Source organism: Momordica charantia (genome assembly GCF_013281855.1).
Source record: "Momordica charantia cultivar OHB3-1 chromosome 10 unlocalized genomic scaffold, Mcharantia_2.0 BLBB01000010.1, whole genome shotgun sequence".
NCBI classification, from domain to species: Eukaryota; Viridiplantae; Streptophyta; class Magnoliopsida; order Cucurbitales; family Cucurbitaceae; genus Momordica; species Momordica charantia.
Genome location: NW_028275158.1, coordinates 21,662,664 through 21,772,960, shown reverse-complemented (window position 1 = coordinate 21,772,960; position 110,297 = coordinate 21,662,664). Strand labels below are relative to the sequence as shown.

Genomic DNA, 110,297 nt, shown 5'->3' with positions numbered 1-110,297 from the left:
TTCTTCGCCAAAGATATTCAACCTTTTTCATAAAAGAAAAAAATAAATAAATAATTATTGATATGGCATAAGGGGTAATGGAATGTAAATTTAGATGGGGTGACATGATCTGACTTATCAAGTTTCGTTTTTGTTCATAAATTTTCACCTTTGCTAGTACGTCTGGACATTTTATCTATGTTTTAGGAAATAATTTCTTGACAATGTCTTGATTGGATTTTCTATTTTAAAAATGGACTAATTTAAGTTTTATTTTGATCTATAAATTTTTAAGTTTATTTAAATCTTTTAACCTTTAAAATGTATCTTTTAGTTGCGAAATTTAAAAGAAAAATAACTATTTTAGTTATTGAACTTTCCAAATGTAGATTTTAGTTATTGATATTTTATAAGAAATAATCATTTTGGGCATTAGCGTTAAACCTATAATAAGTAAGAACCAAAATGATTATTTTCTAAAAAATTCAAGGGCTAAAATAGACATTTTGAAAATTTAGGAACACTAATTTTTAATGTTAAGAATAGGAACAAAATAGAATAAACCTAGTAACATGAACTTGTGTGCTAAAATAAAAATATCAATTTTAATATCAAATGAAAAAAGAGTAAAATATCTCTCTGGTCTTTGAGTTTGAGGATAAATTTATATTTCGTCTCTATATTCCAAAAATTGTAAATTGTTGGTTTAGTCTCCAACCTTTAAGAAATGATTGGAGTTTGAGAGATTAAGTGACATTTTCTATGTGTTAACTTTAAATGATGCAATATTTAAGTTGAAAAAAAAATAAAAGAATAAACGAAAAGATTGAGAACTTCAAATGAAGACTACGCGTGACCATCAAAGCTAGGGGACCATTATCACTTAAGCTAGGGAAAACCTACAACTAGATGACCATCGTCGACGATGAACCATGTAAGCAAATATCTCAATTCAACAAGTTACAAAAACGACAGTTTGACTCGATGAATGTTTTAAGAATCATTTCTTGAAGATTAAGGACAACAATTCATTTTTTAAACTTGACCGTAGATAAAAACCTATCTTCAAATTCAATAATCAAAAATGCATTTTAATCGAGATTTCAATCAAATATAACATACAATAATGTAATATTTTCATTTTCATTTTCATTTTCATTTCACATATTCACATCATTTTCCCATTCCATTATTCCAAGGATTACATTGTAACTTCATCACCACTTCTAAAAACCATAAAAAGGAACCCCACCCACTATTTACAACTTCGATCCAAAACTTAGTATAATTCACTATAAGCCCCAACCTATTTATATAATTATCAAACCTAACAAACTTATTTTTACTTTTAGTCCTCTAAGGTTCACCACCTTTCATTTTGGCCTTATTTTTTTTTCTTCTTTCCTCCACTTCTATGCTTCTATGTACAAAGCTAAAAGTAAGTCTTCCAACACCGGCCTTTCTTACAAAGCTCGGAGCGTTGGAGAAAAGAGCAGCATAAAAATTACATTACATTTTACGGGTCGTAGGATAATTAAGAGAAAAAGTAGTGGCTAATATTCTATAACTAGTCCTCCCATTGGGGCTCGATGGGGAATCCCCTTTCTCCGTTTGGCCGTCCGGTAATTTACCGATGTTGGAGGCGGCGTCGAAGGACTAAAACTATGAACCTTGTTGCTATTACTGTTGTTGTTGCTGTTGCTCCGCCTGTGGTTGCTACTGCTGTAAGAACCCTCTGAGTCAGATGCTGCCATTGCTGCCACCGCCGCCACCCGCTTCTTTGGGAAACCCCTCGATGTTCCGACGATCTGTGAATCGAATCGAAACGAACCAATCAAAAAAGTCAGTTTACAGTTGGGAAAAATGAAAACGGTTAACGACCGACAAATGGGAACCCGGGGGCAGGGATCGGACTTTCTTTTTTTTTTTCAACCTTTATGACTTGTTTGGTTTCCGGGAAAGTTCAGCAGGAAAAAGAAAATTCAAAGACAATTAATGGGAAAAACGAACACCAATGTACAGAAAAGAAAGTGGAACGAAAAGTCCACTCCACTCGTTTGAATTCCAACCAAACCACATTGATTACACAATTTCCTATTTGGGTTTCCTTCATTTTCCAGGCAACCAAACAGAGCAAAGTCAGGGAAAGTTTAGGAAGAATATTTAAATTCCACAAAAAAAAAGAAAAAAAAAAAAGCGAGTGGATGAAAAAGTCCACTCCACTCGATTGAACTCAACTAATACCAAACACATTGATGACCCAAATTCCAATTTGGGGTTTCCATCAATTTTCCCATCGATTTTCCCGGCAGCCAAACAGAGCAAAAACAGAGAAAATTAACCAAGAAAATTCAAATTCCACAGAAAAGCGAGTGCAACTAAGAGTCCACTCCACTCCACTCGATAGAATTCAACCAAACTAAAACCAGATACATTGGCAGCTCAAATTTCAATTTGGGGGTTCCCTTCATTTTCCCATCAATTTTCCCGGCAATTTTCCAGGCAAGGAAACAGAGTAAACCAAAGAAAACAAAAAGAGGACAATACCTTACAACCGAGAGAGCAGAAGCGGAAGGAATCGAGAAGGCTGCGCTCGCAAACCTCGCACGTGTTGGTCACGCCCTTCCCCGGCCGCGGCTGAGGGCGCTCGTTCAAGAACACAACTCTAGCGCTGTTGATAATGTAAGTTTGAACTCCAGAAATGTCCAAAACCTTCTGTATCTCCGATACTCTGATCACATCATGGTACGAAGACCTCCGAATCTGTAACCAAAAACCCAAATAGAGAAACAGAAATCAATTGAAACCCAGATGAGAAAAATCAAAAATCAAAAATCAAACCAAAGATTGAGCAATCTGAGACCTGAATGGCGCGATGGTCCTTGTGATAGGCGAGGCAGAGAGAACAGAGAGCGCCGTTCATACAATCCAAGCAATACATATTGCATTCGCTTTTGTGGGAATCGATGTGGAGCTTACATTGAACGAAGAAACTCTCTCGGAGGAGGGGTTTCAGCCATGGCGGCCATCGATTGTCTTCATCATCGGGACCTCCAGCGCCCTAACAAAACAAAACAAAACAAAACCCACTATAAAATGCGAAGAACAATCGAGGAAATCAATCGAAAATCGGAAGAAATTCAAAACCCAGATGAGAAAAAAACAGAATGCGGGGAAATTGAAATGAAATCGAAATGAGAAAAATCGTTATACCATGATTCTCCTGCTCTTGGGCTTGATTTCACGGACGGTGGAGTCGTGATTTTCGATCGCCAGTTTGGAAATTCGTGAGGAAAATTCAGAACAGTTACGAATTAGAGAGGAGAGAGAGAGAGAGATTATAATGTTTGAGAAGAGTGGAGGCGGTGAGGGAGGGAATGGGGTTCTTGTAGAGAGTGGTAGATGGCGTTAGAGAGAGAAACAGAGGAGAGAGAGGGGTCGTTCTTATCCGCACAAGGTCCAAATCCGAAGCAGGGTCCGAAGCTAGCTCCGAAGCAGGGTCCGAAGCCGAAGCGGAGACGGATGCGTTTGGGTTCAAGGAACCCACGCCTTCATTCGCTTTATATTTTTGCCTTTCGTTTTCAAGGTCTTCCATTTCTTTGGTTTAATCGTAATTTCCTGTTATCATTATTATTTTTAAATAGGAATTATTTTGATTTAAATGCATTATTTTAAACCCCCGTTTTGTCATCCTTTTAAATTAATGGTCATTACCATATTATTTTATTGCCCCAGCCTTTGCACAACAATTTCTCTATCAAGCTTTATTTTATTATTTTAACATTTTATTATACATTATGAACTATATGACGAGGTTAACTCGAATATAAGAAATTGTTGAACCAATATATAGCCAAATTACACTAAAATTCAAAATCTTGACCATCAATTCATATATATACATGATTTTAAAAAATGACAACTTTAATTGGGCTACCTAATTGGACTAAATGCATAACATATGTTGTAGGCTAAGACTTGGGCAAATTTATATAAAGTTTGGGCAAATATCTTGTCATGTTTTGATTTTGTTTATTTTATCCATGTAAAAAATGTCAGAAGAAATAATAATACTTAAGTGGTTATCGATCAACGCTCGTTTTTCTTATGAGTGCTGAATAACTTTTAGTTGACATAAAATTTATTAGGTAGACGAGTAAAAAAGATGAGTATTTTTCTAAACAGTATTTAGTATCCTTGGTGCATAATTTAATTCGGATTAAAATACTATTTTGGTTCCTATATTTTTAGCATTGGTTTATTTTTGTCCTTGTATTTTAAAATGTTGATTTTAGTCTATATAATTTCAATGGTTGTCTATTTTAATCCCTGTACTTTATAAACGTTCATTTGATCATATACTTTTAAATAGTAATCGTTTTGGTCAATTCATTTCATTTTATCTCAATTTTTTTCTATCATGCAATTTCATAATGTAGGACACTATTCTAGATATAATATTCTTTGAAATGTGTGCATAACTTATATTAAAGTGTTTTCGTTGGTGTATATAATTTATGTTAAAATTTTGCTAACAAAGATTAGAATAATAATTTTTTTTTTTTAAAAGTAGATGGACTAAAATGAAAAAAATGAATATCTTAAAAGTTGAGGGACCAAAATAAACCGAATTGACAGGATGAAAATAGTATTTTTTTTCTTATACCCATTAATTTTCAAGTGGATCAATGAATATTTTGAAGACTATTGTTATTAGTGCTCAACCCTATGGCAAATTAAAATACAATAAATTAGTAGTTTTTTCTCCACTTTTTAATGTGATTTGAATCTAATAATTCACTATTATCACATTATTGGATGAAATTCTATGTGGTGTTGGGAGAGGAATCCAATTCTCTACACACCATGATTTCCAAGAATAAGTTCTTATACATCTCATAATAAGCTTTAATTTGATTCATTAATGTATAATCTTTTTTGAAGGGCATTAATATATTTGTATTTTTGTTAAAAAAATAAATAAATTTGTGTTTAACCAAAATTTTATATTTTAAATTGTGATACAATATTATTTAACATAAGTATTTGGATGGAACATATAGCTTTATCATATAGAAGCGTATTTCACAATATAGGCATATCTTTTTTATAATTAGCATGTAATTTTATTTACAAAATTTTCTATATACAAGTCTATTAAGATCAAGATTGTGGCCAATCTGAGCATAACTTAACTAGTTAAGACACCTATCTCCGACGTTTTTTTATCGTATTTTTGAATCTCCACCTTTGGATGTTGTACTAAAAAAAATGAAATCGTGGGTATTTCATTTATATTTATGAACCATATAAAATAAAAAAATCTATAAATATACAAAAAAATTATTGTCAATATATAAATTTATTTTTTATATATGTAACATTATTAATAGATTATAAAATGTATAAAATTAAATTTATTTCATATTCTTTGGTCCTTAACTTTTAAATTTAATTTATTTTAATCTCTAAACTTTCGAATTTTATATTATGATCTCAATTTTCAAATGTTCTCATTTTGTTCCAAGGCTTTGTCTTTTTTTATTAAAACTTTTTATTATTCATTTAATAATAGTTCAAATTCGTATGGGTTCTACTTCATCAAATGAGACTAGAGTATTCAATTTTCATCGATATATTGACATTTTTATGTGTCCAATAGGTTTAGCATCGGTATAGAAGAAGTGAATCGACATTTCTACTGTATCGTAAAAAATCTACAAAATATATCAACAAAATATCACTAATATAAATATAATATTAATAGATAAGATTTTTTTAATATTATTATTCTTCAAGAAATGTCTATAAAACTTGATCAATGAACCACCAATAATGATTTTTTATATAGACTTTATTAATCTAATAAATCCGTGAGAAATGGCCATATATCATATTTTATTAAATAATCAATTTAAGCCTACAAAACCAAACAAATTAAACAAAACATAAAATAGGGAATAATAAGACATTATTATATTACATTAAGGTGAAAAATCCCTAATTTTTGTATTGGAATTGGATAATTTCAATGGTCAGGTTCTCTCTGATCTCCTGAATTTGCGATTCAAGGAACCATATCTTTGCATATTCCAATTCACTACAAGACAAAATACAATGTTTTCTTTTTTCTTTCGGTTTATTAAAAAAATTATTATGGATAAGCTTGAGAAAGCATCCTCCATTGTACTTCATTATTAAAGGTTTATGAAATTTGTACGAAGTATTTTAAATAACTTATAACTGAAATTGTTATATAGGATTGCGAAAGACACGAAGGATCAGCTACTGATTTGAGGTGAATGTTAAATTAAGTCGATTTGATGGCCTGCAAATAAAAAAACTTAGGTTAGCACTTAATTCGAACTGATGTCAAGGCGAGCTTCGAAACGAACTTCATCTTTCATAACTGTTCTGCCGTTTCGATGTTTCATGTTGATGTCATATGTGGTTTCAAGTCAGAGTTGAGCTGAGCTTTCGCAGGATCGATCAAAGGTGACTTCACCTGACTCGTCTCGTCCTCAACTTATTTGAGTCATGTCACTAACACATGTTTTCGAGTGGGAGGACTACGTGACAGGCTCTGATTCCACTTACAACAAAAATGAAACATTAGACTTGTATTTGATTCAACTATATAAGTTTGAGTATATTGTAGATTATGAATCATAAATTATTTGACTCTTCTCATGTAGTAGTTTTGAAAACTAAATGGGTAAATCTCATCACGGCATTATTTATATATCGTGAGACACATTCGTGTTAAAATTTCGAAAAGCATGTCGATGTTTTTGTCACTCTTATAGCTCATCCTATATATAATTCCTACCCATTGCTTGTAGATATGGAGAATCCAATTTTAAAATTATATTGATATTTTACACCTATTATAAAAATTAAAAGATTCAGATTACTGCTGAAAACCATGAATTAATTGGCAACTTGTTATTAAAAAAATGAAAACAATGAGAGTGAATTATTGTTTTAAAAAAATAAAATAGAAAAATGTCACATTCTATAAAGTTTTGATGAGGGATGAGTTGACTATGTACAAATATGAAACTTTGGTTTAATATTTTACCCATTTCTGTTTTCAGGTGGGGAAGGCCTTATTTATTATTAAAAAAAAACTCTCAATTACAATATCAAATTTATTATATATTTCTCCTAAATAAATTTAATGTATAAGAAGTCAATGCCTCTCTCTCTCTATGTTAATATTTCAGGTAGCAATGAATACCACAAACATTTTAGTTATTTTTAAAAGGGGTATTTGGTGAGAGAAAAAGAAAGAATATTGTAATTAATAATGTTGATGTTGAAATTTATCGAAAAACTGTCAACTTCGAGCATATCTCTAAAAAAAAATGGAGGTTTAAATCATCGTCTACTTGAATTAAAAAAACACTTGCATATATATAGAGTTCAACTACTTGTGATAGTGGAGAAAGGATACGTAAGTTATTCAGTTGAGTTATATTTAGGTTTTAGATCGGTGAAACGCTACGAGTTCGAATAGGTAAAAGTAGTTGAATATAACTCAACTGATTAAGACATATATTTTTTTACCTAAAATTTGGAGGTTGAAATTCTTGTCCACACGTTGAATAAAAAACATTTCTTGCAAAAGAACTAAAATGTCTAAATCGAAGTTCAATTGACAATTGTTGATCAAAGTAGTTGAACATTCAAAGTTAGTTGGCTGGTAAAAGAATGAAAAGAATTAACGATAGAATCCATCGATAGAATAAGAAGTCCAATGAATAAATGTGTGCATCTGCAGCATAATTTTTTCTTTCAAGAATTTGTGAGGGTGGAGATTCGAACCTTAGACATTTTGGTCGAAGATACCAGCTGTTTGATCACAAAAATGACCAAGCCTGCGAACCTCGGCTCGAACCGAAAGATGACCTGGAGGACGAGTTGGAGAGAACCGAACAGGAGACCTGCAAGACAGAAAACACTCCGACATCCAAGTTAAGAAGAACTCGAGCAATATCTACAGAGGAATATTGTATTCACGTACTTGAAATTGGAGCAAATGACTTTTGTATATAGGCAGGGTCTCCGACAAGGTTTTCAATAGGACCTTAACGACTCTTTAAGGTTGCCGTGAATTGCGACGTGCTGTCGTGGAGTCTGTCGGAATTAGACCGAGTCGAGTAGGTCCAGGTCAGTTCGATCAAAGAATGGGAACAAAACCAAGAGAATCTTGATCAGCTCGATCCTAAAGGGCGTCAGCTCAGTATCAAGGTTTAATACCAAGGCAAGCAGACGACCTTATCATCCCAAGGCAAGGTTGCCGTGGATCGCGGCGTGCTGTCGTTGAGTATGTCGAAATATAAGGCTGGATCGAGTAGGTTTAGGTCGGTTCGATCAAAGAATGGGAGCAGAACCAAGAGAATCTTGATCGACTCGGCCTTAGAGGGCGTCGGCTCGATATCAAAGTTTAATACTAAAGCAAGCAAACGACCTTACCACGTGTATCTTTATCCTCCAAAATCGAGATATGCCAGGTGTGAGGCTAGAAATCAACTCCAGCACCCACGTCATTAAGCTAAGCCAATATTTGAGTTGGTGAAGTATTTGATACGAGTTCGGATAGGTAAAAAGTTAGATTTATATATTTTTTTGATAAAAGAAAAAGGAAAGTAAAGGGAAATGGGGATGAGAAAGAGTCAAACTTGTGAAGTGGTTTGAGTTGAAAGCCAACGCCCGTGGCACACCGCCCTTGACCATTAACAATAACAATTTTCTTAAAAAAAATATATATCTAATAAAATATTTTTGAGTTTCTTTTTGTTTTTTATTTTGTTGCATTTTCCACACTCTTTCCTTCTTTGGGCCCCACCAACTTCCACCATTTTCCTCTCATTTCACCCCTAATCCCTCACATTTTTATTATTTCCAAAACGTGCCCTGAGTTTTTTAAAAATAAAAATTAGATTTTTGATCCTATTTTCCAAACTTTTATCCATTTTAATTCTCGTACTTTTGAAATGTTCGTTTTAGTCCTTGTACTTTTAAAAAGTGATCGTTTTGGTTCACTCATTTTATTTTTTATCTCATTTTTTTCAATCACAATTTTAACTTGACATTATACTTAATATAAATCTTGAAATATCGACATAGAATTTGTGTTAAAATTTTGTAAGTTGGAATCAAAATGGTCAGATTTTAAAAGTACAGTGATCAAAGCGAACTAAGCTTTCATTCGTAAATTTCAGATAACTTAATTAGTACCGTGTTATATCTCTTAAGAACGAAACACAAATATTTAATAAGAATGGGTGATGAAAGTACAGTTGAATAATTAGTTGCATCTCTTGTTTCGGTTGGATTGGTCATAATTTCTCTTATCTTGTCACACTATCAAAAGTTAAAATTCAAGTTGACATGAAATTTCAACCACATTGTACATTTTCAAAAGTGAAGAAACTTTATTTATTTATAATTTATTTTTCACTTTTTCTAAGATTGCAATCTTTCACAAATATCAAGTCTTCTTGATCATATCTTGGATCCCCATAGAGTTATGATGATTTGAAAGTAGAGTCCAATATGTTCCATTCATGTTTATATTGCAAGAAAAGCCTATTTTTTATTATTTTAAAGTTCAGCAGAAAAATATTTAGAATTTATATATATTTTGATACATCTTAAAGAGTCAATCCGAACATAGTTCAGTGGATAAGACAGTCTTATTATCTTTCTTAAAGTTCGATCTCATTAAAATTATGTGAAATTTGGATCTATAACCTTTAGAAGAGTTTTATAATGTATTTTCTTTTTTAGTTCAACAAATTAAATGTGTATGAATGAGGGATCGAACTTTTAGCTTTCAAGAAGATATAATTATCTTAACCAATTAGTTAATATAGATTATGTTCAAGTGGTCGAAGTTTATAACACCTTAACTAATTAAACTATGCACAAATTCACCATTATAATCTTAAAAATGAAATGAAATTTATTTCAACAATGGTAAGAATTGGAGTAACATAAATACTAAAATTTATATCTTATAAGTTATAGATTTTATTGGTAAAGTCGGTTGGTTTCTTTAGTTATCTTTTCAAAAGAATTGAAATTGCAACTAATTTTCTAAGAAAAAAAGGAAAACATATTTGTCAAGTCTAATTAATTAACAATAAACATCTCAACATGAAATGCTTCTTAATCATAAAGTTAGATTTGGACATTATTTGGAACGTTATAATAAAGAACTTGTTTATAATCTTCTATTTTTAAATAACGATGTTTCGTAATCTAATAACACTTCTAAAATCATACCCACAACCTTTTGGTTGTAGATATATGTCAATTATCGTCGAGTTATGTGTTGGAAAATTAGATGCTCCAAAACAATTTCCCTTTCCACAATTATATCCAGTAAATCATAATCACACAACACAAATAAGAGCTTAAAGGAAAAACAATAAACGATACAAGAATGTATACTCGTTCACCCCAACAGTTTATGAGCTATATCCAGTCTTTCGCTCAGATGCAGGTTTCACTACTCAAATATCTCTCCAGATATTCACCCTCTATAGGTCCCAACAAAAACCCTCTAACTTCTAAGTATATAACAAACTATATGTAGGTACAGGAATGAAAAACGCTCATTAAACACATGAGATACATACCCTTTTTACACATTGTCCATAACCACTCAATTTTCTTTTACTTGGATTATCAACTAATAAAACCTTAAAAAAAGGACTCTATTTATAGGAATCCTTATACGAATTTGTAGTAGTATTGAAAAATTCTTTTCGGACATTAATTTCCTATTTTAGCTTTATTATCCCGACACCATACTCGGACAATCATACCCAAATATTAAAACTACTGGAAAAAATATTATTCAAAACACAACCCATTTCTTGTTTTTAAAATAAAACCAATATTTCCAAATTATTTCTAAAAGGCAGAAAATAATCATTTACAAATAACATCAACTAAAAAAACAAAGGACTAAAAGCTAGAATCACTATCCATTGAAGTTTGCATCTTTGGGAAGGTGAGATATTGTCCATTTTAAACCTAAATTTTGGGTGTACGTACTTTTAATCAAAAGATTTCAAATTGATTAATCTCGTATATCATAGATCTTCTCCAATTCTAGTCGATGTTGAGACTATATTTATCACATATATTTACGAGAAAGATATAAATGGATAATGGATTAAAGAATTAGGATGAGAGAAAAAAAAAGGTGAATTTAAATTGGATGTGGGGGAAAAGACAAAAGGGATTGTAGGGTCATGCAAGTTGCTAGAGGATTAGAATGGCTTTTAGAGGGCCAAGAGGACAAAACAAGTTGTCCCCAAAGTCCCAATCTTTTGTATCTTTATTATTTATTTTTTCTAAATCTCTTTCATTGTCAAAGGGTACTTGCAAGTTTACTTGAGAAGCTCAATCACTTCCTTTGCATCCCTATCCCATGGGATTGTCACTATATATATGTTGGTGTGGGAGATATTTCTATTTGTTTGGACAAAACTAACTCCAACCATCTAATTTTTTGTTATTATTATGCAATAGGATTTGAGATGGTTGATTAGTAATGATTTTTTTTTGAGTATCGGGTTCGAGAGTTGTTGCATATCGGTTGTATGTCAATTGTTCTGAATGTTTTAAAACGAACTTTTATGGAAAAGTTTTAAGGCTACATACAAGTAGTATTTCGTGTTTGTTGAGGTAGAAACGGAGTCAACTAGCTAACCAATTGAAAGCATACTACTTAGGAACATGACATGGAGATTGACATTTGGGTCTAGCTAGGACACTATAGATAGATGAAAATGAAGTGGTTGGAAATTGGGATGGATAGTAACGTACTTATATTTGTTGGATTCTGACAAAATATTAGAATTGAAGTTTGTCCCACATCGAAAAGATACAAGGAAGAGGGAGTGTGCTCCAAGTGCTATGAAAGGAGCTCATGGTCTTGAGTTATAATCATCCCAATGGTATACCCAGCTTTAGTTAACTGAGCGGTATTTGCTTCGAGAGAGTGTTTTATGTAATTGGGATCGAGGAGAGAAATCTATGTGATTGTAATAATTTATCAGATGGTGGATTTTTTCTTGTGGGCCGTGGTTTTTCTCTGATTTAGACTTTTTTATGTTAATTCTTGTGTTTCTTTATTATTTTTTTTAAATTTCTTAGTTATTTTCTACTTATTTCTACGGTAGAACTAGATGATTTTTTTCCATCCATATTTACATCTCTTAGTTAGTTAAGGCTTATTTCTCTATATGTATACACGTAAAGGGAATTAACTTTGTTTGAGCCACGTAAGACCTATTTGTGCTTGAATCGATAGTCCAATGACTAAGTTAATTGAAATTTCATATTTGTTTAAAAATGTTCAATTTACCTTGACGAGAAAAATAATTGATTTCCTCAATTTAGAGTTTGACTTGATTGAAGATTTGATCAACATTTCTAAAATTTGTCAACATAAGCATAGCTAAACAGTAATCCTACCATTTTCTTTGAAATTGGAGGTTCAAATTTCCATCCATACCTCTATTTGTTGTACTTGCAAAGGAAGACAACAGTTGTAAGATTCACATTTATTGTCGGTGGAATGTAAAAAAAAGAACATCTAATCTTTATAAAAACAATGAAATAACACATAATTTTTAATATTAATCTTGAAATAAATAAAAAATGAGGAAGCATTTCATTTGCTCAAAAAGGAAAGAGGTAAGAATTAGGAATTAATTACTTTTGATCTTTATAGCTAAAGAGGACACCATGAAGGGAGACAATAGCACGTTGGAAAATTTTATTGGCAAAAAAGTTACTAATTGAATGCCAAAACAGTAAAAGTGCAGTTTAACACCAAAAATAAAAAATAAAAACAAAAGAGACATTTTTTTTCAAAGGAAAAACAAAAATAATTACTAACAAAGAAAGTCGCAGTGCATTTAATTTTTTTTTTCATATTTTAAACAATAATATATATATTATATATATATATATATATATATATATATATCTTAATTAGTTGAGATAGACATTTGATTTCATTAATTAACTTACACAATAATAATTAGTGTACATTTTTGTTTAATACAGTAATCATTATTTAACGTAAATTTTTATTAATACAACATGTGGTAGTGTAGATTTGAATTCATGATCTATTAATAAGAAATAAGTACCTTAAATAATTAGGCTATACCCATGTTCGCTGTAGTCATGATAAATTATCGAATAATCTACATATCGATTTGTATTTTAATTTTCGGTATATTTATAATCATTCTCTTAGTTACTATTTTTGTAATTATTGATTTAAAATGTGCCAAATTTACCGCTATTCTAACGAAACTCCATGAAAGAGAGATTTTTTCGAGAATAGATTGTGGGCTTTGGGAAGTGAAATTGTGGGCTCAATAATATTCAAAGTGAATGGGCTTTGATCTGTCTATGTACTGGGCCCGGCCCAGTCGAAGATATTTTCTTTCCTCCATAGTTTATGTCAAAACTTTTTAAAAGAAATTGTCACTTTTTTTTAATGTAATTTTCTTTTATATTCATTTCTAATTTGGTTATAAGTTTTAAAAAAAAAGGTCAGGGATTCAATTCTTATTGTTATTAGAAAAATCAATATCAGAATGATCCAATTGTCTAAATTGCAAAATTTTCCAACCCAAGTGATTTTAACTAGATGATAGATTTAACTTAATCCAACAAGAAGTTGGATTATATATGAATTATGAGTGAAATGTACTCAGTTCACATCAAATGAGGCAAAAAAAAAGCGATGTGAGCTGAACTACTTGGGTCGAGCCGATAGGACCGAACTACTTGACCAGACAAGACTAGATCCTACTTGACCAAGTCGAACCGACCTGATCCAATTGAGTCGTCCATCTGAACCAACTCGAGAAAACTCCCCCTATAAATAAGAGGATAGACTTGTGGCATAAGTTACTGTTGGGATTGATGGAGCCAAATAGACATCAGGACGAGTCAGGATCGAGTCAGGACAAAGAAGGATGAAAAACAGTCGAAGAAGTGGCGCTGCAAACCAAGACGGTCGTGAGGATGTCACAATGGCACCTGCAGACGTTTTTCATCCTTCGCACCACTGTAGCGATGTTATAAATTCGTCTTTTTTTGCTTGGTTTTTTAAGCATTCAAAATTAGATAAGTTTTTGTAGTAGTTTTGAGGCGGCAGCTCAGGATATTGCTAGCAGATTTAGGGTAGATCAAGATTGATGTATTCGGGGTAATTAGATATTGATTCTTGTAAGTTTTTCATTTCTGTACATAAATATAGTGTGTTACAATACTTAGAAGTTAGATGACTTTCGTTGAGATATTTAGAGAGTGAATATCTGATAGAGATATTTGCGTACTTGTACCAATCTCATATAGTGGAATCCACATCTGATCGAAATACTCAACGTAATCTTTGTTGGGGAACCGGTATAAAATTATGTGTCGTTAGTGCACCATCCTCTTTTTTCATATATTGTGTGATTGATTGTTTGACTGGATATAATTATGAAAAGAGAAATGGGCAGAGCCTTAATTTTTCAAATATTTACCAATCTTACTTTTTGCTACTCATAACTATTCTAAATTTTTTGACAATGGAACTGAGATCCACATTATGCCATCGACATATCCAATTCCTACTGATTTTTATAGAATCCATGACCCGATTCATAAAATTTCAATTTATTTGAATCCAACTCAATCGAATCAAATTTTCTTATTCATCAAATTTTGTGGACACGCCTATAAAGTATAAAGTTATTGTTTTTTTTCCTTATTCTCAAAAAAAGTTAATTGTTTTTTTTTCCCAAGTAAAAGATGAGGTAGAAAATCAGATAGTTGTCTGTTTTAAGATCATTATCAAAAGTAGAGAGCATCCAATTTTTCTGATAGGGTTTTGCAGATACTTTGTTTTTATATGTTTGTAGATTTACTTTGAAATTTTTTCAATCCCAACAAAAAAAAATAATAATAATAATAAATAAATAAATTAATAACTTACCCTTTTCTTCTTTATCTTTTTCTCTTGTATATGTTTGTTTCTTTACTGTCTCTACATTGGTATGTTAACATAAAAGGAATCGTACGGATGAATGATCAAAACGAAAAGGACTCAACGAGAAGTTACGTTCGAAAGAATTTCCATCAACTCAAATAATTCAAGTTTTCTTTGATAACGATTTTACTTTTTACCAAAAAAAAAAAAATTTAGACTTTTTTCATCCAATTTTGAAAACGATATTGAAATTATTGTAATAAGTGATGATTCTAATATTCCACCTTTTTTTTTTCAAGAATATATGTATTTAAATATATCAACGAACCTAATTAAGTTAGAGAAAGTAGAATTAGTTTTATTACATATTTTAAAATGTTTTTGAGAAAAACTATGACACAAAAGGAAAAAGGGTTTTATTAAATGCATAATCTTAAAAAATTTGAACGTTCACAGATAAATCCTAAAAATAGGATAAATCCAACATAATTTTTTTTTTATTTAAAATCCAACCTAATTCGAAGCTAACAGATCGAGGATGTTTTGGATATATATATATTTTTAAGTACTACAATTCAAAATAAGGATTGAGAAATCAAAATTAATTTCTAACTTCTTCATTAACTGAATTCAACCATTTAAATATATTTAAAAAATAAAAAAGACTCAATAACAAAATTTTGTGCTATTTTGCTATCTTTATTCCTGCGTTTTACATTCTCTTTCACTCTCTCTCTTTAACTCGTTTTTTTTTCTCTTTCTAATAATCTACACAAAACATAATAATAATAATAATAATAATAATAATAATATAAATAAAAAATAAATAAAAAGAATGATTTATGAAGTTCGGTTTGATTACATTTAAAATTTTCTACTTTTAAAATTAAACATTTGTTTTAAAGTGATGTCTACTTAGTTGGCCCTCAAGATCTAAAAGTTTAGTTGCAATAAAGAATGTTGAAAAAACGTAATATTTTGATATACTCTATGATTTTCTTGTGCTTATTAATATAATTAATGAGTTGAGATAGATGTGTACTTTAACATATAGTTTATTAGAATTAATTAATTAGCAACAATCATATTATTCTAAGATAGTTGGATTAAGTCTCCAATGTAAGATAATAATTATTTGTATGCTTTACTGAAAAAGAAATGTGGCATAATTATTATAGTTGTCTCATATTTAAAAAAATTGCATGCTTAACCCTTATTAGTAAATAAAGAATTCAACTACAGACTTGAAAGGTCAAATTAGACATAGGAGATGTTTGAAAGATATATATATATATATATATATATATATATATATATAAATAAGTGAGAGAGAGAGAAGACACCTATAAAAGGAAGCACATATGAAGCCTTGAAAGAAGATATAATTTCCTTTGGAAAAAAAAAAGATATAAATTTTGAAAATCTTAACTTATTTTTGAAACCCTATTTTTATGTTTTTAAAATTTTAGGTTTAATTACTATTTTGATGTTATTGGTTTTAGGTTTGGTTCATCTTGGTCTATGTAATTTTAAGACGTGGCTAATTTGATCTCTATTTATTAGATATTCAATATATGAATTAAATTTAATCCAATACATTAACTTAAACTTTTTGGCTTCAGTGATGATTTATTGATCCTTAACATGATATCAGAGTGGGAGATCATGTGATGGATAATAAACACAGGACTTCTCACTTCTCACTTAATTAATATATTGGATATCTAATACTATTTACAAAATTTTAACATAAAATAACAAATTATTTTATGGTTAATTTTAAAAAAATCCGTGCAAAAGGTTGAAAGTATAGAAACCAAAATTAAAATTTAGAAAGTATGTAAAGATCCAAATTAACTAAAATAATAAATATAGAGACTTTTTCAAAATTTAAAAACTAGAAATTAAACCATTAGTCTAAGCATAATTGGGTAGATAACACTTCTATGGGTATTTTTTAAAATTTAAAAACTAAAATGTAAACTATCTAACCGTCTTTCCAAGGTGAAGACTCAAACATCCACCCCACATTTATTGTAGTAAGAAAATGGGAAAAAACCATTAAATTATTTCTCAAACTATCATTTATTTTTATATAAGTTTAAATCTCATTTTAATCTCTTTTTTTTTTCATTTTAATCATGGAACTCTTACAAGTGATCTTTTTGGTCTCTACTGTTAATCTACCATCAATGAACCAAACTTTATTAAGGTGAGATCAAAATTTGGGTTGGAAAAAGTAGGGGAAGAGGTGCTCTCTAATTTGATCGTTAGGCCAGTTGTCCAATTATAGAAATTAACATGTTCGAATCCTTTCACCTTACGTGTTGTAACAAACATTAACCAAAACGATCACTATTTTAAAGGTACGAAAACTCTTGATATTTAAATACCACGAAATCATTGGTTACCAAAATTCAAAACTTGGACCCAATATGTCATATTTATGACTTAAATAAATATAACAAAAACACATAATTCATCTGACATGTCTACTAACAAGACAATAACTAAAAAACAAATTTTTAGGTAACATTCAAGAAAATTTAAAGTAGCGAATCAGAACAAATGTGAATGAATGTTTGAAGATTAAAATAAGATTTAAATTAAAATTAAGAAAAAAAAGGAGTTAATTAGTTGTTTAATGAAAAATTTGATATTAAATAAATAAAAATTGGTGAGAGAGATGTGGGGGAGTTGGTTGGTGAAGGCAACACCCGAACGACTGAGTCGGACTCGGATCCGACGCCGAGTCAGGGTCCGAGTGCGATCTCTTTGTGGGCCCAGCCCGTTTCCTTCCGTTACGGTCCTCTCAGTTTCCCTCCGAATACGACGTAGTTTTGGCCCCTCCTCTTATTTTGTATTTTAAAATAATGTTTAACCTTGCATTTGAAAGGCCACAATATTTTAAAATTATTTATGCGGTTTGGTTAGTAAAGAAAAAGAAGGAATTTAAAAAAATATATATGATTTAAAATCACGTTGGGTTAAAAAGAAATTTCTATTCTAAATATTTGGAATTTAAAGGTAACAAATTTAAAATTTACGCAGGGGAGAAAAATAGATTTTTTATTTTTTAAATAAAATTTACTCACTCCACCTTTGTTTTTTGGTAGGAAAATTGATGGTTGTTTCTTTTGTCTCCTTTTTGGAACTTTATTTTTTATTTTCCTTGGTATTGCTTTGATGAGTTTTATTATTTTTTATTTCATTTTTTATAACACTAATTTGAGCCATTGGTTTCTTTTTTTTTTTTTTTACATTTTTATTAGTTGAAATATTGCTTTGAAAAAAAAATGTAGCACAATAAAATTAGTAAATAAATGCAAAAGATGAAGAAGAGTTGGAATTATGGTATTAGTTTTTTAGTTATAATAAATGTATTAATCATTTTGTTTTAGATTTAAAATAATTCGCCTTTAGATATTCTTAAAATTATATATTTGAAGAGATACTAACAAATTTTTCTTTTTGTTTTTGTTTATTCTTTTCAATTTTCATTTACAAAGTTTTAATTTATTAAGTTAATTTGACTAACGAGGATATTTCATTTTTCATTTCTCGGAACATCAAACGATAAATTTTAATTTCAATGATTTCAAGTTGATTTGGTTCCAAAGTTAATCAGAAATTTGAAATTATTTCCATATTTTAAAACCAGTATAAATTTCATTACTTTCATAATTTTTAAGTTGTTCTATTTTTAGTCCCTAAACTTTCAAAAGGTATATTTTACTTTTAGCCTTTGAACTTTGAGATAAAGAAGCACCTTGATCCTTAACTTTATTTTGTTTTTAACAAAATAATGATGTAGCTTTCAATACGTGTATATTGATAACGTGAACATGAGTTCAAGCTACATATAATTAAGCTGGAAGAGTGAGCACTTTACAAACGAGATATTAAGTGGAAAAAATAATATGACAATGACTAAATTAAGTTATTTTATTTTAAAGACATTTTAAAAATTTAGAGACTAAAATATAACCAACTCTAAAATCAACCTTTCGAGTTAAATCAAAATGGAACCAACTTAAATTTAAGAATTAAATTGAAATTTAAACTTAGAAAGATATGTAATGTTCAAAATATCTATTAGAGCATATAAATATTTAAACCAAAATACTTATTTCATATTGATTTCTAAATTTTTAAATATTATTTTAGTTTATAACTTTGCATCAAATTATTATTTTATCTTTTCTTTTATTGTGTAAATTATTTATGAATAGAGAGAATACTCTATTGATTTGGTTTGAGACAATTTGTTTTATTCAGAGCTTGTGTAGTAATTTTTCCTATTTTCTTTTTAATAAAAATCTTATCAAAAGAAGTTTTTAAATAAAAATTTTTATTTGCCAATCAAATTTTTTATGGAAAATGGAAATGGTAACTATTTGTTATTTGTATTCTTAACCAATAAGATTTTACTTTTTCTATTTTTGGAAAAATATTTTCAATATAGCGTGGAGATTCAAATTTTTTATTTATAAAAAGAATAATAAATATCTTTATCAATCAAGTTCGGAGAATAAAATTTCACTCAAAGTTAATTTTTCAAATGGTGAGATGTATAAGAATTTTTATATCATAAAAACTATAATCGTTTGAATGAGCATGGAAAAACACCATCTTATTGTTGGTTTAAGAAACCAAAAGAATTAAGAAATAAAAAATATTTTATTTAATTCAAGGATGTTTATTTTTCATAGCAAGAAAAAAAAAGAAGAGAAAAGAAAAAAATTGAATTTAAATAATTATTTTTGTAAAACTAAACCCATTAGATCCAACAAATCTACTATTACATAATCCACAAATAAATGTATGTTATTATAGTTATTAAAAATTATAAATTAATATGAGACACAATCATTTAGGTGAAAGTAAATGATTAATTACGTAAAAAAAAGAAAATTATTAATTATGTAAAAAAAAAGGTAAATTATTCAACAAAAATAAAATAAAAGTAAGATTGAAATATTGCATAGATAAAGAGGCCTAATGAAAAATTAGGTTAAATTACAAATTCATACACCTAAATTTCTATCATCAAACCTCATAAAGGATTGATTGGACTAATTTGTAAGGATATAGCATTACAAATTAAGACGATGGATAAAATAAGAATCGACAAACAAAAAATATAAATGGAGTGTGTGGCCGTGTAACATTCGACACATTTTGTTTAATGAATATCATGAAAATAATATTGTTAATAGAAGGATTTATCCAACCTAAGCTTAGATCAACTAATTAAGACATATATTAAGATTTAAATACTCTTTTGCTCATTGTAATTTCAAATTTGCTCAATTTTTCTTTCTACTTTCAAAAAGTCCATTTTTATCTCTATACTTTCAACTTTTGTTAATTTTAGTCCCTCAAACTTTCGTAATGTTCGTTTTAGTTCAGGAACTTGAAAATGTGATCATCTTGATCTCTTCGTCAGCTTTATCTCATTCATTTCAATCAAAATTTTAGCCTGACATTTACTCATTCAATTTCTTGAAATATAGCCATTAATTTGTATTACACTGTTTCCATTGTATTGTGTTAAAATTTTGCAAATGGAGATCAAAATAGTCACTTTGGACCAAATCGTTAAAAGTACAAGGATTAAAATAAACGTTTTTTAGATTACAAGGACCAAAATGAGCCAAAACTAAAAGAAAAAAATAGTATTTAAACCTAAAATAAAAACTAGAAATTAAAAAACGTAGGATAATTAGAACTAAATAAAGTTTATAAATCAGTAATTTAGTTACTAATCCATTTTATATTTTCCCATTAATCTACTCTACTCCAGCGAAGAGGATTTGTTTGGGGCTTTCAGCCCAAAACGCGGCGTTCAGTTTCCGAAAGGCATGGACCAACTAAGGCCCAACGAATCTTAACCACGGTTAGTTCGAAACTAACCATGGTTAAACCCGTCCCCACTACATGTCCAACCCTTTATAAAGTTGCAGCCCCTGTCTCTCCGCCATAGCCATTTGTTTCAAGAGAGAGAGAAAAAAAAGAAGACTGAACAGAGCAGAACAGAGAGTGTAAAAGCGACGACACGAATTCAGAAAATTGAAAGCAGAGAGAAAAATCAGTAGAAGAAGAAGAAGAAGAATGGCCTTCTATGGCGATGACGACGACCACTGGAAATGTCCAAAACACCCTTCCAAGCGGCGGAGAACCGGAATCTGCCCTCTCTGCCTCCGCGACCGCCTCGTCTCTCTCTGCCCTGACTGCGCCACCGTCCGCCCCTGCGCCTGCTCCGCCACCGCCTCTTCTTCTTCCTCTTCTTCCTCCTCGTCTTTCTCCCGCGGATCCGTCGGGCGCGTCTCCAGTTTGATCGACAGCGAGCCGGCGTTCCGCCGCTCGCGCTCCGTCGCCGCGGCGGTTCCGTTTCTGCGACCGAGATCGAGATTCGTCGTCGATGTCCACGGCGACGGCGACGGGGACGACTGTTCCTCGGCGTCCGGTTACAGCGCCAGAGGAGCGCTGTCGTTCTGGTCGATGTTCTGGTCGCGGAAGAGCAAGAAGAGCCAGGACGGCGGAAAAATCGAGGCGGCGGCGGGAGTCGAGGAAGCGATGCGGCGGACGATGATGATCCGGTCGAGATCGGTTGCGGCGGTTTCTGACTCCAGCGGGAAGTTCGTGCGGCCGCCGCCGGCGAAGGGGCGGGGATGGTACTTCCCGAGTCCGATCAAAGTATTCCGGCAACCGAAGATTCCCAAGCCCGTTCTTACGGAACGGTCTCCGTTACACAGAGGTTGAAATTCTTTTTTTGAATTTCAAAATTTCCGTTGAAAAAGAAAAAAATCAAAACAATATTCGAAATTAACGAAGCTGAAGCCCAAACTGAAGCTGTAACTGAAAACGAAGCATATGCATTTTTTTTTTATTATTATTATTATTTTTTGCCTCTTGGAATTATGTGGAATGATGATGGAATTAAATTATGTAACTAATTTGATTACTGCAAATTTGAGCTTTTAATTAAGCTTTTAATTATCTGATGATTTCTAGAATTTGAGAGAGATGAGGGGGCAAAATAGCAAAATGAAATAATATGAGGGGCCAAAAATAGCAAATTTGTGAAGAAAATGAAGTGTCAATAATTGGGAGAAATAGGCATCTCATTCAAATGGGACATTATAATATATTTGATTTGGTGACATTTTGCCAAACTCTCATTTTTTAGAGGAAAGTTTTCTAAGTTGAGAATATTTAGTAAGGGCTTTGAATACCTCATATCAATAATAATTGATTTTTTTTTTTTTTTTTTGCATTTTTGGCCCTACCATTTTTTCAAATTTGTGATTGCTATCCTTTAATGCTGATCCTTGAAATATTTACTTCTAGATAATAATGTAAAATATTGATGTGGAATCATATTCTTCCATAAGATAATCTTGTTTGATGATATGGTTTTTGTTTTTTAGTTCAAACTTTTCTTTTTTGGTTAACTTTTAAAATTTAGTTAAGATTTCAAGAAAAGAGAAAATTAGTTAGAATCTTTTAGGGTCCTATTTCTAGTTACATCTTTTTGTTTTTGTTTTCCTTGAAGATTTTAATTAAAAATGTAAAAGTTTTTTATGAATATTAATTTTTTAAATTAAATATATATTTGTAATGTAAAACGGAACCCCAACTTGTTTTTGTTCTCTCGAAAATATTCCACACGATGACGGGTTATGATTTTCATGTGATTTGAATAATATTTATATAAGTACCTTTTAAATTAAATGTTATCGACATGTTGGATATGATTAGCTAAGAAACTCAAGATCGGATGGATGATTAGAGTCTTTTATTTTTATATTTTTGTCAATTTTGAAAAAATAATTGATGGTTTTCTTTATGTCAATCATCATATTACTAATACACATATGATGCCAAATGCTAAAGCAAAAAGTTTGGAAATTTCATTATTCTCTCTCCAAAAACTAAAAAGTAAACACAATTTAAACTCCCCTCCCTCAACCAGCAAAATCCTTGGCCAAACTCCAAAAAAGATTCTTCTATAATTAAACTTTTTTTTTTAAATTTAGAATATCAAAAAAGTTCAAACACTTCCAAAAACCACTTCATTAACCACATTAACTACATTACTAATCATATTATAACGGCACAATTAATAATTCAACTTAATAAGGATTATTAATTAAACACAAAGTTGAATTTTACTATTCAAATGCTTGGAACCTTAGCACATGCACATTTCATTAAGTTATTGTAATTAATTAAGATAAGTATACAAAATTATGTATTTTTCTTCTGAATAGTAATTTTCTAATGATACAATTATGCTTTCGATTAGATGCAATTAATCGACAAAAATACCCCTTGTTTTTTAATGGATTGTTTACTTTATCTTGTACTACATTAATTTTGATTGCAAATTTGTGGATTTTCTTAGCGACTTGAACTTGGAATCATTCTTCTTTGTTAATATTGGAAAATCAAGAAGAATGGATCAACTATATATTAAACTTTTGGCTAAATTACCAAAAAAAAAAAAAAAAAATTCAACTTTGACCTTTGTTTAAAAAATATCTTTATCGTTTAAAAGTTCCAATATTATCCTTGACCTTTCCTAAAGAGTTTAGAAAATATTCTTTGAACAAACATTGATTAATAGTTTGATCGGAAATTGACATGCATGGAGGCTTGCTTTGAAATAATTAGTTAGCACTAAAATAAATTTAACCTTTAATAATGATGAAAAAAATTCATGGCTTGAAACAATAATGGACTGACCACACGATTAAAAATAAATTTTATTATAGTGCCAATTAATTGTTGCAGATAAACTTTCATTAACTGCCACATCGTTTCGTGTTGAAATGTGGAAGAGTAGTATTGAAACTTTTAAAATGATTGGGGTATTTTTGAAACAGACTTTTATTTTATTTTTAATTTAGCTAAATTTTTTAAGCTTATCATTTTGTATTGTATAATATTTTATCATTTTAAAATCTATAGGATTAGCCGTCAAATTTTCAAACATAATTTGGTCAAATATTAGAACCTTTCCATGTGGACTACAAATTTAGATAACATTATCCTTCTTTGTACTATAATTAATATTCTTAAATAAGCTATACAAAAAATCTTTGAATAAAATATACATTAAATGCATTATGTATATGTAAAGAAGATATTTATTTCCTATTCAATAAAGTACATATATTTGAATTATCATAAGTTATTGAACATTATAAGAATTAAAAATAAAATTTTTCGAGTGTTATACATATGTTTATTGGTCAAATAAGGATTCTTTCCGTCTAAAAAGTGAAGGTAAGTATTAGTGTTTCATTCTCATTGTGTTCGTACTAGTAATTGATAGTTTTTATTGTTAGAGTAATTATTTTTCAAATGAAAAGTTAAAATTTGAATTTGAATTTAAATCTCTCTATTTTTATTATCTTTATTTAAAAAGAAAAAAAGAATTAAAAAAACCCAAAAATTTTGAATGTCAACTTATATAGTTGTATAGGATGGTAAGTCAAGGCAATCCAGCAGTCAGATATGGTTGTTTGGAATTTTTTGGAGACCAAATATAATATAATAGAAATTTTCTAAATTTTCTAAATAAACATTGTCAGTATCTGAAATTCCCTTCTGATTTGTGGCAAATACTTAAAAAATATATATACTTGATTTTTTTTTTTACTCAATTGAAAAAATAATTAAAACAAGTTTTTTTTTTATAACTCTAATAAACAATAATAATAAACAAGGCAAGATTCCATTGTTTTAAATGTTGACATGTTGAGAAGTCTCAATTTTGTACAAATAATGTCAATGAAAATATTCAGCAAACATCATGTTGGATATTTTTGAGAATGTTATAAAAATTAAAAAATTCAAAATAAATATTTTATTTAATAAATAAGTATTACATCATTTATAAATAAATTAAAAAATATTAATATCGATTTAACGATATTAAATTCATGGACATATAAAATGTCTGTGAAAATTTAATATACGGCTGGGTTAGAGAAGGACGAGACTTATTTTATTTTGGCATTGAAAATAAAATAAAATTTTTGTCTTGTCCGGTTTTGTTCGACCTATCTTTATTTATTTATAATTTATTTCATTAAAAGTTAATGTTTAAAGCTTCTCTAATGCTATAAAATTTTTGTTATATTTATTCGGGTTAATTATACATATTAGCCCATCTGAACACAGTTAAACTCGTTAACATATATCTCAAACCAAAAAGTAATAAATTCAAATCCCATCTCCAGATGTTGTGGTACTAAAAGGAGGTTTATACATATTAAAGTTGAAATGTGAGGATAACCAAAATAACGACGTGTGGTTGAAAATGTAAAGTAAATCCCCAGTCCCGACCTACTTTGATGTCATCTATAGATAGGAAATGGTACAGAAAATAATATTGGTTTGATTTCTATTGTTTTGTCAATGATAAAAATAAATAATTTTAAAAAATAAGCATATAAATAATATTGAATGAACTCGTTAGCATCCTAGGTCAGGCATTCCATTAGAGTTATTAACTATTCTATTATGTCGAGAACCAAGAGTGAACATTAATCAAAATTCAAAGGTAAAAGTGTAATATTTTGAAATCTAGAGACAAAATGTAAATTAAACTCAAAACTTTGAGGTAAAACTATAACGTTTTAAAATATAGGGACCAAATAGAAATTAAATTCAAAATTTAGGATAATATTTTAACATTTTGAAACTCACTCGATGAAAACTAGACTTAAAAAATGTATTTTTCCAAAAAAAAAAAAAACAACCTGAGAATCATGAAAGTTTAGGTATGAAAATATGATAGGAACAAAAAGGAAAAAAAAAATTAATTTACAAGTTTAAACCTAAACCTCCACGTTTATGTCTCTGTCTGAACTTTAAAAAATGTCTAATAATAGATATATGAACTTTCAATTTTACGTCGAATGGATCCTTTTAAATTTCTATTTTGTGTCAAATTATTGACTTATTTGACATATTTAAAGTTTATGGATCCACGAAACCTTTAAATTTTAGACATCTATTAGATATAATCTTAAAATTTCCGACTAAACACGTGAATAAATAAAACTCCTAATAAGAATAGACTAATGTCAACCTCTCCACACGCTTATCACGTGCCATTTGATCTTATTAGTTTTTTGGCCATATTTATTGATCGTAAATGAAAATAATTTTCCTCGATTTATATTTATTGAATTTAAATTTAGTAGTCATTCCTATGGCAGATCCCATATCAAATTACTAATTTTAAGGAACCTGTCCACAAGATCAAAATAGAAACAAAAGGAAAAAAACTAGAAAAATTACTTATATAATAATAAAGATGGGATCTTTTCTAGGATTTGTACACAGTCCATTTATATTGATATGACCCATTTTTCTTTCTTTTCTTGTTCATATAATTTGTTCAATAATTAGAACATTATTTCAAATCTTGTTCATATTGGAATAAAGAATAATTTTCAATTTACACCCAATTAGTGATTGATTCACATGCTTCATGTTTTAAATACGAAAAAAAGGAAAAAGACTATATTGATTATGTGTTTATTTAATTATATATATATATATATAACATGGAGATGAGAATTCGAATTCACGACCTTTTAGTTGGACATAAGTACCTTAATCAGTTAAGTTATGCGCACATTATTGTTTATTTAATTGCATTGTTACATGGTTTCTTTCAGAATACATCTCATTTATGAAAAACTCGTTTCTTTCTTTATCCAAACATCACCCAATCCATTTATTTTTATTCAATTCAATAGTCAAAGCGAATATAGTTCGGCGGTAATTGACATATATCTCCAACCAAGAGGTTGTGAGCTCGACCCCTTAACTCTACATGTTGTATTTAACAAAGTTATAGAAACTACTATAGCAAGATTTTTTAAAAACCATAGAAACTACTATAGTGAGATTTTTAAAAATTATAGAATCATTCAAACCAAAGAGAATTTAATTCCTATAGTTTTAAAGTATCAATAAATCTAACGAACCATCCCTATCGTTTGCAAGTGATTATCATATTGCATACATGGTAAGTTTTCTATTTAAGTATTATTGAGTTTATATAAACGGTTAGAGGTTAAACTTGAGTAAAATAGGAGAAAATTATCGGTTTTCGGTGGATAGACGCCCGTTTAAGGATGGTTTATAAAGTTTAACCAAAACCATAAAGACCAAACTAAACTATGAAAGCCTTAAGAACTCGATTGAAACTAAACCCAAATCATAGAGATTAAATTGGTAAATTAACTTGTAATCTATTAAAAAAAAAGGTTAAAAACCATTTTCCATCTCTATATTTTGATTGAAGTAGCGATTTAGTCATGAACGTTAGTTGGTAACAATTTTGTCTCCGTACTTTTGTATTTGTAATAATTGAATCCCTACAGTGTAGTATGTAACAATTTTTTAGTCCGTGTAGTTTAAAATTTTGTAACGATTTACTCTAAATGATAAAAAACATGTAAATCAATAAACAGACGGAAATCAGATATGTGTTCGTAACTTACAAATACTAAACTGCTCCCTAATAAAACCACCTCTTAATTTTATTATGCTGGAAAAATCAATATAGATATAAGAAATAACACATGTGAAATGTAATAATAATGGTCAAAAGAGGGAACTTCATTATTCTTTTTTTTTTTTTGTGTATAATTTGGAAATATTTGTCGGGTGCAATGCATAGAGCAGAGAGTACAGAAATTCCTTCTTCCAACAATACCAATTTTAATTTCTCTCATTGTACCTTTCTGTCTTTTTTATTTTATTTTTCTATACATTTTCATTACTAAAAACATCCTATGCTAAAAATACACTCTTAATCACTGTCTTGTAACATTTTGATTCTGTATCGTATGTTTTTCTGTCTCTAATGTCTCCTTCTGTCATCTTACAATTCCGTCTTTTGGTCTTTTTATAATTATAATTAGTTTTCTTGGTTTAAATATTCTTTTGTCGCTGTAATTTCGGTATTTATTCATGGTGGTTTATGTGTTTTTAGGGTGTCTATTTTGATCGATTTTATACTTTAGTTTATTCTAATACTTTCGAGAGCTTAATTTTATTATCTATACTTGTAAAAAGTGAACATTTTACTTCTTATTTGTAAAATTTCAACACAAATATAATTTGTTTTATATAATAGAAACCGTTTAATACAAATTTATAGCTACAATTCAAAAATTTAATGAGTAAAGGAAGTGCCATGCTAAAATTTTGATTGAAATAATAAGACAAAAATGAAAATGAAGGGATCAACATTGTCACTTTTAAAATTTACCGGGACCAAAATAAACGTTTCGGAAGTCCAAGAACGAAAATGAACAAAAATGGAACCTATTCAAATCTTAAATATATTAGTTAGATAGACACGATCTAAAAAATTCGAGAGCCTATTTGAATATAAATTATGTGGACAAAATAGATATAATCGTAAAAATTTAACGACAAAACTTATAATTTAACAAAAAATAATTATCATTATAAAATATATTTTCTAAAATATTGAGTTTGTTAACTCATTTATTTATTATTTTAGTTAACCAAAAAATGATAGAATAGATAGAACTATTTGGTAGAATTCAAAAGAATTTACGTTGTGTTTCCACGCTGATATTTTCATATATTATCGATCTGACATCGACATGAGAAGTAAATTGATATTTTCATTATATTAAAAAAAATCGACAAAAAATATTAACAAAATATATATACGTAATATTAATATTAATTATTCTAAACTTATTTAAAAATAAAAAAAATTATCGATAATTTTAATATTTTTCATTTTTCAAATTTTTACAAAAATATCCATCAACATCAATAAAATATCAATATTTATATAAAATTGACACATTTATATTTTCATCGGCACATAATAATAAAATAAATAAAGAAATAAAAGAGAGAATTGAATTCACGTGTAGTGACATTTTTAAAAAAATAACACATGTGGGCCCCACGTATCTAGTTCCACGTGTAGAGTTGTGGTTGAATATTCAACAGGGGGAGCGGTGGAGAAGTGGGGCCCAGTGGAGGGAACAGATCATGTGGGGGATGGCCCACCGTACACGTGACGGCGTCGGCTTCTTGATCCACGGCCAAGCCAACTTGGGAAAAACAATGAATTGGAGGGGGAAGGGCAGAGAAGTCTTTTCCCCCAATTTAACCCTCTCAGATATTATAATAATGATATAATTAATTAATTTTTGGCCGTGGGACATTGCATTTTGTGCCCATTTTGGATGGCGACAGACATACGCACACGGAGGCCTCTTCCCTCATTTTTTTTTAATTTTTTCTCCCAATAAAAAAAATATAAATAAATAATTCTACTTTTTCCCTTTTTATTTAAAATAAATAAAAAAGGGTAGTAGTGACGTGGCAGCAGAGTATTTGGTACGTCTTACACGGAAACAGCTTTTTCTTGGACCCTGTTAACTGTGTTCTGTTCTGTCTATATATATGTTTCGTCTTCTTTTTCCTTTTTCCTTCTTATTATTATTTTTGTTATAATTATATAAAAATTAAAAATAATTAAAATACGATTTTAATGGTCGTGTTTTCAATTTTGTTCACTTCAATTAAAAAATGACAATTTCAATCTATATTTTCAAACACTACCCATAATAAAATCTACATAGTATAAAGTCAGGATTATCTTTCAAGAAATATATTTAGTGTAATGTTGTGTTAAAATTACGATAGAAAAAATGAAATTAAAAATAATATTAAGGGTTTGAAATTGTCATTTTTTTAATATAGAAACTAAAATGAACCAAAATTGAATGTAAAGATACCAAAATGAGCATTTAATACAAATATCAGCGATCATGGGTGACTCAGTGGTTCAAAGGGGATCCATAATGACCACCTACCTTAGTAATTAGTAATTCATTTGTGTTTTTCCGTATCAAATAGTGGTTCGGACACTCAAAGTTATAAAAAAAAAAGTACAAATATCCAGATAAACCAAAGGTAAAAGTATGGTTATGTTTAATTTCTATTGTATTATCACTTATTTGATGAAATGCAAGAATGAATGAGCATAATGGAATTGAAAGGTTAATGGGGAAGTAACACGACATATGTCCAAATTATATATATAATATGGTGTAAGATACATATATTTCGAATTAACAATCTTTTGATAAAAATACAAGTTTTAACTAATTGAGTTAAATTTAAATTGATAAATTAGATACGTTAAAAGTTAGAATAGAATGTAATTTAATTGGTATAATTTATTGTGTCCTAAAAATGTACTTTCATTTTTTAAAAAAATATAAAATAACACAAGCGTGTAGAAAAAGAGAAAAGTCCAATGCTTTTTTCCTTGTTTCATGGAAGAAAGGGTAAAGCAAAATAAAGGTTATTGGGACAAGAAAAGCAGAGCCAACCTGGTGAAAACGGCAACTCTCTCTATGGTGTATATATATATTATATTATTTTGTATTATAAATTCAATGGATTTGGTTTCTCAAAAAAAAAAAAATATATATATATTCAATGGATTTGGCCTTTCAAATTACCAATGCACCATCTTCGTTCCCTTATAGATTGGAGTCATCAAAATCAAAATTACCCTTTCATAATACTATAATCAAGTTTTTATTTTTTTTAGTTATTGTCGATATTCAACCTATGAATATATGAAAATGTCGATGAATATGTTGATATGTCGATGAAAATTTAATATCATGATTATAATTTGTCTCGTTATCTTTAACTTTGTAAAGAGACGTAGATTTCTGCATACTTAGAAATAATACTTAGGTGGCTACGATGACCACATTTTCTTTTACTGATCAATTATTAATTAATTTTTTGATAAGCAGGGGAAAGAAACATGAAAAAAGAGATATTGTTTTATGTTTTTCAAAAAATTAGAAAACTGTCAAAATTTTATTAGTAATTGGTAGAAAAATGAAGGCCGAACCAGTATCTAGAGTTTTTTTTTTTTTTTTTTTTAATTTTCTATAAGAAATAGGGCAATAGGGCAAGAGGTACTTCACATTATAACTATTTGAAGTGAACATGTTTTTAAAAGAGTTGAGTATTTATAATTTTGTTGGTAGGGATGTTCATGGGACGGGGCAACCCCACAAAATTCTCCATTTTTTTTAAAATTAATTTTCAATAAATATTTTTTAATTGCTTAATTTCTAAGGTCTACTATTACTCGAATATATATATTAAGTGGGTTGGTAGAAAGAATACATATTCTTTTGGTACATTTATATATAAATAGGATAATATAATTATTTTAGTTTATATATATATATATATATATATATATATATTAAAGAAAATGACGAGGGGCGGGGAAAGAGGAAGGGGAACGAGATTGGGTGGTGGCTTAGGCAGTTCTCCGAAGGAACAAGGTCCCATGAAGAAAATGAACATCCTTAATTATTTGTTAATCTCGAACAACATTGTAGGGAACTACAAACGGATTGGAGAAAAAAATTGTAGGGAGTGGAAACTTTACTACTTTTTTGTTGTTTACAATATTTTAAATATTAATATCGATAAAAATATCGATTTATTATTTTTATGAAAATATTAATTAAAATATTAATAAGATGTCAGATGTCAACAGATATTTTTCAAAAAATTATAAAAATGATTTAAATTTAACAAATAAGTATTTTACTATTTTCAAATAAATTTAAAGTTATTGTTATTAATATTAAGGGTATATTAATAATATTTTGTTGATGTTTCTAATACTTTGTTGATCTTTTAACGATAAAATAAAAAAATTTAATACTCGGGTTCTCTATATACTTTATATATTTTTAAAAGAAAAAAGTAAGTAGTTATTGTATAAGTTATAGTCTAAAAATTTCTCAACCGAATTCAAACTAAAACAAGTCAATGGATCCTTATAGTTGTAAACATAAGAGAGGTATTGGACAATGTGAGAAAAATGTTATTTCTAAGTTTCTAACCTTGGGTTAAATTATTTATTTATCTTGTGTGACTTTATAATTAACTGTAAGTTAAAATAATATTGAACTATGTTAAAAACTTCTTCATCCAACTTGTCTCTTCTTTATCAACCTTTATATTTATGTTTATAACACTTTATTGCTATGATAATTTGTTTTTCTGTCACAATAAAAAATGCCACAGCAACAAGTAAAAGTTTTAATATTTTCCCAAATTAAAATTCTCTCAAAAAGCTAAAAATAAAAATCAATTCAGTCTCAAATAATTTTGGTCTCCTATAAATATGATATCATAAAATTAATTGCCTACGAGAAGAATAAATCATTCATCTTATAAACCTTTATTAGGTTCTTATTTTTTTTCTTTTCAAATAGATACTTGATATACCTCTAGATCAGATCCTTGTTTTATATATATATATATCCAAATCCATCATATTTACATCTCTATGTCATAGTTTTCCAAAATAATTTCGTAATATATTAAATGTAAAGCATAATCGATAAGGAAAAGAAAATATGTTATTATTACTATTATTTTTGAACTTTTGGGATGACGGGTGAAGTGTTGGAAAACTTTTTTTCTTTTTATGATCCAGGAGTCGGCGAACCCAAGACCTCCAAACTATCTCTTGAGAACCAAGTGTTGACAAACTTGAAATAACATATTCTTTGTTGAGATTTAATTTTTGTTTTAAAGTTGTTAGGGGTAAAATCTCAAATACAAGTGGGGTGGGCCTCTCTATTGAGGTACGTGTATTCCGACTTTAGTTTTGACATGTTGCGGACAAAGAGAAAGAAACAATGGACCTAGAAGCAAAATTCAGCTTCGACTCCGACGTGGAGAAGATTCTAATTGGTAGGAAATGTGTCGATAGACAATAGAAAGTCAATTCTCGAAGAAGATCTTTTTACTATGGACAGAATATTTGCTAAACGACAGGTATGGAAGTCGTCACGAGAGGGCACCACTTCTTAATACTCCTCTATTATAAAAGGTGGAGTCTCACCTTCTCAAATGTATGCAATGTCTTACCTTCAATTTAAGCTGAGCTTGACACTAGCTCGAATTAAGTATTAACTTAAACTTTGAATTATATGTGACCGATCACCACACAGATACAAGGTTTTGTTTGTAGGTAACTACTAAACTCACATTAGAGTCCACGTCGAATCGCCCTTTGACATGTCATGCAATATTGAATCATGCCTCAACAAAAATAATTAAAAATCATTAATTTTAAAAGAAATCATATTTAAGTTATTTGAAATTATCTTGGTATAATAGGGGTAACATATACATGGTTGAATCCAGATCAACTCTCTTACAAACTTTATTACCTAACTCGATCTATAAGTGCTCAGTTCATATCAATTTTTTTAATATCATCAAATTTATTAGAGCACCCTTAAAACACCAAAATTTTGAGAATTGATCCTGCAATAATCACCCAAAAAAAATTCTGTTAAAAAAAGGAAAAATTATGGTATCTTTATTTTCATTTTGATATTTATATTTTCAGCTTTTAGTCGGTCATTATACTTTCAAAACGTTCATTTTGGTTCATGTACAATTAAAATGCGACCAGGTCCCTATTTGCAAAATTTTAATTCAAATTTATATTTTTATTTCAAGAAATTTAGTAAGTGAAGTGTAGTATGAAGTTATGATCGAAAAAAATGAGATAAAAAATAGAAATGTAGGGATTAAGATAGTAACTTTTTAAAAATATAGAAAATAAAATGAACGTCGTAAAACTACCGGAATCAAAATGAACCAAATTCGAAAATAAATGACTGAAAAATAATATGAAACTTTTTTTTCTTTTCTAGAGAAAGATTTCCTTATGACATAGAATAAAAGTTCAATCATATGCACCAATTATTCCCCACCACAAATGATAGCAAGTTGGTTCTTCTTCTCTCTTTTTAAAGTTATGGTCCTGCCACTGGCCATTTGCTAACATCCATGGGAAATGCATATGTGAATTTGAAGGGGTAATGAGGGAAATATGGTCAAGTTCAAAGCTAGCTTCATTGGATAAAAAGACATAACATAATTAATCAAAAAGTTCTAAACTTTTTTTTTTTTTCCTTTTCTAAGATTCTTCTCTAACTTTCAGCATTTTGGTTGTTTTGTATGGATTCTTTTAATCTATTTTCCTTTTATTCTCTCTCCATTTTCATTATTTGGGAATGAATATAAACAGAAATTTAAAAATATAAAAAAAATCTTATATTTGTAGCACATAATTTTCAGATTTACACCGAATCACTTTTGTCATTATTAAAATCTTCAATTTCCATTGATTATGTTTGTCAAATTAAAAAATTGATTTTAGTATAGTTTAAAATCACTTTTTTGAGATATAATAATGATTTTGGAAAATGAATTATACTTAACTCTTATTTTCCCGTTAAAAAAAAACTCTCATTTTTCAAAATCTCTCATCCTACCATCACTCCCAACACAATAATATATAACTTTGGTAACAATATAGCGGTGATGGAACATTATATTTTAAATTAATAAAATTTTTGTTTAAATTAAATAAATCAAGTGTTAACTAGAGTAATATGTTCCGTCTTAAAAAAAATCCACATTTAGTTATGAACTTTCATTAAACCAACGATTTAGTCATCAACTTTTAAAAGTAATGATTTAGTCTTTATACTTTAAAATTGGTTACAATTTAATTTATTACCGTTAAAAATTAAGTTAGATTTAAGAGAAATTTGACGTAACTTATTCATGTGTACAAATGAAATGACCAATTGTACAGGTTCGTTCAATTTCGAGTTCGTTCAAACTTGGATCGGTTTAAGATATGCAAAAAAATAATTATTAAGAAAAAAGGCCTCATCACCATTCACACGACCATCTCAACCTATTCTCTGGGGTCATCTCATCATAAAAAATTTGAGAGAAGCTCAAGCTGAAGCTTTCGAGAAATATTATTGCACATTGAAATAAGCCGAAAAATAACCCAACGATAAAAATATTTAGGTCGGGTTGGTTTGCGTTATTCGAGTTTATTGCTAAAAATGTTGTGTAATAACAAAAAGAAGTTTGTCTATATATTTTCTTAACATTGAATTAAATCAATATTTATTTATATAATAAAAAATTACACTCTAAAACTTTGAAAATTTTCTAAAAATTGTTAAAAGATAAAAAATCTATAGAGAATTATCGAATGAAATAAAATTGAAATAAATATATCCCTATATGATTTGATAGTGAGTAAAAGCAATGATCTAAATTGTTAATAAATTTGAGTTTGGATGGGTTTGATCCACCCAATTTCATTTTATATGAAGCCTTGAACCAACCTGAATTATGGAATTTTTATTTATTTAAATCCAGTTCAACCCAAATAAATATATGAGATTGATTGGATTTTTCAGGCAATTGAGTATTTTTTTTAAACACCACTTAATATATCCCAATACACTTGAGGATAAAGTTTTAAAATAATCTAATTTTAAAAATAAATTACAAAAATAATGTTAGTTTAAAAATGACTATAAAATAAATGTAATTTAAATAAATAAATTCAAACGTAGGTTATGTTAGGTCAAAATAAAAATCAAAACTCGCGTATAATGTCTGCGATTTTCGTACAAACGTGTAATTTGACGTCGCAGGTTACTAGGCGAAAGTCGCGAACATTGTACACGACTTTCACTTTTTTATTTTTGGAGTCGCGTACCACCTTTTTAATTTTTATTTTATTAATATTACGAAATTTAATTAACATGTGATTAATTTTTTTTATTTTTTTGGTTATTATATTTTAAATTTGGATTAAAATGTCATTTAAAGTTTGAAAGTTTAAAATTACATCAAAACCAAGTCTATGATTAAAATGTCATTTAGCTTCCTGTGCTTCATTTTTTTATATTCTATAAAATAACATTTAAATTTAATATAAACTAAATTGATAAAAAATTATTAAATTAATAAAAACATAAAGTCAAAGTATAAATTACATGAAACTCACATGTTTTGTCATTTATTTTGTCATTTGCATCCCCAAATAGATGGCTTTAAAACAAAATTCAGATTTTGGTTTGGAATTTAGAGGCATTTGTGAATCTAGGGTATGGATCATTAGGGTTTTGTTTGTTTTATATTACATGAAGATGTCTATCATGTTTTGGATAATTCATCATCTATTTTTCAAATAGGGAGAAAATTAAAATTATATAATTTATTTATATTTCTTTTAATTCTGATTTTTTAAAATAAAATTAAAAAAAAAAGAACAAAAGAGATTGGTGGGAAATCCCATGCAACTCCTAAATTCAAAATTTATAAAAAAATGAAAAAACAAAATAAGTAGCTTCAACATAATAAAGAAGGGAAAAAAAACAAGGGAAGTCGCAGCCACTTCCAAATTAAAAAAAAAAAAGAAGAACCAAGAGCCGTCAGTAGTGAAATCGCAGTCATTGACCGCGATTTTGACATTAATCACGCGCAGTCCGTACCGACTTTGGTAAAATCGCAGTCCATCCCTGCGATTTATCTATCCTATTTTTGTAATTACTTTGAAACTTATCTTAATTTTGTCATTTGTTTTTAAAAAGTAATTATTTAAAAGAAAATTTCCATTTTAGGATAAGTACCCATGTAGACTAGAACTTAATTAAATAAATGACTTAAATGTTAATATTTTTCAATTTTGTCAAAATGGAGGTGATCCGGGCTTATGTGAGAATGACCAAATTACCCATATTCATATATTTTTAATAAGAGAAGAAAAACCTTAAACCCTAAATTTGACAATTTCTCCTTTCAATTGTCCGAGACAATTTCTCTTTTTAATAAAGAAATAAAATTCTAAATTTGAAATATTAAACCCTAGAACCTAAACTTTAAACTCTAAAAAATACTTTTTGAAATATAATAAAATGCCGTTTATTGAGAATAATTTAGGAAAAAAAATTTCTGAAAATCTAGATTTATAAATATTTTAAAAATATATATGACATTTTTGAAATGTCTATGTGGGTAAGACCAACTATACAATTTCTGTACATTTTACATACTTAGATATGAGTTATATTTGTTTCATTTTTCTTTACATTGGGTTGGGCCAGTTAGCCAGGCCCAAACCCAAATTTCCTTTCGTTTTCTCTCCTTTTACACTCTTTTCTTTTCTTTAAAAAAATTATATTATATTTTGTATAATTAATTTCAATCTCTCTCGATCAGATTTAAGTTACAGTTTCGAGATACATAAAGTTCATTTTATTTTAGGGCAAATAGTACAAACCACACGATGATTATTGTAATTTCATTGTTACAATTTCACTCTTAAACTTGTAAATTTTTAATTACAAAAATTAAATCTCTGAAAATTTGGCAATTGAAAAAATTCACACATAAACTTTCTATTTTAAAAATCAAATCCTAAAAAAAAAAAAAAAAAAACTTTTACCATCTCCCACTTTTCCTCCTCTCTTGGTCTAGTTTTCTCTCTCTGCGATTCTCATTCCTCTACCTTTGTATTTCCACGAAAACATTTCAATTTTTAGTATCAATTTCAATTTCTATTTAGTTTACGAAGGATGAAAGGACATTTTTTTATGGCTTACAACTATTTGTGTGATCAAATTAATTGAAGTTGTGTTAATCTTGAGAAGCAATCAACAACATACGATGTAGTATCGTGGTTGTGTCGAAATTGCAGTAGTGATTCTTCTACAGCACAGCAATATTTTCATCTAAAATTCTCCCAATATTCTAACATGATGTTGGCCATTATAAATCTAACTTTTAATTTTATACACGCTTTAGAACATCCATGAAAATATTGAAATGAAAGGAATTGCTTTTGAAACTTTATCCTCTGTGTGCAAAGGTAGACGAGGGAGAACCATTTGAGAGAGAAAGTGAGACCATGTGAGGAAGAAAAGGAGGAGAGACCATGTATATATATTCTTTTATTAGGATTTAATTTTTAAAATAAAATGTCTAGGACTCGTTCAATAACTATTTCGTTTTAAAAAATAGATTTTTCTTTTTCAAAATCTCTTTTTCTTTCCTTGTAATACTCAATTTTTTTTTTCATATTGATTTCTAACCCATTTTTTCTCTCTAAATTTGTTTTTCATAAATATCTCTCTAAAGAAATTATTTTTCTTGGTAAAATGTTAACATTTTAAATATTTATCATTATCTTTTCTAAATTTTTCATCTCCATGTATTTTATAAATTTATATTTTAGTCCAATAATTTTTAACTATTCTTTTAAGTCCCAAACATTTCGCACATAAGAAATCGATTTAAAGTCTAACCTATTAATTTTTCGTAAACCATTTAACAAAACATAGCAATGTGTTTTATATTCATTTATGCACTAAGAAGACATTTACACAGACAAAATTAAAAGTACAATGACAGAACACAAACCAAACTCAGACATTATTTTGAAAATACAGAGATCAAGTACATTTTAAAAACGTTTTTAAAATCTAAGTCAAATTTTAAAATAAAAAAAAGTTTTCTCAACTTATTTTTTGTTTTAAAACTTGTAGAAAACTAAAAACGAAATAGTTATCGACGTGATCGTAAATCATAAATCAAGCAATAGTGATGCAGGAACAATCTCCAGCACACTTGGCAAAGGACTTGGTGGCTTCAATCTTGGAGATGGTGCAGCTCCATCCTTCACCACACTCACAAGTTGCCCCTTCCAAATTGCTCTCCTCTGCCAATTGCTGCAACTTGACTTCCCCTTCAGCTGTCCCTTCTCTGTTCAAAATCAATGGTGTGAGAAAACCCTAAATCCAAAACCCGAAATCTAAAGTAATCCGACTGATCATGCATTTAAGAGATTGAACTTTATCTCAATTCATCAAACTAAAGGGACGTTTGGTTCATGGTGGTAGTAAATCTGGATTTATGAAGTTTGAGATTAAAATTTTTGAATTTATGTAAACATGTATTTGAGTTGTTGGACAAAAGTGATAGAAATTGTGAATTTAAAGCTCATATGTAAAGCATTAACTCAGTGGTAAAAGCAATATATATATAACTTCCTTTCTTGAGGTCAGGTTGATTCAAGCTTATATGCTCAAATTTATTCTAACTTACTAAAACTTTTAGGTCGTCTATTGATGATTTAAGGAAATGACGGGTTTGACTTACATTATACAGATGCAGTTGTTGCCACAATTAACAAAGGTCTTGCCAGCATCAGGGCCTTGTGTCATTTTGATCTCACATTTCCAACCTTCCCCACATTTGCAATATGCCTTCCCAATTCCTGCCGCACTAAATAGAAACAAAAAGAACAAAATATATATATATATATATATATAATTGATTTTTTGGAAAATTTAAATATATATATTTTAAATGAACTTAACTCAGCAATAATTAGTAATTCTCACAGATCAATTGGTTATGAGTTCGAATCTCTATCCCACTCATCGTAAAGAATATATATATATTTTAAAAGTAACTGTGGATATATCATTTCAAAAATAAAATAATATAGAATCACTACTTGTATGCCTATATTGATTTAAATCATGGCAAATTTACTATTAGACCTCTTTTTATTAATTTTAAAAATATTAAGAATATTTTAAGGAATACCTTGATTTTTTTTTATCCAATAAGTTTTAATCTTTTAATAAAAACATTTTGAAAAACACTTAATGACATGGAATCAAATACCATGAAATATTTAAAGGAAAACATTCTTAACCCCTAGAAATTTCTCTCTCCCTTCTTGTTTGGAAAAAAAGTTTTTCTTTTCTCAATATCTATATTAGTTACTAATTATTACATGGAAACAAGAATCAAATAATGTTGTTTCTTATGAATAGGAACACTTGTTAAGGCGAAGAATCGAATATCGACTTTTAAGATGATAATAGGTACCTTATCTTTTGAGCTATGTTTAAATTAACATCCATAATTATGTACGAAGATTCATATCGTATCATAATCTAATCTAAAAATACATTGTGGTAATTAAAGTAAACTTAAATAAATAATAAATAAAATGAAGAGATTAAAACATATTAGAGATGGGGAGAAATTACCCAAGAGATTGATTGCTTTTTGCTTCACTCTCCATTTTCTCTGAAATTTCTGAGAGCTCTTTTTTTTTCTTTTTTTTTTTTGTGTGTTAATGGGAGAGTGCCTTCATCCTTATTTGTATTCATTTTTAAGAGGAATTTTCTGGGATTGAGTGTGAAATGACATAAATACCCCAAAATGTCTCCTCCTAACTCTTGTTTTTATTGAGGATAAATTGGTCATTGTGTGCTTATGATATTTTAGCATACTTATCTCTTTGGCTGCACTTTTGATGGTCTGGAATTGTCTTAATTATAATAATGTCTCCAAGTCCACACCTTTTTATTTATTGGAAAAATTACATTTTTTCCACTATATTAACTTAATTTCTATTTAGTCCCTAAAATTTAAAATATCACGTTTCTAATCTTGAATTTTGAGTTGTTTTTTATTTGGTCCTAAAATTTTGAGTTTAGTTTTTATTGGTTACTGATTTTCAAAATTTTATACTTCTATACCTTAATTTTTGAGTTTAGTTTTCGTCTAATCTCTAGTTTAAAATGTTAATACTTTTGCTCATAAATTTTCACTATTACTTACTTTTGCTCTCTCACATGACGTCTTCGCTGATAACTCTATCGAAATGGTGACTTAAATGTTGATGGATCTATTTAATCTTAACTTAAATCGTTTAAATATTTACATGTTAAAATGTTTATTTTAAGTGACCGCCATGTAAAATTCAAAAGTAAAAATGTTAATATTTTAAAATCTAGGGACCTAATAGAAACTCAAACTAAACTCTAAATCTTTTTTTATTCAGCTAAATTTGCCTCTTTAGACCATATATGAGCCACCCATGATGGTTAAATTTACTATTTCTAAAACTCCCTCTATCTTTACAAACTTTTATTTTCATGCTTCTATATTAGAAATGACAAAATTTCCAATTGAGTGAGGTCCCCTCCCAATGATGTGAGGAATCCCAATTTTAGATGGGGATCGTGGTAGAAGATTGGAGGAACTTTTCCCTTCCAATAATTTTTTGGAGACAAGGTGTTTGGAATGCGACCAAATCCCCACAATGACTAAATAATGGGAAGATTATGAGTATATATAAGTGAGCGGCAACATCCCTATTGGTTTTAGACTTTTTAGGCCCAAAACATACAATATCATATCATTATGGAAATATGAAGGGTTCGTTGTCCCTAACAGGTGGTATTAGAGCCATGTCCTTGACTTAACCATGTTGGTAGAATCCTCAAGTGTCAAACAAAGAAGTGGTGGGAGTTGGAAAATAGTAGTCACTAGGGTAGAGGATCGTTGATTTGAATAAGAGTTGGACAGATGGATGACTATTTAAGAGAAGACTCAGTAGTACTTAGTTCAAGGAAGAATCGTAAAAAGAAGATCGTGGATATATAAGTGAAGAACAATATTATACCATCATCCTAAAAATGTGGAGTGTCTGGTGTCCCGGACTGAGAAATGAATTCTTTAATCCTCTACGGTGTGATCGGTGCTTTAAGTCGGCCCACATGAAAAAAAGAGAATTAAAAATATTTGAAACATGATTACAAACATTATTCTTCCCTTTATCAGAGATATTTGCATGATTAATTTATACAAAAATAAAATCCATAAACTAAAGTGCATATATTTTATTTTGGGCTTTTTTTTTAAGCATGAGATTGAGAGATGAAATGGGTTCTGAATCGACCTTGCATTACTATAATTTTTTACATAGTTTTTAAGCATGTTTCTCTAATTCCCACTTTAGAAAGACATTAAATAATTTCTCATTTGATGTACAATGGTGGGAAAAATGATCACATTTTAAACATATAAATTTCAAACTGGCTGAGACATGAGTGTGATGATTATATGTGGAATTTTGTTTGTATAACCATATATATATGAATTGTAGATCAAGGTATATACATATATATAATTTTAACTTATAGTTATTTTTTTCGGGTATTTTCTATAATAGTTCAATAAGGTTGTTGAAATTCATTTTTCTTATACTTATTTTTAGAGAATTATTCTTCACATTATGGATGGTTGTTAGTGCATAAATTTTGAAGTATCATTTTCGATTCAATTAATATTAATAATCACTTTTTAAGTTTTGTGTTAACTTTGAAGGACACAAATGAACATTTGTTATAGTATGAATAAAAGATAAATTTACTTAACCAATCATATTAAACTTTTGTTTTATTGATGATTTAATTCAAATTGAATTGAATCAAGAAAAATATAAATAAGAGAAAACTCTAATCATGTCCTCTCTTTGAGCTACTTGGACAATTTTTCCTTCTACCTGATGTTTAATTTGTTATACTATGAGAAATTAGTAAAATGTTTAAAAAATGTTCTACTTTTTAAAAGCATTTTTGAAATTCTCTTAGTAACCTTTTTTCCGTAAAAAAAAAATTAATGCATCTTCTCTTTTTTCTTTTCTCCCTTTGACATATCTTTCTTTTAAAAATTTATATATCTCTCTCAAATTTATTAGTTCTAAAAATATTTATCTTATTATTCTCTCTAAAATTTTCGTCTATAGAATATTAATATTATTTCCTCGTTCTCTCTAATATTCTCCGTCTAAAATATTAATTTTCATTTGTCTCCTTCTTTCTACCATTTTCATTCCCGACAATACTTTATGATCTCTATCGTAAGTCTTATATTATGATCTCTCTCACTTTTATGATCTCTATCGTGAGTCTTATGTCAGAACGATCGCCTCATCAATTCCTAGAGAGAGCAAGACGTACAAGAGAGGACGAAAGATTCTTACATTTTGTTTAGGAGGAACTTAAAGAAGACAAAAAGGGAGCTGATACAAGTGCTGCTGCTATTCTTCATTTTCTTCTTCTTTTGTATTCTTTAGTTCATGTTTTGTATTTTCTTCTTCCCTCTTCTTCATTATGGAGTTAAGTAGCTAAATACACATTAAGGGATTGTGGATCTTTATAAAGTTGTTTCTACTTAGTTAAAGTTTATTTTGCATTTTTAAGTTCAATGTGTTTGTTCACCATGTTAAACTCTTTATTAACTTTCGAGAGATTGTAATAGGAAGAGGACGACTTTAACTTGTATTAGATGTATTTTTGAAGGGATAAGATTCACCTAATATGACAAAAAATTGTTATGATATATCGTTGATTCAAATGGACTTTGGATTAGCATCAAAATCTGAGCAATCTGGGAGGCCACGTCACTTTGGCCACTAGTTTTAAAAACCTTTTGGCTAGAGTAACCTCGTTGTTGGAGCATCAGTGAGTAAAATCACAGTAACACGGACACAAGCCCCATTTTTTTATATTTGAGTTTTAGTCATCCTCTCTGAAGGATTAGTTGTCTTTAATTTTGTTCTATTCATATCTTTTATTTTAATTTCAAAGTAGTGAAAAATATCTCTCGTTTGTTTTACCATTTCCATTTCTTGAATGAAAGTTGAAGTAGAAAACCTATGTAAATATACAGTATGTAAAAGAATCAATGGACCAACAAGACACTTTTAGTAGAATTCTCTATGTTTCTGATCTTGATCCATGGTGATTATATACATTAAAAATATCGCTATATCGCTCGAAGGGGTTCTTCAATAAAGGAAAGAAAGTAAAAATAGTGCAAGATTTTAGCTGGCCCTAATAGTCAGCAATCTCAATGGTAAGAATTGCACTTACATAATGATTTGGTGGGCTGATCGCTTTCCATTGTTTTAGAAACATTCCAATTTAGAGTTCTTGTATAAGGGAACTGTGAGCTGCTGTATAAGGCTAATATACCACCTGCTATGTATGGTAATTATAATTGCTTTGTTGCCTTGTTGATGTCAATTAGTGGGCTTCCGTGGGAATCATCTTTGTGTGTATATTCTCATCATGTTGGGCTGGAGGTGATTGGATTGCTGAAGTGGATTGTGCTGATGTGTCATCATCATCTAAGTTTTCATTCTTCCTCAAACTGGAGTGTGCTAGAGCGTGAACTCCAAGTTTGGACCGTAGATTTCGAAAGGGAGTCTTGGCGAGAGGCTTAATAAAGATGTCTGCTAGTTGTTCAGTAGATGGAACATACCGAGTGACGAGTGATCCCAATGCCACCTTTTCTCTAACAAAGTGATAGTCCATCTCGATGTGTTTAGTTCTAGCATGGAACACAAGATTGATAGACATTTGAAGAGCACTCAGGTTGTCACAAAACAATTGTGGTGGTTGAAGGAGTTTGATTCCTATATCTCTTAGGATGAAGGTTATCCATGTGAGTTCAGCAGTTGTACTTGCCATTGATCTATATTCTGCTTCTGAGCTTGATCTTGCGACGGTGGGTTGTTTCTTTGAGGACCATGATATACAATTGGCTCCAAGAAAAATACAAAATCCTGTCGTGCTTCGTCGAGTTTCTTGACATCCTCACCAATCTGCATCACAAAAACCATATAAATTTAAGGGACTATTTTTATGGAAAAGTATACCGTTGTCCCTTTGATGTATCTTAGAATTCGTTTGACGGCTTGGAAGTTTTGACCCATGGGATTTTGAAGGTGCTGACAAACTTTATTGACAGCTTGTGTGATATCTGGTCGTGATAGGGTCAAATATTGTAATGAGCCCACAATACTTCTATATAGAGTAGCATCAACTGGATCTTGGTCCTTTGGGAATTCAACTGCACTATTTAATGCCATTGGGGTGTTGAAGTGCGATGCTGTCTGATTACGCTTGTTCACATGCGTAAAAAAAAGGTTTTAGATGCTGTTTTTACTATGTTTCAGCTTTGTTTCGGATTTTTCTCGGTCGTTTGAATTCCAATTCATGCAAAATTCATATATTATGGTTTGTGGTTGGCTTATATTGTATTTATGACATTTTAGGACCATTTGGGAGTGCAAATTAATCAAAAGAAGCAAAAAGACGGAAAAAGCATCATGGGAGACGCCAGGCGCCTGCGTGCCTGCAGAAAAACAGTTTTTCTTCCAACTTTGCCCTTAATGAAACGCGTCTTCCCATGCGTTTTGGTGGTTCCAACCGATGCATACGTGTAGAAGAAGTGTTCCACTATCAGTTTGAGCACGATTTAGTCAGTCAAATGAGTTGGAAATGGGTGATTCACCATCGTTTTAGGACCTACCTAACCAATTTTGCACAGCTATAAATTCCAGCAACTTCTCCACCAAATTCATCAAGCCTTGCTTCCTTCTCTTGATCATTTTTAGTGTTTCTTTGTTGCTTTCTAAGTACTTTTGAGTTGCTTTCATTAGTTGCTTTTGGTTTTTAAATCCCGAGTACTTTACATTCCTTTATTGAGCTTTGTTTTGTTTCCATTTGTACTTAGTTATTTTCTACTTATTCAAATATATAAAAATCTAGCACTTTGCTTATCTTCCCTTTGCCTTTACTTTATTTTTAGTTAAGAGAGTTGTGTTTTTGGAGGAAAGAGCACGTGACACTCCCCCTTGCTTGAAAGAGAAGGGCGAAGCTCTCAACCCCGATAAAAACTCTCCGTTAGTTAACTTTTGTTTTTCACACATGCATTCCACATTCAACCATTTTACTTGCTGTATTTTCTTCAATATGTCTTTCTAAATTCCCGTCTCTAGCTCGGTTATGGATAGTTAGCCTTTTATGTCTAAAAAGGGTTGCTAAGAAGTAGTGTTTTTGCTTTCCATTCATTGCTCAATATGTTTTCCCAAAAAGTTAGGATTTAGAGAAGGCCACTGTAAGTCTTAACAAGTCAATACAGAAAAGGTTGCTTATTTGCATTGTTGAGTGGTTAAACCGAGGAGAGGAGCGCCTTAGACATAAGGGTTCCGCTTAAGTAGCCTAGACATAGGACCTTAACCCGAGGTTGCGACTATTTCCATCCTAAAACTAAGATATATCTCATAATAGACATATTAGGGAATGTCTTAGGACTTTGAACTTGCTTAGACATAAGTCAAGTGAGAAACGTAGTCGTTGGTTTCTAAAGTAAAATGCATATTGTCCTTAGCATGTCCTTGATTCTTTGTTGGCTAACTTGAAGTAATTCGGGCTAGGTTTTATCATTATAAGTCCAAATCCCAAATCCAAAACCATTATTTGTGACCACTTCCCATTTTACAAGAATCACTCATTCCCACATTCACTATTCTTTAAAACTTTAGAGTTTGGAAATTATTTAGAAGTCCTTGAGGATCGATACTTGGATACTCCATCCATTTTATATTACTCTGACAGGTGTGCGCTTGCATCTATATAATTGTTACCACGCTTAGTGCGTGCGTTCAGCAAAACCATCAGTCACTGTCTCCATGTTAGTCTTTTGGAGGATTTCTTTCGAATATTTGGTTTGTGAGAGAAATAATCCTTGATTTGTAGTGTGCACTTCTATTCCGAGAAAATAATGTAATCTCCCGAGGTCCTTGATTGCGAATTCATCTCCAAGTTGGTCTACAAGGTGTTGAATGTCATTGCTATCATTTCCTGTCAAAATTATGTCATCAACATATATTAACATAATTAAGGTAAAGGAATGTTGTTTAAAAATAAACATTGAAGAGTCAGATCTACAACACATGAAACCAAGGTGAAGGAGATATTTTGAGAGCCTTTCAACCATGCTCTTGGGGCTTGTTTCAATCCATATATTGATTTGTTGAGCTTACACACGTGATGAGGAAACTTGGAGTTCTGGTATCCCGGTGGTTGTGTCATGTATACTGTTTCTTTGAGTGTCCCATGAAGAAATGCATTATTTACATCCAATTGTCTTAAAGTCCAGTTCAAACTTGTAGCAATGGCTAAAATAATTCGTATTGTAGAAGCCTTAACGACGGGGCTAAATGTTTCTTCGTAGTCAAGTCCTTCAACTTGTGAGTAGCCTTGCGCCACTAGTTGTGCTTTGTATCGTTCAATACTTCCATCCTCCTTAAGTTTAGTCTTAAAAATACATTTGGATCCAATGGTGTTGATGTTGCTTGGTTTTGGCACTAGGTCCCAAGTGTGGTTTTGGATGAGTGCTTGCATTTCTTCTTCCATCGCTAATTTCCAATGAGGTATTTGGAGAGCTGTCTTATATGATTTGGGTTCTTCGGTGTTGTTGGTGGTAAGGAGAGATTGGATTTGTTTGGTAGTGGTTTTTGTCTTTTGTATAGCTTGGTGTAATTCATGGTCAAAGTTTGGATTTTGGGCTAATTTTCTTCTTGTAACCATGTGATGACCCGATGGAATTTGGCATAAGCCTTCTGGATGTGATGTTCTTGTACTACTATCATTTTGTTCACCTGCAGAATTTTGTTCACCGGCAGAATGTAAGTTAAGATCCACATATAACTGTTTGCTAATATCTGGAAGATTGTTAGAATTTGATATATTAGAGTTAGGAAGGTTAAGGAGATGAGAATGCTCATTGTGTTTGTTGAAGATGGGTGTTCTGTTGTTTGAGGTAGACTCTTCTATTCGTTGAGTATCATCTCCTGTGTTGGTAGTAGGTGAAATATTTTCTTCCTCAATTATAATCTCCTGCGGCCTGTTATTTTCTTGAAAATGATCTTTTTCCTCAATTGACCCTTCTTGTGAACTACTGTTATTCTCTATGTCACAACAGTGTGAGGTTTTGATTGGCTCTCCAAGAGTTGTTGGCTGTGATTTTGCCTTGTTTGATTCTTCCGATGTGTTCTCCCATTCTTCAAAACCTGAGAATTCAGTAGCTACAAGGTGTGTATTGTTTGTGTGTTGTGCATTGTTAGTTAAAGGATAACATTCTTCATCAAAGATCACATGGCGAGATATGTATACTCTATTACTTCTCGGATCTAGACACCTATATCCTTTGTGTATAGGACTATATCCGATGAAAACACATGGATATGTTCTTTTTGAAAACTTATGTTTACCATAGTTTCTAAGATAAGGGAAGCATTTACATCCAAATACCTTGATGCCACTATAATTAGGAGTCTTTTGAAACAATTTTTGAAATGGAATTTGCTCATTAAGAGCCTTGGATGACATTCTATTAATGAGATACACGGCAGTGAGGAATGCATCAACCCAATATTTTAAAGGCATATTAGATTGAAACATAAGAGTTAAACCTGTTTCTACAATATGACGATGTTTCCTCTCCACCACCCCATTTTGTTGAGGTGTAAATGGACAAGAGAATTGATGGTGTATCCCACTTCCTTCCAAGAGTTTCTTGAGCTCAAAAGAGGTGAACTCACCACCTCCATCACTTTGAAATACTTTGATTTTCCTGTCAAATTGATTTTCAACTAGCATTTTGAACCTTTTAAAACAAGAGAAAAAATCTGATTTTCTTTTTAAGAGGGTATAGCCAAGTGAATCTTGAATACTCATCAACAAAACATGCATAATATTTGAAGTTTTGGCAGGAAATAATAGGAGTTGGGCCCCACAAATCACAATGTATTTTTTCTAATGGAAATAAACTTAAAACGTGATTTGATTCAAAGGGTAATCTGCAACTTTTTCCCATTTGACAGCTTTCACATATTTTTTCTTGCTTTGTCCAACAGGACACGTTTATCAGACTTTGTTCGCTTAAAAGTTTGAGAGAGTTGTGATTCACATGTCCCATTCTTCTATGCCATATGGATGAATCAGCCTTATTTTGAGAAGATATTGCAACCATGGCTTCTTGTCTTTGTTTCTGCTCATCAAGTGCATACAACCCTCCTTTCTTTGCTCCTTCAGCAAGAATCCGCCCCTGTTTGTTCTTTATAACAAATTTATCAGCAAGAAAAGTGATGGTGCAATCATTATCTTGTGTGAGTTTACTAATAGAGATTAGATTTTTTTTTTAATTTCTGGCCCAATTAGAACATTTTCCAACTTAAGATCTTTGTAATTAGTGATTATTTTGCCTTGTCCAATATGTGATATGTTAAGTTGATTTTCATTCCCTACAAATATTTTTTCTTTTCCTTTATAAGGTTGATAGGTAAGGATCTTACTTGGATCATTCAAGATATGTGAGGTAGCACCTGAATCAGCACACAAGAGAGGGTCTGCTCCTTCATTTAGGTTCAGTGCAGCCAAGGCTTTGGGAACATCTTCTGATTGGAATGAGTTATCAAATCTATTCCAGCATTCCAATGCATTATGGTTTCCTTTACCACAGATTTGACATGTCAGTCTCTCATTTTTGTGAAAGGGGGAATTGGACAAACCTGAGTCTTTGTGTCTCCCTTGGAAAGAGCTCGTTTTATGAGGACTTGTGTAACCTGCATTTTCAGGAGCGATTTGTCTGCCTTGAGGGAAACCTCTTCCTTTAGAAGAGAAATTTCTTCCTCTGCCTCTGCCTCTTCCTTTTTGGGCAAAAAATGCTTGATTGTGGTCAAGTTATGACATCTTTTCCTCGTCGTTATCAGCATTTATCATTACCTCATGTGCTTTAAGAGCTAGGATGAACTCATTATAGGTTGGATATGGTGCTTTGGACAACATGGCTGTTTTAAATCCATGGTATTTAGCTCCTAGTCCTCTAGCAACGTGAAACACCTTTGTGAGATCATCCGCTGGTTTCTTCATAGCTGCAAGTTGATCACAAAACGATTTAGTTTTCTTCAAATACTAATCTAAAGAGAGACTTCCCTTTTTTAGACTCAGGATGGCTTCATTGAGGTGAATTTCGTTTTCTTTTGTAACGGTGAGGAGTTGTTCTTCTAGAGATTTCCACATTTGATATGCTGAATCTGTTCCTTCAATTGTGGCCAACGCATCCTCAGTTATGATGCCTAGAAGCCAAGAGGTTAGAAGGCCATCATTGTTGAGCCAAATGTTGTATTGAGGATTTGGAATAGTTTCTCCATCTTTGTCAGTCAAGAGCTCCTCTGGTTTCTTACTTTCCTTGAGGTGGTCTTCAATTCCCAAACTCCTCACTAGTGGTAGAACTTACGACTTCCAAAGTAGGTAGTTTGACACACTTAATTTGATTGATATGAGACTTGAGCATTGGTGAAAAGATTGGATTGTAAGAATTGTCTCTTGTTTAGCCATGACTAATAGTAGGGGTGTTTAAGGATCGACAAAAAAGTAATTCCTTCGAGCTAGCTCTGATACCATAAAAGAATCAATGGACCAACAAGACAATTTTAGTAGAATTCTCTATGTTTCTGATCTTGATCCATGGTGATTATATACATTACAAAATACCGCTCGAAGGGGTTCTTCAATAAAGGAAAGAAAGTAAAAATAGTGCAAGATTTTAGCTGGCCCTAATAGTCAGCAATCTCAACGGTAAGAATTGCATTTACATAATGATTTGGTGGGCTGATCACTTTCCATTGTTTTAGAAACATTTCAATTTAGAGTTCTTGTATAAGGGAACTGTGAGCTGCTGTATAAGGCTAATAGTATGGTAGTATACATTCTTGAGCTAAGTAAGGTAAACTTGCAACGATAAAGAAGAGTAAATATAATAGAGCAGAATTGTAATCCTTTCCATATGAGGTTTAAATAATATATCCAAATATGAGCCTACTGTATAAGGTAACTAATTAAAGCTACTGATACGGAGAAATCACATATTTTCTATGCAAGGAAGTTTGATTTAATTGTTTATTCTGCTGGTTCTGTGAGGTGGCTGATGATTGAGCATTTGTTGCTGTATTAAGAATGAGGTGGCTGATGATTGAGCATTTGTTGCTGTATTAAGAATGTAGCAACTGATGTGGCTTTTGTTGTATCATCAATGAAACAGAAAAAAAAATGGAAGCAAAAATCAGCCGAAGAATAATTCACGCTCATAGGAAGCTGTAATGAAGTCGAACACTTTAATAGTACATGCAAGGAGAAATCACTCCCGATAAATTTGGCTTGAGGACATACCTCCTCTAGACCTTTTGAGCTTTAACTATCGATCTTCCTCTCCATGAAGAGAATTTTACTAATTTACTTTTATTTTTCTACCTTTTGTTTGTACTTAAAAAAAAAAATTTATTTCAGCCTCCAATAATTTTTTCAAGTCGGAACACTTGCCATTCTAAACCCTAAACAATATCTTCTCATTTATATATAATTAATGGGTTTCCACAAATAATCTAATCGGTTAAGTCTGCCGAGCAAAATTATGTTAAATGCTCATAAATGTTATTCGAGTTGGATACGAGATATCATATTAATGTGATCTGTTCTTATGTAAAGATTACGAGGAAATATTTAATAAGGGTCCAAATTTGGAATTCTCTTGAAGTCATATATATTTTTGTAACACTCCTCTTTAGGCTTTATATATTGGCTCAAATATTAGTTTAATCTACACAACACAAAGCTCAGTATCTGAATTAATATCAACTAGAGAGCAAATGATATGGGAGAGATATTCGAAAATTTAACTCAAAACTTCTCATTCTAATATCATCTTGAACTCAAAAAATTTAAACAAATAGATTAAAGATGATTATAATCAAGATCGTAATCATCATGTGGCTAGCTCACTTATTCAAAGGAGTTAGGATAAATTGAGAGGGAACTGTTGAGAATCCGTATATACGAGTTAAATTTACCCAACTCATCAGCTTAAACTTTTGGGTTGAGTGATAGGTTATTTAATCTTAAGAGGTGTTGGGATAATGGAAGATGATCTGTGTCCTATGAGGAAAATGATTTTCAAACAATACTACGAATTCATACAAGGAGTATAGGATATTATTGTCTTATAAGGATTACAATATTGTTTTCCTATAAAGATTTGGATATTTGACCTTTTATAAATAAAACCCTTTTGTTAAGGTTTCATTTGTACAGAATCCAAATAAGAGAGACTTGAGTGGTTGTGGGCAGTATGTGAAAAAGGAGTTTGTATCTCGTGGGTTTAATGAAAGTATTTCCAATTGTGTAATCTTAGGTAGCCATTGTTAGGCTACTTAGAAGCAAGATAGTAATATCTTGAGTGAAATCTTCATTGTAATATTCCCAACTATAATTGAACCTGATTTTTCGCAGAAGACCGGACGTAGTCCCAAGATAGAAGCGAACCAGTATAATCCCTGTGGTGTTAAACCTTTTTATTTCCATCTCTTATTTCTTTATTATTGTTACTTACTTATCTACTTTTAGCCTGTGGAAGGGGAAAATCAAATAGTTCATAACTTTCAGGAGATCTATTTATCTATTCTTTTTTTTTCCCAACAAGAGATATGTGTTCAAACTCACGATGACTACTTTAAAAATTAATTCTTAAGTAATTTCCAACACTAAATATTCTAAGTAGAACACTCACAGATATAAAATTTTGTTTAATAAAAATTCTTTACTTTCTATATCTAGAATGATAAGATCACCCGATAACCAACTTTTCAAACATGATCTTCTTAAGACTTTAGCTCATTTCATGAACCAAAAACAATCTAGAATTATTATTGGAACACATTAATTAGGTGCCTTGTGAATCAGCATGCCCTTCTTGATTTAAAATAATTTATAATATATAACCACAATGGGACTTATCTTTAAAATGCAACCATTTTTCCACCATTATATAGAAAATGGGAAGTTATTAATTTAATGTTTCTCTCTCAATTGAGAATTAGAGGAACAAAGATCATTTCTTTATAAAAGTATATTATATTAATGTAAAGTCATTTCATCTCTACATACGATATTATATTAATGGAGGCTGCATTAGAAAAAGGAAAAAAAATAGTGAATACTCTATTTACTATCTACTTAGTGGGTTTCTCTAGTTATCATAAATTATATCAAGCATTCTTCATTCTCAAAAAGATAACAATTCTTGAATATCTCTCAATCGGTCACACACCTATGGGATGACATTAGAATATTTCTGCTTCATCTTGGTCTTCTATATCTTTTTTTTTTTAATTATGATATATACCATTTCTTTAATTGGAGAGTCTTTATATAGATAATTTTTCTTATGTTCCTCACATACCACTTTCTAATGAAATGATCTGTTGTGGTATCTCTTCAAAAAACAAAAAAACAAAAAAAAGTGTTTGTCAAGAGAATTAATAACTTGAATTGATTTGGTACAAGATAAGATTAGTGATAAAAAAAAATACCACGACAACTTTATTTTGTCTAATTGTCTATTGTCCATCATGCCAAATTAGCTGATTTTTGTCAAATAATTATTTCATTTTTATTCATTGAGTTAGGGATATTAATAAGGACGAATACAATCAATGGAATCTCACTTCAAGATATAGATGAACCTTTCTAAAATTTAAAGGATTAAATAGGGACAAATCACGTAAAAATTGTAAAATAATTTTATATTAATAATTTTAGTAGTAAAGTAGATATAACAATCAAGGCATGCGACACTAACATCAACTTAACTCAATGGAAATTGATACATGTTTCTTATAAAAGTTCAAGAATAAAAATAAACAAAAGTTGATATTACAACAAAAATAACAAAAACACGTACAAACGCCAAAAATATTATGTAAACTTTGAAATTTTATTCGATAAAAAAAGGACCACTCACTAAAAATTAATTTTTAATGTAAAATGGTTAAAACTTACCTAACTAAATAGTTTGATTTTAGAATCAAGGCACAAAGTCTAAATTTTCAGTCCAATGGTAATTAAAAAACAGCAAAAAGGCAAATTAATGCACATTCCTCTCTAACCACATAGGAGAGATATATCCAACTTCTCTTTCTTTCTTTTTTTCTTTTTTTTTTTTCTATGTTATAACCACTAAGCATGCAGTGGAAAAGCAAGGCAATGAAACCCTCCACCATTTCCTATATAAGGAGATCAATGGATGCATTGTAAGGCATCCCCTCAGCCATGGCAATTTCTAAACCTTTCTCCCTTGCTGCTGGGTTTCGGCTTAGCTTCGGCTGCCAGGACCCTTCTCGACCATGATCCTGATAACATTAAATCTCCTTATTGGAGTGTAGAACATGATCGCGACCGCCATGGTGGACCTTATGGTGCATATGGTGGTGGTTCTGGTGGAGGATATGGTGCCGGAGCTGGCTCTTCTCTGGGAGGTTCTGGATATGGAAGTGGTGGCGGCGGAGGAGGTGGTTCTGGATATGGTGGTGCAGGAGATCATGGAGTTGGTTACGGGAGTGGTGGAGGTGGTAGATATGGAGGAGGGATGGGCTCTGGCCTTGGAGGCGCAGGATACGGGAGCGGTGGCGGTGGAGGGAGCGGCGGAGGATATGGAGATGCAGGTGGGCGTGGAAAAGGATACGGTAGCGGTGGTGGCGGAGGAAGTGGATATGGAGGCGGAGGAGACTATGGGGCTGGTTATGGTAGCGGCGGAGGTGGAGGATATGGAAGTGGAGGCGGTGGTGGTGCCGGATATGGTCCGGGAGAGCATGGTGCTGGTTATGGAAGTGGAGGAGGAGGAGGGTCTGGTGGTGGTTATGGTGGTTCCAAAGGCGGCTACGGAGGTGGTAGCGGCGGCGGGAAAGGTGGGGGAGGAGGATACGGTGCTGGAGGAGCGCACGGAGGCGGCTATGGAGGTGGCGGAGGATCGGGAGGTGGCGGCGGCGGCGGCGAAGAAAGAGGATACGATGGTGGATATTGATAAAGCTCAGCTTATCCGTTTGTAACAGGAAAATGATTATTATCCAATATTGTAATCTATGTATCAATGAAAATAAAATAATGAATTTGAGTAATGAAGGTGGATAACAATTTCTGTTTTTGCTTTTTTGTTTTTAGTTTTATGTTTTTGAAAAATAAAAAATATTTAATAACGGTTTTTTGTTTTTTTAACCCAAATAACTATTTTTAATCTTTTTTAAGTTAGAAAATTTAAAATATATATTAGAGAGAGAAAATTTGTAAGGTAGAGATAAAAATGATATGGGGCGGAAGTGAGGATGCCCTCCTCCCTTCTCGTGTTCGTAAGAATTTTTAGTCCTTCGTCTCCACCTCGTTCTTCGGTCTAGAAATCAATATCTAGGTTAAAGAATCCTTATTTGGGGATGGAGATATTCACGGGAAAAAATATCGGTTTTGTAATTAATTTTAATTATTTTAAAAATTTTAAAAATAAGAAAAAAATGTAATAAATATATATTAATTATTTTTAGAATTGTTATTTACTAGTATAGATAATTAGTTTAAAGAATAGTTAACAATATATTCACAATTTAGTAAATATGTCCATAAAATATATATTCATTATTTAAAAAATGGAATGGATGACAGGTCGGGACATGCATTTCCTATTTTTGGAGCTGGGACCCGACCCTGCGAGAACTTTTATCATCCCTAATTTAGAGACAAGAAAATATAAGTTTAGAGAGATGAAAATAAATTTTTTGAATGAGAAATTGTAGAGAGCTAAAGAAAAAGATTCAGAGGAAAAAATTAGTGAAAGTAAAATTAAAGAGAAAAAGAGAAAAAATTTAGAGAGAGAAAGTAAAGTTGAGAGGAAAATATATGTTAAAGAAAAATAAATAAATAAGGAAGAGAATAAAAAATTATAGTGCATACAAAATTTAGAGATAAAAACAATATTCGAATTATAATTTTTAGAGAAAATAAATAAATACAAAGAGAAATAAAAGTTATAGCGAAAGAAAATTGAACGAAGAAAAAAAAGATATAATTTTTCAGAGGAAAAATAGATTAGAATAGAAAGAAAAGTTCTAAAAGACGAAATTTTAGATAAATAAAAGTTCGGGAAAATATTAAATTTTTAGAGAGAGAAATGAGAGCAAACTGTTAGAACAAAAAGAAAAAAGTAAAAATAGGGAAATTGCAGTGGGTAGCAAAATTCTCTCATGTATTTCAAAACATATCACCTGTCCTAACTCTTCCCCGAGTAGTTCCCAATGTTTGACATCAAATTTTCAAATATAGCAAAAATTTCACTTATATTAGTAGTATATCAGATACTTATATTAGTAGTATATCAGACACTCATATCAATAGTAGATTAAATGTAAATCACATACATATTGCATAGACACTCATAACAGTAGTATATCAAATATCTCACATACATTCAAGTATATCAAACACTCATATCATGAGTAGTTGTTGCGCCTCTGCTTAATAGCTCGAGGGTAAGTGCAAGTAGACAGTGTTCACAAGTAATAATATGGAAATAGTCCAAGTTTATCTCCACAGGGACTAGTTTTCTTTTGTAATGAATTTGTAAACCGCTTGAATGAGCAATCAGGTTTGGGATAAAAATTGGTGACATACAAGGGAAAATAGATTTTGAAAAAGCCAACCATTACTACGGTTTAGTTCTAAAAAAATGAATTACACCTATCAAATGTGCCCGTAATTATACTCAATTTATTCAAACTGGTTCAACTCCTTTTCCATACCGCTTTTGGTTTGTGTAGAAGCTTAGGCTAGCATTTACATATGTCTATGAAACCCTAGAATCCTAAATAAATCAAACTCCAACTTACGTTTAACGGGTAGGAGAGACTCTAACCTTTTCAGAATTAAATTCAAACTAATATGATTTAACAAGTGGCCAGCAAGAAAATCAACTGGATGAATTATATCGTTAATCAAGATAAGTAAAAAGAACGTAATACGCCGTGCTCACTGATAGATGTAATTTATAATGATAAGAACTAAAACACTCGTAGGAGAGTTGAAGAAATAATTTAGCTACTCATTGAAGTAAAAGAAATGAAATAACAAGTGAAGATAATAAAATAATGGATTTTCATTGAAGTTTGAAAGAAAGTACAAAAATAGAACAAATAGAATTGCAATAAATTAAACAAAGAATATAATTGTAAAAAAAGTAATTGAAGAACAAAACTTAAACGCTAGAACAAAAACTCAAAAACTGAAGTTTGATAACAAAGTGGAAGGAAGAACAAAAGTATGGAAACGATGTAGAAGTGATAGTTGGAAGCTCAATCATCCAAATCTTGGACCAATTAATTGGTCAAAAGTTGGTATGCACAATTTGATAATTTGGGCAACAAATGTGGCTGACGCATTCTGATCATCAATTTTCAATTTTTTCTACAAATCAACCATATTTACACCAATTAACTTTGATTTACCTATAACTAAATGCTCGAGTCGTTAATCACAAAATATGCATATTTTCGCTAAGTCATATGTATCATCATACACTTTCCATCCTAAATAACCCTCAACTTAAATATGATAACCTATAATTTTTAGCCTTTAATCAAGGCTTATCAGTAGTTTACCACACACGTATTGCAAGTATATCAAACACTCATATCAGTTGTATATCATATATATATATATATATATATATATATATATCAGCAGTAAGATATATTACAGAATGTTACAGATGTATATCATTTGGGTTAACTTATCATTTTAAAATTGGACATCCATTGATATGAACCAAGATTCTTTAGCCGTGCCACTAGGACCAATCGCTCGTTCAAGGGCCAAAAAATGTTGGCGTTCGATTCTCACATCCAAACAGTAGTGAGCTCCACTAATGGACATCAAGAGGGTAAAGATGGAAAAAACTTTACTCATGGTGCCAAACGAAGAGGCGAGAAGACGATGAAGACACTTTGTATTAATAAATTTTATTATTTTAAAATTACAAATTTTTTCCTCTTATTTTAGGCTTTTAATTATACTTTTAGTCAATGATGTGGCATTGAGTTATTAATTTTAGGTGTTTATTTTTAAATTTAACTATGTCACTTTAATTGGAGGTTGGAGGTAGTATAGTCTTTTAGCTTCGTTGGAGATTAGGGATTTAATCTTGTGAACAGAAAATCAGTTTGCACATAATGGATTTGAGTGTTTTAATGTGATACTAAGGGTTCATCAATTTTACAATTCTCGATCTAGGTTGCAAGCCCGGAACATTGAAGCTATATTTGATCAACTTTCTTGTGGACTGTTCAACTTTGAGTAGGGAACCTACCAGTCTCCATACCTATTGGTCTTCGATCGTCATCAAAGTAATCTTTCATCTAAAATCTTTCCTTTGAGGGGCCGTTTATTTTTCAGGAATGTAAATGTCCGACATTTATAGATGCCCAGAATTTCAGATGCTCGGAATTTTAGATTTCCGACATATTCAGATAACCATGTGTTTGTTTCGTAGGAAAATTGATAAAGATATATCTGGTAATATTTGGATAGCGACGTCTGTCTTGCAGGATTTATTTTTGGAAATATGTTAAATTTGTATAATGTTCAAAAAATGGCCTTAAAAATATTTATATAATTTATAAATTCATTTAATATAATAGATTTATTTGAATTAATTTAATTTTTTATACGTTATTTTGTAGAACAAATTAATTCATATTAACTTAATATAAATTTCATTTTCAACTTTAATAGTTTTCCAAAAAGACAATTATATAATTTATGCTATCTTGGATTAAATTTATTTATCGTATCATCGCATTATGTTGGTTGGAAAAGTTGCAATTTATTTTACATGTAAATCTAATGTATAAATATAGTTAATAGCATAAAGTTGTTTATTAGACGATGAGTACATTAATTGTCTTAATTATACAATTTATGGCTCGTTTGGTAATGATCGCCTTTCTTGTTTCTCGTTTCTTATTTTCTGTTTCCTGTTTCTTGTTTCTATTTTTTAAAAAATTAGAAACAGGAATATGTTTGGTAATCAATTTCTTGTTTATTTTATTTAATTAGTATAAAATAAAGGTATAAATTACATAAATATTGACGAAGGCATGCTTAGCTAAAGAGGCGTTAGAAACTAGTTTGCCAAATATAAAGTATTTTTGACAATGAAACCTAACTGATAAATAAAGTATTTTAAAATTAATCGATGAAACAAAGTGAAAAATGGAAGTAAAAGGCAGTCGAAGAATTCACGTTAACCATGAAAAGCTGTAATAAAGTCGCGAACACTTTAACAGGAGAAATCACTTCGCGTAGAATTTGGCTTGAGAACATCCCTCAGGCTTTTTGAGCTTTAACTATCGATCTTCCTTTTCATAAAAGAGAAATTTTATTAATTTACTTTTATTTTTCTATCTTTTTTGTACTCGAAAAAAAAATTATTTCAACCTCTCCTCCAATAATTTTTCCAAATAAGTTGAGAGAGTTGTCATTAACTTCCACAAATTATCTGATGGGTTAGTACGCCAAACCAAATTATGTTAAATACTCATAAATGTTATTGATATCAAATTAATATGATTTGTTCTCATTCAAAGATTATGATGAATATTTAATAAGGCTTCTTTAAATTCTCTTGAAGTCATATATATATATATATTTTATATAACATTCCCCTCAGAACCTTTATATTAAGCTCAAATATTAATTTAATCTAAACAAATTTTAGTGTACGAATACATATTATTAAAGCTCAAGACCAAGTTGAAGACATAAAGCACTAATAACAAAATCAAGATCAAATCTTAGTGGGATTTGACCAAGCCATTAAAGATCCACCAACGGTGATCTTCATCTATTTCTAGTAAAATATCTCAACCTTCTATGCAAATCAGTAAAGGCCGCCGTTAGTTATTAAATTTAATTCCCAGGAAATCCTTTCATTAATGGCTCTCGGGAACAACTTTCTTCTCTCTAGAGGCTTGAGCCTTCTTTGTTTTTTTAAGAAATAATATTTTTACATTCTCAGAATATTGGCTCAATTCTTTATATGGTATCAGAGCTTGTTGCACAAAAGAAGTAAGTCAAATTTCTGCTATGGCTAAACCAGAAAACTCTCTGTCAATACAGACTTTTCACCAATGTTCAAGCTTGGTGTCTATCAAGCTAAATCACTCCAACTACCTATTGTGGAAGTCTCAAACTCTCCCTCTCATAAGAAACTTAGGAATTGAGCATCACCTTCATGACAATAAGCCTCCAGAAAACGAGATTGAAGATGAGGATGGCAACAAAATTCCCAGTCCCCAATACATCTCATGGCAAAACAATGATGGTCTTCTCACATCATGGTTGCTGGGAACAATCACAGAGGAGGTATTAGTGATGATTGAAGGTATTGATTATGCTCAACAGGTATGGAGTTCTCTTGAAGAACAACTCCTGACCCTCACAAAAGAAAATGAAATACATCTTAATGAGATGCTTGTAAGCATGAAGAAAGGGACTCAACTGATAGATGACTACATAAAAAAGTTCAAGGTAGTGTGTGATAAACTAGCTGCAATGAAGAGACCAGTTGATGACACCACAAAAGTCTTTCATTTGGCAAGAGGTTTGGGTATGAAATATAAAGATTTTAGGACAACAATGCTGTCAAAACCCCCTTATCCCTCCTACCATCAATTTATTTCGCTTTAAGAACTCGTGAACAACAACTAAATCTTGAAGCAGAGGAGGAACAACTCTCTCAACCAAACTATAATCAAGCATTTTATAGTGTAAGAGGGAGATCAAGGGGAAGAGGTAGAAACTTTACCTCACGTGGAAGGGGCTTTCACCAAGCAAGAGGATTTCAACAACATCCCAGCAATCCATCTCCACAAAAAGGAGTCAATACTACCCTTGCACCTCGAGATCACGATAAACCAAATAAAAGAGTTATATGTCAGATATGTGGAAAAATGAATCATTCAGCCATAGAATGTTGGAATCGGTTCGATCATTCCTACCAAGCAGAATATATTCCTCAAGCATTGGCAGCTCTAACCCTAAATGAGACAATCGACCCCAATATATATGCTGATTCAGGTGCAGCCGCTCATGTGGTAAATGACCCTGGTAAGCTCTCTCTTCTTAAGTCTTATAAAGGTAATGATAAAATGTATGTAGGAAATGGAGAAGGTTTAAATATTACACATATAGGCACTCATGATGCTTCCTCTGATTCAAACAAATTAATTCTTAAGAATGTTTTAGTAGTTCCAAATATGAAAAAGAATCTTTTATCTATAAGCAAATTAACTCAAGATAATAATTGTTCTATTACTTTTGATGCTGATAACTTTATTATTAAGAATAAGCAGGGGAAGATCTTGGGAAAAGGGCATAAAACAGCAGGCTTATATGCTTTGGAAGAGCAAAAACAGAAAGTTATGCAAGCCTACACTGCTATTTCTAAAGCTCCCTATTCAATATGGCATAGACGGTTGGGACATTTGAATGATAAAGCTCTCAAAAGCTTATGTGACTCTCATTTATTAAATGTGTCTAGTTGGAAAAAAGAGGAAATTATTTGTAGTGTGTGTCAAATGAGCAAAAGTTGTAAGTTAACCCTTTCAACTTAATAATGATATGAGTCATTTTCCTCTTCAAAAGATACATTGTGACCTTTGGGGGCCGACTCCCTTACCTTCTTGTCAGAATTTTAGATACTATGTGAGCTTTGTAGATGATTTCTCTAGGTTCACTTGGCTTTACCCTCTAAAACATAAATCTGATTTTCTCCAATGGTTTCTCAAATTTCACATAATGGTTGAGAACTTGTTTGATAAGAAAATAAAGGTTTTTCAAAGTGATGGAGGAGGAGAATTTACTTCTTTAGCTCTCAAGCATCATTTAGAAAATCATGGCATTCAACACCAATTTTCATGTCCTCACACACCCCAACAAAATGGAGTTGTGGAGAGAAAACATAGACATATTGTGGAAACTGCCTTAACATTACTTTTTCAATCTGAAGTCCCGCAAAAATATTGGGTAGATGCCTTCCTTACTGCCGTTTTTCTTATCAATAGGATGCCTTCTAAAGTTTTAAACATGAACTCTCCTTTCTCTCAAAACTCTTTCAAAAGGAACCTAACTACGATAATTTGAAGATTTTTGGTTGTCAATGTTTTCCATGTTTGAGACCTTATAACAAAAATAAGTTTGCTAAAAGAACATATCCTTGTGTATTTTTAGGCTATAGTCCTGTTCATAAAGGATATAGGTGTTTGGATAAAAAAAGTAACAAAATTTATATATCTAGACATGTAGTTTTTGATGAAAGTATTTTTCCCTTTGATCAATCTACTCTCACGAAGCAAGAGGAAATCAAACCTCTTGTAGTCTCTCATTTTCAGATCTAGAAGAATGGACTAAAGGTGCTGTTAAAGAGGATACAAAAGCCCTCACATCAGATGGTGCTGATCGTAGAACAAATATTTTATCAAAAATTGTGTTGGAAGAAAATAGCAATTCAACCTTTAATCCACAGCAGGAAACTCAAATTGAGGAAGGAGAAACCTTCAATATTGGCATAGTCCAACAACCACAAATCTACAGCAACAAAATCAATTTTAAAAAGAAGATATTGCCTCTGAGAATCACATTCCAATTGGTAATTTGCCACAAGAGAATCAACTTGAGGAAGGAGATGATGTGTCTGTTGATCACAATTTGAAGACCAATGTGCATAACACTCTAACAGAACTCTCAAATCACTCAATTCCAAACCTTCCATTGTTATCTCCTATTCAGGTATCTTCATTGCCAGATATAAGTAGTAAATTGTTTTTATTGACTTACAAATTCCTCATGCAGAAACTTCAACAGAGCACAATACTAAATCAAACCATCCCATGATCACAAGAAGTAAATTGCATTACAATCCACAATTGGATCCTCAACTCCATCACGAAGTGCAGAAATTAGTACAAACCAACAAGCACCACCAATCTAATCTCCATAAGTCAGAAAGATGAACCAAAGAGTTACAAAGTAGCATTGAAGATACCTCATTGGAAAAGTGCCATGGAGGAATAAATGAAAGCTCTCAATGAAAATCATACTTGGGATCTTGTTTCAAGACCTCCAAATATTAACATTGTGGGATCAAAATGGATATACAAGACTAAGAGGGAAGATATGGCTCCATTGAAAGATTTAAAGCTCGTTTGGTAGCTCAAGGCTACTCACAAGTAGAAGGGTTAGATTACAATGAGACCTTCAGCTCGATAGTTAAACCTACAACAATTCGCTTGACTCTTGCTTTAGCAGTAACTTTTGGATGGACTCTCAAGCAACTAGACGTCAAGAACGCCTTCCTTCATGGCGAACTTAAGGAAAATGTGTTCATGGTCCAACCTCCAGGATTTGTTCATCCTCAACTACCAAACCATGTGTGCAAACTCAACAAATCTCTATACGGGTTGAAACAAGCCCCTAGAGCATGGTTTGAAAGACTTTCTACTTTTCTCTTACATGCTGGCTTTACTTGTTCTAGATCTGACCCCTCTTTATTTATACTAAAACATGATTCCGTTCTTGTACTCATGCTTGTTTATGTTGATGATATCATCCTTACAGGAAATAGTATTCCATACATGGAAAAACTTGTTGTAAGACTGAGCTCGGAATTTGCCTTAAAAAGACTTAGGCAATCTTCACTACTTCTTAGGAATTGAAGTTCACAAAACTGTCACAGGACTTATGCTGAGCCAAGGAAAATACACTAGAGATATCCTCGACAAAACTAATATGCTAGAGGCCTCTCAATACAGTACACCGATGGCCACTTCTTCTATATCTCCAAATGACAACGATTTAGTGGATGCAACTGAGTATAGAAGTATAGTGGGCTCTCTGCAATACCTTACTCTCACCAGACCTGACATCACTTATGCTGTGAATAAAGTGTGTCAACAACTTCAAACAACCAAAGATGAGAGACATGAAAGCTGTGAAGCGAATCCTTAAATATTTGAATGGAACATCAGAATATGGTATCTCTTTTTACAAAAATAGTTCTATTAACTTATATGCCTTTTGCGATGCAGATTGGGGAGGGTGTCCAGATACTTGAAGAAGCACCACTGGATTTTGTGTCTTTCTAGGATCAAATTGCATTTCTTGGGCCTCAAAGAAGCAGTCAACAGTAGCCCAATCCAGTTCTGAAGCTGAATATCGAGCAATGGCTACAACTGCAACTGAGTTGACCTGGATAACATTTCTTCTAAAAGATGTTGGAGTCCAAATCCTCAAGCCACCTCAACTATTTTGTGATAACATGGTGCCTTGTACATGTCTATTAATCCGGTCTTCCATGCTAGAACGAAACACATTGAGATGGACTATCACTTTGTGCGGGAAAAAATTTCTTTAGGCTCCTAATCACACGTTATGTTCCCTCACATCTCCAATTGGCTGACATCTTCACCAAACCACTAGAAAAGTCGATCTCCAAAGAATTGCGGGGCAAACTTGGCATTTGCTTAACTCATTTAAGTTTGAGGGAGGATATTAAAGCTCAAGACCAAGTTGAAGACATAAAGCACGAATAACAAAATCAAGATCAAATCTTAGTGGCGTTTGACCAAGCCTTTAAAGATCCACCAACGGTAATCTTCATCTATTTCTAGCAAAATATCTCAACCTTCTATGCAAATCAGTAAAGGCCCATTTTACTGTCCTTTCATCTTCCCATAAGAAAAGTTTGTCTTTATAGCCGTTAGTCATTAAAATTAATTCCCAGGAAATCCTTTCATTAATGGCTCTCGGGAACAACTTTTTTCTCTCTCTTTTTCTTCATATTTCTTTTGTGCACAGTTGTATAAAGCAGGGGCTTGAGCCTTCTTTGTTTTTTTAAGAAATAATATTTTTACATTCTCAGAATATTGGCTCAATTCTTCGTACATATCAAACAAGAGATCAACAAATTGTAGAGATATTTAGAAATTTAAGTCATAACTTCTTATTCTAATATCATCTTAAACTATTAATAAATTAAAAAAATTCCTTTATTCTCTTTCTAGAATGATAAGATCACCCAACCCACTTAGTGCACTTTTGTGGACTTTTCAAACACAATCTTCTTAATTCATTTCATTAACCAAAAACAATCTAGAATTATTATTGGGACACATTATGTATGCCTTATGAATCAGCATGTCCTTCTTGTTTTTAAATAATTATAATATATAACCAAGTTGAAAGTTGTTTAAAATTGTCACTCATAGCTTAACCACAATGGGACTTATCTTTAAAATGCGATCATTTTTGCACCATTATATAGAAAATGGGAAGTTATTTAATGTTTCTCCCTCAAATGAGGAATTAGGGGAACAAACATAAATTCTTTATAAAATTATATTATATTAATGTAAAGTCATATCATCTCTACTTATTATATTATATTAATGGAGGCTGCATTACAAAAAGGAAAAAAAAAAATCCAATACTCTATCCTACTATCTACTTAGTGGGTTTTCTCCCATTATCATAAATTATATCATGAAAATCAATGATTAAAGAGAAGAATGTTTGTCAAGGGAATTAATCAACTTGAATTAATTTGGTATAATTAAGGTGATAGATAAATGATAATGCCACGACAAAACAAAATGATCTGAAAATGATTTGAGGAATATGTTGCACAAGTTACTTTATTTGTCTAGTTGTCTATTATTTATTGCCATACCATGTCAAATTAGCCAATATTTGCCAAATAATTATTTCATATGTAATATGTTTAGTTAGGAATATTAATAACAAGGAATCCAACCAATATAATCTCACTCCAAGATATAATTGAAGCTTTCTAGTTTTCTAAAATTTGAAGGATTAAAAAGATACAAATCGTATAAAGATTAGAAAATAATTTTTTTAATTGAATGTTAATAATTTTAGTAGCAAAGATCATATAACAACCAAAGCATGAGTCAGAGACCATTTGAAATGATCTGAACTCTTATATTGTACTTTTCTAGTATTAAAAAATAATAATAAATAAAACATACTATTCATTCAAAAAAGTAGGAGAACCATACTCACTTCAATTAAGAGAAACGGTAAAAATGTCATAATTAAAAAAGAAAGGTCCATTTTGAAAGACTATATGATTGTTGTATATCTTATGAGAGGAGATAGATGTATCTCTCCAACTAAATGAACCAAAGAATAGAGTTGTAACCATTGCACCATGCACATTTCTACTATTGGAAAGAGATATGTTGATAAATTTCCGAAATAAAATCTTCAACTCTAGCAGGAAACGACAGGGAGATATTGAAGAAACCAAGCAAACCCTCCCTTAAAGATGCAGAGTAAGGAAAAGTGGAGAAATAGGTGTTCTAAAGACTTGTTATATTGATCGCAAAGAACAATAGATCAGGCTTAAACACATAGACGGATACCTGCCTTGCAATCTATCATGAGTATTTACGTCTTTGTGAACAAGACACCAAAGAAAAATTTTGCATTTTTTTTAATTAAAGTAGTCCATATCTTTGCGCAGAGGTCATGCAAAAAGAGATATTCTGATCCGCAAGTAGATTTTTCATCAATTTGATTGTAAAAATTCCATCACCTGAAGCCTTCCAAATAATGTTGTCACGACCAAGAGATGATGAAGGAGCCGTAAAAGTTGAAGAAATCAAGCTCCATGAGGCTTTCTCAGAAGATATTTACGAGAAAAAAGTTCCAAATTTTGTCTTGTTAGTCTAAAGGTGGATATGTATTATTACTCTCATTGTCAATGGGTTTTGAAATGAAACTCCATGAATATAAATACTGATTGGTCTCACGTCTCTCTAACCGATAAAGAACTACAATGAGAAAGATCAAAGAAACGGAGTTGAGAGGAAAAAAGGGCTTTCCCTTTTCTAGTTGTGGAACCAAAAGAGTGTATTTCTTCCATCTCCGATCATTCATTTTCAAACAGATATTTTGCAAGTACAGTGATTAAACTAAACAAAAGTTGCAGCAACCAAAACACAATTACAAACAACAAAATATTATTTAAACTTTGAAATTTTAATCAATACAAAAATGACCACTCACTACAAATTAATTTTTAATGTCAAATGGTTTAAACTTACTTAACTTTAATATAGTTTGATTTTTTAAAAAAAAAAAAAAAGCCTAGCAAGCTTTAAAGATATACTTTCAAATCAGGCACAAAAATCTAACTTTGCAGTCCAATGGTAATTAAAACAATAGCACAAAAAGGCAAATTAATGCACATGCCTTAGATAAATCCAACTTCTCTTTATTTTCATGTCATATCCACTAACCACACGGTGGAAAAGCAAGCCAATGAAACCTTTTATTAGATATCCAATAAATGAATTAAATTTATCGAACCCATCCATTTAAGTTTTTGGGTTGAGCGGTGGTTTGTTCTTCTTTAAGACCTCCACCATTTCCTATATAAGGAGATCAATAGATGCATTCTAAGGCATCCCTTCAGCCATGGCAATCTCTAAAGCTTTCTCCCTTTCTTTTCTTCTGCTGTTGGGTTTCGGCTTAGCTTCGGCTGCCAGAACCCTTCTCGGCCATGAGCCTGATGCATATAACCCTTATGATCGGAGAGTAGGATATGATCGCGACCACCATGATGGTGCATATGGTGGTGGTTCTGGTGGAGGATATGGTGCCGGAGCTGGCTCTTCTCTGGGAGGTTCTGGATATGGAAGCGGTGGCGGCGGAGGAGGTGGTTCTGGATATGGTGGTGCAGGAGATCATGGAGTTGGTTACGGGAGTGGTGGAGGTGGTGGATATGGAGGAGGGATGGGATCTGGCCTTGGAGGCGCTGGATACGGGAGTGGCGGCGGTGGAGGAAGCGGCGGAGGATATGGAGATGCAGGTGGGCGTGGAAAAGGATACGGTAGCGGTGGTGGTGGAGGAAGTGGATATGGAGGCGGAGGAGACCATGGGGCTGGTTATGGTAGCGGCGGAGGTGGAGGATACGGAAGTGGAGGCGGTGGGGGTGCTGGATATGGTCCGGGAGAGCATGGTGTTGGTTATGGAAGTGGAGGAGGAGGAGGATCTGGTGGTGGTTATGGTGGTTCTAAAGGCGGCTACGGAGGCGGTAGCGGCGGCGGAAAAGGTGGAGGAGGAGGGTACGGTGCTGGAGGAGCGCACGGAGGCGGATATGGAGGCGGCGGAGGATCGGGAGGTGGCTATGGCGGCAGTGGTGAAGAAGGAGGATATGACGGTGGATATTGAGAAAGCTTTGCTTATCCCTCGTTTGGAACATGAAAATGATTATCCAATATTCTACTCTTATGTATCAACCAAACTAAAATAATGAATTTGGGTAATTAATGAAGATGTTATATTTCTAAATGGTTATCCAATAGATTTTCATTCATCGCATCTTATAATTAAAATTAATTTGTTTCGCAAAATAACATATAACATTTTAACTAAAATGATATAAAAATAAAACATAAAATCAATACAAATAAATTTATTAATGTATAAATTACATAAACATAGCCAGCAATAGATGAAATAAAGAAAAAATGGAAGCAGAAGACAGCCAAAGAATTCACACTCACGGTGAGAAGCTGTGTAATGAAGTCACGACCACCTTAACAAACACCTTAATGAGAAATGTACTATTCATAAATTTAACTGTCAATCTTCCTCTCCATGAAGATAATTTTTATTAATTTACTTTTATTTTTCTACCTTTTGTTTGTACTAAGAATAAAAATAAGTAAATAAATAAATAGTTGTTTCAACCTCCTCTAATAATTTTTTGAAGTTGAGACAATTGTCATTCTAAACCCTAAACAATATCTTTTTATTTATGTAATTAATGGAGTTTTCGCAAATCATTGATCGGTTGCTGTGCCAAGCAAGTTATGTTAAATACTCATAAATGTTATTTATGAGATTTGAGTTGCAATCGAGAGGGAGAGAGAGGGAGCCAGAGCTTCGCTGGCCAAGTCATGCCTTTAAAACCCTCATACCCAGTTCTCAAGTTGGACCTTTGATAAGCTCGATTGGCAATCTCTTCGCTGAGTTTTATCCTTCAAAGGCTTCAATAGAAAATGGATTACTTGGATTGGGGGGGGGTGCATTTCTTCAGCAAATTTCTCAATCCTCCTAAATGACAAGCCGCGTGGTAAAATCGATGCTAATAGGGCGATTCGTCAAGGTGATCCTTTGTCACCTTTTTTTTATTTTTTCCTTTTTGTTATTGCCATGAACTACCTAAGTCACACTTTAGATGCTGTGTATAACAAAAGGACTCATCGAAGGCTTCCATATTCGAGCTTATTACGGGATTCATATCTCCCATCTTTTATTTGCTGACAAATTGCGTAATCTTCATGTCTTGTTAAAGTCTTTTGAACAAGCTTCGGGGATCAATATCAATTTATGAAAGCTCAATCTCGGGGGCCATATGGGGTTGTCCATATCAAGTTTTTCCTTCCACATATTTGGGTATGCCTCTAGGCGGGAAATCTGGAGCTGTACTTTTTTGAGACTCCATTATTGAAGGAATTGAAAGAAAGCTCGATAACTGGAAATACTCTTATATCTCGAAAGGTGGTCGTCTCACTCTGGTGCAACTCACACCTCATTAGATGGGATATCACCATTCTCCCCATAAACCTTGGGGGATTTGGAATTAGGAAAATCTACACCATCAACGCTGCCCCTCCTCACAAGATGGCTTTGGCGCTTCTCTACAGAAAAATTGAGCCTCTGTAAGGCTTTAATATCTGAAAAATATATAGCTCTCACCCCAGTTTCTATTCCCACATTCTGTAAATTCAGCAGTTATAGATCTCTTTGTTTCCACATTCAAAAGAATCTTGATTTCTTCAATCAGTCCACGTTGTGGAAGGTGGGGCATGGCAGAAATTTATCTTTTTGGTAGCACCATTGGACAAGGTAGGATCCTCGATTCTAGACTGAATCCATAGATCATTTATTGCTACACTGCTCTCTCACATCTCATCTCTGGTATCGCTTATTTGATATTTTTCTAGCCTTGTATCGATCCAACATTCACATTGAAGACTTTATAGCAGAAGCGCTTGTAAAAGATCAACAAAATACACTTCCTCATATTCAAACAAATAACACCAGACCATCAACACCAAAATTATAGCAACCTTAATGACAGCAACAACTAGGCAACACAGGCTGGCTTCTTCCTTACAAATGTTGGCCAATTACAGCGCATTATTGATGTTATTTCCTCCCTGCCGTTGGAGTGATTTTTTCCACAATCATGCTGATATTGTGGAAGCCTTTCCTTATATTCGTTGGATTTATTCCCTTGATTGCATAGCAATTATATCAGTCATTGAAATGACTGATACTTTCCTTTTCTTTATGTTTCCTACGTGCTAGATAAATTGTTTGTGTAACTAATGATTTAGTAACAAAAATTTCTGTGCTTGGGGTGTGAATATACCTGTGATTTTTTCAAATTTTTCAGCGCTTTCCCCTCCATCCAACAACCATCGAGATATACTTTGGTGCAATGCGGTGGGTGCTATTTTGTAGACCGTTTGGTTGGAGCGAAACAATCGATATCATCCTTATGGGATGACATCATAGTTCTTGCCTCTTCTTGATCATCTAAATCAACTCTTTTTTATAATTATGATATACCTTTCATTCCTCTTAATTGTAGCGCTTTCATCTAACTTCCATTTTGTGTATGTTTCCACATACTTGAATGAAATGGTTTGATGTCTTTTCGAAAAAAATAAATAAATGTTATTTGAGTTGGAATATGAGATATCAAATTAATATGATTTGTTCTTATTCAAAGATGGATAAAACTTGCCTCCTCCTGAATTCCTGCGTGGGTCAACAACATATAGACAAGTGGACAATGTAAGAATTATGCAAAATTGAAAAAAAAAAACACACACACACTTGTCTATATATTACTAGATCATGCAATTCAACACTTCAGGAGGAAAGTTTTTTCCTTTAAAGATTATGAAGAAATATTTAATAAGGGTCCTTTGGAATTCTCTTGTGAGGTCACATATGTATTTTTATAACACTCCCCTCTAGGCTAGGCTTTACCTATAGGTTCAAATATTAATTTAAAGTGTGTTGGAATGATGGTAGGGGAGTGTAAAAAGAGATTTAAGAATAATTTATTTTTCAAAATTATCATCCAAGTGATACAATAAAAATCAATTTTATGTGATTTTATGTTTTCTTAAAATCAAATGTTTAATTTGCCAAACATCATCAATGGAAATGGAAGTGATTTTAACGATTGGCAAAATCATATCAAAATCACTCCTAAACGCACCCTTAATCTAAACAAATTTTTACTATACGAATTTAGCAAATGACATAACAACATGTGGCGATAGGAGATCGAACTCACAACCTCTTGGATTAAACATATATGTCAATTACCACCGAACTAGGCTCACTTTAGCTCACCCAACCCCACTTAGTAATCCACTTTTGTCGACTTTTCAAACATAATCTTGTTAAGACTTTAGTTCATTTTATTAACCAAAACCAATCTAGAAGTATTATTGGGACACATTATGTATGCCTTATGAATCAGCATGTCCTTGTTTTTAAATAATTATAATATATAATAACCCCTTTGCAAAATATATATATATATATATATAATAGTCAAGTTGAAAGTTGTTTAAAATTGTCACTGATCATAGCTTAACCACAACAAGACTTATCTTTAAAATGCGATAATTTTTCTATCATTATATAGGAAATGGGAAGTTATTTAATGTTTCTCTCTCAAATCAGAATTAGGGGAACAAACCTAAATTCTTTATAAAAGTATATTATATTAATGTAAAGTCATTTCATCTCTACTTAGTATATTATATTAATGGAGGCTGCATTACAAAACGGAGAAACAATATCCTATACTCTATCTACTATTTACTTAGTGGGTTTTATCCGATTATCATAAATTATATCATGCAAATCAATGATAAAAGAGAAGAATGTTTGCAAGGGAATTAATCAACTTCAATTGATTTGGTATAAGGTGATAGATAAATGATTAAAAAAAATTCCACCACAAAATAAAATATGATATGAAAATGATTTGCAACGTTCCCTTTTAAAGATTAGGAATATGTTACACCGAGTGATCACTTTATTTTGTCTAGTCCTATCTATTAACCACATCATATCAAATTAGCCAACATTTATCATAATAATTATTTGATGTGTAATCGTTTAATTAGGATTAAATATTAATAACGAGGAATCCAGTTAATATAATCTCACTCCCAGGTATAATGGAAGCTTTCTAAAATTTGAAAGATTAAATAGATACAAATCATTTATATAAATCGTTCTTTTGATCTAGTCTTTTTTTTTTTTCTTTTTGAAAAGAAAACACACCATCTATTCAAAAAAAGTATAGGAAGAAAACATACAATATACAAGACTAAGTGAAAGCGTTCCAATTCAGAACAATGGTGGAAATGTCATAATTACAATAAAATGTCGATTTTGAAAACCAAGAAGAAACGGTAATTTTGATATCATCCCATATAGTCGTTGCAGATTTAAAAACTTATGAGAAGAGACTATTGTTTTTCTCTCCTACCAAATGGCCTGGAAATGTTCATTGCACCATAGCACATTTCTACCATTAAAAAAGAGATATATGTTGATAAATTTCGCAATAAAATTTTCAACTCTAGTAGGATACGCCATGGAAATATTGAAGAAATCAAGCAAATGCTCCCATAGAGATGTAGAGTAAGGACACTGGAGAAATAGGTGGTCCAAAGACTCACTATTCTGATTACCGAGAATGTAATAACTCACGTGTAAACACAAACAATACCTGGTTTGCAATCTATCATCACAAATATTCCATTTCACTCTTCTTTTTCTATTTGATTTGTAGTATTTTTATTGTAGAATTTTTGTTGATATTTTAGGACAAATATTTTTCCTTTTTTTTATATTTTATCAAAAGAAAATGAAAATAAATAATAATAAAATCAAAAAGATATTTTGATTAAATTTGGATTCCATCTCTTCTAAAAATAAAAACTTTTAAATGAAAATAAAATAAAATATTTATGTTTGGAAATTTTCTTAATTTGATCAGGCGAATTAGGTAAAAAATCAAAGCTGTCAATTAATAATATATTTCATTTTGTTTAATTGTGTGATATTTTCCTTAAAAAAATAACATGGGACACAAGAGAAGACCACAAAAGTTTTCCATTCTTCTTGACATTTTTTTTCTCTCATACTAGAGTTTTTTTTTTTCTCTTGTTGATTATTTCTTGATTTTTTTTCAGACTGTTTCTTCTATCTCACCACCTTTTCTTTCTCGACTTTTGAATATTTTTTTTGTTTTATCATTTCTTTCTTTGCTCCACAATTTCTTCTTCCCTCTTACAACTTTTCTCACTGGTTCAATTTATTTTTTATAAGTATTTTTTTCTTTATCTTCTTTTCTTTTTCACTCATTACACAACTTCTTGTTGGGAAAAAAATATAGATACAGTGATCCTCCTGTAAGTTCTTCAAATAGGAACTATTTGATTTTCTCCTTCCTCGGACTAAAAGCAGATAAGTAAGTAATAATAACAAAGGAATAAGTGATAGGGATAGAAAAGCTTAACACCATAGGGATTATACTAGTTTGCCCCTATCTTGGGACTACGTCCAGTCTTCTGTGGAAAAGCAAGTTCAACTATAGTTGGGAATATTACAATGGAGATCACACTCAAGATATTACTATCTTGCTTCTAAGTACTCTTACAATGGTTACCTAGGATTACACAATTGAAAATACCCTCACTAAACCCACAAGATACGAACTCTGTTTTTCACACACTGCCCACAACCACTCAAATTTCCCTTATTTGGACTCTGTACAAATAAAACCTTAGATGAGCTCGTGAGCTTGGTCAACTTAGGAGCTCTTCCGTAGATGAGCTTAGGAGTTCGACCAGCTTAGGTGCTCTTCCGTAGATGAGCTTAGGAGCTTTTCCGTAGATGCACTTAAGGAGCTCTTTTTAGATGAGCTTAGGAGCTCGGCCGTAGATGGGCTTATGAGATCGGTCATATCTCAGCACGTGGTTGGTCATAATTTTGCCCCCAACAGTCGTGACCTAATTATAAGTTTAATTTGAGATGTTCATGCATTAGGATATGTTTTGATTATTTTATTTTGGTTATTCATTTATCTTTATTTTTATTATTGTCGCTTGAACTATTTCTAACATTAGATTTTATTGGTTATCTTTCTAACATGTTTTTTATGACATCTATGATATTTGGTAAATGTATATGTTATGTAATATTATACAATAAATGTTATTTTTTTTATTTTATTAAAGATCTTCAACTCAAATTTTGCAAAAGAATTTTCCGACGATGGAACAACGAAATATTCAAGAGGTCGATGTTCTTGGATTCTTTGAGGATAAAAATCAATATCTCAGAATGCCAAGATTTGATTTTTAATATATTTCTTAAAGAAAATATGTAATTTAAATCGCTATTATTTATCCTCATATTTTGCTTGAACAAAAAAAAAAATTAAATTACTAAGACAAATTGTTTTCATTTTATTTTTTCTTAAAAAAGTTTATCTTTATAAGCAAATAAATATCTTTTTTTTAGTTAAAAAGATGTATTTAGTTTTTGTAATTCTTCTTTTATATGGAAAATTTTAATGTAAAAAAAAACATTTAAATTATAAAAAAAATTCTATAAAGGCATTTCCACCGTGATATTTCTTTTTTTTTTTTTTTGAAAATACCTCTTGATATTTCTAAAAGTTAACAAATCAAATATTTTTCTTTAATATTTTCTAAAAAAAATCCTATGATGGAAATTGGGGATTTAAGAGGTCGATTTCTAATATTGTCGAGGTGATGAATCTATTTTGGGAGGCCAAATTAAATTCAAATAAATAAAATTATCTTAATGGCTTTAGGCTACTGGAAAAAAAAATGCAATTTTCTTGAAAATAATGAGTAAATAAATTATCGTTTGTTGAAAAATTGTTGTGGGAAAAGTAGAAAAAATCAAACTCCATGAGGCTTCTCCCTTTGAGAAAGATATCAATTTTTGCCTTGTTGGTCTTAAGGATCCCACATTTTTTGTTTTGGAGTTAAAACAAACCCCCATAGTTTGAACTCATTCTCTCTAAGTCTTTTATTATTTACATTGAAAAAATAAATGATCTAATAAATATTTATAACAAATATAAGCTATCTGATTGTCAATTGATTTTGAGACGGTAATATTGATATAGCAACAGAGTCCAACAAACTCAAACTGGGATATTTTGTAATCCATAACCAAAATGAACCAAAACCACAAATACACTTGCCGAAATATTATTTAAACTAGCTTTGAAATTTTAATCAATATAAAAATGACCACTCACTACAAATTAATTTTTAATATCAAATGGTTAAACTTACCTAACTTTGATAGTTTGATTTTTCGAAAAAGCCTGGGAAGCATTCAAGATATATTTTCAGATCAAAGCGCAAAATCTAACTTTGAAATGCAATGGTAATTAAAAAAATAGCACAAAAAGGCAAATTAATGCACATTCCTCTTGAGCCACATAGGAGAGATATATCCAACTTCTCTTTTTTTTGCATGTCATGACCACTAAGCACACAGTGGAAAAGCAAGCCAATGAAGCCTCCACCATTTCCTATATAAGGAGATCAATGGATGCATTCTAAGGCATCCCTTCAGCCATGGCAATCTCTAAAGCTTTCTCCCTTGCTTTTCTTCTGCTGCTGGGTTTCGGCTTAGCTTCGGCGGCCAGAACCCTTCTCGGCCATGATCCTGATGCATATAACCCTTATGATCGGAGAGTAGGATATGATCGCGACCACCATGATGGTGCATATGGTGGTGGTTCTGGTGGAGGATATGGTGCTGGAGCTGGCTCTTCTCTGGGAGGTTCTGGATATGGAAGTGGTGGCGGCGGAGGAGGTGGTTCTGGATATGGTGGTGCAGGAGATCATGGAGTTGGTTACGGGAGTGGTGGAGGTGGTGGATATGGAGGAGGGATGGGATCTGGCCTTGGAGGTGCTGGATACGGGAGTGGCGGCGGCGGAGGAAGCGGCGGAGGATATGGAGATGCAGGTGGGCGTGGAAAAGGATACGGTAGCGGTGGTGGTGGAGGAAGTGGATATGGAGGCGGAGGAGACCATGGGGCTGGTTATGGTAGCGGCGGAGGTGGAGGATACGGAAGTGGAGGCGGTGGCGGTGCTGGATATGGTCCGGGAGAGCATGGTGTTGGTTATGGAAGTGGAGGAGGAGGAGGATCTGGTGGTGGTTATGGTGGTTCTAAAGGTGGCTACGGAGGCGGTAGCGGCGGCGGAAAAGGTGGAGGAGGAGGGTACGGTGCTGGAGGAGCGCACGGAGGCGGATATGGAGGCGGCGGAGGATCAGGAGGTGGCTACGGCAGCAGTGGTGAAGAAGGAGGATATGACGGTGGATATTGAGAAAGCTTTGCTTATCCCTCGGTTGGAACATGAAAATGATTATCCAATATTCTACTCTTATGTATCAACAAAAATAAAATAATGAATTTGGGTAATTAATGAAGATGTTATATTTCTAAATGAATTTCAGTAACTTTCTAATGAATGTGTGAAATAGAAACTTTTCCATGCATTCCAATGTGAGAAATGAACTATTATGAAATATATTCTCCCTTTTCACCTTTAAATTATCGATCATTACATTTAATTAGTTTTTGTTTATGTTTTTGGATCTGTTTTAAACCTATAACGAGTCAGATTTAAAGATTAAGTTGGTTGCTGTACATTAGAAAGAAGAACTATTTAGTTCTGTAATAATTGGGTATCTTTAAAACGAACTAATTAAGGAAATTTAAAAAAAGAAAACAACTTTGGAAAAAATGCACAAATATGCTTTCATTGAGTTTTTTTAATTATAAAATGATGAGGTAATTTACCTCCCCTTTAAATTCACTTGGGTTTAAGACTATTGAGAGAGGGAGGGATATGAAAAAAAAACATGTATGTTCCCTTGTTTGCATGTATTTTAATTTAATCTCAGAAATGCGATCAAAGCCTCACATTGACTAGATAAAAGGAAGATTATAGATATATAAGTGAGAGAGACGACATCTCCGTTGGTACGAAGCTTTTTGGGTGAAACTAAAAACAAAATTATGAAGACAAATATCATACTTTCGGTACCGGTGGAATTTCATTGTCCTTAACAAATTGTCATAAAAAATTATGACATTTTGTGAAATACATATTAAATTTATATTACATAGTAAAATTTCTCTATTTTTAATAATAATTGATTCCTAAAGTTTAAAAAAAAAATTATTAGTACGTTCTAAATTCAAGTTTCTAATAAAATTTCTATAAAAAATTAAATTTATCATAATTTATCAAGGATTGATTGATAATTTAGAATGATTAATGCATTTATCTAATTCATATATAAATATATATTTATATGACACAATTAGTTCAATGATATCTAAATAATATCAGTCGTAGCTCAACCACTATGAGATTTATATCTTTAAAGTGTGATCATTTTGCCACCATTATTATATAGCAAATGGGAAATTATTTAATGTATTATTTCTCAAATGGGAATTAGGGAAACATGTGCATAATGGTATGTATAAAAATTATGGTAATGCAAAATCGTTTCAGAACCCATTTTACAATATCTCAATCTCATGGCGGCTGCGCTAAAAATTACAATAATTAAAAAAAATAAATAAATAAAACCCAAATAAAATATCTCAAACTTAGTGCGTTTTTATAGGCATCATCAATTAAGAATCATGCAAATATCTTATAAAGCAAATAGTCAATGTTTGTCAAGCAAATTGTATATTCAATGTTTCAAAAATCTTTTTAATTTTTTTAATTCTTGATGAAGCAAAATTTAGATTGGAGGCATGGTTTTAAATATCTGTCGACACGTCGACATGTTTTCATGGGTTCGATATCGACATGAGGGACAAATCGACATTTCCATCATAGTACAAGAAAATCGACAAAATATGAAAAATATCAACAAAATGTCATTAATATATACATAATATTAATATTAATCACTTTTAATTAATTTAGAAATAGAAAAATGTTTATTTGTCAATTTAAATATTTTTACGATTTTTTAAATTTTTCTAACATTTATAGAAATATCCATCGACATCAACATTTCATCGATATTTTTATTGATATTTCCATGAAATTAAGACCTCGATATTGTCATCGACATCGACATCTAAAACCTTGATTGGAAGGTTTCATGTAGGAAAAAGTACATATTTAGTTTAGTGAGTGAATTATTTCCAGAATTTTCAAAATTTTAATTTTGTAAAATCATTCTTAATTAATAAAACGCACAAAATTCATTTGACGAAATACCTAATATCAGGTGATAATTAAGATAGTCGTTATTTTAAAAAAATAATAAAATAAATCACAAGATGCTAAAATTGAATAATATGAATATTTTAATCTAACGACAAAAATTACTTAATTCAACCATAAATTAAAACACTCCAAAGATAAAACTTCAGAATATTAACTATGAATAGGTTATTAAATATAGGTCAAATTTTCTACTTTATACATGTTTATGGGTTTGACATCTATATACCGAGAGTGAATCGATATTTCCATAATATCGTAAAATAATCGGCAAAGTATGAGAAAAAAAATATCTAGATAATATCACTAATACATACATAATACTAATACTTATACTTTTTTATTTATTTAAAAGTGTAAAGTGCTTACTTACTTATTTAAATATTGATTATGAAGTTTTTTATTTTTATAATTTTTTTCAAAAATATCTATCCACATGGATGTTTTATAAAAATTTTGACTGACACGATTTTACCAATTTGACATTTCAAAATTTCCATCAATATGAACATTTAAAACTTTTATTTAACCCAGCTCAAATTTATAGAAAGGCAAAATAAATTGGAGGTAATAGAAGAGATTAATTTCACCGCTGCTCTCTGAGTTTTTCTTTGATTCTCTAAATCTTACAAAAATCTTTAAAAATGGTGTAAGTGGAAGTCATGCATATCCAAATTATGATTTTTTTTTTTTTTTAATTGCATGTGCACTCTGTTAACCACTAAGAACAAAGAGAAGTTAGGCTTGAAAGTTGGCTGCTTCGTCATGGTCTTTTAAACGGACCTTTTTTATAATTATGACATTCTCTTCTAAATGATACTTTTTTGTAATGATGACATTTCCTCTCTATTTCTTTGAACTGAAGCCTCACCATTTCCTATATAATGAAATGAATGAATGCATTCTAAGACATATCTCCCTTATATATGGCTAACCCTAGAATTTTATCCCTTGGTTTTCTTCTGCTGGTGGGTTTAGGCTTAGCTTCGGCTGCTAGAAACCTTCTCGCATATGATCCTCCACATCACTCAGCTGTGGGATATGATTACGATCGTCCTGTGCTTAACCCAAAAGTAGGGTACGATCCTGAGCATCATGATCGACCCTATGGTGCATATGGTGGTGGTGCTGGTGGAGGATATGGGAGCGGAACTGGCTCTGCCTTGGGAGGTTCTGGATATGGGAGCGGTGGCGGCGGAGGAGGTGGCTCTGGATATGGAGGCGCAAGAGATCATGGAGCTGGTTATGGGAGTGGTGGAGGTGGTGGATATGGAGGAGGGATGGGATCTGGCCTTGGAGGCGCTGGATACGGGAGTGGTGGCGGTGGAGGAAGCGGCAGAGGATATGGAGATGTAGATGGGCGTGGAAAAGGATACGGTAGCGGTAGTGGCGGAGGAAGTGGATATGGGGGCGGAGGAGACCATGGGGCTGGTTATGGTAGCAGCGGAGGTGGAGGATATGGAAGTGGAGGCGGTGGTGGTGCCGGATATGGTCCGGGAGAGCATGGTGCTGGTTATGGAAGTGGAGGAGGAGGAGGGTCTGGTGGTGGTTATGGTGGTTCCAAAGGCGGCTACGGAGGTGGTAGTGGCAGCGGGAAAGGTGGAGGAGGTGGATACGGTGCTGGAAGAGCGCACGGAGGTGGCTATGGAGGTGGCGGAGGATCGGGAGGTGGCTACGGCAGCAGTGGTGAAGGAGGATATCATGGTGGGTATGCACCTTAAAGTACATATTATCATCTCAAAGGTTATCCCATCCCTACCCGATGTTCATCGTGTGAACCGTAATAAATTGAATTTGGGTGACAATGTTATAGTATTTCTAAATCAAATGCAATATGTAATTTTCTTTTTTCTCTTCATCATCATGTTTTTTGGTGTGATGTCAGTTGGTTACTCAAATCACTGCAAGAGACCCTTTTAACACAGCGTGTACAAACAACTATTAAACTCATTGGTAATATATCTTGCAGCAATTTATAACTGTCGTAATAGCTGACAAAATTCACTACAATAGACCATTATTCTTATGGTGGGAATTTAATGCATATAACATAAATTTGTTGGGAATAGTGGAGCCAAAACAAAATCAAAATCAAAGAGTAGCATCTCAACACTACTTCGATTTATAAAGAATTTTTTTCTTAGATTAGGTTTTTTCAAGTGGTTGTGGTTGAATTTAAAATGTGTTGTTGCAGAAAATGAGAGGAGCGGCTTTGGGAGGACATCATTGATCTAATCCTCCAAATCAAATCTTTTTTTAATTACTTTATAGCTACCATTTCTTGTGATTAGACACCTTTTTTTAGGCTCTTCCTTTTTGTATGTTTCTCATATACCTCTTAATGAAATTGTACCTCTTTTTCTCGAAAAGTTCAGAGGGGCGACGGTAGTGAGTTTTGGCAGAGAGGTAAAGAATTCTTGGGTTGTGGAGCAATGTCAACAACCCGTTCTAGTGTGTTCAGTGAGGTTTTTCATTCCTTTAGCTATTTTTTGTGCGCATAATAGCAGAGGGTATTTTTTTCCCAACACTTACCAAGATATTACTACAAAATCAGTCAAAAAAAAAATTAAGGGCCAACACTTCGCAGTTTGAAAGAATAAGAAACGAGAAAAGGGTTAGTAGTATCAATATTTCATGGGTTTCATCTCAAAATTATTAATTGGCTACTCATGTCTATTATAAATCCTTGTTAGGTCCCTTAAGCTTTCAAGTTTAAATCCTTAATTGGTAGAGCATTGTGGCAGCTGTTATCGTAAGGTTAGTGAGGTTTTTCACTCTATATTTTCAAGTAAAGATGTGGTCGTAATGCTTAGAAGCTAGGTAACTATTATCGTGGTATCTAGAGAGCGTTGTAGAGTGAAATCCATTGTAATCTTTCCAAACTTGCGTTTGCAGAAGACTAAACCTAGGCCCTAAAACAAATACTTTTTGGTGGGTTTGTTTTTCAATCCTATCTCGCATTTACTGTTATTATTGATTAGACTTTGAGGATTGAGCATTTTATTTCCCAAAGCCCGTTGTTTGGGTAAGATTTTTGTTAGCCTACTAATTTAAATTGGGTGACAGAGTACTCAAAAAGAAATTTGTTAAAATAGTGTTTCGAAAACTAAATTTACTCTTATTTCTAATTTATGTTGCTTAATTTTTTTTTTTTTTTTAATGTTATCCCTATAAATTTAACAAGCTTTGAATTATTTTTATATATATTAAAATATTATTAAGAAAATAAAGAAAAAAACAAAAGAAACTATTTTGTTGTCAATTAACAATTATGTATGTATATATTTTTTTCAGTACAACATGTGGGGTGGAAGATTCGAATTCACGACATTCTAATCGTACATATATACCTTAACCTGTTGAACTAAATTCATATTGACAATAATTATATTTAATTAATAGTTCATGATATAGGAGATAATATAGTACGACCACATATTATATATCCCTCGATCTAAGAGAAGATAGCATTTAAAGCATGTTGATCAATAGTCATAATATAAGAAAAGAAGTTAATGAAAATAAAAGAATTTTTTCTAGAAATTTTCAGCATATTTAAAATCATAGATATGATAGGATAACAACAAAATGAATCATGTCACTTTTTCATTTAAAAGATTAATAATGATAGTTTTTTTTTCCAATTTAAAGAATCTAACAACGTGTTAAAATTCGTAACCTGAATATAACTCAACTGATTAAGACATATATTTTCGACTAAAAAGTCAAAGTTTCGCATCATTCTTTGGAAAAAAAAACATTGGATGATTAAAATATATATACATATATTTTTTTTAGTACAACATGTGGGATGGGAGATCGAACTCACAATTTTTTGGTTAGAGATACGTGTCAATTACCGCTGAACTATGTTGGTTTTGGCAATAAAAATATATTATTGTTGTTATATAATACACTTAATAAAGATTTATAATATGATATCCAAATCAGCACAGGACTCACATTCATCTAAATTGTCTCACTCACAGATCAAACCACTGTGAGATTTATATGTTTAAAATTGGGATCATTTTTCCACCATTGTTTAGAAAATGGGAAATTATTTTAATGTTTCTCTCAAGTGGGAAATTATTAGGGGATCATGCATAAGTGCTAATGTACATAGCTATAGTAATTGGAAGTCGTTTCATGATCATAATCTCGTGGCGGCTACACAGTACAAAAAGAGAGAACCATGGTTGATTAATTAATAGTTTCAGAAATATTCTTTTTTTATATTCATGAGTATCCTGACAACTTGTTAATAATCCCATGACATGAGAAGATGATTGTGTTGATAGGTTAGAAGAATAGTTGAGGTATTTTTTATATTAATTTTAATTAGGTTCTCCTATCTTTTCCATGTGAGATATTTAACTATTATCTATTAATATTCATGGGTTCCATCTCAAAACCAATTGGCAATGAGAGGAGTAGCTCATGTCTATTATAAACCATTGTTAAGTCCCTTCTTTTATCAATGTGGGATCCTTAACATTATCATCGATGTTAAATAAGGAAAAAAACTAATACCTTACCTCAAGTATCTTGATAATAGTATGATATTGTTCACTTTGGACATAGCGCCCTCACGCTTTGATTTTGGTTTTACCCGAAAGATCTCATGCAATATAATTGTCCTCTCTTATATATCATGGATCACCACTGTTGGAAAAGTAACGATCGAAAATATCCAAACACAACCACAATATGCGAGTAATTCACTAATAATGTTAGGATTGGAATACAAAATTTTCCTCAAAAATATCTCCTAGAGGTCGTCCTAGCAAAAGCTCCCTACCTTCTAAATATTTTAATACAATTAATACTTAGGTACAGGAATGAAAAACTCACAATAATCAAGATCTAATTACCCAGATAACGTCGATTTGGATCAACCCCAATGCATGCCTCTGCCAATACTCGAGCCGCTGCCACTGATTAGCTGCCAAAACCCTCTGAAAACGACCGCTAAAACCCCAGCTTGTTTGGCTTAGAAAACCCTAAAACCTGAAACTACGAATTTATATACTCGAAACAGCGCCATGGTGCTGCAGACACAAAAGCGCGTCCATGCTCCCCATCAGGACAGCGCCGCGATGCTGTCTTCTCGACCGCTCTAGCTTGCAGCATCCGCTTCTTTGTTTTTCATCCCCGCTTTGATCCCAACGCGTCCCGACTCATCTCTAGCTGGTTTCGACATCGTTTTGGCTCCATCAATCCCGACATCCCCTCTAGCCAATGTGGAATTTTATTTACATACCTTTCAACTCCAACCGTTCTCTTCTTCAAAATATTAAGTTAATTACTAGTTCGATCTCAAAATAGTTAAAGTCATGAAACTTTCAATTTCTTCTCTCATTTTAGATTATTCCATTGTTTTAATTTCTATTTAATAGAAAATCGTCGACATTATTTTTAGATAGAATAATATATTGTTCATCTAAGTTTTCCCACTCATATAACTCAACCATCCACTATGAGATTCATATCTTTATTAAAGTGATCATTTTCCCACCATTGTATAGCAAATGGGAAATAATTAGTATGATATAATATAATGTAACTCTCAAACGGGAATTAGGGAAACATGCATAAATGCTATGTAAAATATTATTATACTAATGCTAAATGCTAAGTCGTTTCATAAGCCATTTCATATCTAAATCTCATGGCGGCTGCAGTACAAAAAGAGTAAAAGAGCCCTAATAAAATATGCTCTCTACTTAGTGGGTTTGTGTACACATAATAAATTAATTATGCAAATTCTGGATAAAGGGAACAAAGTTATTGTCAAGAGAAATCATGAATCTAATAGGTGGTGAAATTAATAATTTTGATATCAATTTTAAAAATTAAATTCAATCAATAAAACATTTCATTCATAAGAATGTTTAAGCCTAACTATATAAGAATAGTTGGTGTTTCTTTTTTTTTTTTTATCCTTGAGTGTCCGGACCAGCTAATTCCTGAGGTAGGGTAACCAGTTTGAACTCATTCCCTCCTTATATTAACTCTAGTCCTTTGGAACAATAATTAAGTCATCCATGAGGGTTAAGAATAATTGGTACCTAAAAGGTAGTTTCATCTAACTATAGAAATTGATAACTTTGCAAACACTACAAAGTTTGAATTTGGGTGTGGCCGACGAACAATGGAATATGCACAGAGAGAGAAGCTGTGACGCTCAAGTTAGTTGAATTTAATTCTATACTCGGTGTGAGAATAGTTTCGCGTACCTAAAAAGTGAGGTAGGACTCACTATTTGTGAAGTTTAGGTTTCTGATATCGCTTGGGAGAGGTAATGATTGTCCATAAATCGTGGCGTAGAGAAACAGTTGTAGGTTTGTGACAAGCGATATAATGATCCTTGGACTGTCTCTTATGAGATTGAGAATTTAAGATTGTCATTGGTTGGCTAGACCTTAATGAAATTTCAAGCCGTGACTTTCAAGAAATCACCTGATCCAATGATATGATATTGTCTATTTTGAGCATAAACCTCATGGTTCTACTTTTGGTTTCACCCAAAAAGTCTCGTACCAATAAAGACAATTATCACCATCTATATATATTATAGATCACTCTCTTCTTTTCACTAACCAACGTGGAACTTATATGCACACTTTACAAACTTATATTGTACTTTTAACTTTAATGGTATGTACACGTGATCTGTTGGCACAAGTTTTCATCTATTATTGAAACGAAAAACAATAAACGAAAATGTTATCAAATTGGTCCTTTCCACCGCTACAAGCTCCTCTGAATCTGAACAAATCTTGCAAGATAGTGTAAGTGGAAGATCAGGATCAAAGCCTTACGTAAGTACCGATATGAATTAGTTGGAATCTTATTTTTGAGCCTAATGACAAAAGGCAACACACTATAGTGCCTCTTGAACATCCCTGAAGTTTAACTAATATCCCAAGTTGATCTCTTTTTTGCATGTGCGCCCACTACAGTTGAGAATTAACTCTCCAGTCTCCACCATTTGCTATATAAGGAGTAACGGACGCATTGTAAAGCATCCTTCCCTTCTCCATGGCTACCCTTAGAGTTGTGTCACTTGGAATTCTTGTGCTGGTGGGTTTGGGCTTAGCTTCGGCCGCCCGAACCCTCCTGGATTATGATCGTCGCTACGGTTATGGTCGTCCCAGCCCACGAGTAGGGTATGATCCCGACCATGGTGATGAATCGTATGATAACATATATGGCGGTCGAGGAAGTGGTTCCAGATATGGGGGTCGAGGAGATCATGGCAGCGGTGGATATGGAGGTGAAGTGGAGCGTGATGTTGGTTATGGTAGAGGATATGGAAGTGGAGGCAGTGAAGGATATGGTCCAGGAGGAGATCGTGGTGGCTATGGCTATGGTAGCAGTGGCAGTGGAATTGGGTCTAATAATGGTGGAGAAGGAGGATATGGTAATAGTGGCAAAGGAAGTGGAGATGAGAGTGGATATGATGGGGGATATGCAGTTAAAAATACCGTTGCAAAGGACAATGCAAGCCCTTGAGTTTAAGTTAAATAACCCAATGTACAGAGTGTGTCAACCAGAATAAAAGAAATTGGGTTTGGGAGTGTTGTGTTTTTTAAATCAATTATGTTGAAGCTGCCTTTGAGTGAATCTGAAATTTTAATGCAAATTAATGAATGGTTAATTCCAATGATTAAAAAAGTTTGGAATGTATGTGTGTGAGGATAATTTATTGGACCATGCTTTACTTTTGTCTATTTTCCGATCACCTTCTTCTACCGGCCACTTGGTATTCAATTTAATCCAAGTTTTTCCTTTTTTTAGTAGGGAGACTAAACGAAAGAACTCAAATCAAGAGAAATGGTTGATATAACGTAAGAGAGCTAGACGAAAAAACCCCAATTAAGCTGCAGTCAAATGCTCCAAATAAATTAGGATCCCACAGCATTACTCCAATAGAACGGACCTTCTGCTGCAATTTTAGTGTGATAAGGACTCCTTCGAGAAAGGAATCAATGCTACCTGCGAACGGGAGGGAGATTTTAAAGGTATCAAAAAGGAGAGACCAAATATTAGAAGTAATGTGAGCAGGGGAGAAATAGGTGGTTCAAAGATTCAATGGCTCGAAGAAATTTCTGCTTGCCATTGTGTCGAAAATATGAATGAAAGAATAATTTTTCTTTTTTTAACCTATTAGTTTAAGTTTCTAGGTTTTGTTTTAGTTTAACCTGGTATTAGAATAATATATAATGGAACGTATTTGAATTTCTATAATCTTATTTCTTCCCCCAATTAAAATTATTGGTGCGTCTTTGTGCTTATTTTCAAACCCACAAATGAAATATATAAAAATATGAATAAAGGATTATATTTACGAGCTCAGATCATTTTCCTTTTTCGAGAATCTCTTCCCTTTCTTGATCATTTGTCAGATAAAGAAAATGAATTGATCTTGTAGAATTCTTTAGAAATTCTTTAGTTTCTTCCGGAAGCGAATGATTATTCATGTGCTTCTAACGTTCTGTGAATAGCTGGGATATTGTGGAATATCTTCATATCTATAATATCATGCCTCAAAGCCCAAGAATTAGAATCTCAATTTGACACAATGGTGGCCCTGAAATTTATTGATCTCCTAAGACCTGGGTCATATATGCTTGACTTTAATTCCTTGAAAGAATAAGACATCTTTTGTGTTTGCGGACATGTTTTTCAAAAAAATTTCTCGGAGGTCACCCAACCAGTAAAGATGGTTCCCAGCTAAATACGCTTAATTTTTTGAGTGTTTATAATTGAGCCAATTGAGCCACTAAAGATGTACCTTGTTAGTATATGAAAAATCTGTTAGCAAGCCAAAGTGGGAACTTATTGTTTGGTTCAGTATCCAAGATTTGGGCAACTCTTGTCCCTCTAAAAAATGTAAATTTTTTCTACGGTAGGAATTAATAATACTCATGATAGGCTCCAAACTAAACTTCCTTCCATGTGGTTAAGCCAAAGTGGATGCACTCTCTAAAATCAAAATAGTAATTCTATGGATCATTTATTTCTCCACTGTCCATATTCAACCTTCCTATGGACGCATTTCTTCAAAATCTTAAAGATATACATCGTTCTTCCTGTGGGGTGTTGATGCCTTCATACGAAAATGTATAAATACCGGCCACACTCTCAAACAGCATAAATATGCTTTGGTGCAATGGTTTTTGCTCTATCCTTTGTTTTATTTGGTTAAAGAGAAACAAGGTCTTTTTTTAGACAAATATTGACCTACAACTCTTTTATGGGATGATATAAAAACGACTTGTTTTCTTTGGGTCATCTAAATCAAGGCTCTTTGTAATTATTATGACATCTCCATCATCTCTTTAAAGTGAGTGCTCCCTTTGTTGTATGTTTCTCATATCCTTTTGAATGAATAGTGATCTTCTTTAAATAATTTATAAAAAAAAAGGTTACTATCAATTCTTTTAATCCTTTTTAAGCATTGTTGCATGATCTCAGGATCCATTTAAGGTGCACATCCTATTGGGAGAGTTTTTAATTCTCTAATGTCATTTGTGACGTCCTAGGTCCAAGATTTAGATAAAGTATCAAGTTCAGATTTCAAATCTTAATCTGAATCCTGAGCGTAGAGGGTTGCATGTAATTACCTCCTTTCGTTCTCTATGTTATACAACACTATTAATAATTATTGTGTTTGTGAGTTGCAATATACAACACCTACGATTTCTCCAAACCAAACACACTTAATTTTTAGAGTTTTTATGATTGATCTATTGGATGTGCACCTTGTTAGTATATGTAGTTACTATCAATTCTTTTAATCCTTTTTTAAGCATGTTGCATGATCTTAGGATCCCCTTATTCATATTTGTTGTCGGTTCATTAATGTACTCGAGCGTCACATTCCTACCAACTTCCACTTGATTCTTCTGGTCCATACCACATCGTATTGGGAGAGTTTCTAACTCTCTGATACCATTTGTGACATCATAAGGTGTCAAATCCAGTTTCCAAATCTTAATTCAAATCCTAATCATCCTAGACGCGGTTGCTTATAATCTCATTTGCTTCTCTATGTCATACAACACCATTAATAAATATTGTGCCTGTGAGTTGCAATATTTGAGTTAGGATTTAAAATGGCATTTCATTTAGACGTCAGAAATGACGTATTTAGAACATATATATAAAGAGAAGAAGAAGAAAATTAGATGAAGCATGAACAAAAAGGGAGAGATCCACTATAGGAAGCAATATCAGATGGAGGGACCCCACACGTTATTCAGAAAAGACAGAGTTCTGGCCATTTTCCAATGTCCATTATCTATTCTCTCTTTGCTGCTGCCTTTTCTACTTCGTAGTTCACACTAAGCAACCTCTTCTCATGCCCTTTTCTCTAAGCAAAATTTTAACCAAATTATAACCTTTGTGTTTCTAAAACATTTGTAGATATGATCTTGTAAATGTCATAGCATTTTTTGAAAAATTCATTAATTAATCAAGGATTCAGTTCACAATGGTGACGGTTGAGTTGTAATGATCTAATTAGGTAGCAACATCGAAATCGGAGGCAAAATTATTTGACGATACGAGTATGGGGATCGTAGCACAACCAAACTATATGAATAGTTTGTGTTTATAGAGTATGGCAGTTGGGTATTTTTAACATGGGTAATCAAAGGGTTCACGACAGAAAAAAAGTGATTAGGCATGTGGCTAGACATATTTCTGTCGATTATCTTTTTCTTTTCTACGGTTAAGAATCTCGCATTGAAAGAAATGACCTAACAAAAATTTATAACATAAGTGTCGACTACTCCTTTCATTGTCAATTGATTTTAAGATGGAACTCACATGAACATTTATATGGTATTAGAACCCAAAAGCTAAAATGAGCCTCCGATCAAAAAATGATAGCCGGTCAAGATTGGTGAACTTAAAAGAGGTAAGGATCTAACAAGAATTTATGAGGTGGGTTATTGGTTTTGAGATGGAAACTCATAAATATTGATACGAGAGACCAAAAGCTCAAACGAGCATCCGATTTAAAAATAGAATCCGGTTAAGATTTATGAAATCACCCTCGAATGAAAATATAAGGGACATTTTTCAAAAGAAAAAATTAAGATTTTTATTTTTACTTCCCTGTGTTTAATTTTTTTAAACATTAATGAATTGTCCAGAATCAAGAACCCTTTTATCTTAAATGATTCCTAGCATTTTGGTTTATCAAGGAAAAAGAGCCAAACGCATTAATATTTTCTTTCTAATAAAACAACTAATACGAAACATTAAACTAGAGCATTATCAAAAAGATTCTTAATAGCTATTTTCAAGATGAAAAAAACTATCATCAAACAAGACTTGAAATAAAGTCATGGCCAAATTTTTCTGAACTTGTTAATGAGTTCAAACCCTTGTTTTTTACTGCAATTAAATATTAATCTAACAGATATACAATGAAGCTTGATTCATGACTTTATTGAAAACTTGTAGGTAAATGAACTGGCATACATATATCCAACTATTAGTTGAATGTCACGTCAGTCCATCTAGCTAGAAATAACATAACATGCAATAAAAATCAATAAGCTTATTGATAACTTTATGCAATAAATTTATTGGCATATTGGATGAAATTGTTAGGTGTGCGACTAAAGTCTCAACGTTGTTTGAAAGTGTGGATCGAGGGACGAATCATATCAAATTGATCCCGAAGTTAGATTTCAACGTTTTATTGTTGAGTTTGGAACTTTTTTTGTTTTTACCTACATGATTTTGTAGCTAGGTTTAGTTGGGTTTGCCTATTTTTTGTGAGTTGATTTAAGTATTTGTGTAATTTATTAGCAGGTTCGTAAGAAATTTCAATTTAATTTTGTAGTTGAAGTTTATGGTTTAATTTAATGAAGTTAAAATTGTTTTTATTTTCAAAATATATTGACTCAATGACCCAAGTATAGGGGTAAAAATATAACTTTTTCTCCGAAAGATAGGAGTGTTAAAAAAACCCGACAACCTGATAAACCTAACGAATCCAACCCAAACCGTAAATATTGGAATTGGTTAGATGAAGCCTCAAGTTGAATTTGGGTCTTGGGTTCAACCTTTAAAAAGTCGAGTCAACCCAACCCAACCAGAACTTATGCATATATGTGTATTTTTTTAATTATAATATATATATATATATATATTCCATCGTATATCTTAATCTCATTTAGTTTTAATCCTAACTTATACATTTAGTTTTAATCCTAACTTCTTGTCGTTGCAATAATTAAAAATAAAAATAAAAACCGACAACTCAACCCGAAAATATTGGATTGGGTTGGGTTGGGTTGACCATTCAATTCAAACCCGACAGTTCTAGTCAACCCAAAATTTTGGTTGGTCCCAAAACCGTTCCTAACCCGACCCAACTCGTGAACACCCCTACCGTAAGATAATATATTTATTTTTTTGTATGAGATGGTAAAATAAATTGGCACACTCAAAAGCTTATCAATATTCATCCATTTTATCTTAAAATCAATTGGAATACTTAACAAAACTAAGGAAGTGATGCAAGAAATTGAGGCCTCCAACCCAATTACTCTAACTAATTAAATAATACGTATATTTTTGACCGAAAAGATTGACATCTAGTTGAACCAAAGAAAACAATTGAGGGCATTGTGTTGTAATAAAAACAATGTAAAACTTTTGACCACCATTGGCAGGCCAGCCTTTCCCTTTTGCCCTTTTTGCATGTGGCTTTGAAGTTTGAACCCATTTAGAAGTTGATCCTCACTCCACCAATTCCTATATAAAGGGATCAGAAGATGCATTCTAGGCATAAAATCTTTTGGCCATGGCGAACCATAGAGTGCATTGCCTTGCTTTCTTTGCTTTGGTGGCTTTAGGGTTAGCTTCTGCAGCCAGAACCCTGATTGCTTATGATGCCTATGTCAATGCCCCGGTGTTAGGGCATGTTGTTGGTGGATATGGTGGCGGGGAAGGTGGCAGTAGCGGATTTGGAGTTACGGTTGGATATGGCGGTGGTGGCGGAGGAGGACGTGGGGGCGGAGGTGGTTCTGCTACTGGAGGAGCTGGATATGGAAGCGGTGGAGGCGAAGGAAATGGCGTTGGATATGGAGGTGGAGAAGAACGCGAGGTTGGTTATGGTGGTGGCAGTGGAGGAGGACGTGGAGGCGGAAGTGGTTCTGCTGCAGGAGGAGCTAGATATGGAAGTGGTGGAGGGGAAGGAAGTGGCGCTGGATATGGAGGTGGAGAAGAACGCGGTGTTGGTTATGGTGGCGGCGGTGGAGGAAGACATGGGGGCGGAGGGGGTTCTACTGCTGGAAGAGCTAGATATGGAAGTGGTGGAGGTGAAGGAAGTGGCGCTGGATATGGAGGTGGAGAAGAACGCGGGGTCGGTGGTGGTGGAGGTGGAAGTGGAGGTGGAGGTGGAGGTGGCGCTGGATACGGCCCCGGCGGTGGTTATGGAAGTGGAGGTGGAGCTGGGTCCGGTGGTGGTTATGGTAGTGGGGGAGCAGGTTATGGAGGCGGTGGTGGCAGTGGGAGTGGAGGCGGCGGTGGCTATGGTGCAGGAGGAGCAAATGGAGGTGGCTATGGAAATGGTGGAGGAGAAGGAGGTGGCTCAGGAGGTGGAGCAGGAGGACATGGAAGTGGCGGAGGAGGTGGCTCTGGTGGTGGCTACAGCGGGGGAGGTGCACAAGGAGGAGGATATGGAACTGGCGGAGAGAGTGGAGAGGGTGGAGGACGTGGTAGTGGTGGATATGCACCTTGAAAAGAACTATTACTTAAGCTGGTTATCGGCCAACACCAAAATCTTTGTGTTGACCACCAATAAAAATTATATTTTACTTTCTTAATGAATTAAATATACTATTACAATGATTGAAGAATGAAAATCAGGAACCTACATTATCCGTTTGGTAAATTTCCTTTGTTCTTGTTTCTAAAATATATCTATATGTTGTATTAATATGATTTTATATCCCATGTCCAAATATTTCTCTTTCCAATCAACTTGAGTGCTACCTCAAAATATAGGCTAAACATGAGAGAGATTGATTGAATACACAAAGTAACTCCATGAAGATTATTGCAAATTATATTAATTTTTTAATTAGCTTAAACACTTTTGTAGTTAGCAAAATTTATAGATCATTTAAAAACATAAATATTTAGTAGATGGGTTACATTAATCATACTAAATGTAAGAATTTGATAGAAGTACAGTTGAAAGTTCATACACATAATTGAAATTTTTTAAAATTCAAGAACTAAATAGACACAACTCGAAATATAATTGTTGAACTTATAATTTAACCCATTTTTAAATTAACCCTAAAAAATGGTTAATTTCAGCTATTTAACGAATAAGAAGACTGTCGGGAATCAGGAGTGGAATCGGTGTCAAACTCAGGCTCCTTCTTGATCATATCAACCCCTCCATCTTCTTTCAACATCATCATATTGCATTTAATTTTCTTGGCATAAAATGATCTATTACTTCTTTGATGCCTGTAAATTTTATATTATTATCAGTTCCTTAATTAAAAACATATAATTCATGATACAATTTAAAAAACAAAACAGAGAAAATATATATATATATATATATATATATATAACAATTTTCATGAAAGTGTGTTTGAGAAAATGTTTTCAAAATAATTTTCTATTTTGTTTTGAAAATTATGATTGAATGCTTGTAAAATACAAGTTGACGTTACATAAAAATAACTTTCAAAATCATTTTCGGAGTGGATTGCAATATAAAGAAAAAATTAAAATTAAAATATTATTTTGATCTCTATATTTTTTCAATTATTTTGGTCTATGTACTTTCCGTTTTAATTGGTCTTTTTTAGTCCATCTACTTTAAATTCTTAAAAAGTGATCACTTTAGTTCTCTTCATTCTATTTTTTATTTCATTTTTCGATCACACTTTCAACACGACACTACACGTAATATAGTTTTGAAAATTCAGTAATAACTTTATATATTAGAGGACTCCTATTATGTATTGAATTTGTGTCGAAATTTTACTAATAGTAACCACAATGATCATTTTTTAAAAGTAGTTAGATCAAAATAAACATTATAAAAATATAGAAATCAAAATGAACCAAAGTTGAAAGTATAATATCATATTTTACCCAAAAATAGAATAAGCAGGACGGTCTAGAAACAAAATTATTATCAAATATACCTAACTATTTTTTGCTTTTAATACGTGTAAAAAATCGATTACAAAATAAAGAAAAAATCTAATAAATAAGTTTATTTTTTCCCTTAAAAAAAGGGCTAAATAATATATACAATTGGATACTCACTTGTCAAATACAACCCATGTGGCATGAAGGTTGGAGATTTGCTCAACAATCAGCAATCTAAGTGGATGACCCATTATTACTTTTTTTTGTGGCACAACCTACACAAATAATAATAATAATAACAATAAACAAATTTTAATTTAATATAACTTGCAATAATTAAATATGTTTTAAAGATATTAACCAAATTAATATAAAAAAATAAATTTAATACCCCATATTTTCTGCAAAGCAATAACACAGCTTGAAGTTTTGCATGCTTGTCTTCACAAATGCACTCCCTTTCCCCTTTCTCCAAATTTATTGGCCAAATATCCAACCATGTTTTGGATGACACTACAATATGTTTACATCAATCAAAATAAATTATGTAACGACCTCGAGAATATTGACCAATTAACGTTAAGCTTGTGGAGCGTAGTCGATCAAGCCTAGGAAAGGAATCCGAATTCGAGCACCAAAGAAGACTACATGCTAGAATTTGAATTTTACTATATTTACAATTATGTTTTAGAGACTACTTTTACAATATTTTGTCTCAATTATGCTATGTTTAGTCGACGATGCGTAATCAAATATAAACAAGTTCATCCTAACTTGAATCTTGTCGTTTATACTGTAAAAGTCTTTGGAAATCGTACATGTCTTTTAAGAATAAAAAAGGAAAAGTTAAAAAACACATTTTGTCCACGTACTTTCATTGATGCAACGATTTAATTCCTTAAACTTTAGTCGGTAACAAAAGGAAAACTTAAGTGGTAAATTAAGTAGTGAATGAAAAAACAATACTAACAAGGAATATTAAGCCAAGGCATGGCACCGATGAGAGTAAGGACACAACCAGGCTTAATGACATTCTCCAATGCCCACTCGAGTGGCTCTGTTGTGAACTCTTGCATTCCATCCATCACCACCACTACATGTCTACTTGCAGCCTCTGATGACGAGCTCAAGCTCGTCATCGGCGTCGGGGTTGGGGTTGGGGTTGGGGTCGGTTGTGGCGTGTCGTCTTCTGTTGCTTCATTTCCAGACCCTGCCATGGCCTTCAGCTTCTTCTCAAAGGAAGAAAAAATGAGAGAAAGGAAGAAGAGTGGGTGTTTTTTCACATAATTCTTGTTTGGCTGGCCCCAAAATTTTAAATAACAAATTTTGATACTTACAAGAATATGCATAGGAATCTGCTCAATTTTCACATTGATTCTGTCAAACCCTTAACTCTTTCTTCACTAATGACCATCGGAATCATTTTTAAAAGTCGCAGTCACAGTTCATAAAAAAATTGTAACAATATGCAATGGTTTGTAACTACTGTTTTCAACCACACAGGAATTTGATTATATAAACATCATGTTGGCCACCAGAATTCAAAATGTTCTCTGTACAGATTGAAGAAACATCCATTGTTCAACCGAGGTCGAACCCGAACCCAAAACTTGAGTTTATTATAGCTAGAAATAAATATAAGGTCTTCCACCACATATTTACCTCTAAAACAACCAAAAAAAGAGCCCATACAACCTGAGAGCGGAATGTTAAAGGGCAGGGAAACTACTTAGCAAAGTCTATCAACTTGGTTCGCTTCGCTTTGCTTTAGTTTTCGGCAGCCACGAAGCGCATCACAGAGCTATGACTTGTTTTACGGCGATTATTAGGCGGGCTCGACTTCTTACATGGCAATGACCTCAGCCTCTTCTTCTTGTTCAAGGGGCCTTCACTTTGAGGTCCGAATATTGCAGCTATCATTTTCGACCCTCTTGAACTCGGCATGCTTTTCCTAATGTACCTCAGGGCTGCTTTTCTTTCGGAATCATCCACCCCCTTGTTCGATGGCCTTCCAGACGTTGTGCATTTTTCTGTCTTCAGATGATCGGTTGAGATTCGATATTGTGGTTCTGAACAAAATACAAACTTCCAACATTAATATAGTCCACTCCTACCAACCAATCCGACATAGAAAACATATAGAAGATTAGAACAAGACTTCACCTGGAGTCTGTAAAATAGTATCAGGACAGGGAGATCTTGGTGGCATTAAATGATGAGAACCATCGCCACATCCATCTTTGTCGTTCGATCGGAGGTTCTCGTTTACAACCGGAGAAGATTTAGTTTTTGCACTCTCAAATATATGGAAATTAGCAGAAGTAGCATTTCCCAAATCGTAAGCACCTGCCTCCTCTTTGACTCCCATTTCACCAGAGAACTTAGCAGGATTCATTCCTGAAGAACCAGCAGATGCATTGGTTGTTTCACAGTTGTTGACTTTAGATTCAGCAGCAGCAAGTGAAGGGCAGACATTATCGATATTTTCCAAAACCGACTTGGGGGATGTATTTGAGGAATCTGAATTCAAGCACGGATCTGGTTGTTCTATTAAACTTGAAAACCACAAAGTTCCCTTCCTCTTGTATAATAGAATGTAGGCCTCCCGTGACAGCACATAATCTTCGCTCACCCGAGTAACCTGCAAAACATCAAAACCGAGATTTTTTTCTTTTTCAAAATGGACCAGAACCGACAAGACCAACAGGAAAGGAAACCGTGATCAGTAATCACTCATTCAATCATTGTTCATCTAGCAGGCTATAAAATACTTAAAACCTGATCTACTAACCAAATGATTTATTTAAAAAAATACTTCATAAATGTTAAAATAAAATACTTCATAAATGTTATACCAATGAGTCATCCATTCTGTGCCATGTATCGGGAGACATACGAACAAAGCTGAAGTAATGCCCAGAAGTCGAGGAAAACCCTGTGTGTTCCACAATTGCATATAATTCATACTTGAGCTCCACCTATTATTATCAAAGGGAAAGGAAGGGAAAGGAAGAGAGAGAATGAGTAATGAACTTCCAAAAAAAATTCGTACAGAGATCAAATATAACATCTCCAGACTTTACACCATAATATGAGAAATTTTAGACTCCACCTTATCATCATGGCCTCCTATGGTGTACGGCTGCAAATCCAATTCTAACGGAAACTCCACGTGCTTGTCAATTTTCTCAACAAAAGAGCCATCAGCCTTGAATCTCTTCAAGTGAAATGTTGCAACCAAAGGGATCTTTTCCAGCTTAAGCTGCTTCTCCACTAACACTTCTTCTTTGCAGTTTTCACACTTGAATTTTGCCTCTGGATCTCCTATCCTCTCCACCATGGTGAAAGACTCCAGTGCACTTGTAACAGAGTCAACATTCTCGATCTCCAAACTTAGGTCAACCAAAGGCTCGTAGGTTTCAGAACAATGGCCACACTCACAGCAGCACAGCTGATTCATAAGCAGATTGTTCAAAGACACTGAAGATCAATGTAAAACACAATCAAGCAAATAAGTCATTTCCTTACCTTGCTTATGAGACGACCGCCAAACACCTTATTCACTATACCGTCATCCTCAGACAAAACTTGATCCTTTGCTTCTGACTCCAAGCATGTCTCTAGTTTATCCAAGAAGCACTGCATGAACTCATGAGCATCTTCCTGCTGGTATCTCCGGAAACAAGATGAAAAATCTGATAATAGCTGAAGAATAACAATGGTATACCAAAACGGGACAGAACATTTGTTTCCAATAACTACGAATGAAAATTAACCATCAGTTACTGGCCAGAAAACTTCACATTTGCCTTGAACTCGGATTCAGCACCATCAAAAAAGAGATTCTTTAATACAGATTTGAAATTCTTTATGAGATACCAAGCAGGACCAAAAAAATTGTATCCAAAAACTATGAATGAAAATCAACAATCAGTTACTGATCAGAAAACTTCGTGGTCGCCTTCAACTCAGATCTGGCACCATCAAAAGTCAGATTCTTTCAAGCAGATTTATAATTATTTGATGAACTTTCACCAAGTGGGATACCAAGGACCAAACAGTTGTATCCAATAACTATGAACGAAATATCATCAATCAATAATCAGAAAACTTCATGGTTGCCATCAACTCAGATTTGGTGCCATCAAAATTCACTTACTTTCAAGCAGATTTAAAATTCTTTAAAAACTACCACACAACAGTAAAGAAACACTTACAAATATAAATCTGAAAAATTTTGGGGAAAAAGTACAGAAGAAGGATACAGCTCAAGTTATTGACAATTTTAAGTGGGGAGATAATCCCACCTAAAGTAGTCAATGAAAGCTCGATTTGATCTCGAATGGCACAAAGAACACAAAAATCCTCACCATCCCCTGCAAATTGATAATTCTTAAACCTCTGCTCTATACTAAAATTCAGCAAAATTAGAGGGTACATAATGATAGAGATCTAACTTTTACAAGGAATTTCATGATTGGCAGATCGAAGACCCTCCACAAATGGAGCAGTATGAGTGAAGCACTGCAATATTGCGTTTATAAAACAAGTATTGCCCAAATTTGCAAGCCCCGCACCCTACGAATCCATAACATCAACAAAATCAATGGAGAAAATAGAAAATAATTATGCTAATTACAAATAACTACTTGCAAGAGGAACTTACCGCTGATAAAGATTTGGTTTCTTGGGCAGCCACTGAACCTCCTAGGAAACTCTCCTCTGAAGACGACCCGAGCAAAGAACCATTCGACGAATTGTCAACGAACAGAGAAACGGCTCCTTCTGAATTAGAAGAGTGAGTTGAAATTGACGAAGACCCAATAGGGTTTAACGAAGAAGAACCCCAAGACTGATTAGCAGAGCGAGAGCGTTCGATAGGCGAAAATGGAAAATCCCCATTCCGGGAAGATAGGGCTTCTGCAGCAGTGGAGGGCCAAGACCCACCTTGAATTTCTAAAGGAGGAAACAAAAAACGATCAACTTCTTGCGATTCTGCGAGATGGGTAGCCATTAGAAGAGATAATTAAGCTCAATTCAACAAGACGGCGTCTAATGACAAGAAACAGAGATGGGGTTTGTGGATGTTGATTGGAAAGAGGAAAGAGAGGGAATTTGGATACGAAATTTGATGGGGGGAATCGGAAAACAAGAGGGAAGACGAAAATCAAAGGGGGGAGGAAATTGGAGGGATTTGAATATATATTTTGAAAAGGGAGGGAAAACTCAAAAACTCCCAAATTTGGTTGTTTCCGCTACAGAACAAAAAGAAAAACGAAAATTTGAGAGGGAAGAAAGGAAAGGGACGCGGCCGGGAGACGATAATCGGCAGTTGATTTTTCCTTTTCGATTTGCTTTTAACATTTAAACAGTAAACAAATTATGGTGTTGACTCCCACTTTCCGATTTGACTCAAACTTCAACTACTGCCTCCATATTAACTTTTTATTTTGCAAAAAAAAAAAACTAAAAGTAGAAAAATAAACACTATTATCTTTTTTTCGAATTATTTTTCTTAGAATCAAAATATATAAATTATCGATTTGATCCTTGTAGGTCCACTTAGTTTCAATTTGGTATTTATTTTCAATTTAATCTATGTAGATTAAGTTTAGCTTAAAAAACAACATATAAACGATGATTTTAAAAGTTACTTCTTTAAATACGGGACTAGTATCTTAATGAATTGAACTTGTTTTTATAATATAACTAATTAAGCTATATTTAAATTAACAACTTATATTGATTACAAACTTAAAAATCCAAATTAATACTTGTGAGTTGAGTTTCAATTTAAAAGAAAAATAGATACCAGTTGTGGGTGTCTTTAATTATCATTTTTAATTTTATATCAAACATTTCATTGAAAAAAAAATCTATTTTGGCAACTAGCCCTCAAAGCTACACTAAAGATAAGGTTTAAATATTATTTTAATTTATGTACTCTTAGAATTTTCATTTTAATATCTATACTCTCAATTTTTATTCATTTTAGTATGTTACTTTTGAAATATTTGTTTTCTATTTTGATCCATATTTGTAGAAGTATACAAAGTTGAAAGCCTTTAATATAAATTCATAACTACATTTCAAGAAATTTAGACCTGCTATGCAATTTGGATATGTTTTTCAGAAATAGATTCTTTTTTATTTTGAATATATTATTTCATTTGTTGCCGTTGAGCTATACTTATATTCATGTAAAATATAGTATATAATATTGTTAAATAATAATTATAATGCTGTTTAAAAAAAATTATAATGAACTAAATATTTAGTTGGTAACTCCATTAGTTTACAAATATATTACTAACCAAAAAAATTTTTTAATTGAAATTCAATTTTCAAATCTGCTATAAAACAAAAACAACTTTATTTGTCGGGCAAATCCATTGTTTTTCAAAGTTTTGTTTTCATGAGATAAAAAGTGAAAATAAAAGAACAAAAATAATCACTGTCTAAAAATATAGAGACCAAAAGGAGTCTTTCGAAAGTAGAACAAACATTGAAAGTATAGAGACCAAAATTGACACTATCAATATAGAAAGATCATAATAAATCAAAACCGAAAACATAGAGACCAAAATGATTTAAAACTAAAGAGAATTTAGTCTCTAAATTTTGACGATATTAACTATTAAAATTTGTATCATCTTCTATTCTATTAATCAATGGCATCAACACTTGATAACAAAATACTAATATGACAAGAGTATAATCTAAAATTCATGCAATCCTTCTAAACATGAGAACTAACTGCTCAAACTTCCAAGTTGAATTTGTAATTCAACAAAAAACACACACACACACACAGTAGAACTATACATTGATTTTTTAAATACAGCACTCAGTTATTATTATTTATTGAAACACATTCAATAGACTCCATAATCACTACTCGCTAGTAAAGTATGATTCCACTCACAACTATAAGCAAAAATCAATACAGATTTAGACCCTAAGCTCTGCTGAGATAGGAATTTCCAATCTTTGGATGGTGAAAATCTGATGTTTGCTACAAAAGGAAGAGAACTAAAGCACATGTTCATGTTCACTGTTGCTGTAGAAAAACAAAATAACCAGGTTGTTTTTGAAAGAATCTGTATACTGAATTTCTTTACATTCCTTGGTAATTAAAACTGGCCGGTAATTAAAACTGTATCGATCGAATCGAGTTCGAGCCAAATTCTACAATGGAGAACACTTTAAAATGTGTATCATCAAATGATTCTGTCCTGAAGATCTGTAATTAATGTGGATGCCAAAGAGCTTAGCTTCTTCCCTGTTTCTCCTGCAATGTTCTTGAGAGAGGAGAGATCCTGCTGTGCCTGACAGACAAGGGAAATGGATGTGTATGTAAATGCAATGCTAAAAAAAAACGTGACAGCGAAATGCTAATCAGATCGAAAAAGTGATGCGAACAAACAAGGATAGAGTGGAACCTGAAAAGAAAGCCGGTTAATAAGGTCGCTTGCAGTAAGATCAATGGAAGGATTATCTCGCTGGTGACCGAATAGATCCGCGCTAGAGATGGAAGCTGAGCCCTGAGAATAGAAGGGTGGAGAATAAGAGGAATGAAAGGACTATGCCATTTTTTAAAAGTTTTAACATTCAGAGATCTCTGCTGTGTAAAGAAACAATGACTTCCATTCAACCTGTGGGGGAAGTATATATTAAACAAAATGTTTAAATCCTAATTCTATTAAAGTCCCTAATGGGCTAAGCTTTAAATTGATTTGGTTATTACTTTTCCACCTAATATCTATGTGCCTAATACATGTGTCATCGCCATAAATGGTACTAATATATGTCTACATCAGCACATTTACTACACAAATGGTAATAATACATGTCTACATCAGCACATTACTACAAATTCTCGAAACCACGCGAACTATTTATTTTAATAAAGGTAATGACAAAAATGATGGTTTTTTTTAACATTCATCAAAGGACCAAAATGAAATCATTTTGAAATTTCAAGACCAAATGGGGTTTAACCTAAACAGAATCTATTTATAGTCCCGGGATGCAAGTATACCGGAATATAAAGATGTATAAACTCAAAGCACGAAATCCAAATCACAGAAACAGAAAAAAGCTGAGAGATACTTGGAGTGGACTCATTGATTTTGTGTTCATCTTACTAGGGTTGAAATCATCTGCTACCATAACAACAAGAAAGACAAAAAGGGGCTGGCTTATCATCCTGAATTGAGGTTGTAACCATAACTATATGTTCCGTGATTATTTGTTTATTTCATTATAAACTAGAACTTAATCGATACGTCCTGTAAATTTTAAGTCCTCGATATATGAAAGAAACAGAATATATAACATATGAAAGAAGTTCATGCCCCATCATGGGCAAATGGCAAAGGTTCCTATACAAATAGGTACGAATAGAAAAGTCTGGACGACAATTTCCACTTCACTAATGATAAAAGATACGGATACGCACCGAAAACTTTTGCAGGGAGACCTGGGCTTCAGCATCAGCTTTGTTCTGATCACCAAAATATTGGGCTGATGAAATAGATTTAGCATTGGAGAATTTCTTCCTTGCTTCATCACTTTCTTCAATCTAACATCATCATATAGTGAGAACAGAGAACAAATGAAGAGACATTATTATGGACCCATGTGCACAGCCATCATGATACTTGTTATGCATGCCATTACTGAGGATTTTTTATAGAAATCCTGATGATACTGTTTTACTTGCAATAAGTCGCTTCTTATCCTTACATTTGCAAGTGCATGTTCATGTACATAAAGCGAATAAAAGGTAGAAATACTTCAAAGAAATATATAATAATAGGAACTACCAATAGCACTAGAAATGCATAACTGGTCCACTACCGTTTAATTGGAAACGGATTTCACAGAACTTGTCCAAGATAAAATAATACACCAGGAAATCCATTTCAATTTCAATCAATATAACAAGTAACACGTTCTTGAAAAAATTCCATAATGTGGAATTAAAAAAATAAGATGTAAGTGTTCAGAGTAATTCATTTATGAGTACCCAAAAAAATTTCAACAAAGAGCACTTCATTCCTCAACATCAAAAAAGTATAATTACATTTAAATGAAAACACAAGTACAAAAAGCTAGTTATTGATGCGTAAAGATACAATGGAATACTAAAGTCTAAAGACAAACATGATTCATGAATACTGGCAGGATGACAAAAGCAAAGAGTTTCTACTTTCTAGATCCATAGCCTAGATTAGACAATTCCTCATTTCTTTCACAGCTGATTTAGTGAAGCATTCAGAACTCACTAGAAACTCAGAAGTACAATGTCTAACCTGCACTTTCGAGGAACTGGAACCGGCTTTTTTGGTAAAACCACCATCCATTCCAAATTCAGCAAAGAAGCCCGATGCCTTTGGAGGAGCTACATGGCTAAGCACATGAGAGCCACTAGAATTCACATCAGATGACTGGACATTTTCTACATATTCAAAGCGAGACGCAAAAGATGAACCAGTTGCAGGAGTTTTGGTCGTTGAAGATGAAACTGGAACTGTGGGTTCTTCAGGTTTCTGATCGTATAAATTCTCACTTGGCTGCATGGATTTCAAATTATACAGTCAAGCAAAATGCATTCCAATATCAATTTTGAAGTCAATATAAAATTAGGATTACAGACTTCATCTAAAATAACAATAATCCACGCACAATATACAGTGGTAGTAGCATTATTACTATTACCTTTGTTGTAAGCTTACGGGCACCAAGGCCCCCAGTCTTCCCTGGTTTCTTTGCGCCGAGGGGCTTCTTCACAGTACTTGAGAAAACTGTCTGAGATGCTTTTGATGAAGCAGAAATTTCTTGTGCTTCTTGCTTTCCATAGGCATTGTCTTTTGCAATTTCATTATTCTTGAAATCAGGAGGTCCACTTCCTGCTTGTGCTGACAGAGAAGCAACTGGGGAAGACGGCAACCCTGCCTCTTCTGCCATACTTTTAGCAACTTCTTTAGAAAGTAATTGTCTGTACAATTCGGCAGCTCTTGACGTATATTTGGCCTCAATTTTGCCTCCATCATTCCATCCATGCTGCTTAAAGAAAACTTGTGCTCGGTTATTTCCTCCAAAGCTCATTGTTTTCAGCTGCTCCGGAGTCCAGGAATCTAAATTCGTGGACCTACATCAAAATAATCCCATCATAAGGGGACAAAATGCTTGTACACTCAGATACTTTCAAAAGAATTATATCCTTGGACACTTCATTCCACTTGAAATCCCGAGTAGCAAGTTATGTATATATAATAACAACACGACTTGCAAAGGCATCAGAGATAAAGTGCGTTTACAGTTTTCAGAATGCAGCCAAAAGTTCTGTTGGCTTATAATATTTAGTGCTTTCCTTAAGGGCACCGATGTTATCTTATTGATGACCATAGACAAAACTTCCTAACAATCACATAACTCCACTAGACAAAAAAATTTAAGATCCAAATGAACAAGCAACAAATTTAGGGTTAAAAAATGACATTTTTAATAGTGCCAAACGATATTGACAACTCTTCAAATACCAAGGATGCTTTTATTCTCTCGGTCCATACAATGATGTAAAGTCTCTTTTCAAATTCCGAGGAAGTAAATCTATTTATTAATTGTTATTTGCTTCATTTTAATTACATTATAGATCTAGAAGACATCAAGCATTAACCCTTCATTCTTTAAGTAAATATTTTACTGTATCATTTCATTTTGATAAGTAAACAACTAAAAATGAAACTAACAGAAGAGGAGAGATGATTGAGTCAACCGCAGTAGCCTGGCTAGGGAATTAAATGGGAGAAACAAAGATACCTGGCTAGAAAAAATTAAAATGGGCAAGGGTAGTTACAAAAGCATTTAGCATTGAACACTCAAATATATGCAGTGAATCTAATTATATCCAAAATCCATTCTAAATCCCCTGCAATCTTTAGAAGCCAATGACACAGTTGGACAGCCTAAAGAACAGATCTAGTTCAAGTAAGTTCGTATCCTTGCAATCTTTTTTTTTTTAATAACTGGGAGTCGGAGCTTTGCTCCCCTATACCCAGGGGCACCCGCACCTGCCCCAGGACCCGGACCTGAGAGACATCAAGGGTTTTTGATATTAAGCTCACCAAAAGGTTCGAACCTGAAACCTCTAAGCCAGTATGACAAAGAAACCCCAAGCCGTTGCCAACTGGGCTGCCCCTTGGGGGCAAGTTCGTATCCTTGCAATCTTCAAAAGGACATTTATTCCTACTCTTCTAAAGTTCCCTAAGAATGCAAGCAACTGCAATCCTCCAAAGGGTTTTAGGTCTCTCATCTGTAGAGGACAGAAAGAAACAAATATGAAGGGAGAGGGGACAATGCACTAATGTCAGATAGTCAGTATGGTGACAAGAATAAGTTGGACCAGCAGAATATAAACTAGCTACTGACAAGTTGTTTACATGGTGGGATCTGGATCACATGTTTGAGAGGAACCAATGTCAGGTATCATGTAAGATGACCAAGCACGGTATCAGTATCAATAATGAAGAAAAGAACAAGTAAAAGTGTCAGTGTATGTGATTTCTTACATACACTGACACTTTTCTGAAGATGAGAGGTTTGATATCTACGCAGTTCTTCCTAATATCTTATAACTATGGCTTTTGTATCTTATTAGATTGCAAAAAACAAACCAAAACTCTCATTCTTAGACTGAACTGAAGTTACTAAAAAGCTGAAGTGCATGTTTCAAATTTTTTATTAATGTCAATAACCACACTAGTGTATTTACATATGCACATTTCTTGATTTCCAGATAATTTACATCACTTTTATCACTTCCCACAAGTTATTTCTTAAAATTTGATACATTGTACCTTCTATTAACTAATATATCAATATTGGTATAACATAATTTAAGGTTTACATGGAAGATTCTAAAATTGCCCGCAAAGTAGCGACAACCCAAACAAAAATAAACTCCCAGAAAAACGCTAATCTAAATGTTTTAATTTCAAGTTCTTCTTCTGTACATGAATGAGTTCAGATTTTAATATTTAAATGGACCCATATCAAGAAACATTCTGGACATGCAACTGAAACACAAGGGCAGGGTTTAACGTAGACGACTGAACCCATAATAGGCTAAACAAACATATATAAATGATTCGAGGAAGATCGATTCAGAGCGAGCTGAAAACAGGAGGGCGTTGAAATCAAAATCCAAACTGAAAAAGTCACCTGACGAAGCTGACATGGACGCCAAGGCTACGATGCACGGCGGAGCAATCAATACAGAGGAAGATCCCGTAGGTGACGGAAGCCCAATTGGGATTCTTAGCATTGCAATCAAAACACATCTGAAGAAAACAAGACAAAACACAAGTGGGTCGATTTGTTTTGGACGCGGAATCAGAGATCTGGGCATGAAACTCACAGATCGGGAGGAGAAATTAGAATAAACTAGAGGAAGCAAAGGAATACCTTGTTTTCGGACTTGGCTTTCAGCTTTCTGAAGACGAGGTTCTTGTCGGAGAAGCTGTCGGACGCCATTAGAAACGGAGAGGCAGAAGGATTCCCAAGGGGGTGTGCTTGAACGGACACCTCCTACGGGAAATTGAAGAAGAAAATGAAGATCGGGGAAGAAGAAGAAGAAGAAGAAGATCGGACTGCGAAACTGCAAAAATCGCAGCCTCTTCTGATCTCTCTTTTTTTTTAATTATTTCGAAAGGAAACTCCAACCGAAATGACCGAAATAACCTTGTAGATTTCTTCCATGGAACTGCTGCCCCGCCAAGCTCCCTCACCCTATAGGTGTATTTTGGTCATTTTAAAAGATTTGATAATCTTTGAAGAATTTTTTTTTTTTTTTGGTTTGTTAGGGTGTCTTGTTACTATAAAAACCTTGTGAATGATCTTTTTTAACATCTCTTGAATGATAAAAAGTTAGGAGGGTTGATCTTTTGAAGGTTTAGTTACTGTTTTAGTCGTTGTATTTTCGATTTTAATTTATTTTGATATTTGTACTTTTAAAATGTCAATTTTTATGACTCTCCCCTCAATTTTTTTTTTTTTGTTCATTTTCGTTACATATGATGTCTGTTTTGGTTCATGTGGTTTGTAAAAGTAACAATTTTGGTTACTATTTATTAAAATGTTTAAACAAATTGTATATACAATAAAAGTTATTTAATGGTCTATGGTATATAGATGAGGAAGTACAACTTTTTTAGGTACAACCTCCGAGGTTCACTAGTATCCCGAGTATCTCCACAATTGTATGATATTATTCGCCCATTATCATTCCCTTTCCTAATCAATGTCGTACTTTGTTTACAATTACCTTACAAACTCAACAACAAGTGTATTAGATACAAAATTAAAAATTTATGGTTTAACTTTATGTTTAATAGATCCATTAGTTTTAAGAGATTTGGTATAGGTTGATGACCTATTAGAACCCAAATTGGAAGTTCAAGGACCATTTATTAAAAACCTTTAAAATTTAGAGAATTATTAGACATAAAATTGAAAGTTCGTGTTAAACTTGTAATTTAACTAAAACGATATAATATAAATTAAAAATTTAATGGTATAAAAGATAAATTATTAAATTGGAGATCCCTCTGCAAAGGCATTGAGCTTCGCTTTGTATTTGATCAATTTGGGCTTCTTAGTCATTATCATATTTGGGGATTTAAATAATTTCAGAAAAATAGTTATCGAAAATTCAAAAAAAAAAACCAAAATAATTACAAAACTAATATAGATTCTACAATGTCTTTATTAAAAAGAAATAAAAACAAAAAACTATTTTGAGAATTATTATGACAACAATAAATTATAGATTTTGTAATTTTCCTTTTCAAATTACACCAAATAAGGAAATAGCCGGTTTTAAATTATTTTGAGAATATTATTTTTGCTTTATCAATAACAATCTTCTTAATAGCAACTCACACAAATTTGAGAGAGACTACGGTTAATTAGGAGGAAATAGGTTCAAATCTCATAATAACCACCTCCTTTCTAATTACTATGTATGCTTTTTCTAATCTATATCTATATTATATATAAAAGATGTTATAGGGACAAACTTTTTCTTTTTCATTTTATTTTGAAATACTTTATCTTCGTCTTTACAAATTCTATTTTTTTTCAAATTAACTATCTCATTATCATGTCAAATATTAGAATATGAAGAGCTCGAATATGTATAGTTTTGTCCCTTTGTTTATATGAATTAATTTTAAAAACTATAGCTTATTTTTAATTATAATTAATATGTAATTTAAAAAGTTTTGTAACTCTTTATTCTCTACACCTATATAAAGAGTTTTTTCTTACTAGTTTTCTCAATTTTTTCTCACAAGAACTTGAGCATTCTTTGTCGTTCAGTGTGTTTTTATCTTTTAGCCAATATCTTGTGTTTTTTTTTATATATTTTAGCTAGATTGTTTGATATAACGTTTAATTTTTAGTTTTTCTTTCATAATGCTAATAATTGTAATTCCAAATAAAACTTGATTACCTACCATATATATAAGTAATTTATTTAAAAAGCTTACAATATGACATATTTGTAATTTTTTTTTCATTATCTTTTTTCAATGACTCGAATAAGAAATCAAAACAAAGTTCTTTTATTTTATGCAGGATTATGTTTAGGAACAAAAATGATGAAAAATCATGTTTCTTGTAGAAAAAATATTCAAGTAATCGACGAACATGAATTAAGCTTAAGCTGTTTATTCTTGCTTGTTGTATTTTACTTATGGTAAATTTCCAAGTAATTGACACTTCTCAATTTTTTTTAATCACATCAACCAGATCAATGGATGATGAAATTATTAAGACGTTGATTTTATGAGATAAACATAGAAAAAAAAAACTTAGTGAGATAAACATTGAGAGATAAAAAGAGCCCAATTATATTTAAAATTTTAACTATTTAATTAATTTTTATATTTTTATACTTTAAAATAAAACTATGAAGTTTCCCGTGTATCACACGTGTTTCATACTAGTATATATAAATATTAGAAAAAATTATATCTGAAAAATATATTGTTTTATTAGGTGGTTTAAGATTTTTTTTTCCTTTAAATGAGTAGAGGATTTAACTAGTAAATGAGGATTCAGCGTTGGAAATTTAATTAGAAATTTCTCTTAAAAACATATTTAATTGACAAATTATTTTTAAAAAATAACAATCACAAGCGGGAAACTTGATCAAGGCTTCCTCGTCCCTGCCCCACTTAGGTGCAAGTAATATTCATAGACTTAATTTTTAAGAACATAAAACAAAAATAAAATTATCAAATGAGATCTAAATTTTTTTTTATTGTTTAATAGATCTTTGACATATCTAATATTTTAAAAAGTTTACAAATCTATTAGATACAAAATTTAAAATTTAGGATTCAAATACATTTCTAATAGTTTCGTCGATTTTAAGAAATTATGTATAGATTAAGGACCTATTAAACATAAAATTGAAAGTTACATACCTAAAACTCAAGAATCAATTAGATAAAAAAATTGTAAATTCAGGAATCTCTGAAATAATTTGTAAAGTTCAAAAACCTATAAGATACACACTCGAAAGTTCAAGGAATTGGTATATTTAACCAAAGTAATGTAATATAAATTCAATATTTAAAAGTATAAAAGAAAAATTAATAAATCGGAGGTCGGATTAGGCCTTTCGCTTGTATTTAGATTACTATTGGGCTTCTTAATCAATTTGGGCTTAGTCTTCATCATATTTGGGGATTTAAACAGTTTCAGAAAATATTTATCGAAAAGTTAAAAAAAAATCAAAATAATTACAAAACTAATATAGCTTGTACAATATCCTTATTACACTATTTCGAAATATATATATATCCTTATTACAGAAAAAAAAAAAAAGAAAGGAAAAGACATTCTTGGCCTTATTTGACCATGAAGAATTTTTTTTAAAGAGAAAAAGAGAGAGAAACTATTTTTAGATTTATTATGACAACAGTAAATTATAGATTTGTAATTTTTTTTTTTCAAATTACATCAAATTAAGGAAATAACTAGTTTAAATTATATAATTGTATTTATATATCTAATATCTGGTATATTGGTGATATGCTGCATATTAGGTATATCAGTAATAGACAAAAAATAAAGTAGATCACCTTCACCTTTTCCAGAATGGGGTTTCGAAGGGCAGTAACCTTAGCCCAGAACTCGATCTACGGTCCCCCAAGGTTAGGGGTACTCAAAAGCACCGTTTCCAACGGTGCAATCTATGGTGCCTCCAAGACATCCCGCCCCCTTTCCAAGTGCTTCAAATCAAATAAGGCAAGTTAGAATCACTAACCAAATCGAAAACTCAATCCTAAACTTCGGAGTGGAAGATAGTAGAAGGTGAGTTTTCTGGATGTTGGAAAACGGGCATGAGAATGAGTATTGTTCCCTATTGGAGATCCTTTACTAAAACCCTGAAAAACCACCTCTTCTTCGTTTTGCTTTTCTGTCTAAGGCTCTTTTGGAATGGAATGAATTCAACTAATGTGCACAGAGTTTAGATGAAATTTGGGTTGACCTTAAGGCTGCTATCTCTCGTGCCTAATATATATTTAATGTGACTGTTATACTTTATATTAGGTACATCAGTTATAGAAGTTACATACTTTATATTTAGTATATTAATTATACCTAATATCAAATATATCATTGATATTATCAGTTATATCAAGTGACAAATATTTGAGACGGATTCTTTTGGCTTTTAGGGGAAAAAAAAGACACTTGTATATGGAGCTGATAGTATCTATTATTGAGTAAAACTAAGGTGTCACACGTCATAAGTCCTAAACGAAGCGCATAGGGCCCAATTCAGAGTGCACTGGCTCTGAAGCCAATCGCACCTGGGCAATTCGTATGAGTGACAGCTAGCGAGTATGGTGTTGACATCCTATACCCAAACTGTGATACGCCTCAAAGAATCACGCAGGGTGCCGCAATGTCTCCATCCACGACATAGAGAAGGAAAAAGAATGTTGGTGGTCCCCAAAGACTCCAAGCGCGACACGTCGCCTCCCTGTATCTGCCTCACACATTCTACGTCACTTTTCCTCTCTCCATACTTAAAGAGGAGATCAACAACAA

General features: G+C 32.1%; 11 protein-coding genes and 1 long non-coding RNA gene across 13 annotated transcripts; 6 read left to right on the top strand and 6 right to left on the bottom strand.

The window, feature by feature from the left end:
- Positions 1–1,093: 1,093 nt before the first annotated feature.
- Positions 1,094–3,359, bottom strand: LOC111014906 (protein RGF1 INDUCIBLE TRANSCRIPTION FACTOR 1). The gene is made up of 4 exons (XM_022289771.2): positions 3,193–3,359; positions 2,843–3,040; positions 2,527–2,742; positions 1,094–1,787 (listed from the first exon to the last, which is right to left on the bottom strand). The coding sequence occupies exons 1-4, from the start codon at positions 3,193–3,195 to the stop codon at positions 1,533–1,535; spliced, it is 672 nt and encodes a 223-aa protein (XP_022145463.1). The 5' UTR covers positions 3,196–3,359; the 3' UTR covers positions 1,094–1,532.
- Positions 3,360–5,849: 2,490 nt separating this feature from the next.
- On the bottom strand, positions 5,850–8,557 carry LOC111014772 (uncharacterized). 2 transcript variants are annotated; one of them, XR_002601944.2, is made up of 3 exons: positions 7,807–8,557; positions 6,390–6,571; positions 5,850–6,307 (listed from the first exon to the last, which is right to left on the bottom strand). It is a non-coding gene; the product is annotated as an uncharacterized LOC111014772 (long non-coding RNA). The 2 variants fall into 2 exon arrangements; XR_015788335.1 differs by having other exon boundaries at positions 5,850–6,571.
- Positions 8,558–20,974: 12,417 nt separating this feature from the next.
- LOC111014850 (uncharacterized) lies at positions 20,975–21,975 on the top strand. Its single transcript, XM_022289702.2, has one exon. The coding sequence runs from the start codon at positions 21,116–21,118 to the stop codon at positions 21,764–21,766; it is 651 nt and encodes a 216-aa protein (XP_022145394.1). The 5' UTR covers positions 20,975–21,115; the 3' UTR covers positions 21,767–21,975.
- Positions 21,976–38,304: 16,329 nt separating this feature from the next.
- On the bottom strand, positions 38,305–40,153 carry LOC111014857 (uncharacterized). Its single transcript, XM_022289707.2, has 3 exons — positions 40,042–40,153; positions 39,137–39,262; positions 38,305–38,740 (listed from the first exon to the last, which is right to left on the bottom strand). The coding sequence occupies exons 1-3, from the start codon at positions 40,074–40,076 to the stop codon at positions 38,569–38,571; spliced, it is 333 nt and encodes a 110-aa protein (XP_022145399.1). The 5' UTR covers positions 40,077–40,153; the 3' UTR covers positions 38,305–38,568.
- Positions 40,154–53,745: 13,592 nt separating this feature from the next.
- Positions 53,746–54,673, top strand: LOC148208785 (uncharacterized). The gene has a single exon (XM_088118975.1). It carries the CDS (start codon positions 53,777–53,779, stop codon positions 54,551–54,553), a length of 777 nt encoding a protein of 258 aa, XP_087975101.1. The 5' UTR covers positions 53,746–53,776; the 3' UTR covers positions 54,554–54,673.
- A 12,370-nt stretch (positions 54,674–67,043) lies between these two features.
- On the top strand, positions 67,044–67,944 carry LOC111014911 (uncharacterized). Its single transcript, XM_022289777.2, has one exon. It carries the CDS (start codon positions 67,069–67,071, stop codon positions 67,822–67,824), a length of 756 nt encoding a protein of 251 aa, XP_022145469.2. The 5' UTR covers positions 67,044–67,068; the 3' UTR covers positions 67,825–67,944.
- Positions 67,945–75,304: 7,360 nt separating this feature from the next.
- Positions 75,305–76,206, top strand: LOC148208784 (uncharacterized). The gene has a single exon (XM_088119002.1). It carries the CDS (start codon positions 75,327–75,329, stop codon positions 76,080–76,082), a length of 756 nt encoding a protein of 251 aa, XP_087975128.1. The 5' UTR covers positions 75,305–75,326; the 3' UTR covers positions 76,083–76,206.
- A 2,670-nt stretch (positions 76,207–78,876) lies between these two features.
- On the top strand, positions 78,877–79,872 carry LOC111014912 (uncharacterized). Its single transcript, XM_022289781.2, has one exon. It carries the CDS (start codon positions 78,941–78,943, stop codon positions 79,733–79,735), a length of 795 nt encoding a protein of 264 aa, XP_022145473.2. The 5' UTR covers positions 78,877–78,940; the 3' UTR covers positions 79,736–79,872.
- A 10,961-nt stretch (positions 79,873–90,833) lies between these two features.
- Positions 90,834–92,008, top strand: LOC148208783 (uncharacterized). The gene has a single exon (XM_088118115.1). It carries the CDS (start codon positions 90,847–90,849, stop codon positions 91,783–91,785), a length of 939 nt encoding a protein of 312 aa, XP_087974241.1. The 5' UTR covers positions 90,834–90,846; the 3' UTR covers positions 91,786–92,008.
- Positions 92,009–92,365: 357 nt separating this feature from the next.
- LOC148208782 (uncharacterized) lies at positions 92,366–94,381 on the bottom strand. The gene is made up of 4 exons (XM_088117084.1): positions 94,135–94,381; positions 93,556–93,677; positions 93,342–93,439; positions 92,366–92,525 (listed from the first exon to the last, which is right to left on the bottom strand). The coding sequence occupies exons 1-4, from the start codon at positions 94,379–94,381 to the stop codon at positions 92,366–92,368; spliced, it is 627 nt and encodes a 208-aa protein (XP_087973210.1).
- Positions 94,382–94,647: 266 nt separating this feature from the next.
- LOC111014863 (ubiquitin carboxyl-terminal hydrolase 20) lies at positions 94,648–98,478 on the bottom strand. Its single transcript, XM_022289719.2, has 8 exons — positions 97,831–98,478; positions 97,622–97,742; positions 97,430–97,540; positions 96,693–96,859; positions 96,277–96,615; positions 96,020–96,142; positions 95,328–95,805; positions 94,648–95,233 (listed from the first exon to the last, which is right to left on the bottom strand). The coding sequence occupies exons 1-8, from the start codon at positions 98,176–98,178 to the stop codon at positions 94,932–94,934; spliced, it is 1,989 nt and encodes a 662-aa protein (XP_022145411.1). The 5' UTR covers positions 98,179–98,478; the 3' UTR covers positions 94,648–94,931.
- A 1,655-nt stretch (positions 98,479–100,133) lies between these two features.
- LOC111014828 (putative ADP-ribosylation factor GTPase-activating protein AGD8) lies at positions 100,134–105,867 on the bottom strand. Its single transcript, XM_022289661.2, has 7 exons — positions 105,636–105,867; positions 105,393–105,511; positions 102,888–103,320; positions 102,482–102,742; positions 101,626–101,748; positions 100,607–100,708; positions 100,134–100,492 (listed from the first exon to the last, which is right to left on the bottom strand). The coding sequence occupies exons 1-7, from the start codon at positions 105,702–105,704 to the stop codon at positions 100,385–100,387; spliced, it is 1,215 nt and encodes a 404-aa protein (XP_022145353.1). The 5' UTR covers positions 105,705–105,867; the 3' UTR covers positions 100,134–100,384.
- Between the last annotated feature and the right edge of the window lie 4,430 nt (positions 105,868–110,297).

Excerpts from the sequence above, each read along its gene's own strand:
- LOC111014906 (XM_022289771.2), bottom strand. Across the intron at positions 2,743-2,842 it reads AGGACCATCGCGCCATTCAG|ATTCGGAGGTCTTCGTACCA; the intron begins GTCTCAGATTGC and ends TTTTGGTTACAG. Across the intron at positions 1,788-2,526 it reads TCTGCTCTCTCGGTTGTAAG|ATCGTCGGAACATCGAGGGG; the intron begins GTATTGTCCTCT and ends TTCGATTCACAG.
- LOC111014857 (XM_022289707.2), bottom strand. The coding sequence starts at position 40,076 with ATGGAGAGTGAAGCAAAAAGCAATCAATCTCTTGG. Across the intron at positions 39,263-40,041 it reads AAAAGCAATCAATCTCTTGG|TGCGGCAGGAATTGGGAAGG; the intron begins GTAATTTCTCCC and ends GTTTCTATTTAG. Across the intron at positions 38,741-39,136 it reads AACAACTGCATCTGTATAAT|AGAAGGGACAGCTGAAGGGG; the intron begins GTAAGTCAAACC and ends GATTTTGAACAG.
- LOC148208782 (XM_088117084.1), bottom strand. The coding sequence starts at position 94,381 with ATGGCAGGGTCTGGAAATGAAGCAACAGAAGACGACACGCCACAACCG. Across the intron at positions 93,440-93,555 it reads TGCTTTGCAGAAAATATGGG|GTTGTGCCACAAAAAAAAGT; the intron begins GTATTAAATTTA and ends TTATTTGTGTAG. Across the intron at positions 92,526-93,341 it reads ACATGGGTTGTATTTGACAA|GCATCAAAGAAGTAATAGAT; the intron begins GTGAGTATCCAA and ends TAAAATTTACAG.
- LOC111014912 (XM_022289781.2), top strand. The coding sequence starts at position 78,941 with ATGGCTAACCCTAGAATTTTATCCCTTGGTTTTCTTCTGCTGGTGGGT.
- LOC148208783 (XM_088118115.1), top strand. The coding sequence starts at position 90,847 with ATGGCGAACCATAGAGTGCATTGCCTTGCTTTCTTTGCTTTGGTGGCT.
- LOC111014828 (XM_022289661.2), bottom strand. The coding sequence starts at position 105,704 with ATGGCGTCCGACAGCTTCTCCGACAAGAACCTCGTCTTCAGAAAGCTG. Across the intron at positions 100,709-101,625 it reads TCTCCCTGCAAAAGTTTTCG|GGCTCAGCTTCCATCTCTAG; the intron begins GTGCGTATCCGT and ends TTCTATTCTCAG. Across the intron at positions 100,493-100,606 it reads TTAACCGGCTTTCTTTTCAG|GCACAGCAGGATCTCTCCTC; the intron begins GTTCCACTCTAT and ends CTTGTCTGTCAG.
- LOC111014911 (XM_022289777.2), top strand. The coding sequence starts at position 67,069 with ATGGCAATCTCTAAAGCTTTCTCCCTTTCTTTTCTTCTGCTGTTGGGT.
- LOC111014863 (XM_022289719.2), bottom strand. The coding sequence starts at position 98,178 with ATGGCTACCCATCTCGCAGAATCGCAAGAAGTTGATCGTTTTTTGTTT. Across the intron at positions 96,616-96,692 it reads GCGGTCGTCTCATAAGCAAG|CTGTGCTGCTGTGAGTGTGG; the intron begins GTAAGGAAATGA and ends CTTATGAATCAG. Across the intron at positions 96,143-96,276 it reads TAGGAGGCCATGATGATAAG|GTGGAGCTCAAGTATGAATT; the intron begins GTGGAGTCTAAA and ends TGATAATAATAG.
- LOC148208785 (XM_088118975.1), top strand. The coding sequence starts at position 53,777 with ATGCATTGTAAGGCATCCCCTCAGCCATGGCAATTTCTAAACCTTTCT.
- LOC148208784 (XM_088119002.1), top strand. The coding sequence starts at position 75,327 with ATGGCAATCTCTAAAGCTTTCTCCCTTGCTTTTCTTCTGCTGCTGGGT.
- LOC111014850 (XM_022289702.2), top strand. The coding sequence starts at position 21,116 with ATGGCCTTCTATGGCGATGACGACGACCACTGGAAATGTCCAAAACAC.